The following is a 143,765-nucleotide window of genomic DNA, read 5'->3' as shown; positions in this document are numbered from 1 at the left end:
CGTGGTGTCTTCCCTGTGTACATGTTTCTGTCCAAATCCCCCCCTTTTAATAAGAACACCAGTCATATTGCCTTTAGGGCCCACCCTATTCCAGTATGACCTCAACTTAACCAGTTACATCTGCAATGATTCTATTTCCAAAGAAGGTCACAGTCTGAAACACTGGGGCTAGAACTTGATATGAATTTTGGGGGACGCAATTCAACACGTAATACCATCTCTTATGCCCCTGTGAGCTCCAGCATTCTGTAATCCTAATAAAAAGGGGCATTTTGGTCTTTGCAGACCCCAGTGGAGATTCAGATTCTTTCTCCTCAGTTTCCTTTTGCACCAACCACAGCTCTGGGCAACCCATTCTCTTTGAGCAACCCATTCCTTTTGACTTCAGATAAATTTCAAAGGAAGTGATGAGGAAATGCAAATTTTGACTGCAGCTGGTCCAGTCTCTGGCACGTAAGAGTGACAAAGCCCTCAAAGAACATGATGGGCCACCATTATGCAGCTCACCTCCTGTCCTTGTGTTACTGTGAACACACATCATGGAATTAACAATATCAATTCATCTGCATAGTTAGGGAAATTATGTTACTTTGGAATTACTCAATGACACTCCTCCATCCCTGTCACAAAAAGGGGACAGCCATGGCTCTTCCCAGCCTGTCCCAAAAGACACTGTTTCCAGAGCAGGATGGTGAGCAACTTGATTGAGGCACCCACATTGAGCTGTTTGTTACGCTTATTTACTTATCTCTCCTTCTCTCTGCTTAGTCTGCTAGGGACTGAGCCCCGGAGGTGCTGACAAAACACCTTCAGGGGTCCTGGTAGCCTTTAAGCCAACAAGAGCCTCAGACAGACTGGATGCAGTTGTGAAAGGAAGCACAGCATCCCCAAACCACGAGGCCTTTTCAAGTGGCTCTTCAGGGTGGTAGAGCTCCAGCAGCTCCTGCTCAGATGTCAAAGGCATGAGGACATCAGATCCGCAGCTGCGTCTCAGAGACCCGGTTCTTCGTGAACACAGGAGTTCCCAAAATAGAACAGCAGCTCCTCTCCCCACCCCTAATCTGCTCATCCTGCCGCCTCTTTTCGGCAAATAGTAAGTGTTCTGAGGGACTTTGAGCCATGATGATCTCATAGCTATGTCTTGAAGGCTGTAAGGCAAAATACTTCTGCTGTTACATTCTGAAGTGTGCTGTTGAGCAATTATTTGAGTAGTTTAAGCCAGAAATCTTCCCCCTCCATCATGATGCTTTTGCCCTGAGTTGTCTGGAGATGGCCCAAGTCCTTAGCTCTCCACCCTCTGTTGCCATTTTATAAACCAGAGCAGAAGCAGCATTACAGGGGAGTAGAGAAGCAGGTGTCCAAAAGGGTGGCCCATGTGTCAGGTGCTGGCACTGTTCACGAGAGTAGGCACTGATTGAGGGTTCCAGCAGTTCCTGAGAACATGAGGGAGGAAGTGGGACTTGCGGAATCTTGCTGGAGCAGATAACTCAACTAAGAAATAGCAAAAAGGCCCTGTCCAGTCTGGGCAGAAGGCAAGAAGGAAGTAAAAGCCTGCATGGATGTAAGAGATCACATAAAGGAAGTCGGGCCCACGGGCAGTCTCGAGTCCCCTGCTGCTCTCCACTCTGTGTTGATTTATGCCCCACCTCTTGTCACATCTTCACATCCCACATGGCCCTGACCCATTTCAGACTCACAGGAACTGAGGTCCACAAAACACCACCGGCCCAGAGTTACACAGCCAGTACTCAAGAGGGCTCAGAGTAAAATCCTACCTGTTACAGAAGGAGGAATCAGCAAGTGAAAACGAGAATAAGCCAATGAGGTATGAGGAAAACTAAAAGTATGGTGGCACAGAGGTCTAGGGAAGGAAGGAGGAGAGAGCAGTCAGCCACATCAGTGCCCTCTGAAAACTCAAGCAGGATGAAGATTGCGTCAATATGACTCTGCAAAGGGAACGTCCAGGTGCTGCTTAGGATGTCATCTGCTACGGTCCTCATGTTTGTGCCCACTTCAGACTCATTTGTTGAAATCCTAACCACCCAAGATCATGGCATTAGGAGATAGGACCTTTAGGAGGTGTTTAAGTCATGAGGTGGCGCCCTCACGAATGGAATTAATGTCTTCTAAAAGGCTCCAGAGAGGTCTCTAGCCCCCTTCCACGTGAGGACACAGAGAGAAGGTGTCAGCTGTGAACCAGGAAGAGGACCCTCACCAGAATGCGACCATGCTGGCACCTTGATCTTGGACTCCTTGGCCTCCAGAATCGTGAGAAGTAGATTTCTGTTGTTTGTGAGCTACCTGGTCCATGGTACTTTGTTACAGCAGCCCAAATGGACTGTGCAAATACTTCACAGAATAAAGGGATCGTGGGTGGTCCAGGAGTGTGAAGGGTCAAGCCACACTGGTCTTGAGAGATCGGGGAAGACCTCAGAAACCAGGTGCTGTCTGAGAAGGGCTCTGAACGTCAGGGGAACCGGAGCGTCTGCGATGAATGGGGTCTGCAAGGGCTTGTGCATCTCCAAACACTTTTCAAGAGCCACTTAAAAGTCACAAATCCCTAACCATTTCCCAGCAACCCACACAGAGACCTCTCAGCCTCCTATGCACATCTAAGAATAGCCCACTTGGCTGCAGTTGGCCTGAAATTCTTGCTTTTTGCGTCAAAACACTTGGCCACTATTTTCAGGCTGACACTCCCTTCTACAAATGAGAAGAGGTGCCACTGCTCACTGGAAGAGTTCTCACTTATTTGCTGTTGGCAGAGGAACGTGTCAGAACCTGGACAGTAAGTCAAAGAGTTTGCTGAGAGGAATCACTTTGGTTCTCTGCCTGTGGGAGAATCTTGATTTCAGTGGCTCAAGAACAGGCAGAAGCAGGATTAAAGGATTTTTAAAAAAGACTTTCAGTTTACTCAGCTTCCAAGCAATCCAGAAATCTCCAAGGGGGCTTCTCAAACAAAAGGAATCCTCACTTACAAATGTGGGAACACCATTAATTTTAAAGGGAGCCCGTTTCTGTACAACAGAAGACAGTATGAAAAAGGAGGAGGCAGACCCAGCCTCCTTTATTATAAATAAGTCACTTGGATGTATTGTGACAAACAAATATAGCTCAGTTTTAAATTCTATTTTAAAATATTGGTTTTTGAAGGATTTACGATAAACAGTCAGAATGGCTGTTTCAAGATCTGTGGCCAAATGGATTGTTAAGTTCTGCATCAGATCTGTGCTTTCTTATTTTTCTAGAATTTCTAAAAGAGGGGGCTACTTGTGATCATTGCTACATGAAGCAGGATCACACTGTGGCTTTTGTGAGTCCTGGGCACTTTTGCCTTTGTGTGCCCCTTCCTCCATTTAAAAAATTCTATTGTTATGGGGAAGGGTATAGCTCAGTGGTAGAGCATGTGCTTAGCATGCAGGAGGTCCTGGGTTCAATCCCCAGCACCTCCATTGAAATAAATAAATAAATAAATAAATAAATAAATAAATAAATAAACCTAATTACCTCCCCCTGGAGAAAACAAAACAAAAATTCCTTTTTACAACAGCATTGGTATAAAGATGACTATATTCAGAGTATATGTTAAAACATTTTCTTTAATCTAAATTCATTTTTTTTCTTCTGAAAAGAAATTAAAACCCTGTGTTAGTTTTCTGCAGTTGTAACAAATTATCACCAATTTAGCAGCTTCAAATAACAAAAATTTATCATCTTACAGCTCTGGAGGTCAGAAGTCCAAAATTCACCTCACTGGGCTGGAATCAAGGTGGTGGCAGATCTGGTTCCTCCCGTAGGCACAAGGCGGGATCTGTTTCAGTCTCGCTGAGCTGCTAGGGGCTGCCCACGTTCCTTTGCTTGTAGCTCCTTCTTCTGTCTTCAAAGCCAGTAGATTAACTTCTTCAAACCTCCCTCTGACTCTCTGAACTCTGTTTCCACCATCCCATCTCCTTCTCTGACCCTTCCCCTCCTGTTTCCCTCTTATAAGGACTCCTGTGATTATTCTGGGCCCAAGATAATTTCCCCATCTCAAGACCCTTAGTGTAATCACATCTGCAAAGTCCCTTTTGCCATGGAATGTCCACAGGTTCTGGGAATTAGGACATGGACATCTTAGGGGAGGGCATTACTTAGCCTGCCATAGTCCCTAACGTGCTGTGGCGTCCAGGCACTGTGCCTGCTGTGACTAACGGATTAGCTGGTCCTGACTCAAGGTGCCAATCAAGGAACTGTTTGTACCCGAACGTAAAATGCACTGCTTCCTTCATTGAGAAAGTCTTGCTCTGAAGGAACTGTGCATAGTGGCACCATCTATTTCCCTTTGGGCACAAGCTCCTCATGGCCCAGCAGACCAGTGATGAACAGTCAGGGGACTGACGGAACTACAGTAGGTTGGCGAGGTCTGGGTTAAACAGCCACAGGAATCTTTCCATTATTTCACTTGTTGTCCTTATTTTATTTTTCCTTTCATTTTCTTCCTTTCTTTCTTTCTTTCTTTTTTTTTTTTTGGCAGGGGAAGGTAATTAGGTTTATTTGTTTATTTTTAGAGGAGGTACTGGGAATTGAACCCAGGACCTCATGCATGCTAAATATGTGCTCTACCACTTAAGCTATACCCTCCCCCACCTGTTGTCTTTATTTATGCTGGTTTGGGCTATTCTTGGGTGCTCCGGTGAGTACACTCTTGTCTTCTCCAAAGCAGATGGTGTTGGTGATAATTCAGAATGTTGAGGAGCCCGCCTGCTCTCTGGTCAGTGCCAGACACTCAGTGGAGGTCCTACGGAGGCTTGTTGAGGCAATGAATGGATGCGTGAATTAATTTAAATTAGCTGACTTAAATATTGAATAACTCTGGGCCTACCAAGTAAGTAGTCTGTTTATGAGTTGGTCCACAGTGGTCTTTACAGAGGAGAAACAAACAAAAAGCTCTGAGCAAATGCCTCAGGAGCCCTGTGTGGTGGGAGAGGGCAAACCTGCAGTCACCTGGTTCAGAGTCCTCAATGGGGTGGTGCCAATGCCAGGATCCTTGCAGCTCCATGGCCTCCTGGGTTCTTTCTCCATGTGCGTGGAAAGGGGCGCCCCAGATCCCGGTGGCAAGTGGTGGCGGCCTGGGACGTGGTGGAGAGCGGGGAGCAGACGGCCCCCTGGCGCTGTCAGCGGCTGCGGCGACAATGGAGGCCTAACGAACACGTAATTTTCCTCTCACTTCACTTATCCCTATCCATCCGACGTGGCAGGTGTGCTGAGAAGGAGTGGTGTGTGAATCGATTTGGAGAGGATCAGTGACACGGCAGCGAGCCAGGGCTGCGCCCCGGGCCATCGATCGCCTCCAAATCAATTTGCACACCGCTCCCACGTAGGTCACCTGCCATTTCAGACAGGGAAGGGAACGGTGAAGTGAGAAGGAAATTACGCCGCGAAGTCTGGAGACCCTTTCTCAAGAATGTGGGGTCAGCCTTCAGCTGCCCTCGCATCTGCAGCCTTCAGAGGGGATGATGCTCCCAGCCCAGCCTGGGCCCCTCTCCATCTCGCTCACCTTCAGGGAGGGGAGGCATGAAGGCTGTCGCGAAACGGGGCCACTCTGAAAATCTATCAGCCTTGAGCTCACCTCTGGGGTTTGGGCTGCCACAGTCATAATCCTAAGAGCTATTTCAGAAAACCCAAATTGCCAACAGTAATAATCTCTCCGCCGCGGGACTGGTTTTCATTTGTGCCTCTCAATGCACTTTACAATTAATTCTCACCAACCTCTGCCTCCCACGAGCCAGGAGCCCAAGGGGAGCCCAAGGCAAGGCTTGGAAGCTTCATGGCTCCCCCATTGAGAGGGCAAAGGGCTTCCCCACTGGGAAGACAGGCACTGAGGCCCAAGTCTTCCTCAAGGAGCCAACAACAACAATCTTCTTTTTTGAGAGGAGAGAAGGGAAGGCGGTATGGGGGTGGTTAAGGAGCTGGAGGATGTCTCTGATTCCTGCCAAGTCCCATCAGCCTTGGTTGAGGCAGGAGGCAACTTAACCACTTATCAAGGCTGGAGACCTGACCAGTGAGTGATTTCCAAGGACACTGTCCATCCAAACACTGATTGTGCTCTGGACATGCTGTCTTCTCTGGAGCTATGGAGAGAGTGGGGTCCACTGCCACCCTTGTTAGGTCACAGGGATCCCAATAAAACAAGATGGAAGACGACACCTGCTGTCAAATGCTTAGCACAGTGCAGGACTCTGAGCGGGTGCTCAAGAATTGAATCTGACTTTGAATCCACCATGCATGGACTTGGCCCCTTTCCCAGTGGAGGGTTTCGATTATAAGTACATTCCAGTTGGTTGGGCAGATTTTCCAGGCAGTGGGCTCCTGACAATTTCTTTTGTCTACCCCACCAGAGGCAGGACCAAGGCAGGTCCAAGAGAGACTTTATAGCAGGAGCAGAGAATGTGGAGGGATGAACCCACCCTGAGTTCTAAAGAGAAAACAGGAAAACTGAATCACCCACCTCCTGTCTCACGCACTTCTCAGACACACCTGAAGCGTCTTTCTGCACCATGAAGGAAATGCTGATCAAGTTCTCGCTGTCCTGCCAAGTCCCTCCTGCCAGTGCTGTCAGAGCTCCAGGGAAGGGTCAGGGGTTAGGCTTTGCATTTTGGGAACTTGTATCTGGGGAACAGAAATAGAGCCGTAGAGACAGTGACTCAAGAAGCTCTCACTCACCAGCTCCCCAGATCAGCTCACCTGCTTTAAGCCTGTGCAAGCTCGCTCTCGCTCTCTCTCTCTCTCTCTCTCTCTTTCTCTCTCTCTCTCTCTCTCTCTCTCACACACACACACACACACACACACGTGTGCACGCACACTTCCCTCTACTCAGCCCAAGGCCGTGCCTTCCCAGCCCAGCTGGATTCCCTTCCGAGTGAAGCCTTCCTGGCTCTGCTCTCCCTGCTCTCAGGACTCTAGCTGATCCCATTAGCATGCAGTTTAAGTCTTCTTTATGATCATAAGAGACTCTTCCAGACTCTGAAGCCAGCCCTGCGGCCGTTCACCTTCCATCCCACCTGCAGGGATGCCGATCTTCCTGTCACATTATTTTCTGTGACCTCACAGAGCATTTCCAGGGTAAGTAAAGAACCAGCGCAGAGTTCAGTTCAACAAAGCGTAACTGTTCTGCCCTGGGGTCACCAAAAGGGTGATGGCATGGTCCCTGCCTGGATGAGCACCAGGCCTGGTGCAAATGCCTTGGCTCCTTGGCTAGACTGAATGCTCTTAGGGGGCCAGGAATGGTTGAGTCTATCTCACAAGGCCCAATTCTGCAGCCATGTCACAGAGTCAAGGCCGTGGGGAGTAGCTTAAGCACAACAAATTCTAACTTGGTAAGTGGCCTTTTAAAAATTTTAATTTGTTGGAATCCATGCTGGAAGTTAGGGTTAGATGGTTAGGAGGGAAGATTGGGTTGGTTGGTTTGGAGGGAGATAGGAGTGTCATTTCTGAAAGCTTCAACTCTACTCCTGCCTTTTAAAATAAACCAGAGCGTAAATGTTCCCTTTCTGCTTAGCTTCCCCACTGAGCATTTGCTGAGACAAAAACCACGTAGGTGGAGTTTGGTCAATAAAGTAAGGGACAACAGACACATTTTGCATCCTCACTAAGACTGCAAGAGCCTCACCTGTTGAATAGGGTTGTTCAAGCTGGGAAAATCTGTACTTGACATCGAAAATGATGGTTAATTCTGTTTCTGGGACTTGATGGGTGGTCCCTATAGACTCAGGGTCCCCAGAGGGCAGGGATCTGGCATGTTTAATGACTGTACGTACTTACTTCTCTTTGGCTCCACTAACATTTGCACATGATGCACACCACAGAGACATTCTATCTAATATATCTTTATATTACTAAATGCTTTAGTTTTGAGCAGGAAATACGTACACACTATTAAGGTCCAAAGAATCAGAAGCCACCCTCACACTTGTCCCGTAGACACTCGAGTCCCTCAGGTCACTAGGGCAAGTGCTGTAACTAGTTTCTTTTGTGACGTTCCAGAGATATTCCATGCATATGCAAGCAGCTATATTGATAAATAACCTTGGTCAAGGCTGCGTGGATATTTTAAATCACTATGCGTAGACCAGTATGGCCCCTTCCCTCTACTTTTTCTGCTGACATCAGCTCAGCTGCCTTTACTAGGAGTGGTAATGTGTTCCCCCAACACAGCATTTCTAGAAGAACGCACCGTAGCAGTACAAGCAGTCGCCGCCGCGATGGCACCGCGGTTCCCGCCAGGATTCCGACCAAGCTCCGCGGTTCCGGCCGCGCGAGGGTCGCGCCGCGCCTCCGACGGCGCAGTGCCAGGCTCCGGTCGCAAGATGGCGCCCGCTTCCTGCGGACCCGGCCCGCGGCGGCGGCGCAGACAAAGGCGGGCGCCCGGCCTCCCTCGCGGGGCCGCAGAGGCGACGGGCGCCCCGGGTGGCCGCGGCCGCCCCTGCGCGCCGAGCCGGGCAGCTGCCGCCTGCCTGAGCCTTTGTCCTGCGCTGCCTGCCCTGTGCTAAAGGACAAGGCGAGTGGCTGCTGGGCGGAGGCGACGCCAGCCGGGCATCCACCGGGAGTCCTGAGCCGGCCCCACACCCCGCAGCTCGGCCCCGTGAGCCTGGGTTATGGTCCAGAAGCTGGAAGCTCCGGAGTGCTAACGGCCCCCAAACGCCCGCCCAGGAAGCTTCTCTCCCTTTTCACTCCTTAGCAAAGAATTTGCCCCAGAATTCCGAACTGTGGAGGTTTTCACCGCTGCCCCGACCCCGAGTTGGAATGCTCTAGGGCCTCAAGTCTGCAGAGGAGACACTGGCATTCAGATTTGAGTGGAAACCATGAGCGCCTGGGTCTGGCTCGCCCAGGCTCGTCTCTGCAGGGTCCGGGAAACCTTCTCTTCTGCCCTCACACCGTCTAGTCCAGCAGTGCAGTAGAACTTTCTGTGGTGATGGAAATGTTCTGCATCTTCCCTGCCCAGGATTTGGTAGCCATTGGCCACATGTAACTATGGAGCACCTGACAGTGTGGCTGAAGAACTGAATTTTTAACTGTATTTGATTTCAATGAACTTAAATTTGAGTAGACACTGGTGCTCGCATGTGTGTAGGTCCATGGCTACCCTCTTGGGCATGCAGCTTTAAAGGCTCAAGTTGATCTGGGCAGTTGAAAATGTAGTTATGTTGTTAGGAGCAAAGTTTTATAGAAATTCGCTTAAAGTGTGGAGTGCGTGCCTGTTGCACCTGAAAAGATGCCTGGAAGTAGCTGGCAGGGAGAAAGGAAAAGTGGTGTCAGCTGAGTTTATTTTGGCTGTTTGGGGAGATACGTAGTGGGTGAGCTGTCTGTGGGTGAGGTGACATGGAAAAGAAGGTGAAGAGGAAGTGAGTCCTTACAATGTCTTGCTACTCTGGCAAATGGGACCGTCCCAGCTCTGAACTATGTTTAGAGAGAAATTGGGAGCATAATCACCATCATGTATTAAGTGGCTAAGTATATACATCCCATGTGCTGGGCTTCCTGAGACAAGATGATCAGATTCAGAAACAACCTTGACAGAACTTGGGTTCTCCTTTGGTCCTAGGTGCTTATGAGGAGGTGCGAGGGAGGGCCTGGGTCTGAGTCACTGGCCAGAAGACTAGGGTTATGGTGTTGCTGTCTTCCCTGGACATGTGATAATTATTAAGCAAAGATAGTATCATTGTGGGTCAAGAGGGTGTGTATCTATGGGAGGCAAGGCAGCCCAGGATAGGGAAACCAGAGGATTTGTGCTCTTCCTAAGCAGAATGTCTTAGGTTGCAAGACATCTTCTCACTCATCATCAGAGCACAGTTAAACGTAAAACTCACAAGTTACCTGCAGCAGCAATCAGCAAGGTTCTGGTACCTAAAGATTGCCTAATCACCTGTCTCCTCCAAGAGTGTTAACCCATCAACGACTTCCATTTATTCTTTATTGAAAATAAACATGTACACCTGTGTAGGGTCCCTGGTCTAGTTAATTGAATGTTTTCAATAAGCAATCCAATTATGTGACTATTTTCTAAAATCTGAAGTGGATGCTTCCTTTCAATATTCTAAATAACATTTGTGTGTATGTGTGTGTGTCTCTGTGTGTTGGGGGTGGAGGTAAATGGAGGGAAGTATGCAAAGATCGACCAAGAAATCTTGTTATTATCTTTGGGGATTCAGTGCGTCCTTTAACCTATTCTAAAGTAATAGACCTGCGAACACTGATGTCTTGTTTGAACTAAAACCGATGACGGTGTCCTGGCAGAGCTTCTCGCCCACAGTAGGCACTCAATAAATATTTTGTGAATTTTTAGTGAGAAGGGAAAATGAGTCATGATTCCATATCCAAACAATCTTTGCGGGTTGTCCAGCCCTTTTTGTTTTGTTTTGTTTTGTTTTTCTCTGGAGATGTTCCCGACCACAAATAAAGGACAAGGGGGAAAGTAGTTAAGCACACCTAGAGCTGTGTCCAAACAAAAGAGGAAAGAGGCTAAACAAACCCAAGGTTTTCTATTTCTCCCTGAGCCAAGTAATCCCTTTGATTACATCTAATACCTGCCAAAACCCAGATGGTGTGCCCACCCATCTCCCGTGTGATAATGCCACATTGTGAAATCTACCCATTAATATTAATTGTCAGCTAGAGAATCTGTCTGAACTACTAAAGCTTGAGATTGCCTTGAGAAAGCAGGCCCTGCTTTAGCAGGGATTTTAAGATAATTCTCATTCTCTCATTCTGTATCTCACATATGTAGAATGTTAAATAATAGCCCGAGAATGCTTTTCTAATTTCGGCACATGTCTGCCTCTCACAACCCAGGTCTTAAACCACTGTCCATTTGGGGTCTACACCTGCTGACCAAAATATTACCTTAAACAGTGGTGGGCTTGCTAGTGACATGTAGGCACCCACTGCTCATCCTATAGAAAGAATTTTAACTCTCTGGGAGCTGTTTGAATTGAATGTGCCCTAGCATGCGACACTCAACTATTTCCCTTTTCTTTTTCTCCCTCTCAGTAATTGACTTAGTAATCTTTGAAAAGTCTTAGAAAATCTCAGTGTTTTCAATTATTGCTTGGGCTTTCCTGAGGAAGGAGGGTAAGGGCAGAAGAGAAGGCCTGGGAAGAGAATGTGAGGTCCAGGTCCCTTTGGGGCGTGGCTCCTGCCTGATAATCCCATCTGTGGGTTTGATTCGGACTCTGATCATAAACATACCCAGGTCGGCTCTATAATCAGATCTGTGCTTCTAGGTCTGCCTATTGAAATGTCTCAGCATTGCAGTTTCTGCTGTGTTCCCTAAATTTTTTTTTTAAGCCACAAAATTTTAGAATCCATTTATGCCTGAAATAGATATGAAAATTTAGTAGGTATTAGATTGAGTTATTCCTCTGGAGTCGCACACCCCGCCACCCTTATCCTCATGGGTTATGGTACAGTCGCCTTTTGACAGTCATTCTTAAAGCCAGCACCTTAAACTTTATGAGTAAATACAGAATCCAGCCCACACACTGTCTTTGTTTTTTGCCAGGAGCATACAGGGCTGGTAAAACGAATTAATTCAATATTCTATGTCCCCTGTTTCGGGAGGTATCTCTCTGTCATCCTGAGCATGATGTCCAGCTCTGATCAGAGCTGCAGCCACGCTGGCTTGCTGACTGACTGGGGCAGAGGGACACCACACAAATGAACTGGAAACAGTCTTGTTCTTTGGGTACATAAATGAATGTTTACTTCAAAGTCCTGACAGTTCTTTTATTAGCAAATATTAATTTCAACTGAAAAAACCGAAAGACCTTCCTGGAGCAGCATGTCTAAATAGAGATTGAGGTAATTTTAAAAACACCTATTGGTATGTAAAGCAACCTTCCTCATGAAAGGAAGTAACTGCACAAGTGGCAGAAGCCAGTTTGCACAGCTAAATATTTTGATTATTTAATTTATTGCCATTATTTTACAAAATGGAAAAAAAAAAGCCATTGAATTGCAATTTTGTTCCCATTCCTGGCCAACTTTGCAATTCTGTTTTATATGAATGCTGCTCTTGGAAAGCGATGAAGAATGAGACAGAAAATGGCTTTTTTTATAGAGAGAGGTGAGCCTTCTCACCTACTTAGTCTTCAGTCTTCAGAGGGGCTGGTGAAGGTGTGTTAAGGCCCCAGTACGTCAGGAGACAGGCCTTGCTGGGCTTTCAGTCAGAAGGAATGTTAAACAGTGGTGCACCTCCACTTCTGTCCTGCCTGCAGGGAGTTCGCAAATTGTTCTCTGCCTCCTTCCCGGACAGTCAGAGGAGAGGCGGACATGCAGGGTGAGGGGGATGGCCTCTGTATCCTCTCCTCCCCTGTCACTGGAAAGTGGCTTTCTGATGCCAAAGACTGGGACAAGTTGTTACAAAAGCATCCAGAAGGCAGAAATTAGCTCTTTTAAACTGAAGGTGAATCACAAGGCCTATTTCTGCGCTTCTGTTAAACCATTTAAAAAGACCAAAATTAACTTTTAAACATATCCATTCTTTACACAGATAGGAGTGGGAAGTACACCCAATCACTTTGTAAAACAGAAACCCTGTCTTGGAGAGTTTGTTTCACGTGTGTATATTTTTAAATGACCAAAATTCAGGTTATTATGGTGTTTAAAAGAATTTGCTTGTAGGATCAGACCCGAACATTCCACGCTTAGCTCTGAGCAGATTTTTATGACCTGCTTAGAGACCTTTGAAAAATACACTTAATTATAACAAGGTAGCATTGTGCAAACATGCCTGGGTGATGTTTACACTACCCCATTCTTACCAGTTAGAAGAAACACAACAAAAATATTAAAGAGCAAACAAGCAAAAGTCAGTGTGAAAACAGATGAAAGTATGCTTAATTGAAAGAGAGAGTGTATGTGAAAATACTGTAAAAATTGTCAAGTGTCACCACACAGAAAGTAATACCCTATTAGCAGAACCATCTCTAAGTCTTTCGAGCGAGTGCAGCCCTCCCAGTGAATGGGGCTGTCTGATGGCCTGTGTATTTATATATTTCAGTTGTGGCATGGTGAGCTATTTACACTTCTTTGTAAACCAGTCTGTACCTTCCTTTTATGCTGTGCCTCCTCAAAGGAGTCTCCAGAAGCCTGTGAACGTCTCAGATGTTCCTCATGAGAACTCTGGATGGTAAAGTCAAAATTGAAGCATGAGTAGTTTCGACTAAACCCTCATTTTTAGGGAACAGCATATCTTGAGATGAAATGTCTGAGTCTATGGATGTCATTTAAAACCCCCACATCATCCCTCAGACCAGTTGTCTACCAAGAGGCCATGCTAACCACTGCCCTCACTCACTCACTGTCCAAAAGCCAGAGCCGAAGGGGCAAAATTCAAATGTTCTCGAGGCCTTGGGTCTTTAGAATTTTTGCTTGCATTTCCTACTTTGGTTGGAACAGAACCCACTGAGCACTTCTGAGCTGACACCCTAGGACTTCCAGGGGCTCCCCCTCTCCAGAACGAAGCTGCTGATATGTCCTTACAAACACAAATGAAAAGAGATCTCTTTGGTGTCTAATCTGTAGTATCTAACACCCAGTTTCCTTTTGCGTGAGCAAATTGAAGGGTAAAAACTTTGAAAATAACCTGCTTCCTCCCAAATCAGAAAAACAGACATGAAACAGACATCAATGTCTCACTGCCCAGGACCTTGAAATTTTTAATTGGCTAGTAGAAAGTTATTTAAAAATAATGGGCAGGGCAAAATAGATATGTAATTTGATAGTCTGTTAGCAACTCCTTTTACTTATCACATGCAGAACATTTTCTAATTTTCTCTTTGATTGTAAATACAAATCTAGTTTATTAAGCAGAAACATAGATTATTAATAAATAAACCACTTGATGCCTGTAAAGCACTTTGAGGGCGAAAAGCCTCTACTAAATGGCAAATATTATCATTTTTATTGCAAGCTAACGGGAGGAAACTAAGCTAATGAATGCTTACAGAGCTCCAAGTAGTCATCATACTCAAATTGCCACATACTGTAAACTATTCAACTTACTTCTTAGATAGAGATGCGTTTAAATTTTAAGTTGATACTTTTTAATTTTTGCCAATGATGAAAGGCAACCCTTGTGGGTCTGTAATTTAAATAAGAATAACTCAAGGGATTAATCACTTTTTACATTTAAATAGAAGTTGCCTGAAATATATAACACTTTTGAAAGTGCAGCTTGCAAAAAAGAAAAAGACAAGACCAAGACTAATTTTCTGAGTTAAATCGTTGCCAAGGGATATAGCTTTTTATAAGTATCACTTCTTTTGAATAACATCATAGCCATACACCAATCTACATTGAAATAATACCCTAAACAGATAAAGTGAAACCTGATGTTTTAGGGTTCAGGCTGAATGCTTTCTTATGCTATAGTCTTTTGCATTTGGCCTCGACACTGTGGTATATACGATACGTAAGATGAATGAAGTCTTTTACTATCTGATATTTGAAATAGGGAAACGTATAAAAATAATGCCAAGTCACAATGGAATAGTTAAAAATGAAATTATGGATGTAAGTCTGATTTTCCTGAGCATTTTTCTGAAATCAGATCATAAATGTTCACTTTTGATATTAGTTAAAGTGGACATACTGTATGCTTCTACATATTACATTAAATTTGCTGATACACATATCAATGAGTTTACATAGTTGGGGTCCATACTTTTTACCCCTCCTATTGAGAGCAGATTTAATTTAAAGGGAAGCAACTAATTTAACAGAGAAACAGATAATAATTGTAAATGTTACAACAGAAACTGCTTTGTTGAAATCTCCTATAAATATATGTTTTGGCTAAATCCTGTAGGAGAAATCCATACGGGTTACTTGAGATTTTCCTCACTAAAAATGTCAAAGCAGTTGTCATTCTCAGGAGAACTAGGTTCTGATCTGGGATCACAGCTAAGGTGTGCTGAAAAGAAAGCATTTAAAGACAATTTTCTTGTCTCTCCCCCCACCTCCACACATACACAGTCCAGGCATTTTAAAATGACACTGTTATGCTCCATGTCCAGGACTGGAAAACAAAGTCTCCTCCTGTTTGACAAGATTCAGCCTGCAGTGATTTTAGCAGCCAAGATACGAGATTTTTAAATTAGGGCCTTCAGAATGGAATATTAGCAGACCCATATTAAAACAATGCTGGCAGCCCTTACGATGATACAGGGTAATTTTCTAATTAGCAGAAGGCTATTTGAAATGCAGCATGGTGTCCCATTTTTCATACTGTTATTTTCTACTGGATAGAACTAGAGAAGTAAAACAAAAGCCATGAAACCTCATAGTCAAAGTTCTATAAATTGGTCTCTCCAGCCCTGTAAAGACAGAATCTAATTTTAAAGGGTTTTTAATTTACAGAACTTAGCTTTGCTGCACTAGGAGCGTTGTGCTAACAACCAGATCGCCATCCAGCTGGTTAACAGATCCACAATTGTCTTCTTCAGTTATTTGATTTTAGGTTATTTTTGAAATTTATAATAACATGTATTATTCATCCTTGTTTTCTTAATATTTGTGTTTGGGTTCATTTTTCTGAAAGAGGATTCAGCAAAGGGCTGTGCATATATAGTGGATGCTGAAAAAAAGAAGGCTTAGATATCTTCAAGTATTTATTCTTTAGAGGTAGAAAAGGGGTTTCTTTCATTAGTTTGGGTCTTACCTTTTGGAATAATGGGTCAGGAGAAGAGGTAAGGGTTGGAGGTAAAAATGTTTGGAACTTACACAGGGAAGGACAAATTAGATTCTTAGACATAAATATTTCAAACATAGAAGCATTCAATGAATAGATTTTTTTTTTTTCCCAACGGAGGTGGTGGGGATTGAACCCAGGACTTCGTGCCTGATAAGCAGGTGTTCTATCACTGAGTTACTACCCTTCCCCAGCAATGAACAGATTTTATACGTGAAGATTCCAAAAGTCAGCCATCCTGTGCATGCGAATAGAAATCACTGTCAGGGGCATCATCTTCAGTTATGAGGTGGAAGCAATGAACATCTCATCCCTAGTAAGGTCCGAGTCACATTATTTTCACACTGACCACTTCTCTGGCATATTGGTGAACAGGAAAACAGGCTGATCGGCAGAGAACAATTTGCTTCAAGCCATCCTCCAAATTCCCTCTAGGTTTCATTATTCCAAAGAGTATGTCACCTTCCCTACTCAGAAACCTCAAATGGTTTTCCACTGCTGGCAGAATTTTGTCAAGACTGTGAATCCTGACCTTAGAGGTCCTTCCCAGACTTGCCCAACTTCTCTTTCCAGATATCTTCCTGCTGCTCCGCTCTGTGCTTCAGCTGCACTAGGCGACTTGGCTGCCCCGGCACTCACCAAGTCCACTTGTGTGCCTGGTCTTGACTCAGGTCCTTCATTCCTTCCACCCTGAGTGCTCCTCCCACATCTTCCCACCTAGCAAAGCCGACTCACCCCTCCCTAGCCACTGAGGAATCTTCCCCCTTGGGGTGGCTGCTCAATCTCTTCTTTATTTCCTAACCTCAGTCTGACTGGTTTTGTAGTCAGATGTGTGCAAGTTCCTCCCCTGGACTGTGTACCACTTGAGAATACTGGGACATGGAACTTTTTTTTTTCCCCAACTTTTCTTCAGTCCCCTCCAAACCTGGTACGGGTCCCTGGATATGGTAGACACTCAAAAGCACTTGGCATTACATTGACTCTTAATAAGAGGCCTGCCTACTTCCCATTATGCATGGTATTCAATATTCTATAAGTTTAGCAAGATCAGCTATGAATTAAAAACAAAACAAAAAAGCAATAGCTGCTACATTCAAGGAATTACACTTTGAGTAGAAAGAGGGTGAAAGCAGCTGATGTCCAGGGTCATCAGGAGGCATTTTTCAGCCACTTCTTCTTTCCCTTCTACCCCATTCCAAAGTGATGAAAGCAATTCCCATATCCCTCTCAGGGCCCGGGGAGTCATACCCTAATTTTACCTGCACTGAAATTGGACAGGGATGGTGGGGGGCAAGAGTATAGCATGATTTGGCCCAGTCTTCTCCCCAGCATAGCCTCATCAATGCAGACATGATCTGTGAAGTTGCAGCTTTTTGATCATGGTGCATGTGTCTCTCTACAAGAAATAGGGCACCTTTCCCCCTCAAAACAGTTAGGCTTTAAAAAAAGAAAAAACAAAAAGAAAAAAATACATCATATTATTCTAGGATTAACTGAATAGAGTGAGATTTCTTTATTCTCAGGATGATTAAAAAGCAACGTACCTATCTCTCATGTATGAGACTAGGATATTGTTTAAAAAGCAGTCTATTCAACTCTGGACTGGATCTCTTGTTAGATTCCTTATCCTGATGACTCCTGGTTTGTCCCCTTCCTTGCTTGACTGCCAACAACTTGGTACATCCTAGGTGATTTTTCACTATTTCTGCTGGTGGAATAGTGAATCCCATGGGGTCCAGTTTGCCAGGCCATCAACACTGTTTTCAGTAGCCATGGATGGCAGATCTACCGACCCACCTTCTTTCCCACAAATGATAAGCTAAATTTTTTTAAAAATCATACTTCTTTGCATCTATTGGATGGGTTGTGCTTTTCCCTCCAAATCTGGGTTCATAGAAGTTTAAAAAATTTCTCTCCAGCCCCAGAGGATCCTCTGAGTGGTCTCACAGTTCTCTGACATAGCTGACACCTATGACCAAGTTGGGGTTACAGGACATTGCCATCTAATTTATCATATCAGTCCAGGGGCTTATCATCTACTAGAAAGAACTAAACAGATTTACACAATACACAGGAAAAGCACTAGAACCTGCATCTTCTGATAGAACATATGTAAGTAATTAAGACAAAAAATAATTGCATGTTTGAAAAGGTGCACTCACCAAGCAGTTGTTGAACTATAAAAATGCATTAAGTGTAGTCAGTTTCTTTTTTTAATTATTCAGGAATGTTGTTTATGTTATCATGAAAAAAAGAGGTGAGAAAATATATTCGGCAATTTTTGGTTTTCCCCCATTTGAGCAGATGGCGATTTGTAGTTCAAAATTTGTAACTCAAATTATTTCACATTTTTATTAATCAGTACAATATGTTTTTAAAACAACAAACTGCACTTAGAAATATCAGTGTAAGTTCCCCAATTCGCCTAGTTCCATCAGAGAGCAGTTTAAGAATTAGAGATTTTGTTAGCGATATTGGGAAACAAGGCATTCTAGGTCAGTATTTCGATTGTCATTATTTTTATTCCAGTGTTCAAAGTATCTCACATGGGGGAGGGGCAGATGAAAATAGTACAGAAAATTGCAATAGGGAGCTGTAAAAAGCTGGGAGAATCTGTTTCAAGATGTTTGCTTTTTTGGTAGAACAAAAAGTGCATTTTGTTAGAGACAAATATTTTTGTGATAAAAAACATTTTATGTGAAATGTAGATTGGACTTTTAATATAAAAAAGAAATGTTAAGCCATTCTATTTTAGGAAGGTTTGGCATCTTAGAATGAAAGCTGTTAGAACTGCATATATTGGAATGTTCTCACAACTGTTGTCATCCTGTGTTCCTCTGCAAACCTGTTAAATTACATGAGTGTAGAAATAAGGGAGCTTTTTTATTATTATTAATTGACACTCATTTTTAGCTGGCATGTGCTGGCAGGTCTTTCCAGACAAACCTCAGACCATACAAGGCAGAGCTTCAATCTGAAAGTTTGGGGAATATTCTAAAGCTCTGTAATATGGAAGCTAGGAAGTGTAATATTAAAGTGATAAACATCTTATATTCAGTGTAATTCACAGTTTCTTTCATTCTTTTTACTATCTATAGATCTAAATCAAAACAAATTCCATAAAAGAGGGGGTTATTTTCAAGCACATTTTCCTTCAGAGAGCTCTTGAATATTTTATCATATCTATTTCTATACATATGCTATACATTTCTAGATCCCTGTTGAACAAAATCCAAGGTGATGATAAAAAAAAGATGACATTAGAATTCCTAGGAGATATAAAGTTAGCCCTTGTAAATGAAATAAACTTTGTTTTTGGCAATTAAGGATTACACTGGGATATTAAGTCAAAGAACAGTATGTCTGAACTATTAAATTGTTTTTTCCAGGAGGTTATTAAAAATGTATTTCAAATTACCAGAGTGGCAGGGAAAAAAAAAACCTTAAAAATGGTTACATTTTCTTGTGCTCTTGAGATGGCATATTGGTTTCATGCGATATGATTTCCAAGCAGAATTTTGTGAGCACCAAACACCCATTTTAGGACACGTGAGAGGTTCACCCCCCCCCCCCATCCCCACAGTAAGACCTTCTGAGCTGTCACTACAACAAACTGTGAATGGGTGGGCACTTCAACTGTCATCTGGCAATAGGAATCTATGGATTTTCTGGGTGTCCCTCGAATTGTGCAGAACCCCAGGATTTAGACAAGCTCTTCACAAGGTCAAACAAAAAACCAGACCCGGATCCTGATGCCGCCCGGGATCAAAAGGGGCAGGAAGTACACATACAAGCTTGTGATGTGAGGTAGGAATCTCTGGTGTATGAACAGCGTCTGCGTCCTCAAATGGTTAATTCCCCCAGGCTGTCATATTGCATAAACAGATCCTCCTTTAATAAAATTAATTAGGTTCTGAGCTTTATAGGGTGATGCCCACTGACCCTTTACATGCCTATTGTTCCCAGATCCAAGCAAAAGAAAAAAGGCTGCCCAGTCGACAAGAGAGAAACCCAAGTTAAAAGATTAGAAATCTCAAGTAGGAGCAGGGAGAGGGGATGGAGGAAGCTAGGTAATGTTTGCTTCCTCACAGAACTTAAAAACAAAAACAAAAACCCAACAGCGCGGTGACGGGGTTCTGCTAATTTCGCTTTTTGCACGCGCCACGAAATTCAGGCTGCGTGGAGTTCCCGAGAAACATCCAGAGTATTTGCAGATTGCAGGGACGCTCAGCTTTAGTTAAAAAAGACCCGAAGCACAGGGGCAGGGTTAGGTGGAGGGCACAGAGGATCTGCGAAAGAAAAGCGAGACCCCGCAAACCCATTTAGATTCCCACTACGTCCCTCCCTTTTCTCTGGGTACCCACCCAGCGCTATCCCGGGTATTTCATAGCACGAGTTGCTTCTGATATTCTTTTAAGTTTGCTAAGGAAACTCCTCGAGGGTGAGAGCGAGAGCTGGGATGGGGGAAGGTGAAATGAGGACCGCGGTCTTTTTCTCTTTTCTTCATCACAAGGGGTTTGAGTTCCCGTCTTAGGGATTAAGTGAGCGCATCCCGGGCGCCTCTCTTCGGAGGAAATCTGAGGCACGACAGCAAATAGTGCCCGATTTTGTAAGAAAAAAAGATTTTTAAGGGAAAAAAAGAAAAGAATCGTTCTCGACCGGATGTTTCCAATTACAGAGGAGCCAGAGAACAGAAAGGTTGGGGGGTTGGCGAGGATGAAGCAAAATTTGGAGAGGATGGGGGTTGGAGGTGGGAAGAGACGCAGCAGGGTAAGAGGAAAGAAATGAGGCTTCTGTGAGGAGAAGAGGAAAATAGGAAAATGAAGCAGAACTAGAAAAATGACAAAGTGTTGAGTGCTGATTTATTGCAGAAGCCTCTGGTCATTTCCATATATTGAAATGCGCCCAAGCGGCCAGTCAGTCAATTTCTTTTGAGCTGCTGCCGCCGCTGCCCACGGGCTGCCCACGTGACTCCCCCTCAGTCAGCCTCTTTACCACTCAGCCCCTGAAACAGATAGAAGAGGAAAGAAAGAGTGTGAGGCAGAGGAGGCATCTGTGTGCTGTAGTGGGTGATCTGGAGAAGGAGACGTTTGTATGGGTCTTTGGGAAAGAAGGAATGTGGCCTGGGGAGGGGAGAGGTAGGTTTCAAGCTCCATTCAAGTGTTACATCCAGTTACCTCTCTCTAGCATCTTTCCATCTCTCTCTCCTCTCTCTCTCTCTCTTTCTCCTCACTTTCCTCTTTTCCTCCTTTCTCTTCCTCTCTTAAGATGTTAAGAAAGGAGACAGAATACCAAGGTAGAAAAATCTATCAATCTACAAATATATAATGCAGATGGGTGTGGAGATGTAGGATATTCAAGTCAGATTTTATTTTGATGTCTTTGGTACTATCCATTGCTTTGGTAGATTTTTCTTAAAGAAAGGCATACACACACACACACACACACACACACACACACACACACACACACACACACAAATCCTAGATAAAAGCCAGTGAGTTGTTAAAAATGAATTTGCAGCATTAGAGCTGTTAGCATCATTCAGCAAGCAGCAAGCTTGATAATTTCCAGGTGTTGGGGAAAGCCGTTGTCCGGGAGCTCTTACAGAGCTTATAAATCCCTGTTGGGAGGGAGAAAAAAAATCTTTGGAGGTGAATGAAATATCAAATCACAAGCCTCCTATGTAGATTTATGATTGCATAAGAAGCTTGATCATTTCCATATACTGAAATGTGCTGTCCTCTTGAGCCTGCCCAGCCCTTCCAGGAGACGAGGCGCTCCGTTCTGCCTTGATCAATGTTGACTATGAGGCAAGAAAGGAGGGGGGGGGGGGTGGAAAGCAGGCTGGCACCAGATGGAGCGGGGTCTCGGGAAAGGTCAAGGTTAGCCCAGGCTGCTATTGAGTCGGTAGCAGCCTCACAGATAGATCTCTGCCTCGAAGGCACCCACTGGGGCTTCTCAAAATCAAATCTAATAGAAAAGGCAGTCACAGAATGAAATCGCTTCATCTGAATGCTAAAATTGTTATTAGGCTACATTAGAGAGATATCAGGCACGTGGTTACCAAAAAAGGGAGCATGCCTAGCAGTTTGTGTCTGAAAGAAAAGCTATGAATATGTTGATAACATCAGTAATGGGCAAGTAGAAGAGATGGATATCTTTTTTTTTTTTTTGGTCTGAAGACCAGATTAACATATTAAATGAACATGTTTTTCTTTTTTTTAGGAAGTCTACCTTATATTTTGAATTGTGTGGAATTCTTTGGTTGGGGGAAGTGGAAAAAAAATGACTCAATCCAGAGATGGGTGATCTTTATTGATTGAGAAGTTTGACTCACTTAAGGAATTTTGTTAGTATCTTTCACCAGATATGTGCCTTTGGAAATTCATTCCTCAGGCATTACACTGGGCATTGACACTGCCTTGGAAATCAGTCTTTCTGGCTTTGGACCACTGGAAATCTGTCAGAGGCCTTGCTCTTTTTCCCTCTTCTTCTCCCTCCTGTTTTCCCTTTTGCATTCTTTTTAGAGACAAAACTGTTTCTGGAGTAAATTTCATCCCACAGGCAAACGCCAGCTTAGGAGAGTGCCTGGGACCAGACATACATACATCGACTGTTAGGGTAGTCACACAAGCGTTTTTCAGATGGCCTCTCCCCAATTATCATAATGAAACCCACATTAGCTGTTTTTAACCTACAGCACAGCCATATCTTAAAGAAGGATTTAGTCTTGTAAAATAAATGCGGGCTACACTAGATTAAACATGATGACTGCACTCCAAGGGTTAATAAATTTAGAATTAACAGATCATCTCAGCTTGATACAGCTACTATAGATGATTTAATATGCAGCCTAAGCAGGTTGACAGTCAGCTCACAGATGCAGATAAGATCAAACAGTCTCTTGATTCAATAGATTGAATGGTTGTACTGAGTGTCTAGAAGGTGAATGACAGAACATATATGGCAGGGGTTCTGGTAAAACGGAGCTTCAATTCCCAACTGCTGTTTTGTGCACTGGTTTTCTTTTTCTAACAGTTCACCTTCTGTGGTGATAAAACCTGGAGTGGGGTGAGTGGGGGTGGTTAAAAATTCTCCTTATCATTATAGAGTAATGGGAGCTTAAGTTTTGAGTAAGGAAAAGATGGATACCTTTAATATCAAGATCTATTTCTAATTAGTTGTGCCTGGTAACTAATATCCACCAGTTCCCTTCCCTCTCTCTCCTCACAGGTTCTCAGGTCAGGGATCTACAGACAGGAATCAAGGTTCCTGGATGATGCAGGTAAAGGCAGGCTAGTTGGTGAAATTATATAGGCAATTTCCTCAGTCCTCTACTTTGCTCTAGCTTTTTAGATCTGGATATGGAAATGAAGTGTGAAAGCTAAGTTAAAATTCAAACTAGTATTTAGCCACAGTGAGATGTTTACACTAGGAGAGCTCACATTTCTGAAACAGTTGTTAAAAAATGGCGAAACTGGGTGGGAGCAGGGCATGGATTGGGGCATTGGGGAAGATTGGGGAGGGTCCAACAGGAAAAGTTAAGAGTAGCTGTGTCATCAGGCCTTGCTTTGGTGGCCCTATCTAGAGTTCTGACACCTAACTGAGCTTTTTTTTTTTTTTTTTTAAGGTTTAATTTCCTTTTTCTATTCAGACTCTAGTAGTATTTAAACAAGAAGACAAAAACAATTTTAATAGAAGTGTGTATTACCTGATATGATAGACAAGTTTATAACAGTTTTTATGATTTGATCAAGAACAAGGGCTCCTCCTAAACCCATTAGATTCTGTCATGTGAATATATATTCAGGCAATTTAAAAATGCATATTATGTATTCAATAGACCGGCACAGGTCTGAATTGTATCATGTTATTCTGTTCTATCACCACCCACCACCCCCCGCCCAAATCTTTATATGGAAATCTCTAATAGAGTGACTTTAGAGCTACAGCAATCACTTTTCCAATGTTCCTAACTTGGTTGTTTCATTTATTTATTTTATTTCATTTTATTTTTGAATATCAAAATGTCCAGTCCACACCATGAGCTAATGGCCCACAAAATTTTCCTTTAATAAATAAAGCCATTTAAAACTGAAAAATAGCTCTACACGCCGTTAACACTTTAACTTTTCAACCCTCTTGCTCTAATATCCTAGTGGGTAAGCACGATATTCTTTTACCTCGTTAGGTAACCTCTAAAAAATTCTTAAAATACTCTGTTCTTTAAAAGTGCTGTTTTGGATCTTGATGTGTTATATTTTTTGAGAAATAAAATCTATCTCTGTGTAACCTGCATATTTAAAGGTTTTGAACTAAAAGCAGATTTCTCCAATTTTAGGCTGAGGAAAATGTTTAAAGTGAATTTGTGATGGGCAGGAGGAACTCTGAACTGAGCATGGCTGTTCCCGGAGCAGGGGTATCCGGTGTTTATTTCACATATTAACCGGATCTAAATGCTTCTGAATTTTATTCTCCCTTTCGTGGACAACCTGTGATTGCAGCAGGGGGCACTACCAACATACGAATTACTTAGAAGTAGGAAGCTCTGGCTCTCCTGTTTCCCCGACTACTTGGAGGCATAACCACTGAAAACAGTTATCTCTCAGAAATTTGCATATTTATGGTGCCTCCTGCAGGTTTCTGTGATTGCTTTACAGTCAGGAAAGGTAACAGAAAAATATATATCCTCCCTTAAAACATGAAAAAGGATCATATAGGAACAGTGACTCTAATAGGAGACTAATCCTTGCAAAGCCGGTAGTATGAAATTTGTTTCTGGAACATTTTTGTTTTGGTTTTGTTTTAGAATTTGAAGGGAATATTTTGGAAGTTACAGGACTAAGTCTGATTCCTTGAAGAAAGATATAGGAAAATACTTAATATTTTGAGAGAAAAAATTAGCATAGACTTACTTATTCACTGAGTGAATACCTCTAAAGAACAAAATTCCTTACAGACAAGGAAAAGCCACCCAATAGATCACTTAAAAGCCTAGTTCCATGGCATATATATATATATATATATACACACATATATATATATCTCCTAGTCATAAGCAATGAACAAATGTGCAGTGTAGCTTTGGATATAAAAGTTAATTAGGTCTCAGAAGAGAATAGTTTCATTTTTATTGGCTCTGAGTTCCAAGGATACCTTTGATACACCTTTCCTCTCAGCCCCTTTTGACCTTCTTTGTGGAAACTGTACAGGGGCCAGACACTCAGGCTTGTTTGGTTCTGGATGCCAGATTTTTGATATTCTGCTTACTCTCTTGAAAAACATTCCACCAAAGCAAGCCTCATAATTGAAATTACACCCAGAAAAATCTACTCTTATCTCCACCTCAGGACCAAGGCGCTGTCAATGTGATATTTTATCAGGGGTTTTAGTTCAGGGAGAGAGTTCATACACTCTGCAGTTGGCAATACCTGAATGCAGGAAAACGAGGGCTGGAGCTTTAATTCCGTGTGGTCCAGGTTCCTTGTGTCTTCACCAGAACCTTATCCTTATTTTATCACAAGCCTATTGTACTTAATTTCCATCCCTCCTAAAAAGCCAGTATACAGTGCTCATAGGACTGCTATCAGCAATCATCAGCGAAGATTCTTAGCGATGGTGGAATTCCACAATACACAGCCTTCTCTGTATCCCGTCCTTTCTGTGGAAATGCCTATCAAAATCAAGAGGATGAAGAGAATTTTTCCTGCAATTAGACTTTACATAATAAAGACACCGGGTAGTAAAAATAATACATGCTATCAATAATGTGTGGTGACATAAATGCCCAAACTGTGAGCAGAAGGATTCTCTTATCACACATTAGTCACCACCGCTGTTTGTGTACTTATGCACTACCTTTCAGGGTAACATTAGGCATAGATCTGTTTGTTATTCTGGCTAGGGAAATTCTCATTAAAATAATGACTGCCATCATTTTATTATTACGGTGTAAGTTTATTCACAACGTTTAGGCATTTGGTATTATATTGAAATATATATATATATACCTCAGGATAAATATTTATTTTCTTGCTGCTGGTCAGTTTCTTGTCCCAAAAAAAGGAAGAAAAGATACTGTCCGAAATCAGGGGCTCTTTTACCCCTTTCAGCTCCCATAATGAAAAGCTTTTTCTTTTCAGAATTTAAAAATTGTAAGTACTGAATCACAACTTCCCAGTATTGTCAGAAATGTATTAATTTTGAACATGTCTACAAACCAGAAATTAATCTTACTGATGGTAAAATATATGAAAACACAGACCTAGGCTCAGCATTTAACATTTTCTCTTTGTCACATTAATTTTAAGAGATTGAAACCCTTAAATATAAAGATAAGTGGAAATACAACAATCCAGGATGGAAATCTAAACTTCTAAAGATGTTACTAAAGCTAAAATCTTATCAACTGAAAAAGAAAAAAAGAACTAATTCCTTTTTGGTTTGAGGCTGCTTTTCAGTTTGATTTATTTATTCTAAAATAAAGAAAAACAATTGAGAGTTGCAAGTACCCATTAAGCAGAGTTTACTTCCTGTAAAACATGTGTTTTAAAATGAGCATATTTTAAATTTTTCTAGAATCTTTCAATCAACATGTACAAAAGATCTAGTCTTTAGCAAAACCCCTTTATGTGCTTAATATTTGAATAATTAACATATTTGCTTTTTTCTCCCTCATATTTACTTGCAGAAACCAAGTTTATTTTGAAAAATCCACTAATCTTGTGTCTTCTCCTACTAATTAAGCTCAGAGTTCAAATTCATTCTTTTGATAAAGTGTTGGGATTCTCATTCCATCATATTTGAAGAGCACATACGATATTTCCCTTGTTCCCTGAGCAAGGCCACCAAAATCACTGTTTGGGGATAGGTGGGAGAGCAGTTACCATTATCAGTCTCCATGAGCCTTGCCTCTTTCAAATGAGAACCAGCTAGAACAAGCCTTGATATTTAAAGAAGGTAGTATCTGGAGAATCAGGCTCCAGAGTTAATCTCTCAGAGTTACTCTGTGTTGCAATGTACTTGGATTTTGGCTGTTGGAATATTTTATTACATTTCAAACTGAGAATTGAGAACAATAAAAGAACATTTAATCTATAGTAGATTGGATTTTGAAGTTCCTGAGAATCTAAGTGGTCTACTTCATAAGTCTTTATTCATGTACCAGACATTTCCTAAGGTCCTACTCTGCGCTGAGGGGAAAAAAGATGAAAAGGACAGGGGTTCTGCCCTAGAAGCACTGACAACCCAGGACTTGTCAGGTGATGGCTTTTATGACATAAGTTATATGAAATATACACAGAGAGACATGCAATTGTTTCCATCTGATGCAAATGGACTTGCAGTTTATAATGTATAGATTAGATAGCAGTGCAAATGGCCCATAGTTCTTAACTATTTAAAAAGAGAAATAATGTAATTGTCCACTATATGCATATTTAATTTATTAGTGAGCAGACACAAATACCTGTGTCTTTTCCACCTGCAGTAGCAATAGAAAATGCATTTGTGGAATTCATTCCTTGATTTAACAAATGTGTTAAATGCCTACTATGTGTTGGGGAAGTGAAACAATGTCATTTAAAAAATGATACATTCACAAATGCATGTTGGAATAGTCTATAAAATTGCCTACAGAACAAATGTAGTACAGAAAGCTCATTTCCCAAGAGTAGTTAAGCTATTTAATAATGTCATAAAAACTGAAAACAACAGATTATCACAGATACATTCATGACCAAACCTCATTATTTATCATTTTCATTTCTGGGAAACCAAGTTCTCTCTCCAACTGATGTCAGAAGTGACCAGAGCTGTGTTCCTTCAAACTGGTCCTTGCTAAAGACTTGGAACTGTTCACAACAGCAATGTGAAGCCAGGGCTACCCAAAGCGAGGATAATAGTGTGCATCAGTATGGCTTTGGCACGTGTGACCCATGAACTTTATGTGACATGCTTGTGCCAGTGTATATCTTAGTGTCTTAAAAATGAAAGCCACCCAAGAATAGGGACCACACCTCGTGTCTACTCAGTGCAGTGCTCCATAAAGAAAGAAAGAATAACAATTCTTAGGACCAGATTCTTTCATTTTATAGGAACCTGGAGGCTTAGATAACTGACCTTGGGCAGGGATTTTTTTTTTTTTTAAGAGAAAGAGAAAACAGGCAAATTGTACATAATGAGGAATGGGAGACTTGAGAGATTTGTTTATCTTTTACCAAGCTGCCAAAAAAAGATGAAATAGAAATAGACATTTTCTACCGGAAAAGTTTTCTTTGCTGAATTTGGCAGGAAAAAAAAAATACTGATGATTAACTATCAGGGAAAAAAAAAGGTGTCAATTTCTGGAAAAGGGACCAGCATAGCCCCAGCTCTTCAGTGATCTCTGAGAATGACTGGCACACACTTGGAGAGTTTGTGGAGCTATGCATTTGTGGGGTTTATGAGAAGCTGGCAGAAAAGGAACTTGAGCCTGGTAACATGTTTTGATGATTGCTTCTCTTTTGTCACCTAGCTGATTCTAGAGGAGACCAACTAAAACTATTGTGAAGTGAGAATGATCAAGGCCATATGGTCCTTGATGGCTAAATTTTGAGGTCTGATTCCAGTCAGAGAATAGAAAAGGAGCTGCTCTTTCTTCTGGAAGTGAGAAGGTTTCTAAATGCCGATGTGGTTGTTCTTGATGGGTCTTTTTCTGTTTGAAGTCAGTGACCTTAGGGCCTGCCAAAAACACCCAGCAAGGGCCACATTTTGGTGTGTAGGGAAGGGATGCAGAGCAGCATGCATTTGAAAACTTCATTTTAACTCACTCACCATCTCATATTTATGGAATGGCTTTTCTAAAGGGACAAGAGTTGAAGAAGCAAGGGTTTGAGCTTTTTTTTTAGTTTTATCTTTCATCCTATGTCTACTGCCCTCTGATGGATGTGTTAACTAGGGAGACCACCCCCCTCAACTCCGACCTCCACCATCACTACCATCTCCACCACCATCACCTCTATCACCATGATCACCACCACCGTGATCACCATCACCACCACCATCCTTGTTTTCTCTGTGATAGAATCAGCATCAGCCACTAATAAACATTATATATTATGGTGGTGGTATACCAGGTTAATAGAACATATTTCAAAATTCTGATCCATTAGATAATCCAAGATGAGTTCTTCATCCATCTGTCAACAATCAACGTCAAGCAGAGACATACATGGTATTTGTGTTGAGTCCTTGGATAGTGCAGTGCTGACTGCACTGGGCTAGCTGTTGCTTTCTGAACAAACCAAATGATATCAGGAGAGCTACAAATTTTTGAAATAAGTTGATAATACCTCTTTTATTTTTACCACACAGTTGATAGACAAGATAAAGAAGATCTCAGGTGCTTCATTTTTCCTCTTCAGTAAATCTAGACTTTTCATTAGAATGTAACATAAAATATATACCTCTGTGTATAAGGTCGCATTCCTTGACATACAGTCTTGATTTTTTTTTAGTTTGTGTGTGTGTGTGTTGTGTATATGTATTGCAGGATAATAAAATAGTAAAAATTTATAATAATGGCAAAGAATACTTGTCCAAATAAAGAACTAACTGCCTATAAAATTTCCTTTTAGACAGTGAAGTCATAGCTAGAAGTTGGCAATAAGAACATCTGAAATCAGTAAAAATCATTTCTGTGATGTTGTGTTAAGGAAGGGAGGGAGGAAGGGAGAGTTGGAGGGAGGGGGAAAAAGGTGGGGGGCGGGGAGAGAGAGAGAGAGTCTCCAAAAGCTCTTCCTCTGCTATTATTCTTTTATAAAACAACTTCACATCTGGACTGATAACTTGAATTCCACCCAGTGCCATTTAAATAGCCCAAGTTATAAACCTCTTAAACTTGGGGTTTATAACAGAAACACTGACAGACCCTTAACTATAGTGCCTCTATAGTAATGAAAGCACAACTATTTCATTATAGCAGTGTCTGGCAGGGCTGCTGTAATTAAGAGTCTGTCAGCGTTTCCATTATAAACCCAAATTTTAAGAGATTTTTAACTCACATTGTTTTAAATCACATTGGGCTGAAACTTGCTGTACAAAATGTCAGGCCAGATGTGTGTGTGTGTGTGTGTGTGAGTGTATGTATGTGTGTGTGTGTGTGTGTATGTGTATGTATGTGTGTTGTTTCTTTTCCTTTTTTTTTACTCTATCCCCTACTCCCCAGAAGAGGCAAATAGGTGAAGATCATTTTTTAACACTGGGTGTGAAAAACATGTACTGAAAAAAGTATTCCCTTATTAAAAGCAAAAGATTCATGGGGGGAGGGCACACAGAAAATGAAGTTTGAGATTTTTTTATTTTTGGTTGTTCTGATTGTGTTTTTCCCTTTAGAAGTACTCTCATTTAGAAAACCAGATTTGAACATATCTGAAAAGCAATGTTAAAAAAAAATGAATCTTCTGATACTGGGTTCTTGATACTGGTTTATTTGGAAGATATTTGATAATGTGCACTGTTGGAGGTGATGATATCTTGAATTGTATTCTTAATTGTTCAGCTATTCTGATCTTTGGGTTAATCTTTTTCAGCTCACCATCTTTGGAATCACTTTTAGGCTAAAATGTACTCTTACAAAGAGTTGCCTGACCAAAGCCTTATTAGATCTGGGGGAAAGTAATAGCATTTGGATGGTTAAGTTGGTTTCATTTATGTGGTTATAAAATTTATTCACTTATTTAGTCAAAAGCCATTTGTTGAGAATCTACTGTGTGCTGAATATAGTACTTGGATGTTTCCAACGTGGTCCATTGGACTGGCTGCACTGCCCAGCACCTATGTGTCCCTGATGTCAATGTTAGGGAGCTAAATCGAGTATTTCAGTGTTCCAACCAGAGTTCCTTGCTGTCTTCAAAGGGACCTCTTACTTAAGTGATGAGACTACTGCCCCTACTCCCCTCCCCACCCTGCCCCAATACACTGTTGACTCAGCATGCTGCAGCCCAGTCTAGACGGAAGTATGGACGTATTTAGAGCAGATCCAGCTTTTCATTTCCCTCCTTTCTTCCTTCCTCCCTCCTTTCCTTTTTTTGGGGGACAGGCTCATCCAGGTATGTGAAGTAGCCTGCTAGCTAGCTAAAGGCCCAGGGAGTCTCTGGAGAAATGCCAGACTGACAGTTCCTCCAGGAACCTGCTTGGGAGAAATCTGCCTTTGCAGGTGTAGACACTGCCCTCCAGGGGCCTCCTTATGTCCCAGCCTCTGGATCATACTGGGAGCAGAGGAGGAAGAAATGTTATAGTGGGGTGGGGTCTGAAGGAGGCTGGGGATAAGAGGGGACTGTAGTCCTCATGTTCACCTTTCAATTTGGGGTGCCTACACAAAGCCCACCCCCATTTCTCAAGCACAACCCCCTAATCTTTTTAAAATTAATTTTTCCTTTGTCTTAACAACACCTTAGCACTCCCACCCTTAAGAACCCCCCGAACTATGCCAGATGATGAATCCAAATCTAAGTTTTATTTTTTTCAAGATGACTGCCCATTCTCTATTTTCTGAATTGCCATTAAGGGGGGGGGGGGAAAAGACGAAGAATTAAGTAAAAAGCAAGGTGGAAGCGATTGTATTAACCATTCATTCAGTCATTCATTTATTTATCTTTAAGTCTATAAAAGTGTTTCCCGCTAAAGGTAGACAGTGAATATTTTATTGTAATCTTGTAGTTTCCATCGAGACAGATCTTTTAACCCTTCATTCCCCAGCTCAGCCCGACTCTCCCGTGCCAGGCGATCCTCGGCTCAAGGGCTGGGACGGTATTAAGTCTCCCTCTTGGAGCTGTTTGTTGACCACATTCACGTTCAGAGCCCTGGAGCTAAAAGCACTTTACACCATAAAATAAAAGCACTGTCTTTTTTTCTAAAAGGTTACGTCTGGAGGCCACGCGGCTCATACTTCATACCGAAAACTACTGAAAGGACTATGAAATCCTCTATGATTTACACTCTCTCACTGCATTAGGGTATAGATCTGCTCGACTCTAAAAATACGGTGGGTTTCTAACCGACGTGAATATATGTGCATTATTTCAGAAAGTCTGTTAGAAAACTTGTCAACACATTATAAAGCATAAACCAGGACTTGGCTATTAAGTACGGAGATCAGAGGCAGAATATATACTGCAGGAAGTCCTGGGGAGTCTCCTCCGCGGGCAAGATAGAAAGGAGGAGGAGGGGAGGGGAGGGGTCGTCTGTTGGCCTGGAGTTTACACGCAATGTCGTCACCAAAGGTTTGGGAAAGAGCCCACAGAGTGTAATTAGTCCCTCAGTGGAATCAGCAAAGTATCTAGAGCTCCAAATGAAGTTAACTGAACGGCCAGAAAATAATTTTAACGTTGTCATAATTTATTACTTTCTAAAAGCTCCTTTTGGAAAGGTAAATATACTTGCTGTGTATTCAAGTGTGAGCGTTTAAAGTGACCTTTCACCCCTCTGCAAGCCCACCTGCATCATTAATCAATACTTATGTAATATTTTCAAAGCTCTTAAAACAACACATTTTTATTTCTTTGAACACACATACAAACCTTCCCCCTCCCCCACTTTTGGGGGAGCATCCAGCAGCTTTAGCGAGCATCCAGCAGCAATGAGGGAGGCGACGTCGCTCGTAGGGGTGAGCAGGAGGGTCCGCGAGTGGGGGTCCGCAAGAAGAAGGATCAAATGCCAATACACAGCCCTGGTTTCCTGGACTGGATGAAATCAGGCTGGGGGAGGGGCGGGAGTGGAAGGCAGTTCCTATTTCACTCTGGGCATTTTACGATGGTGAAATTAAATATATGTTAATGGTGGGAACGTCGCTGCTTACCTCTCTTTGGGCACCCAGGGAAAGCAGCTGCAAAACTGGGTTTTAAATGTATGTTTTAAAATGTGGTTTTGGAAGGAACCCCCTGGAAGCTGAAACAAGTGCAATAACATAGCAGACCTACTTGTAACTAAGTGCTTAATTTCCTATGATTTTTTAAAAAAGAAAATCAATAAAATGTTGCCAGATATTTATAGGAAATAACCACGGATAGTGGCCCTGATAGGGTGCCGGTTTTAGAGAGCACACAATTGTGTAATGAATTGTAATTCAGAAGACTGTTAAATGTGAACCACAGAACCTTTCAGAGGTAATAAAGTCATTACTTTTTACACTACAGCCAACCCTGAAAAGCTTTATACACGCCATTATATATAAATCATATATATATATTTCTACAACACACATTCACTCATTTATATACTTTTATGGATGGATGGGAAAAATATTTAAATTTGAAAAGCTCGGTTCCGAAAGAATCTGACTCACTATTGCTACCTGAAGGGGATTTTATTTTATTTATTTATTTTTCAAAGGCCTCCCAGTTGTACTTTTTCCTTCCCTCTCCTCACCTTCCATCCAACCATTCTCCTCCTCGCACCGCTCTCCCCATCCCCCTCCTCTGCAATGACATTCTTTTGGTTGCTCTAAGGCTAGTTGAACAAGACAAAAAAAAAAAAAAAAAAAAAAAAGTAGTAGGAAAGAGATGCCGAGATGCTCTGAAGAACTCATGAACAAGGGGAAATGGTGTAACGTAACGCTACAGAGCTTTACTGCAAGTGAATCTTCCTGCTTCTTAAACAGGATTTGAGTTTTTCCCCCCTTAAACTGGAGGAAAACAGTAATAACAAACTACATTTACACAAAACCAGTCTAGCCCTCATCTCTCCTAATGCTGAGCATCGAAACCTTCTTTTCTTCCTTTGAGGGGCCCGAAGCTTCGTCGAGCTAGGCAAGCCAGTCATTTTCTAATGGGTTTGAAACTTTAGTAAGATAGCACATGAATAAACAGCCGCTGGCCGGCGCGGCTGGGAGGTGGGTGCGCGCGTGTAAGCCAGGGGCCTTCTTTTAAAACAATAAAGCCCCCCGCCGGGTGGGTGGATTTACGGAAACGACGTCCCTTAGACTGAGGAGGGGAAAAAGAAGACAAGAGGGGTTGTGGAGCAGCTCGGAGGAGAGTGAAGGAAGGCTCCTCGCTCCGCGGACACACACTCACACACTTCCACCTGCAGCACGGAGCCTCGCGGGCTAGGGCGACCCGCCTCCACCCTGCACCCTCCGCGCCTTCCTTGGACCCTGAGTTCATTTTCCTCTCCCTCCTGCCCTTCCGGATTTGGAATCGCGGCGCGGTCTCGGTGGCTGCGGTGGCGGTGGCTGAGGCTACAGGGTGGCGCAGGCAGGCAGGGAGACTGGGAGGCGGGAGACGCCGGGGGACTTTTGCAGGCACGTTTCTGAATAAACTTTCCAATCGCAGGGGGTGCTGTTGCTGTACATTTTACGTAAAACTGAAAGTATCCCACGCCAGAGTGAAGCCCGCTTTTTGACAGCAGCAGCAGCAGCAGCAGCAGCGTGTGTGTGTGTGTGTGTGCGCATTAAAGAGACAGGGGTTTATTTCCAACAGGTCTCCCCTAATTCCCCGGGAACGTCTGCAGAGGGGGCCGTGAACTCCGGGGTGTGCGGCTCCGCCAAGGGTGCCTGGGGAGCGCGGTGCTGACCCGGGGCGGTCTGAGCCACCAATGTGGCCTCCCCGCTGCCAGTGGCTCTCCCTTTATTCCTCACTTTCTTTCCCCAGATAACAGTACAGGACTAGTTATGCTCTCCCCGTAAGAAACATTTTCTTGCCATTCCTCAGTGCTTTTGCAGTTGCTCTTGTAGTGGGAGGGGGTGTGTCCTTCCCTGGGACCCGTCTCGGGGACCTCCCGCGGCGCGAGGAGCACGTTCCCAGGGACTGGCACTCTCGGGACTGCCCGTGCTTTGTCCTGTGGTCGGCGGCCGCTCCGTGAGGTGGACGCTTCGGCGCCTCCCTCGCCCTGGGTCCGGGCGCTCCACTCCGGGGGCTGGAACGTTTTCTGAGTCTGGCTCCCCGTTCTTTATTCCTCGGCCTTTCTCTCTCTTTCCGCAACCCTAAAGAGCTTCGACTCTGCTCCCAGTTGCATTCAGACCCGATCGCTTGTCAGGGCGTTTAGATCCTCGGCCCCCCGGCTCGGCCTGGGGGCGCCCTCCCGGCCCTCTGGCCGGGGCCTGCACCGTCTCCCTCGCCCTTGCCCTCTCTCTCCAGGCCGCCCAGGCTCTTGGAGGCCCCCGCGCTGCCCCTCCTGACCCGCAACCCTCCAAACTTGAGCTGGACTCAGCTTCGCCGCGCGTTCCCTCCCGCCTCCCCTCACCCGCCGAGGAGCTGTAACTTGGAGGCTCAGCTCTCAACTTCGGGTGATTTTCCTTCGCTATCCTCTGCTCGGGCAAAGTTTCTCGAGCGCAGCCGCGGGCTCACGGCTTTTACTTCGGCCCCGGGCGTCCACACGCTGGGAGCGAGCGCGGCGGCAGCAGCGGCGGAGAGGGGAAGTGGGTGTGCGCACGCAGGAGGGTGTCCGGGAGCAACTCTACCTGGCTTCCCTCCGCCCGCGCTTCCCCGGCCCCTGCAGCCTCCCCGTACACTCTGGGTTTTTTTTCCTTTTTTTTAATTTTAAATAATCTTTCATTTTAGGGTCCGCGTGCGGGGGGGGGAACAGGACGCATGTCTTGCTCCCCCCCCCGTCTCCCCTTTCTTCTCTCCCGGCCACGCCGCCGCCTCGCCGCTCGCTGCGGCCACTGGTGAGCCCGCGGCCCCAGCGCCCCCTCCCCTTTGCCTGCCCCTCCCCCGGGGGCCGCGTCTGGCGTCTGCGGAGCCCCCCGCCCCGCACCTCCCCCGCCCCGCACTGGCCATTGGCTTGTCCTGGTCTCTTTTTCATGTCCAGCCCCTGATGTGTGTCCATTGGTGTGAGCTTCCCCTTCCCTCCTCCCCTTCTCTCCTGCTCGCCCTGCCCATGTTTTGTGTGTCTCTGTCCATCCAGACTCCTGACGTTCAAGTTCGCAGGGACGTCACGTCCGCACTTGAACTTGCAGCTCAGGGGGGCTTTTGCCATTTTTTTCATCTCTCTCTCTCTCTCTATCTCTCCTCTCTCTCTCTCTCTCTTTTTTTTTTTTTTTTGCTTAAAAAAAAAAAAGCCATGACGGCTCTCCCACAATTCATCTTCCCTGCGCCATCTTTGTATTATTTCTAATTTATTTTGGATGTCAAAAGGCACTGATGAAGATATTTTCTCTGGAGTCTCCTTCTTTCTAACCCGGCTCTCCCGATGTGAACCGAGCCGTCGTCCGCCCGCCGCCGCCGCCGCCGCCGCCCGCCCCGCAGCCCACCATGTCTCGCCGCAAGCAAGGCAAACCCCAGCACTTAAGCAAACGGGAATTCTCGCGTAAGTAACCCAATAATAGTAATAATAATTATTAATAATCACGAGAGCGCGCAGGACGAGAAGCAAGAGAGAGGGGGAGAGAGGGGTGTGTGCATGCATTTAAATTTTTTTTTCACGAGAAAAACCTCCGAGAGTCAGGATAAAAGAGATTAAAGGGAGAGGGGGAAAAAAAACCCAACCTCATCCCATCCCGAACCATAACCGTGTGTACACTTTTGGGATAGCATGAACCTTTTAATTTTATTTAATTTTACAAAAATTTGACTCCTCCTCTTTCCTGCTTTCCGCTGCTTTATTTCGCTTTTCGAAAAGGAATGCAATGATTTCCCCTCCGATTTTGCAAAATAATGAACAATGATTTGGATGCTGACAACTCTTGTGCAAACCTAAGGGAGGGAACTGAAGGGGCAAGGGGGGTTGCTTCCACTCACGGTAGGAAGGAAAACGGGGGGTGGGGAGCCCAAGCCTAAAAAAACAATTGCCAGGAAGAAACGAGGTGAGACTGGCCCTCGGACACCAGCGCGCTCTCGATCAAGTGTGCACCGAAAGGAAAGTAGTCATCTCCACAATAGTGAGAAAGTGGGATTGTGGTAGGGGGCCCCCGGCGCTCTGGAGTCTGCGGAGTCTGGAGAGGGGCCGCGGCGACAGGGAGAGCTTAAGCGACCGGGAAGGACAGGAGAAGCGGCCGGCGCTGCCTCCTTTTGTTCCGGCCCGAGGTGGGTGTTTGTCCCGCTCCCTTTTGTGCCGGCTCCTCGCGCTTGCCCTCCCTCGCCGCCGCCACCGAAGGGCAGGAGCAGGGCTGGGGGCGAGCAAGAGAGGGAGGAAAGGCGCCCGAGCCGCCGCCGCCGGGGTTGCAGCTGCCTGCCCCTCCCGGCTGAACCTCAGTGACGGCGAGCAGACGTGCAAAATAAAATAAAATAAAATAGGGCAAGAGAAAGTGAAATTTCTTGCCCCTAAACAGACGCCAAACGTTCCGCCGTCCGTTTTCTGCAACGCTGTCTTTGACTCCCCCACCCCCCCCTGCAAAAATCTCACGATCTCTAGTACAGGGGAGAAATACAATTACCCCCCTTCCCCAAAACCCCTCTAGTTGTAAACTTAGAGCACCGGCGGCACGGAGAGGGAGCGAGGAACTCCCTCCTCTTACTATTTTTTGGAAGATTTTCAAAAAAAGTGGAAGTGGATTTTGATTGGGAAAAATCTCGTGTCTGAATGTTTACAAGCACCGCGTGTGCGGGAGCCTCCTGCCAACAAACAGACAGAGGACCGAGCGCCGCGCGGCAGCCCGGGAGCGGGCGGCGGCTACGGCCGGGCCTCGCCCGGGCCTCGCCGGGCCTCGCCGCGCCCCCGCCCCGCCCGGTATCGCCCACCCGGCGCCCGCCGCCCGCCTGCCTGCACAGCTGCATGCCGTGCCGCGACTCCGCGCCAGCCGGGTCCAGAGTCCACTCTGGCCCCCCAACACAATGCCCAGACCTCCTCCCGGCCAACCCTACTGCGAAATCGGCTGGGGAGAAACTCGGCTTTGCAAAGCATTTTTATTTTGCAAAGCAACCGAGAAAGCGTGTTCTGCCCACCCCTCCCCTCGATGTCTCTTGCCTCCGGCTCGGGGCGTCGGAGAGGTTACCACGTGCTTTCCTTGACCCCCTCCCACCGGGACTGGCCACTAGCCCCCCGCTCCGAAGCGCGGCCGAGTCAGATGGGGGTCGGGAGCGGGTAGGGGAGTAGTATGTTCGAGTATGCGTTTTGGGAGTATTGGGTCCCAGGACCCCCATGCACCCCACCCTTGAGTTCTTGCCCTCAACCTCGGTCCTGGCTCAGTCAGGGGGTCATTGTGAGTCTATATAAGGGAGGATGGGGTGGGTGAGTGGATGGCTGTCTCCGGGCCATCAGAATGCGCCGAAAGGCGGGCGGTGGGCACTTAGGAAAGTTTGGCTGCGAGGGAAAGAAAGGCGTGAGAAGGCCCACCTCCCTCCCCTTCCTCATTCTAGACCCCTATTTTAATTTCTGCTGCAATTTTAAAGGACCACCCTATACCCAGTTCTGTATTTTTTAAAGGGGTGTATGTGCTTGGGGGGTGGGGTGGGCATAGGGAATTGAATTTTTCACTGGGCCCTGGAACTTGTCACACACTTCGAAAGCTCCCCCGCCCGGGCACGTTGCGGGGCCCTCCCTCTCCCCACCCCCGCGCATCCCTCCCTCGCAGCTCTCCCCCGCCCCCCACTCCCCCGGCCGCGCCGGATGCGGAGCAGACGCGGCGCGCGGCGGTGTGAAGTTACAGCCCGGCCAGGTACCGGCGGGAAGGAAGGGCAGTGTTCGCTGCACTCGGGAAAGCCGGGCCCTTCTTCGGAAGGAAGAATTGGGGGCTCAGAGGACGGACTGAAGCATGGAGTCCGGGCTGCTCCCCCGTCCCCCACCCACCCCGGGTCCATCCTGGGACACTCTAGGCTGGGTGGGTTCCCCCCTCTCCCAGTGTCTCAGGGCGGGCTTTGGGTTCAGAGGCCAGCTTGGAGGGGGTGCGGGGGTCGCTCCTTTCTAATTTTCTGGGTTCGCAGAGGGGGCGGGAGCCATTCTGGTGTTCAGGACCCCTTTCTTCCCCCCCCCCCATCCTCCTCCTCTTGGGCTGAATGAGCCATTCGGTCGCTAGGAGGCAGAACAAGATCAAGAAAGCTCAGCGAACTTGAACCTGTACCAGAGCCTCCCCCACCCCCGCTCTGCGTTCTCGGCCGTGAGGGAAGAGCTTCGCGAGGGTGGGGGTGGGGGAAACGGACGGTTAGGCAGAATTCCCTTTCTACCCCCATCACCCCTTACGTCTTTGTTCTTCATTTTGACTTTAAAAATGCTTTTGGCCAGCGCTGCGGAGCAGCGCCCGGGCGCGCGGCCGACACCCCCGTGCGGCGGGAGTGGAGCTGGGTGCAGTTTTCGTTCTCTTTCTGGCGGGTATTTTTGGTAGGGAGGAAAGGGGAGTGTGCGCGCTCTGGCTTCAGGGCAAGGCCAAAGGGCGGGATCCGGCAAGTTTGCACTTAAGTCTCCAGGTTCTCTTCTTGCACCCTCTCGCCTCCAAGCAAAGCACGGACAGAGGCGGCCACAGCGGGCTTGCAGGCGGCTCTGCAGCCCGACCCCAGGCTCCCCCGCCTCCTACAGCTCTAGCCTTAGAGCCCGAAATCACAACAATAGTAATAGTTATCATCATAATGATGCGGGCAAGCAGCGTCATTAATAATGAATAACCGCAGCCGCCGCTGCGCTGCGCTCACCGGTACCCGGAATTGCGGGAGAAACGCATTTGCAGAGATCCCCCAAAGTAAAAAGTGTGAGCCTGTGGACACAGAATCAATTTCAAGACCCGCGCTTGGGGTGTATGCGGTGATACCAAGACAGCACTAGGTTAACCAGCCGAGTTTTCCAAGCCTCACTTCCCATTTCTTCAACTGGCGGGCCAGAGAAACCGTCGTCACCCGATGGCCGGGCAGGACCGGCATGGAGGCGGCCGTCGGGGCCCCAGGCTGCCCGCCGCCCACCGCCCCCGGCCCCCGGTTTCCGGCCCCACGGCCCTGCGGCCGCCGCTGCACGTGTTTGCAGCGAGCGCGGCCCAAGCTTGCGGCCAGCACGCTGCTCGCTTTGTGCTTCAGAGTCCCGGCGCCCAACTTCACTTTCTGCAAAGCCTACCTCCGCCAGGCCCCCTGCCCTGGGCCTGTCGCCCCTGCCTTCGCTTTTGTTTCTTTGCTTTTTCTTTCTGCATTTCAGCCTCCGTTTGCTTCCTTACCCTGTTAAGACAATCAAAGGGAAGGACTTGGAAAGCAAACTTGAAGGCAGTGCTCTTTTCCCCTCCCCCTCCCCAGCAGCCCTCGTTTCCCTTGCTGCTTCTCCACATTTCTTCTAAGGCTTTTTTTTAAATTTATTCCTTTGCAACTGCAGAGGAAAGAGATCTCAGTCAGCCGCTGGGGCATTGAGACGTTTCAGTCTTGCTGTTTGAACGCAGAAGCATTTTATTTTCTATTTCTTTTTCCCCTTGTAGAGAATTCGCGGCTAATTATTATGATTATTTGCCCACTCCCTTCCACTTCAATCCTGGACTCCCCGCTTTGTAGCCAGAGCTTAGGCCGCAGCTTAGAAACGATGGTATTGTGGGGGCGAAGGAGGATGGAATTGAACTGAGGGAGGGGGTAAAATGGCTGAGGTTAGGAATGTTTTTAGGGAAAAGGAAATTTGCATTAAAATACAGAGAAATTATCAGATGCCCAGAAAGGAAATGTTGATTGCCACTGAGAAAAGATGTCAATGCAAATCAGTAGATTACACCAAGAGAATTGTATTTTCATATTTTCTTTGTGCCCCACTTCGTCTGATTTTTAACATTAATACCAGCAATGATAAGAACACATTTTGGTATTTCTCTGAACATCACTAGCCAAATGTTTAGCAGGGAGCCCGATGTTAAATGTATTTCATACATTAGGATATAATTCTTGTTAATTAGCAATAATTTACGTTAAGAGCATAGAAAATGTTGAGGTTATAGGTTTTATATCTGTACATTTGATCATCTTGTTATTTTCAAGAACTTTGCCTCCTATAAAATTAATTAGGTGAAATGTGGAGGTGTAATCAGCAACCTCTGAATTACCACTTCATTTCCTGGTTTTGATTGTAAATCAGTTCAGTCACTACATTTAGAAGACTTTAACCAAGTCTGTTTTATACTGCATTACCTTTAACTATTTGATACCTAGGAGAATATTTCCTTTTGCTCCTAAATAATATTTCCATTTGCAGAAATGTTTCAGGCCTCGGGAATAAAAAACAAATCTTAACGGTGGATTTTAAAAAATGGCTTTTTTGCAAAGGTTCTATGTACTTCTGACTTTAATAAAATATTTTCCCTGAGTCTATCTTCAGTCTGTAAACCTCAGGACTTGTAGTTAATGCTGAACAACAACAAAAAAGGCCACATTCGTTAATGTGTACTTAAATTCCTTAATTCAAATAGGAGGGATCTTAGAGAATGACTTCCCTATTCAGTTCCTCACTTGGTCAAAATGAAAGCAAATGTAGGAGAAAAATGACATAGAAGCATAATGCAAAAGCACTTCTGTTTGTCTTCTTTTATTTGAGAAGTATGCATATGTATTCTGTATTTATCTTTTGGTCAGTATGTTGGGCAAAGTAATATAAGTGCTTACGTTGCTGTCTTTATTAGTAGGGATATAACCTTCATATTCCTGTGGTGACCTTATGTTAAATTAGGAGGAGTACCACAGGCTAGAAATTATGACATGTCCTACTTGAGCACAGGTGCAGCTAGGCAGGGCTCTCTCAATATTATTTCACCCAGCACATCTGGGAGTTACTCCAGATCTTCCCCCTCAATATTCAGCCTGGGTAGGGTTGAAATAAATTTAACCTGAGTTCACTGGATTTTTGCACTTTATCAAAATCTGTTCCAATATTCTACACTCAAATTAAAATCTATTTTTTGATTCTCTGTGGCTTTAAGTTCATTAAATGTGAAATTGGCAGCTTGCTAAAGAAGGTCAGACTGATTAACTGTTTAAGACTTGTACATTTTCTGCTTCAGTTTTATTAACTGGCAGCATCCTGGATGTGTTTTGTATTTTATGATATTTTGTGTATGTGTGTGATAGAGTAAGCATAAGGTTTCAGGAGCAGAGACTTACCAACTCTCTTTTCCCCTTTGAAAGGTTAAAAAATGAGAGAAACTGTTCAAATAGATGCTGGAGTATTTGGGTGCAAATTTAAAAAAAGGAAACAGGAATGAAAGACATATCTACCTTGTTATACCATCCGCTGGTGATTTTGTGTGCAGAAATAGTCTCATAATGAAGTGTTTTGGAGCTCATTCAGAAAATTAGTCAACTTTGACAACATTAGGCAAAGTATTTCAAGTCTAAAGAAAGGACTTCTCAGCCTTGTTCTGAAATGTGGCGTTTGCTTGACCATTCTGATTTTTATGTGTTGGGGGCCACCAACTGCAAACATGTTTAGAATATTTTAGGCATTCCTTTCTTCAGAATGAAAAAATGACTAATTGGCTTATTTTCTTAAGTACTCAAAAGTATCCCATTTAGCTAATGTGTCTGAGAAGAATTGCCAGTGAATTTGGTATTTCTTTGATTTTGTGGCACTGCTGAGAGTGAGATCAGAAAGGCTTTTGGCAGTGTGAATTACGCTGCGTTATGATTATTATTTAGATCTGTTTCACAGGTGAATGCCGTCGTTTTCTTATTACGGCAGTGTAAACGTGGCACATTTCTGTGTGATGTAGTAGCTTTCTAATTTATGAAGCCATGTCTCTGTATATTTAGGAGCATATACATTCACACACAAAGGGTATATGTGTGTTTATTTACCTCTCCTTTTATTCTTGGGCACAATAGATAACTTAGTCTATAGGGAAAAAGAAACAAATTTGGTTTCAGTCCATGTTTTTACCAGTTTTTTTGTGGGGGTAGTTATTATTTAAGCTTTCTTTCATGTTTCTCATTAACTATTTAACAGTTATATTCTTTCTAAACTCATGAACGGGGTGTGTGTGTGTGTTTTCTCTGTAAGTGTGCAAGTCAGACAATTTTCTTTAAATATATGACGATTTGTCTCATTGATAAATTTACTTTCTTGTTGACAACCTTGACATCCATGTGCATTTTAGGTGCTTACATTTTTCTGGGCATTAAATGGAGGAGCCTAGAAACCCTTTACATAATGTGCTGGGGTGGGATGGGGTTGAGAATGTATTTCCCCCATTTCTCTCCTTTCTGGCACTCTAATAATTGTGCTTTTGTTTCTTCAACCACAGCCGAACCTCTTGAAGCCATTCTTACAGATGATGAACCAGACCACGGCCCTTTGGGAGCTCCAGAAGGGGACCATGACCTCCTCACATGTGGGCAGTGCCAGATGAACTTCCCGTTGGGGGACATTCTTATTTTTATCGAGCACAAACGGAAACAATGCAATGGCAGCCTCTGCTTAGAAAAAGCTGTGGATAAGCCACCTTCCCCTTCACCAATCGAGATGAAAAAAGCATCCAATCCCGTGGAGGTTGGCATCCAGGTCACGCCAGAGGATGACGATTGTTTATCAACGTCATCTAGAGGAATTTGCCCCAAACAGGAACACATAGCAGGTAAATGAGAAGCAAGGAGAAAAGCTGTTTGCATGTTTTCTTTTCATTTTCAGAGGCGCTGTAGCCAAGCACTAAGGAGTGGTGAAATGCTTTCTCCATGTGACTGTCCATGACAGCCCTGTAATGTTAAAATAATCATTCCTATTGCCTATGTCCAGAACACACAAAAATAAATATTTTCCACTTCACTTGAGTCAGATGTAGGCAGAATAGGTTACACACACCTGATGCCCTCTCTCTGGATCTGCTGATTCTAAATTTCTTTCCTTTTCTCTCCCTTTCTCATTTTTAAGTGTTAAAGCTTACTACACCCAGCCCAGTTTCCGATGTCCACTTCCAGCCTTGGTGACAAGTCAGAGGCAAAGTGGCCATATGGGCATTTATAGTTCAGCCAATGACCTGTTTGAGTCAGAATGCCTGGTCAGGCCTCTCTCTGGATGCAGTTCGTTTTCGAGGCTTCCGTGAAGTTGGGTGGGCTGGCAGGGCATTTTGGAGGGGCTGGAAAGAGTTAACTGTGCTACGGGGCTAGCCTTGGATCCATATTGGCTGTCAGCCCGTATGGGGCTGTAATTAAACACAGCCCCGTGGTGGGATGACACCGTGACCTTGACTTTAAGATGCCATTTTCGACTGGCCAGGCCAGAGTAGAGAGGGCAGTTGCTGAAGCGCACAGACATGCTTACTCGAAAAGTTTAAGGGCATGTTGGAAATTTCAAAAGGTTGGTTTGACAGGAACGGCTGCTCCCTGCAGCCTGCCTCCTCAGCTAAATGATAAATGCTTCTCTGTGCTCTCTCTTGTCTCTGATGTGGTTTTGACAGATGTATCTTGATTTTGTTTGTGGTTTACACAACCGCATGTCACCCTTACAAATGTCCAGTCCAGACTTCCACTGTTTCTGCTATAACACAATGTTAAAATTCCCTTGGAAAAATACATACATGTATTCAACAGTTCTCCTTCCTTTGGTTAAATTTAGCAGAGAGGTAGCTAGGGGTGTGGGTTTCTCAGCAGCTCAAGGGAAAAGGAATTAACGGCTAACAGAGGGACTTAAATCCCTACTCTAAGAGATAAACAGCACCACTATATAGTGACCCTTAACACATGTTTTAAAAAATGAAACAACAGTGATTTAACACATAAGATGAAGTGAATGCCGATTTTGTGTTGACAAAACAGGCATGCCTGTTAGTGAATGACTTCCCTCTGTTCCCCCGCCCCTGCCCCCCGAAGGCAGAAGGTTTGTTCAGTTTTAGGAAGGGAAGTGCATTTAATCAATTGATTCACTGGAACTTGTCCCTCCAACCTACTTTGACCACAGAGTTGAACTGCAGTGGGTCAGTGGTCCAGAGGGGATTAAATGTCGTATTATTTCTCCTCTCCCCCTCTGGAATTTGATCATTAAAATCAAATGTGGCTTTTCTTTCTTTCTTTCTTTCTTTCTTTCTTTCTTTCTTTCTTTCTTTCTTTCTTTCTTTCTTTCTTTCTTTCTTTCTTTCTCTCTTTCTTTCTCTCTTTCTTTCTTTCTTTCTCTCTCTCTTTCTTTCTTTCTTTCTTTCTTTCTTTCTTTCTTTCTTTCTTTCTTTCTTTCTTTCTTTCTTTTTTCCTTCCTTCTTTCCTTCTTTCTTTCCTTCCTTCTTTCCTTCTTCTTTCTTTCTTGCTCTCGCTTTTGCTCTCTTTCTTCTCTTTCTTTCTTGCTCTTTCTTTTTTAATGCTGCTTGCAATAACACTAGATACTTTTCCTTTAGTGATATAAGAAATCTGCTGCCAGGGAAGCTGCATTTACAACATACGTTTCTCAAATCCACCACATGTAGCTTATATGACATGCAGGTTAGGATTTTATTCCCCATCTCCCGCCCCGACCCCCCAGTAGGATATGGCAATGACCATTTCCATGTGCTGTCTTGTGACTGGAAGGAAAATGAACAGAAGTGTAAGGCATGATTAATGAAGCAAGAGCAAGCGGAAGGGGATTTGTCGTCTTCGGAGATCCAAAGCCTTTCTAAATCACCAAATATGGAGTAACGCTTGCGTGATGTAACATCGTATTTACATATTGAGCTGCTCGTTTAAAAGACAAAACACAGTGTCTGTCAAGCAAGAATTAAAACCACACTTCTTACTGAGGTTCCAAATAGGTTATTCAGTCTCTGATTAACCAGCTTGAAAATTCTGTGCCTCTGTACTTAGAGGAGAAATCTAAAAAGCTGGGGGAAGGCCCTATAGTGAAGGCTTTTTACTGTCACAGTTGTAAATCTACATAGGGAAAGGAGATATTTTTCTCAACTAACTCTCTGGGTGTCATAAAGATTCTTTTTTTTTTTTTTTTTAAAGGAGTAGGACAGTAACAGAGCCCAAAGAAGCTCCCCACAAAAAGCACGTTTAAAATATATTTTATAGAGCTAATGCTAAGTAATTTCACCGAGATGAAAAGCTACCTAAGCTATCTAAGATATTCAATGGGTTCACCAGCGCTGCCACGCAGGTGAGGTAAACCTTTCATGCACGAATAATTAAAAAGTCTTGATTCCTTTCATTGTGTTTAATCACCTGTTCCCACCCTAGAATTGGCTGAACATAAATAGCGTGGTCACATCTCAAAGCGATATGTCAGTAACTAGAATCACGACTTCTCATAATTCATGGTAATGAATTAAGAGTTTCCTATGGTGAAATTAACATTCTACCATTGCACATAAATTAAGATGCCCTGGCTCTCAGGTGCCTCTGAAGCGAAGTTCTGGAAACGGCTGTGTACCCCCAGCCCATTTCTCTCAAGCACGTCTTCACAATTCCAAGTCTGCTTTTCTTTTTATGGTGAGGAAGGAAACAATAAGAGTAATCACTCAGTAGATATTTGAATTGTGTCACAAAAAGAAAGGAGAGGCAATGCTCTGTATTAGGAAAGAGATATATTGATGAATCTCTAGAAAAATATGTTTGGCAACCATATAAAAGGTAGTCATTTAAATGCGCTGTGTAGGAAAGGCTTTATTAAAGTGATGTAAGTTGGATGTGAGCTTACTGTGTGCTCTGTGCTGTTTTATGGGCAGGAAGCTGGAATAAAGCAGTGACAGATCTTCTTCCTGAGATAAATAAAGCTTAGAATTCGGGGCTTTCACATAGGAGGATGAGTGGAGTTCTTTAAGCCTTCAGTGAGATGGTATGCATTTTGGCTGTACACTGGCCTCTCAAAGCTGAGTATTTTTTAGAAAGTTTTTAGAAAGGATGATTTTTACCTGGTTGACTACACACATATGTTGGTCAGGTTGTTTTTTTTTTTTCATTTTATTCAGATATTCAAAATATTGTGTGATTGTGATCCATCGAGACCATTGAAACAGCATTAATTTAGCTGGAAACGAGTAGGTTATATTGTGCAGAGCCCAGTTCATTAATTTGTGTTTCAGATATCCACCATCAGATATCAGCAGTCTTTGACTGGCAGTCAGGACTTTTCATTAGGGTTTTGTTTTGCTTTCTAGTTTCATATTTTGTGAGGGGGGAGATACTCATTGAAGATTAGTGACTGTGGAACTGCTGTTCACTTATAGAAAAGGCCAAAAAATACCATCCCATGGTATTAGCTTTTAGGTTTTGGCTTATTGCACATAGAAATCTTTAAATTAGGATTGGGTTGTCATAAAGTTAGCTTTTTGAGAGAATGGGAGAAAATATGACAAGTCCTGGAAAGCATAGTGAAGTACTATTGATATACAATATTTTTTTTCTCTTTAAAATCATGGGCATAGACATCGATATCAGGGTATTTAAAAACTATTTGCCCAGACAATATACCTCATGCCTAGATAATAATACTCTAGACAGGTACTCTAATGAAGGGAGAAATATTAATTCAACCCAGAAATACATAAGCATGTTACTTAAAGATAAATCAAGTATAATATACTTACGCTTTTCAGAATATAGAAACTCAGCTTGCCTTTTTTTTTTGGTGTCTATTTGAATTCTTTCCTGTCTCAGACTAAACTGGAGAATGTATCAATATACTTTACAGTAGAGTGGTAAATGAGGCTATAAATTACACTATCCTATTATAACCTCTTATTTTTCATTTCTCTTTATTTGTGTGATTCTGAATAAAAACCACTGACTTCTGATGTGAATTTGTAGAATGGCAGCAAACAAAAAACAAAAAGACTAACAAAAAACCCCTCAGTATGCTGTTGAACATTTTATTTACCTTCCTTTAGCATCCAGAGAATAGAGAATATTGTTTCCTAAGAAATACCTAGGATTTTCATTGGGAGCCCATGTTTGTGAGGCTGTTACCCAAAAGCTCATGTTCATGAGACTAGGAGTCCTATATACAGGATGTATTTGTAAATAAGGCAGAGAAAGGTTGTGAACTGGCAGCTTGGATGTTTTGTCAAAGTACAATGTCAGAGAAACTCTTTCTAAGACAAATTGTAAATAGAACTGTCACAGCGATTGCATGATTGTGTCTTACAATTGTTGGCATTGTCAGAGGACTTTTGAAAGCTTAATTAAACACAGTGGCCCTCATGGCTGCTAAATTTACTTCGGCAAGCCAAAAAGAAAAAAAAAAGTCTAAAATGTGGAAGATCTCAAAGATCCCAAAGTTCTTCCGATGTTACTCTTTCGGTGACACAGAAAAGATGCATTGTGCATTTTCCTGGTTGCCTTTTATAAATAATAGTTTTGAGAATAGAGCCACGTGATATGAAGATCATCCTGTGTGTGATGTGGAGATTGTGTTAGTTTTTCTGTCTCCTGCTGTTACAGACAGTTAATGTAAAAATGGCCTTTTATTGGAAACACAAATATGTATTCACTTCAAGAACAGGAGCAGAGGGGGAAAGTTTCCCTCCCATTCTGTGTTTATTCTGTGAAAGCTTAAAAGAACAGTGCTGTAATTTCTTAAATCACCCCATTCCTTGTGTTGCAAGTTGTGCCTTTTACTTTAAAGGATCTGAAATCTGTTTTGCACACCTTTCTCCTGGTGAATGTGGCATTTAATTGTGGAGCTGCCCATGGGCTGGAAAATGCAACTGGGTATAGACACGTGCAGGCAATGTCAGGACAGCGAAACTTAAGCTCAGGGAGAGGCGAGTTGGATGCATACTGATAGCACATTTTAGAGTCCTGGAAAGTCATTAATTTCACACTGCAGCCTCAGTGTAGTCTGGCTAATGTGGGGGTGCTGAATGGGAGTATATAACAAATGTGCAAATCTTAGTGAAGCATTTTTCAGTTTGTGATTTCTTAGTGAAAGTGTTTCATAAAGGAGAATAGGTGAATGGTGGCCTTGCACACTAGGCAGGGAGAAAGGAAGAAAGTTTTGGCTTTGCTTTGGGGGAAGATATGAAATTTAACTGAAGTAGCACAGTTAGGGAAATGCACCGAGATTGCGTCATTTGATGTTAATTTAATCTACTCTGCTTGGTCTGTTCACACCCTTTATTGCACAAAGAAATCATTTGACAAAATTTACCCGAAGCCCAAGTCTGTTTTTACATACAGTAGTACCGGCTTTGTGCAATAAAAGGCACTTAGCATCAAGCCGGACCCAGTCTGGCATCTTGCCACTTTTTTAGCAAGAGATTTAATCACCAAGGATCTTTAGTACCTTTCTGCTTGTTCAGATTTCATTTGGGTCATGGTTATGTCAGCAGTGTTGTTATTACAAAGATTGAAAAAAAAAAATTTAAACTTAGTGCCCATTTTAAACACTATCTTATATTAAGCAAGTTTTTGTTTTATGTGTCAATTTGGAGGACATTAATAAAGTTCATAAAATATGTTCAGACTATATAATTTAATGGATAATAACTAGTATTTTTATTTGTAATACCAACAGAAAATTGGCCATTGTATTCCTCCTTCCTCTGTTCTTTCCTCCTACCTAGGTAAATAAGCACCCTTGAATTGCTTCTTCTCTTTACTTCCAGGGGCTAGAGCTCTGGCCAATATCAGTAAATTTACCTTTGTAATTTGCCATGTAGTTTTTACAACAATGACCTAATTAATTTGAGCATGGACCATATTATTGCTACTAGAGTCATTTTCTGTCACAAACTTAATTTCTAGGAAATGTAACCTGACGAATAAGAATGCTTTAGCTCTCCACATGTGCTCCGAGAGACCAAAGGCAGATTTAAAATAATAATAATAAAAAAATGCCAGCATTATTTAAGCCAGTATGCTTGATGCCAAACTCAATTTGAAGCCAGTAAACATCAGACTGTATTTCTAATCGGTTTTAGAATGTAACATATTCCATATTGGGTTCACTGGAATTTGTCTGTCTGCTTTTCACTGGCCAGCTGCACTCTCTATGCATTTTTAAAACATTTCAGCAAAGGCTTTTGCTGTTCTTAGCAGGGTTAGTAACTTGGGGTCTATTTCTGAGCTCATTCGTCATTCTGCGATGGCATTGAGTTAGGTTGGCAAGGGAAGGATTTGAGGCATGGAGGGTGGTGAGGTCACTTCTGACCCCAGCAGGGAATAGGTGAGCTTCATTTGCCTTTACAATAGGCGCACAGCTACTGCACCTTGGAAGATCTCTCAGGTGCCGCTCAGATGGGCGCATGTAAATGCCCTGTCAGATGCGGAGACGGAATATTAATGCTTCTTCCACCAGCGCACCATAATAAAGCTGTACACAGCAAGCTTAATATGCAGCTAGTCTGGGGAATTGTGTAAACTTAGATAGCCCAGTGTGAAAGACAGCGATGTGAAAATGCTGGATATGCCACAGTTTCCATTCTTGTTCTCCTTTGATCTATAGCAAAATGAAAACATCATTCTTTCCTTCTCTTGGAGTTGTCTCCCCAACTCTGCCACCTCCCAATCCCCCACCCGAATTTTTTGCATGTGCTGGTATGGAGAAATACGACATAATTTGTTTCATATGGTTACTTACAGGCGTTTGAATATTTAAAATTTTAAATAGCCACAGTTCCAGCTTTTCCTGTTAAAAGTATGTGATTTGAACAAAGGGAGTATAGTGTAAATATCTGTGGTGATTTGCAACACCCCTCTTTCCCCATTAAACACACACACGGACACACGTGCACACATTCAGTTTAAATCTAGGGCTGACTTAAAGGACTTCTCTACCCTCATTTGTACTTTTTTTTTTTTTTTACAACTCTCAACTGGAACTCCATTAAAATATTTTACCATTATTTTTGAGTCCACTGTTGCTTGAGGTTTTAAAGAGGATTTTTATAATGTGTTCATTTAACAGAATCAACAGCTGTCAGAACCAGTTGTGGTAAATCCACAAAACGTACAAAGAAAAATACACACGTTTCCTGAAACAAAACACTCGGAAAAATAAGCTGCCAAGAGCTGGCGAGTGAGAAGTTTGCAGACAGGGCACCAGAGTGTTTCTTCTCTTGGTTCACCCTGGAGACTGATGTGAGCGGATCTGATGCAATGCTGCTGGAAGGCTTACCTGAACAGGTTGCCGCTCTGAGCTAGCGCACACACGGGGGATAGGAGGGCCACCGCTCGCTCCCTCTCTGCCCTCCCTTTTTCTTTTTGATCTGTTTAGATAGATAAAATACCAAGTTCTTGGAGGGCTAAACAACAAATTATACCCACTAAAGGTGAAGTGATCCGGTTTAAACTTTCTGTAAAAGAGGCGAGAAGACACCGTGCACACCCTTTTCCAGATAGGGTTGGCAGCCTGTTATTCAGAATTGAATCGGCCCTGCCAGGGAATTCCCACTGGGGACCTGGAGCAGGCATGTTGATGAAGGGGATACCTAGGGACCTGTGGTCACTCACAATGAGTTTCTGTTTGTATCTTCACTGTTGCTAGCATTGGCAATGAACAATTACACCTACAATTTGATCTTACTTTTAGATAGAGGTGAGCCCACTGATTAAAAACTCCCATTAAAATGAAGAATGGAATTATTGTGAAATCTGCAAAGGTCCTTTCAGGAAGAACACAGGTGCTGTGGTGTACCCGCCTTCCTCCGCTTTCTGTTTTCTTTTTGAACTTTCTAAAAAACACGAGGAAGCCTGCTAAGCATTGAAGCAGTTACATTTATATTCATCAGTTGTTCATTTTCTTGATATGTAATGATGCATAAAAAACTGCAGAAAAAAATCACATCTGTTAATTTTTAGGGGAAATAAGGTGTAGCTTGGATTCTTACCTTAGTTGGAGCACAAGGCACTACATGTCAGGTCTGATTTTTTACATTTTAAATATAGAGTTTCTCTTTGGGTCAAAAAATATCTAAAGCATTTCCTTTTACAGACTCAGGGGACACCATGATTTCATGATTTATTTACATTTAGGGGCAGCTCACAATGAGCCATTTACTGCTCATTTTAGCCCCCTCCCCGAGTCTTCGAGTTCATAGTTAAAACAATGCATTAACCAGTGTTAAATTTTAAATCTCATGAGTTTTTCTCTCCTACTCCATCCCATCCTAAGATTAAAAAAAATTATTCTTTTACATTTAAAAGTGAACATTGGCTACTGAAGAATGATTTAAAGGCTGAGAAAAATTTTAATAGTAAATCGTAACCTTCTCATGTTATGTTTTTGTTATGTTAAGGGGAAAAATCAATAAGGAAAAATTTAATTCTGATAAAGACACTCTTGGATCTTTGAAAACAACTGCTATCCTTTTAACTAAAACATTTGAGCAGCTTCAAAGACTATGTATTTCTTCTGATCTTGGAGCTGTGTGACTGGTAGCAAGAAAGAAAAAAAATCTTATTCTACATACAAGTGGATTGCTTAACAAGTCTGCACAGACACGTACTTGTTTGTACAATAGAGATAAAAATTCCTGTATAAAAATAATTCAGCTGCTGACAGCAGGCATTGTTGTTGGACCTGTCTTTTGTGCGTGTCCCAGCTCTGGGCCCCCTCCCCCACTATCTGCTTGGGGCAGCTTGCTGCCTGCAGACTCCTGACCAGAAGTTAATTGCTATATATTAAATATATAGGTATTGTATTTAAAGAGGAATATCTCGAGCCTTCCTATATGCATTCTACTCTACTTTCTGGTGTGATTGCGGCATTGCCAGCAGGGGGGTGGCAGGCAAACACTCTAATAGGGAAAATGACTTGAAGGCAGTTAGGGGAAATTTGGCCTTCAAGTCCCATTTGCTCTGCAGTGTAGCATCGGTTTCTAAACTTTTGTTTTTAATCTAATTCTGATTTACTCTGTCACATCCCATATCAACCCTCATTGAACTCTACTCATGTAGAGTAACATTAGTGTCAAACGGAATTGGTCAGGACTGTGGACCTGTGGCTCATACAGATGGTCGTGGATGCAGGTTCCATGCAGCTCTGCATCCTATTCTTTCTAATAAACATTAAAATGTGGCGCATTTCTGGGCAGGGCCCATGGATAAGAGACTCAAGGAACTGGGGACAGCACCTGAGGTTTTCCCCCTTCTCTCTCCTCCTCTTTCTCACGTCCTTGATATACCTACATTTCAGGTAAGATCATCTCTAGGAAAACATCCGAGACTGGGGCTGGGGGCTGGAGATGGGGAGAAGGCTGGGGGGAGAGAAGCTACTGGAATATTTTCAAGAGGGGCTCAAACACAATCACCAAAGCGGAGGGCCCTTTGGGTCCAGCTTCCGAGCAGTGAGCACACAGCCCTTTGAAAGCTGTTATTCTCAGTCTGACTGGTACACTAGCTGAGATAGGATTTACACCTACTTCCCTGTGTTCACTGGACTGAGCGTTTGGGATGGGGGTGGGGGAGGCGTTCACTGGAAATTCTATCACCAGAATTTCTTAAATGTCAGGAGGTTAGTAAGGTGTGGAGTTAGCATTCAAGGTGTAAGTTAGATTCTTCTCCAGACTGGTAATTGGGAAGCGTGAAAATCCAAATTCCCATGACGCTCTCTAATAACTGGGGTGGGGTGCTGTGGTGGGTGGACACCATAACTTTCTGAATGTCAGCTGATGTCTGCCTGACCTGTTCCTCTTGGATTAAATGCTGCCAGTGCAGGGTGGGGGAACCCCTGGGAAGATAAATACCCAGTGACAAGATTTTCACTCCTCAGAAGTAAACCAGATCGCCCTCCTCTGCCTCATATCCTCTCCTTTCTTGCTCTTTTCCCTTTGGAAGCAGCAACTTCTAAAATGAATGCCACTCCAAGCCGATGAAAAAGCTGTTTTTATACCATAGTGGATGTTTACACAGGAGACTCAACTTGAGGGGAAAAAGGCTTTTTGGGAGGGTGGTGGGACTCTCGTTAATCTGTTTTGTTGGAGGACTGTGCAGTATTGCCTATGAGCAACTCTAGGCTGTTTTTGATAAATTACCATGTTTAGAGATAGGTTTGGCTCTTAAGGGCTTAGTTTTATGAACAAAGTCCGTAACGATGTTTGCAGCCTCTGTTTGTCTCTTAGCCCCTTGGCTTCACTAGAAGCTCAATGTTTAGTTTAAGCTCAGTCTGGAAGATATAACAATTTTGCATTAAAAAAATGAGGAAATCATAGGAAGAAAAACCCTTTGCTTTTTGGATGAATCTTACTGATAATTTGCTAAAGCTCATTTGAATTTTAAGCACTTCTTTAATCTTCAAAGGCTAAATTGCTTTATGAATATGCATGGTGTGGGCAGACTTCAGTTCATTACCTAGTTGTAAATTCTAATGACCATTAGGTCCTTCCAGTAATTGCGAATTGTTTTGCATTTTTGATTGGCCTATTAACATGTACATTCGGTGCACATCAGGCTGGCCTGTCAGCCTGCTGAAGGAGAAAAAAAAGGTGAAAATTGTTTATAGCACCAAGATTCTTAGATTTTCAATCTTGCAAAATTGATGATGTAAAAAAATTAAAGCCGTGTTTTTTCTTCTCAAGATTGAAAGTTCACCAAGAGATTTGACATATTTAATTTACATGATGACTTTGCACTCCTTCATTAATGCAATTTGCATATGAAGCTGTTGTTAATCACTTTTGATCATGTTTTGTGTATTAGCTGCCTCAGTGGCTCTCCTCCTCGGATGCCCCAGTAGAAAGGAGCAAAATGATGCATCTTCTTGCCAAGTTTCCTTTAGTGAATTGAGGAATTAGAAGTCTAACCTTGAGTAATGACATATGTTTTATCCGTTTTCTTTTAATGTTAAGTACAGTTGGTGGAAGTGTTGGCTGGAAGTTGTTCTCATTTGGGGAGAAGACAGTAAAATTTAAGTGTATGATTGAGGCACATCCAGATACATACAGAAATATGTCCTGCCTGCCCCTGTTCCCCCATGGAAGTTGTCGGGCAGTTTCACTGTTAGCAGTTTGATGGCAGAGAGATTTCACTGTATTAAGACATCAGGCTCCTTTGGAAGAGAGATGGCTACAGACTACAGACCTTTCTAACAATGCTTTGGGTTTCTGCTTTGGATAGATGGCTAGCACCTCCACGTCTTGGGCCTGGGTTTGGCTGACTTCTTTATCTTTTAGCTCAAGTAAGTTTTCCTGGGGCCTCGTTCTTCAGCTTCTGCTCTTGCTGTGTCCTCCTCTAGTCACTGAAGTAAATCGTGGTCTCTGGGCTCTCGGGTGCCTCCCTCAAGGTACACAAGTGCCCTGGTTGTGAAAACAAGGTGCTAATGAACGGTTTCCGATTTTTGAGTGCCTGTGATTTTGGTGTTTGCCTTTGCTTTTGAATAGCCTGTGCTGTATTATTGATGCTCATCTTTGGTTTATGAGTTTATCGCTGGTTAACAAGCAGAATCAGAACACTGAAACTGATATTCTGATTAAAAGGAATGTTTAATGAAAGAAAATAAATTGTGATGGAAAATGAACAGTGTGTAAGGAACATAACTACAATTTTAACCTCCGAGGGACCCTAGCACTGCCCTACCATGACTTCCATCCATACCATGCTAAAAGCATGCTTCAGTTCAAAGTTGTTAATATTCAGCTGGGAAACAGTATCCAGAACACAAATAAATTATTAAGTGCATGAACTTTTTAGGCAGTAAGATGAACTGATGGGGTCCATCTGTGAGATCCAGGGGCTTTTTATTTGTGTGTGTCGAGCGATTCTGCCCTCTCCGACTTCACAGCCTTTGGTCTCCGGCCAACTGCATGCATAATTGATTCCACACGCACTATCATTTTCTTGATGTAATTGCTTTACTAAGATATGATGAAATCTAATGGATAATTTGCTATTTGAAAATGGGCAAAAAATGTTCATACTTTTTATTGGGGGGAGGGTTAGTAGACAAGGGGGTATTCAGATGACCCAGTATTTAAGAAAACAAAACAGATCGAAAAAAGCAAAGCTAACTTAGACAGGCTGCTTCATTCTCGTTGGTTATGGGTAGGAAGGTCTTCGTGACATATGGAAGCCAGTGTGTAAATCTCTCTCTTTCTATCTCATATCACACCCCCTCTTCATTCCTCCTCTGTCTGTCTCTCCCCCAAACTTTACAAGAAAGGGATCCTAACAAGGTAAAAAGTAAACAATTTAGTCATCACAAGCCTTATTATTCAGTCTATCCAGGAGTTTTGCCATGTCGGTTTATTTAACTTCCAGGAATGTAAACACTGACACAGCCCTAGAAGCAGCAAGAAAGATTACAGTATTAGAGTTAAAAACCCTGAGCGTGGAGTAGCTGTGCTTTATACTCAGCTATAATAACACTTTACATTGAAACATAATGGTAAGTCAAAACGGACTGGAAACTTCTGCTTATATGGAGTACAAATTTCAGTCTAATAGATTGGCATCATCTAGTGTACCCAGAGTAGATGGTTATATAATGGAGAGACTGTATAAATGTCAAGTACACAAATAATTCTACAGGAAGTAAATGAAAAGTATTAGAATTTCTTAAATCACCATTGAATTTTGTTGGTGGGACAATCTCATTAGCTCCCTCAAATCATGTGTGGCTTTGCATAAGTCTTTTAAAAATGTATTTTGAGGGAATTTACGGATGCTGAAACATTGTTTTAATCCAAACCAGTTCATGCTTTAAATGTACCTTAAAAAAAAGTGTACTGTTTTTCAAAGTACTTAAAGGGAGCGGAGGGGTAGAAAGCTTATAAAGCAAATCCATCTCACTGTGGCAAACTGTTTTTCAAGTAAAGTCATAATAATGAACAACACATGATCTGAAATTTGATCAGCAAACATATACTTATGCCAAGGAATTTTCTTTCTTTCTTGTTTCTCTCTTTCTCTCTCTCTCTCTTTTTTTTTGCCATTCACATACCAAGTTTCTGTAAATCAGGCAGAGAGTAACTATTGTTAAGGGGGAGACCAAATCATAATATACAGAATGGCATGGCTAAGCTGTCTTTTGGAAGAGACATTAACATCACCACCACTAACAATAACAACAACAACAAAAACCCTTTCTACAAAACTGGAAATGACAGAATAGTTTTAAAAGGAAAAAAAAAATTCACCCTACCTTCTGATGCTCAAAACTTCAAACTATTAATAGACCACCAGTGAGATAGACTGTCTTTGTGCCTTGAAATGCAAAATGAGGGAAATAATTAGCAGAGGAACAAAATTCTCAAAATTTGAAGAACTTCTGTGATTACTGGGGGTATAGTGAAAAGAAAATGCAAATTTCTTCCTGATCTTAATTAGATTCAATTGTGTAGTGGGTGTGTTAGATTGAGGGGGAGGGGAGGGGGGAGGGAGTGCTGGGGTGAAGCGAGGGGCTGTGGGAAGTGGAGACAGGTTAGCAGGGGTCTGGTGGTGTGGCAAGAGGAAAGGCAGCTCCCAGCGTAGTAAACTGTGCTGTTGGGGCCCAAATCCCGAGCCCTTAATTTAGCAGGGCTTATTTCCCTTTGGGTCTAGAGAATTTCATTTGTCCTTCCAGGGGAGGGTGGGCACTGAAATAACAGCCTGGGCTGCGTTCGGAAGGGGAAGCAGCCTGTGGGTAACTTTTCCCGACCACATGGGAAAGCTGCGTGAGATATTATGGGCTCTGCTTTGTGCACTAGCCATCAGTCAGCCTCTCAAGGTGGCATCTGCACAGAAGCCCCCAACACCAGGGCATTGCTGCACCCGTACCCCCAACAGTCTTTAGTGTTCAGTGGTGGTGGTTGGCCAGGGTCCTGCCAAAGTATGTGTAGCAAGTTTCACTGGCTGGATTTTCCTTTGCATGAAATAATAAAAACCCTGGCCAAGGCTTATGAATCTATTTTTGTTTCATTAATATTATTTATTATGTATTTTATTCATATTTTTAGGACGGACTGTGCTCTTGTTTGACCATTTGTAGTTATAATTAATACATTCCGTACTGGTTGTAAAAAGTATACTCACATTTAATTGCAAGTCAGGATAAATTAATGGATATGATTTAAAACAAAACTCACTTAAAATGTTCTTACAGGGAGCAAAAGAGGGGGCAGTCCTGCATTTAATTTATTTTCTGGGTGAGTGTCTGTGGTGAGAGGGTCGAAAGGATTGTGTGGGTCTAACAGGATGCATGTATGTGTCCGAGGGAAGTGGGGGCCACAGAGGGAGAAGGAAAACTGGGCAGGAGGAGGGGCAGCCAGGAGCTCTCTCCTTTTCTTTAATGTCTGAGGTTACCGGGAGGGGCTTAAGCAAAGTGGTCAAGTCCATCTGCTCCGGAGAAGGTGGTAAAGAAAAGAGGTTAGTGGCAAGAGGGAAGGAGCACAAAGGGAAAATTGTACATTGGGAGCGTTGCTCTCCGGTCGTGGTGTAGCCAGACTGGTTTAGCAGACAGAATGATAGATTGTTTTGTCAAGGGTCCCAGGGTGTGCCCTGAACTTGAAGCACTTTGTTTATCTTGAATAGAAAGGGAAAAGCGCAGACATAATCGATGTCTAGTTTTTAGGAGCTCGAAAGAGGTAGGAGAACAGAGAAGAGTAGGGGAGGTGGGGGAGGTGCAGGCCCCGGTTGTGGCTGTCCATTAACAGATGAACTTGGCCGAGGGCCAAGCTTTAGATGAGAGCGTGTCAGGGCCCCAGTGCAGCCAGGCCTTTTCAGCGGTGGGGTTTGTTTTTTGTTTTTTGTTTTTATTTTTTTAGTTTCTCTCTCTCTTTCTTTTTTTCTTTCTTTCTCTTTCTCTTTTTTTCTCTCCCTTCTCTCTCTCTTCCTTTTTTTTTTTTTTTTTTTTAATATCTGCTGACTGTACATCAAATGCTCCCAGATCTTTGGCTAAAAGCAAGGGAAAAAAAGATACACATCCCATTTTTTCCCCCCTATGAACCAGTTGAGGCCAGTCGTTTGGCTACATACACAGGATCTATCATCTTTCCTGGTTTGCCATTGGGAAATAGGGTTGTGATAACGCCAGTAACCGGAGGGCCCTGGATCGGAAGGGTTGGTTTGTTTGGGACACCAGGGTGTGTGAGCGCATGCGCCGAGTATCCGTGCGCAGAGCCAGGGCGGGGCACGGCGAGTGGGTTGACGTGCTCAGGTAGGAAATCGCTGGAAATCAAATTTTTTTTTTAAATTGGCTGAAGTTAAACTACTCATTGGAAAGGACCTGTGAACTAATCTGTTGGTGGCTGAGCAAGATCATACCAAGCAAGGTCCAGGAAAGGCTGGGGTGGGGAAAAAGTGCCCTCGTTGGAAGCACAGCATTTTCCGTGCACGGCTGGTGGCAAATCCATGTGTCTGGGCTTGTTTTGTTCTCGATTATCTTCTTTGGTCTGCTTCTGTGTTTTTTAGTTTACTGTGACATTATGCATTCACTTATGAGTGTTGGCAAGCAAGAGTCATCAGCCCAATAACTTCCTGACATTTTTGGCTCTTTTAATGTGCAGTCTTTGCCCTCCTGCCACAAGTGGCGAGGTAATTGAATTTCCCTGTTACTCACTGGCAGGAGGCATGTTCTGGCTCCCACCAGAGGGGCTGCTGGGTCTAACACAGGGTTCAGAGAATTCCACCTAGGGGACACCAGGGGCTTCCAAGTGGTCTGGAGGCCTGTCTGAAATGCAGTTCACACAATAAAAAACATTTTTTCCCATCATGGACTTGAAAAGGCACTGTCGTGAACATCCATGTAAAATATGATGAAATCATGTTTACTTCTCCAGGCTGAAGCCTCACAAGGGAGGTGAGTTTTTTCCCAGTTACCTAGTGGCAAATAGAAACTGGGGACATTGGGTGGCCTCTGGGCTCATCCTACAGGTAACCCCAAACTCAGCCAAGCTCTGGGATGCTGTCTTCTCTCCTACCGAGGTTGTTTTTGTAACCTGCGTGGTGAGAAAGGGAAGAGGGTCTGAAAGAGGGGAAATAAGCTCTTAAGTGTGTCTCCTTTATTTTTTTTCCTCTTCCGCCTCTTTGAGTACATGGAATGAAATGGCGAAGAATTGCCGCCATTTCTAGTTGTGTGAACTTGCACAGATTTCTTCGTCTCTCCAAGCTCTAGTTTCCTCCTCGGTAATGTGGGGGGCATCACAGGACCTACCTCATGGGACGTTGTGAGATTTTGATGAGGAGACGTGCCTGTATTCTCAAGTAAATACTTGAGAAAAACCAGTTACTATTATGATTATGACTCACGGCTGAGAACGTTTTTCTCCTTTAAGAGCTGGGATCTCAAGGTAGTTTGTTCCTGCATGGGGTGAGCAGGCTGGGATGGGAGGAGAATAGGGCAGGGATGGTTCTCAAGCACTCACTGCCTCTTTCTGCCTCAGGAGGGGCTCCTGTGGGAAGGGGCCCCTGGGTGGAGAGAGCTCAGTAGCCCTGGCAGATCTGGTGAGGTGGGGGGCTTCTCGCCATTGGCAGCTCCCTCGCCGCTTGGCCTCTCTGCCTGCAGGCATATGCTGCCTTACCCAGAGAATGTGCCTGCGTGAGTGACACAGCCGCTTTGGGTGCCGAGTCCTGCTTCCCCACTGACTGGTTAGAGGGTTTGGGGGAACCATTTAACCTCTGTGAAATGGAGACACCCCAAAGAACCTCCCTTCCAGGGTTGGTGCAATGAGTCAATGAGAGAAAGCGTGACTTACTTGCCACACAGGATGTACGCCGAGAGTTGCCATTGCCATACTGTGGGTCCAGCCCATTGTTAGTCCACCCCACAGCAACCCCAGGAGGCAAGTCCTGTTGGTGCCATTTAGTGGAGGAGGAAATCGGGGCTCACCAAGGGTTAAATAACCCTCCCCTCCCTAAGGGCTCACGGTTATGGATTCCATCCTTTGATGTCCAGTCTTTACCGTCTGCCACCTCCTCAGAGGTTTGCAGCTTTCTGCAGTGGGGCTGGGCACCAACTGGGCGGGAAGCTCTGATGCTGGACGGTTGGCCCTCCTATGGGTTCTGTGGTCAAGTTTTCAGTCTTCGGGGAAGGAGAGGAATGTTCCCATCCAGTCCCTGGGCAGCTGTCCTGGTTGTATTGGAGGAGCCTGGGAGCTGTTGGAAAGAGCAGCAATGTAAGGAATTCTGCTTTGCAAGTAGTCACTTCTCTGTCTGTCCAGAGTGAGCCAGAAGTGGGGCGAGGGTCCTAGAAAAGGGAGGAGGCTTTACTATGTGTGTGACTTGATTGGGAGACAGCAGTAGGCTGACCAAGAAACTCAGCTAGGACTTTTAAGGAAGGGCTGGTGGAGTCTGGCTTTCAGCAGTTCTGTTCTATTGTTTCTTTGGCATTTTCTTCACTGACCACACCTTTAAAGGGATGAGAGAATCAGATTTACACTGTGAAGGAGAGAGTGCATGAGTGAGTGAGTCTGTGTGTGTCTGTGCATGCGTGCATGTGGGTGTGTGTGTATGTAGGGGGTCCTGGGGGTAATAATCTGCTTCAAGGAGGTTTTCATTTCTGGCCGAACAAGCGCTGTGGTGAGGCGAGTCCGGAAAGCATGCTCAGAGATTTGGGGGAATTTTTGAATGGAAACTGCAGTCAACAACTCCATACGATCCACATGTGGCTTTCCCTGAGGCGGGTTTTCAGCTGCATGGTGGCCTCCCCGAGTCACTCCGCAGGCTGCTCTGACACCATTAATATTTGCTGAAGCAAGACCTGAGGTTCGTTGCAGAGGGATTACATAATGTATTCCAAAACCAAATGTCAGGGTTTTCCTTTTATTACCCACCCTTTTGGAGTGGCTGGGCCACCATAGACCACCATTATATAATTTCAGAGTCATTGGGTAGTCAGGAGGTGCCTACTGTGTGCTGAAGTCCCATAGGGAAGCTGAAAAGTTGGCCTCAGGACTGAAGAGTGTCAGTGGGAGCTCTGCTCATTTGCTAACCCTTCTCTTTGAGCCATGGAAGATCGTTTAGATAGATGCTCCACGAAGATGTTGTCATTGGCGTGGATGCAAGTGGTCTTCTGAGTTGCGGGTGGGGATGGAGGTGGCTGGTGAGAATACATGTGGGTGGACAACGCCAAACCTTCCATTTCAGTTCTTACTCTGCCCTGGGACTGAGTCCTTGCTTCCTTCCTCCCCTCTCACCTCTTCCCCAGGCTCTCTGTGTCTCTACATGCCGCGTCTTCAGGACTGATCATCCCAGAAGAGAAGCTCTGAGTTTTGTTTGCTGGGGTCCCTAGACTGAAAAGCTGAAATGATAAAAAAAAAAAAAAAAAAAAGAATATCATAGCTTCAGGGCCCCTATTTTGTGTACCCCCCCACCCCACCCCCAGTTTTCTCTCCATTCTCTTGAAAATCTGGCCAGCTCTCTGACGGTGGCCTTTTGTTTCTTTTTCTTTTTCTTTTTTTTTTTTTTTGGTTCTGCCTTCGTTAAGGTAACATGAATTTAATGTCCCAAGAGGCAGGCTGGTGACCCTTCAGGCCAAGTGCCTGGATGTGGCAACGCTATAATAAATATTGAATGGTGAGAGCAATGGAAATTTAACAAAGCCATAACTGAGGAGACCGCACAGGGGCAGCGGACTGGTTAAGAGGCTGTTGGATGAGCTGGGTAGTATTTCTACTTCAACCTGATTGAAATGTCGACTAAAAATCAATGCTGTTGACTAGTGATAATTTACAGCGTTCCCGGTGCTAAGTAGTTCCCCGCTTAAGAGTGCGTTGGCTGGGCAGAGATTAGTGCAGAGAGTTGTGTGTGTCACAATGAATCAGACGCATTATAGGTCAGCCCTTTATTTGTTTCATCATGACTTTTACACAGTTGTCATGTAATTTATGGCTGCTTTCACGTTGTCAAACATTTTCATTGCATCTTCTTCCTTAACACACTCCTGACACAGGCGTGCTGTCTTGGAAGGCTTGGTATTATTTCCTAATCTGAGAGGAGGCCTATAAACCACCAAATTACACTATCTTTGGGCTAATCTAAATGCGCTGCAGATTAAAATCAGAGCTCATTTGTCCCTGATGCAAATTATTAAGTTTTAATTATAAATATCCATTTAATTACCCCATACATTTTTATTTTGTGGACCCTTTGGAGAACTGCTGTCTGCGATGGTGGACGGGGAGATGCATAGGAGACAATCTGTGGTAATTAATGTACACTCCCCAAATGGTAAAGGATAAACATATGCTGCTTTGTTTGTCTTATTTATTGATTGATTAGATGTATAGAGATTTTGGCATCCACACAATCTGAAGTTGAAATCCTTTTGAAAATGAAAACTATTTAAAAATCTTTTGGGGGAAGAAAAAGCACAATAAAGGCAACCTGAGCTTTCTGTTAGAACACATCGTCCTAAAATATGGGATTTTCGCTAATTTTTAAATTTGATTTGGTCTAGATTTCGCAGAAATTAAGGGTGAGAGAAAACATACCTGTTTTGCCCTAGAATGTGAAATCATTGTTATAGAAAAACTATGATCTTTAAAAAAAAATGACATCCTGGTTTCCAGCCTTGCTAGTATTCACTCCTAGCAAGCTACAGTATCTGCTTATAAAGGAAGACAGTCCAGTTGAGAGCATTATGGTGAACTATTTTTGACTACCAAACAATGAAGTAAAAACAAAAAGAGAGAGAGATAAAATACAGATTTGTAAAGGCCTTGTAACTGGACATTTACTCTTCATGAAGGCAGTGGGAAAATTACCAAGACTGGTTTGGTGGGTGGTGAGAATTGAGGTTTACTTTGACTTTTATTGATAGTGGAAAGACACTGGTCTGGGAACCAGTATGCCTGGATCTGATCCTGAGCTGTGAGACCTTGAGGTTCTTTTTGAGGTTTGGCATTTTAGTCTCTTCATCTGTAAAATGGGTAGTTTGGACCAGCTGGGTCTCTGAGCCCCTGTCATATACTAGCCTACTCTGAACACCACAGGCATGTTCCCAAGTTCCCCCTCCTTCCTGCTCATTTTGGAATCTAGTTGCTGAATAGGACTCACCTGCAAAGAGGCCAGAATATTTTCATGATTTGCCTCAAAGATGGAAGCTACCTTGGAGATGAAGGCTTGGACTCCTGGTCCCTCGGCAGAAAGATTAAGGGCAACTTTCAAATTGCTGGAAGCAAAATTGAAGCGTGGTATAATGGAATGGTGATAATTCACAGAAGTTTCCAGCCTTACAAGATTTCTCCATCTTTTAATTGTAGCAAGCTGTTTTTTTCATAAACTCTAGAGAGTGTAATGTGTATTTTCTCCAAGTTTGCTTTTTTGGGCAACTGTAACTATGTCAAAATAGAAATACGTTTGACAAAGAAATCAGTTGAATTCAAACAACCAGGTATTTTAAATTCAATTAACTGACTGAATTCAGTGATATTTTCCTTCTTCCTTCCCCAAAAGCTGGTTTCTCTGTATGGACATAGCCTACATATGCTGAGTTCTTGGAGTTACAAATTCTTGCTTGTTAAAGGCATCCGATGCAACATGTTTAGAAGAACTCTCCCTCTGTTAGTGTTGAAGACAGCATAAATTGAGGGAAAAATGTTCTTTTTTTATTCATCATGTAGGTAAAAGCATATGGCCGTTTTAGGGACATGTGATCTTTGCAATACATTTTCTAAACTCGGTGTTTACCATTGACTCTTAGAATGGACGTTTCCGTTTTCCATGCTGTCCAGCAAATGCCATTTATACATGGCATTAAATTAGCTATAAAATGATGTTTTCAGAAGCATACTGAAAAACAACATTCAAAGTTAGCCCTTGGATAATGATTATCTGAAACTTTCTTTTATTATGCCATGTACTAAGAATAAGGAGGAAATGAAACAATTGTGAAATCCATGTTTCTTGTAAGACTTAGACACTTGAAATCTATAGCTTCAATAAAAAAGTAATTTATTTAAATTACTGCCTCTTTAATTTATAATGTTTCGGGGATTTTTGTTAGGAGTGTTCTGTAAGTGCAGTGATAATCAGCTATTTCAGATTTTGCATGCTCTTCTGTCTCTGGCAAAAAAAAAAAACCAAAAACCCAACAGGGAAAAGGAAAAAGTTTAGCTCCAACTTAAGCCAAAGGAAGATAACGGGCAGACTGAATGAATGGCAGCCACCTCGAGGCACTGTTTTCTCCTTCGGTTATTACCTGAAGAGAAAGCATGATAACATTCATGCCAAAGAGGTAGGAGACAAAATATGTATTCAGATATGAAGTTTAGGATTTCACAGCCTGATAGTCTCTCTCCCCTCCTCCAGTTGCATTGTGCAAATATATCAGCTGTTGTGTTGTTAATGTGTGATACGACGCTGCTGCTAGGACGGCCTTGGCTCACTAATGGGGTCAAATGTGTCACAGTGTGATGTATGGATTATGTTTACCATGGCACGTTTTTGTTTGCGAGTGGGGCTGTGAGATGGGAGCAGATGATAAATGAAGATACCCTACAGTTTTCACACTAGTTTCTGTGGTCCTGAGTCTCCAAAACAATCCCAAGCACTGCTGAGCATGGTGAGGTATTTATGGGAGCATAATTGACTTTGAAGTTTCAGATCTCTGGCTGAAGTTTAGGATGTGATGGTCCATTATGGTAATGTCTTTACTTAAAGGTCCTATTTTAAACCCTAAATAAATTATTTAGGGTTTGTTGCTAAAACTTTGGTAAATTCATGAACCTTTGGGCTGGTTAAATAACTTGCCAGTGGCTTTCTGTGCCTGGACGATTCATTTGCTTGGGCTCCTGTGTGTGTGTGTGTGTGTGTGTGTGTGTGTGTGTATGATTTCTAAATTTATTTCTCGAGTTTCACATGCAATGAATGGTTTTTCTTACTGGAGCCTTGTGTGGTACACCTATAAAAGATTTGTGATCTCTTTTGGAAAAAAAAAAATCCCCAAATACAGCAACACTCATCATAAGACATAGCAGATATATATACACATAATTTATACATATGTACATACTACATGAATACACATATACATACACTATGTATATATACATAGTGTATGTATATAGTGTATACACACACACACACACACACACACACACACTCTATATAGAGAAAGAGAGGTTGAGAGAGAAAGTAGGAAGGTCTTTAGATTTACCAAGATTCCATTAAGTTAATATAAAAGTTTAAAATATTGTTCATGTAACTACCTCTTTTCCTCAGATTCTAACTTAGGCAAATCCATCTTCATGCTATTTGTCTCTGAGGGTCTGTTATTCACATAGCCCTGGATTGAGGGGCATAATTGCAGATTTAGGGACAACAGTCTCCAGCCGAAATTATAAATGGCTGCCTGTACCTTTTGCCTTCACAGAGTTGAGAAGTCTGGTCCTTCTGGCGGTGGCTGTAACACTTGTTGCCTGGAAGTCCCTTCTTCAGAGTTCTGCCATGAGTCTATTTCCCGTGACCCACCTCTGCATCTGGTTAAATGGACTTCAGTAATCTGGACACAGTTACTTCTTACTTATTTTATATCCTGAAAGATATTAAGTCCAACAAGCTTTTACCCACTGAGTGTAGAGAAAACGGCCAGGCAATTTTTGTTTCAATCTCTGTGTCTCTCTGGAGCAGTAGTTCCAGAGGCTGATCAATAGGTTTTATTGTAGACCTCACTGTCTCTAAAAGCATTGTGACCTTATCCTGTCTAAAAATAGTATTTGCTCTTGCTTTCAGAACCTTGACCTGTGAAAACCCATTTGGAACATAACTGACATATCTAGTCAGCTGTATATCCAAGACATGCTCTGCGAATGAATTCTGAGCAGAACCGTCCAGAACACTTTCCCCAAAGGAAAATAAATACTGGTTCTGAATACGGGGAGTGCACCTGCTTGCCCAGTGTGGGGGTGGGCCACATGGTGAGGAGTAAGGAAGACTCGGGGACTGGAGGCTGATGTGAGGGGTAAGAACCCTCAGAGAGGACTTCAGGAGGGTGCCTTTGGCCCCAAGTATGAAAACGGACTGCAGGAGCAGGAGTTTGGGCTGAAGTGCAAGATAGCTTTAAACAGAGTCCATGACCCTTTTTAGAGAGCGTGATTCTCCCAGCGCTTTCCTTGGCTTTTCCTAAGCTTCAGTCTTAAACCTTGGTGGAAGGGGTTCTCTGAGGCATAACCTAGATGGAAAGAAGTATTTCAGAGTCTAAAGTAACTTCTCTATTTTCTTTTAATGATAAAGAATTACTTCCACTTTATTTATTTTTTGGTGTGATAATGGTTTTGTGGTTTTTTTTTTTAAAGAATCATTATCTTTTAAAAATACGCATACTGAAGTATTTACTGATGGAATGATAGGATGTCTGGAATTAGTGTAAATAATCAGTGGGCAGGGTTAGCGATAGATAAAACAAGATTGGCCACGAGTTGCTAACGGTTGAAGTTGGGTGATGTGTACTTGGGAGGTGATTTCTGCCATTCTCTCTACCTCTGTGTATGTGTGAGATTTTCCCAAAAATGAAGGCGCTGCCTGATGATAAAGAGCAAAATGGCCTTGTTCGGCAGTGGGTGTTGTTTCTTTGTCAGTGGTTTGGCTCAGAGGCAGTGAGGAGGCAGGTGTCCTCTGGGAAAGAAAGTACCTGTGAGCCCAAGTCTTGTATCGGGAAGGTTCACTGTTAAGGGGGTTGTCTTAGGGTCTGCACTGTGCATGGTGCTGCATTCTCCTGGTAGAAGGGAGAGCCCATGGTTTTTTTTTCCATGCATGAAGAAGAGTTGGAGATGGAGTCTGACTGAATCTTGGCACTGGTGTCTCTTTTCATCCTGGGGGGTGTTAGGAAGAAGCAAGTGGGCAGTGCCTACTACCCTGGTAGTGTTGAGGAAGACAAGGCTCTTGGGTATTCCTGTGGCCATTGGAGCCCTGGCTGATTTGCCTGAGAGGAGGTGGACCACACCCTCGACAGATGAAAGGCAGGGGTGCAGTGGTTGCACAGTTGCAAAGGGGCATTGTGTTCTCCTATTTAGCAACATCTAGGCGTGTTGCCTTGTAGCTTGAAAGTGAGGTCACCAGTGGTCTCGGTGAAGCCTGTCACATCGGAGCCAGGGTGGGTCTGCTCTCTGCCGTATCTGCTACCTAGAAGCTGAGACCAGCCTCTCCGAGCTGTTCCCAGGCACAGGTCCCCCTGGTTTCACAAAATGTCTGCTCCTGCTCCCTTCATGTGGTGGCTATTATTAGCAAGTGTCACTCAGTTATCTTGAGAGTGGCGCATTTAGCTGCCATCTAAGTGTCTGACACTTGGGTTTACAGCAGATTAAATTAAATTTTAGGCTAGTTTGGCTTCACTGGCAGGAGACAATAGGAGCAGCTGTTGTAGAAATGTAACCTGGCACCCTCCAGGACTGGTGTGTGTGTGTGCATGTATGTGTGTTTTTCTGTGTGTCTGCTCAGAGGTGCACCTGTGGGAGTTCAGAGCATGCCGGTGACCCTTGGGTGATAAGGGACCTGACTGGCCCCTGTTGGGGGGGATGGGAAAGGTGCCATTGTCTGGGGCTGACCACTGGGCTACACCTCCTTTTCCTCTTCTTTGCATTTCATTCCTTCTTCACAGCAGTGTTTAGACAAATAGTTTCTCCAGCTTAGTTGGATTGTGTTTGGTTAGCAAAGGGAGGGTATGAAGCTGGAATAATCTTTCTACTGTTTGCACATCCGTGTTTTTCTGCAAAGGGGCTAAGCTTGCATGAAGACACCAATGGAAACCAACAGAGGAAGGGTGTGGATGATTTCTGGCTCATTGCTATGTGGTGACCAAGTTGACCTGATGGGTGGTGTAGGCAGAATGTTTGGCTGTCCCTGTCCTGCTTTATGTCTCAGATTCTTATAGGTCCAGTAGGCAGACCCACACGGGGGTTAGCGGGAGGTCTGTTCTTTTAGACACAAATATCTCCTCCTTGGTGCTTGTGCTCGGTGTAGTTGTGCCTGTGAATTTAGGACCTTTATGCCTCATCCTGTTGAGTCAGAGCAAAGCAGTGCACATCAACATCACTTTTTAAAGATGCTTCCGAAAACTCTCTGGGGATAATTTCTCCCTCTTATAAACGGAATGCAAATGTGTACGTTATTCCACGGAAGGGCAATGCTCTTTGCTTTTATAATCTAGGTCTTAAAAAATTCTGTGGCACTTGATTTCAGTTCCTCAGACTCCAGAATTTATACTCACTGATTAGTAATACATTATGCAAATAATTCAGTTTACATATCCAAATACTGTTTTGCATCATTCACACCTCATGTCTGGAAAAAAAAAAAGTGAAATGTTTCCTCAAAATAAACAAAACCTGCAGGAGAGTTTATTGTAAGGGTGAAAATTAAAGAGGCACCCATTTGCCTGGGAACTTTTGAGGAAAATTTTAATACTCCTGCATAAATAATTTTGCAGGTTTTTTTTTTGAGGGGTCTTTTACCCATAGGACATGCCATTCAAGGTATAATATGTTTCCTTTGGCTTTCTGAATTTTTCAATTTTTTTTGGAAAAAGAAGCCGTAACACTACATCCGATACACATTTGTGCATTAATACGTAGAGCCGCAAGTGAAAATTTAAGCTGAGTTACTTGAAGGAGGTACCGTACTTGCTTACCAGTCACATGAGGTTTTTGCCAGAGAGAAAAGGAGACTAAGTAGATGCAAACTTTTAGACTCAATGTCAAGAGAGAGTTAACTCAGCGTAGGCACGAATGCTTCAGTTATAGGTTGGCAAATGGCAATGCCCTATGAAAGTCTTTTAGCTTTCAGTGGGTTTTTACTCTCATTGGAGTAATTCAGGAGAATACAGGATGTGACCTGGAGCCCTTTTCTGAATAAGCACGTTCCCATGCCCACGTGAATGTCTGAGCCAGTAGCTTTGACCTCACGCGTCAGAACGGAATTGGCCTGAGACATCTGCCCAGAATTCCAGCGGTTCCCACCTCACTCTCTGGAGCGGTTCACTTACTGCTATTGCAAAACATGTCAGGTTTCCGGAGGAATTTCCCTGAGAGGGAAGGAAGGAAGGACGGCAGAAAGGGAAGAAAGCAAGTGGGGGCCTGGTCTTCTCTTTGTGGCGCGAGTGCTGTCATCTTTCTTGGACGACGCTCCACACCCACCCCTCCTAACAGGTTATAGACACATTTTTGGCACTGTGTGAAGTAAGCGTTCCAACATGTTTTTAATCTTTAACTTTCACGTCTTTAGAAGTCTGATGTACTGACTTTCAGCTGCCTGGAGATAGTTCAGGGCACAGCACCTGACAGGTGTAATGTTTTGTGTTTTATGTCTCTCAATATGGAGGTTATAGTATCAAAAAGGCCGCAAAATGCCTTAAAGATGTTGATCCCCATGTACTGAATACGCGTGGGCCCCTTCTTGCCCCACTTTCACATCTACCTTTTTTTTTTTTTTTTGTAGCCTGTGTTTGAAAGGGCCCTTGGTGTACTTGGGAGATAAGAAACTCCTTGGCTTGGCATTACCTCCCAGAGGGTCAGGATTGGGAAATCCCACTCCTCTCCACTTTTTCTCCAGGGTGGAGAGATGTCTGCCCTAGCTCTCCTTTTGCTGTGGATGGTGGGGAGACAGACTTGGTGGGTGCCGTGACTTCAGGTCTCACCTTGAGTGACAGGAGGTCAGCAACAAGCAGCCGCGTCAAGTGCCGCTATGGACGACTGTGCCTTGATTTTTGCCAAGAAGCACAGTGATTGGGTCCGTCCACTTGACTGGAGCCTGCCTTGTCACTGCTGGGTCCGCAGGATACCCTGTGGCTCCTGCTCTTACGTCTGTTCTGGAGGGGCTTTTAAGGGAACTCTGTAACGATAAGCAGGCTTTTAGTTTCCTCAGCATTCTCTGACGGGCTGAGTGTTGTCTCTGAGCTCCCCACCTCCCCCCCACGACTGGTGTGTGGTGATTCTCAGATGGAGCGTGGTGCTTCTCACCTCGTCCCCCAGGTCCATGCGTGTGAGAACTGACGCCCGCATGGGTGATGACCTCCCATGCTGGTCCCCACCTCGTACTCTCCACTTGAGTAAGTGAATTGAAATGCAGGTGAGTTGGAATGTCATTTTACAGGCATGGTCTTGAGTCCGCTCTCACACAGACACTTACAAAATAAATACATTTTATTAGTACTGAGTGGTAACAGAGTTCTTTGGGTTCACTTCACTACCAGCTGCAACACAGCCACATGGAACTAAAACTCTGATCCAGTGTCGCCTTCACCTCCGGTGCCGTGTGCGGCGGGGGAGCACATGCTGCTGGAGGGAACCAGACAACATGATGCCAGGCCCAGTCTGGTCGGAGGGAGTCTGGATACAGAAACGTTGGGCCTGATTTTGCCTTTTGAAATTAAGGTAGCTAAGGCTCAGTAATTAGTTTAAAGTGGTTTTTAAAAAATTTCTCTCTTTCCCTGAAATTGACTTTTAGGGCAAGGCTCTTGTTCCTCATTGACCAGTATCTGCAGAATCGCAGGAGACAGTCCAGGTCTTTGAGTGTGGACATTTTCCTTCGTGCGAGGGAAGTCAGTGTTTACTGAGCATCTTCCATGTAGATGTGGAATCATGAAGCTCTGTCATTTCCCGTCTCATTCTGCAGATGAGACAGGTTGAGGCTGAGAGGGGAGCGAGGTGCCAGAGGTCACTCACCAGGCAGTGATAGAACTGACAAGCCCGGGGCCTCACACTTTCATCCCTGCCTCTCTGTCCCGACTCATACAGCCTCTCCTGGTCCAGCAGGACCCAGGGTGGCCCTCCTGACTTCTTCTCAGAGACTCATGCTGCTCCCAGTGCTTTTATGTGCGACAGCCTAAATGTCTGAGTTGGAGCTTGGTGGGGAAGATCCCAGAGCTCTCTGGGCCATGCTAACCTAGGGATCCTGTGATAAAGCCCAAACAACAACCAACCAACTGGACCATTGCAGAGGATGGTTGGGTTGCTTTGCCTCATTCTTTTTCATGTCCTCTGCCCTGTTTTGAGCAGGCCTTCCTGCTATGTTTCCTGATAGGGCTCCCGCAGTGTGGCTGTCCTAAAGTTCACACCAGGTGCACGTGGAACATCTTGGCGTTTTTATCCAGATCACTGGGCATATGGTGTAGATGGGATTGGGGTGGTGGTGCCTCTCTCAGGGGCAGATGGTTCTTGAGAATTGATGGGCCCAACCTCTTCCTCTACCAGACGGGTTCTATTTTTAAAGACGTTTCTCAATAGCCGGAAATCCTTCCCTTTGTCTACCTTAAATCCTTCATGCTTCAGTTTAAACCCATTTCCTCTTCATTCCAGGGAAGATGGAGTATCTCATCACCAGCTTTGGGCTGAAATCCCTCCTATTTTAGAATTTTGCCTCTACTCCCTGCCACTGCTCCTTCCTGAATAATCTCTAATCCCTAAACTTGAACTGTTATCTTTAAACCCATTTATTATTTTTGTACCTCTCTTAAGAACTTCCTAGTTTCCCAGATCTGTTACTCAAACATTAGTCTAATTACTGCCGAGTACAATGACAAGATGCCTTAGTGTTTTCCACGTTCCTTACTCCTACCTCCGCACTTGGATATCGTGCTTGTTTTTAAAGAACCAGCACTTCATTGATGACTCACACTCAGCTGGATGTCCACTAGGAATCCCATACCTTCGTCAGCCACCTTCAAGTGCAGTTAAACTTTCACGCCCAACTGTACTGTTGCCACAAGTCTCTCTTCCCAGACCCCCTTCTCTGTCCTTGTCCACATTGAACTTAGTTCTCTGCTCCTGTCCCAAGTTCCCTGGCCACCTCTTTGCTTCACCAGGTGACGGAGAGTTATGATGCTGTCTCTGAAGGTGCCTCCTCCCTCTTGGCTCCTCTCCCAGTGACAACTTCATGGAGGCTGAGAAATACAGTGAGTGGCCTTTCTTGCCTCACTTACTGCTGGGGAGAGAGCTGTTCATAAGTTTCCGCTGACATCTGGAGAACATAGGTTTTGGAGAAGCAGAGCCCAGATTCCCCGCGAGCCAGCAGAGCCAATTCTTTTTTTGAGTTTCCAGCACAACCTGTGTTGTGATAATAGGAGTTGGTCATTGTGTTTAATAGTAAAACAAAGCCCAGGTGCACGTCATAGGCACATCTTCTGTGTGCTGGGGTGAGGAAAGGTGGTCATGAGTGTGTAGGATGATATGAAGAGCATTACAGACGTGGGAAAGCATCTGGGAGCACACAGACATGGCATGAGTAATTGCAGGCGTATAGCCACAAGGCTGCGTTTTCTGTCCCTGCCTCCCCTTTTTGTACCCCAGTTCAGTCAGTGAAGACGGAAGTGAAGTGATGAGAAGAGGGACCACCCATCCTTCAGACTCCAAGGTGTTTGCAGCCCAGGACCCCTGTGTGGGTGTGGGCCCAGCAGAGACCAGAGAACATCCCCTGATTGGATCTTTCTCAGACTGACTTACTCACTTCCAGTTCTGCCCAGCCCAGAGGTGACTTGGTAATCCCCGCAGTATGAACTCACGGTGGGCTCAGTGGTCTGGGAACTTCTGCCTCCGGTCTCAAGTCAGGAGCAGAAATGGGGCAGCTGGGAGGTTGGGTGATGAAAAGTCGGTTGGAAACCCCTCAGTCGGTGTCAGACCCTGGTTCCATCTGCCCCTCTGTGCACCGCCACATTCTCCTTGCTTGAAAGCACTGTGCTGTGTTTCGAGGAGGAAAGAAGTAGCCTGGTCCCACATACATGCGTTGAGGGCTTGTTTCGGGATTGCCTTCCCCTGAACTGAATTGCCAAAGCCCTTTCTGCAGGTAACTAAGAATATCTGAGTGGGGACCTGGCTCAGGCCTGGCTGGTGCTCTTTGGAGGAAGCATTGCTCTGGGATTCATGGGAAGGCAGCCACAGGGTCCGTGTTGTCTTGTGGGTGTTGGTATTTTCTCCTCCCTGAACCATAACCTTTTTGAGAGCAGGGATCGCCTTTTATTTTGTGTGTTTTCATGCCCCACGTAATGCTGGTTCATTATGCTGTTTAATTCATACTTCGTTCTGGCTGATTGATTGGAAACTGAAAGGCCCGACTTTGAACTGGATGCCTTGGCTCCCTGACGTGGAAAGGTGCTGAGGCAGGGCGACTTTATTCCCCCCCTTTCTCCCTGTGGAGACAATGAGAAAGCTTGGGGTTGGGGTAAGGAATGGTGTCTTCACGGCCTTCACTCCGCAGCCGCCTTTTCTCTTGGCCAAGCAGTGAGCCCTCTGCTTCTAGCTCCAGCTCCTTCTTACCTGAGAGTGGGTATGGGGAGGCTCCTTAGGGCGGCCAACACTGGGGAAGGCAGCTGGGGGCCCCCTGGGGGTGTGGGAAGCTGGGAGCCACCCGCTGCAGAAGCCTGGAGTTTACCAGGAGGGAGAATGGCCTGCCTTCAGAGGGACTGAGTACGGCCCTCCTCACAGCTCTGGCTGACGCTGGGTTGGCTTTGAAGGGCGATTCTCTATTTTTGTTTCGTGTATGTGTGTGCAAGACCTTAGATATTTGAGTAGGGAAGTCCTCTCTTCCGGTTACCCTGATCAGTGTGTTGCAGAGAGTCATCCAGAACAACTAGATGTATTTGCACGACTCTGATTTCTTTCATAAGAAGAAAGAATCTCAATTGAATTGTGGTGTCAGTGGCTTGCTCTCCAAGTCCCAGGACTGTCCAGAAGTAGTGGGTTGCTCGGCAGGGCCAGGCTGGGGCTCGCTGCCCTGTCAGTGGCCAGGGCAGCCCGCAGCCTTCTGGTTCAGCTGTGGTCTTTCTCGTGCACTCCCACCTGCACCCCAGGGGTGGCCCAGCACATTCCCCTTGGAGAGCCATTGGGAGCGCTGCTGGCTGGAAGTGCCCCAAGGTATTGGTAGCACGCGCCCCCTTTGGAGGTGTTGGCCCAGCTGTGCTTCATTCTAAAGCTGAGTCTTGCTTCTGATTTCCCGATACCTGCGTGGTGGGGGTGTCAGTTGTGGTGGGAGACGTTTTACCAATCCTGGCCAGGGATGAGTCAGTTGTGCTGTAGGTGGGAGTGGGCAGCCAGCCCTTGGAGGGTGGGGGCATCCAGAAGGGAGAGGGCAGGACAGGGAAGATCCCAGCAGGACTTGAAGATATGCTCCAAAAAGAGAGGAAAAGCAGGCGTTCTTGCCAGAGGCCGACCTAGCACCCACGCCTGTGGAAGGTGCTCCCCAGGGTGGTTGGCTCCAGGGCAGTGGGCAGTGACCTCTGCTGCAGAGTAGCCGAGAGGGGGACATGGAAGCAGCTTCTTGCTTATCATCTGGCAGTGAACGCACCTGAGGAGTGGGCCCCTGGGGACAGGAACTCCATCTAGTGCCTCTCCTAGGACCAGATTCCTTGTCCTTTCCTTGTCCCACATTCTCCCATCTTGGAGCAGTGTTGACTGCCTGGACTCTGGGGCCGGTGGGGGTGAGCCTCAAACCTACTTAAAGCAGCACGTGAGTCCCTTACTCTGATCATCCTCCTCCCAGGCAAGGGCCTTGTAAAGAGTAGTGCTGGATGAGAAAGAGAAAGTCATTCACCACCCTTCAACAATGCTATGTGGATTTTGGTCGGGGGTGGGTGAGTCCTCAAACTCTTCCCCAAAGGTGACTGTCCTGTGGGCTGTCCTTTCTCTGCCTCTCTCAGAGGTAACCAGAACTGGTGGTGTGGTCAAATGTGACTCATCAGCTGTTGCCCTGGGTGTTCGTTTTTGGGTGAGATTCATCTCTGAGATGGCTCACGGGTAGAACTCCTTTCTCTGTGTGTCATCGAGTGGCTGCCATGTGGGTGGGCTGCGTGGTCAAGTGTGTGCTTTCGCTGTAGATGCGTGTTGCAGTAAAACCTGCCTGTTCTCCCACCCCTCGTTAAAGGTGACTCATAGTTAAGAAACTGAAAGAAAATAAACTGACTTCACCGACTGTGAACCTCTCCAGGCTCCGAACCAATTTTAGGTAACCTGGGGATGCCCTGGTGTCTACATCAGGGAAGCCTCTTAAATGAGCTCAGCAGCATGAAGTGATTGGAGGTTTTTATTTCCACAGGATCAAAGAATTAGAGCTGAGAAGAGAAGCAGATGCCATTAATCTCATTTTTAAAATTTTGCATGTGTTTAATTGAACATTTAATGCCCAGCACTGTGTTGGCTGTGTTGGGTGCTGGAGATACAGAGGTGAGCGAGACCAGGCAGGTGCTCTCTCTTGAAGACTTCTCATCTGGTAGACACGTGTGTGATGGGGGGGGTTGCATGCATGGGGGGCAAATCCCTTATAGCTGAGAGCCAGGCACGCAGCTGGAAAATCTAAAGAACCTGGGCCAAGAGAGGTGAAGTGATTTGCCCAGGCCACCCAGCTACTTAGCAGAGCTCAGCCACAACCCAGATAGGTTTTTCTGAGTCCCAAACCCATGCTTTTTCTAGCACATCAGGCAACCGCCTTTAGCAGCTCAGCAGAGTTAGATGTGGGGTCTAGGTGCCTTCTGAATCACCCCCTTTAAAGCGTCCCAGGTCAGCAGGCTTCCTCTTCCCACAGCTCTCCAGGGAAGCTACATGCAAAGCTGCCTTTGCAGACTCCTCAAGCCAGTGTGTCTCATCCTTCCAAGTTGTTTGGATAAAGCTGGAGGCCCAGATGGCTGCACACTTACTCCTTTTGGAGTTGCTGAGATGCTTGTGTTTTCTGGAGAGTTACTGTATCTTTGGCCCAGTTAGTACTAAGTACTGAGCCGGATCTTTTGCCTTTGAACACTTATCCTGATTATTGGAAAGACAACTTGGTAAGTTGGGTGTAGCAGATGAAGCACCTCATATTCTTACTTGTTTGTTTGGAAAGAAAAAAAAAATACCCACTTGCTTTACCATCTTTCTTCTTCTTGGAAACAGAGTGCACAAAGCTTAGAGAATTAATGGCACCCCCCCCACCATGTCTTACGTTACAAGCTTCTTCTATGCCTATTGCATTTTCAACTTATTGCGGCTTTTCTATGGCTCAGAAAATCCCTTGACTGAGTGATGATTGTTTTCGTGAAACGGTGCAACATGTAAAGCAATGGTTGTCATTAATAGTGCAGTTACGTAGACCGTAGCTCTTTAAGCCTTCAGTTTCAAATCAGATTAGCGCTCTGTTAACTTAAATTAGCCCCCAAAAAGAAGAAAGAAGGAAAGAAAAAGAACTGTCGGAAATCAGAGGGAAATATTAGCATTATGAAACATGTTAACAAGTGGCCATTAGCACTTTATGTCTGCATGAATAGCATCTTTAAGTGTTTTATTGGTAACAGAATAGAGTGGAGTCACAGAGAATGGCATTACTTTTCAAATTGGCAAGTTCTTTAAATTCAGACTTCTCCTTGTTATTGCCTACCAGGGAGCATTTATTCACCTGTCAAAATGTACGCCCGGGTGGGAAAAGGTACTTTCACTTTTCTGGCTGATCCCGGGCTCTCAGGTGTGAGGGATTTGTCCTCTCACCACGGCCCCCTCCACGCCCTCCCTACCAGGAGGAGGGAGAGCCTGAAGGCACACGTGGAGGAGGAATAACCCCGTGCAGGAAGCTGGCTCCTCTGGGCTTTGTGCCTGGCCCGGGGCCCATGCCCAGCACTGGTGTACGTGCTGCCTCTCAGTGTGCCTGGGCATGGGGCTTGCTGCAGGGAATGTGTGCAAGGACCACAGAGCTGGGGTAGCTGTGAAGGCTGGCACCTCCCCAGGTTCTTAGCCTCCTTCCCTTCTGGAGACTTCTCATAAGCCTTAGGGGAAAGACTCTCATTTGGTCTTGACTGGCCCCTCTCAAGAGTCCCCCCCCCACCACCAATTCTTGTTCCTCTCCCCAAACCAGCTGAACCCCTCCATTTATATTACAAGGTGAGATACTGTTCCCCCTGGGCCTCAAGGCTGTTGGGGGAAATGAAACTTGGCTCAAACTCAAACTCCAAAGCCCAAGTACGCCCAGGTCAGGCTGCCTGGTGGCCTCGTATAGATACAGTGTATAGATACAGTGTATAGATACAGTGTTGAGTGGCCTCCTGGCAGTTTGGGGTTCGGGAGGTTCACTCATTCATTTTTCAACAATTTTTTTGAACACTTTGCCACATGCCAGGAACTGTTCTTGGGGTTGGGCATATAGCAATGATCAAAGCATTCAAATGCCCTGCTCTTGTGGCTCCTGTCCTAGCTGGGGAGACGGACGGTAAATGAATAAACAGGTGAGTTACAGTGAGCATCAGAAGAAGATGGCCACACTGCTTTGGAGAGAAAATGGGGAATGTGTGGTGGGCATGTTTTTAATAGGATAGTTAGGGATGACCACAATGAGAAGCAAGGCTCCCAGGAAGTGAGGCAATCGCCCTGTGGTTTTCTGGGGAAAGGGGGTTCCTAGCTGAGTGGACAGTGGATCTGAAGTCTGCTTGGCTGTTGAGGAGGAGGGGCCCAGGAGTGGAAGGTGTAAAGGAGTGGGGTGGGAGCTGGGGTCCGAGGGAAGGAGACCAGCGCCAGCCTGTAGGCCATTGTGAGGACTCTGGCTTTGACCCCCCGAGAGATGGAAGCCACTGGAGGAGTGACATCGTGTGATTTAGTTTTCAGAAGGTCACTTGGGCTGCTTTTTGAGACCTGAGTGTGGGGAGGTGGGGCAGAAGCAGTCAGGAGGCTTCACCAAAATCCAGGGAAGATGCTGGCAGCTTCGACCAGGGTGGTAGGAATGTGAGAAGGGGCTGGATTCTGGACATATTTTGAAGATAAAACCAACAGCATTTGCTGACAGATTGTATATGGAAGAGAGGAGTTAAGGTGGACCCTAAGATGTTTGGTTCAGTGACTGGAAGGATGGAGTCGCTGTTTTCTAGGGTGGAAGGCATTGGAGGTACTTGGGAGGGTGGAGTGCTCAGCCCAAGCTGTGGGGCGGCTTCTCCTCCTTCCTCCCCTTCCCCTCCTCCCACTTCTGCCCGCCTCTCCCCTCCTCCCCGCCTCCCCCTCCTCCTCCTCTTCTCTCTCCTCCTCTTCCGCTTAGGGCTGTGGGTGTAGACTTCCCCTGTTGGGGAAGCGTTGGGAGGGAAGGGAGAGTGGTCCTCATGGGACAGTTAGGAGAGCTCTAGTAGACGGCTTGTAGCCACGATGACGCACATCAAACTCTAACTGTAGTCTGTCAGGGAAGGTGTTTTCCTGAACTTTTTACTCAGTTTCCTTCTATATTTTTCTTCAGCTTCCAGAGACAACTTTTGATTCAGAAATGTGTGCTTTGCTTCTTGCATTAATTCTTTCCCTGAGCTTGTTTTCTCAGAGTTCAGGTAAATCATCAGGGCTGCTTGTGGACCATGGGATTTGGAACTAGGTATATAAGCTGCCTCTTGCCCTGGACATCACCCTCTCCAGGTGCCTAAAGTGCGACAGGAATCCACTGCCGTGGTGTCTTGCACCTCCAGAGAGTCCTTTTCCGAAGACATCTTTGTGTCTTTGCTGTGCTCAGGTCTGCTGGTCAGCCTGGGGTTTGGAATTTCGTATGGAAACCCATTGTCCTCCTTTCCTCAGGTCCTCCTCCTCCCTTTCCCCATTCCTGGAAAGAAGTTGGCTGGCAGATAGAGTGTTTTTCCTTGAAAGGAGAGTGGAGAGCCCTCTAATGGAAAAGTAAAATAATTCTTGGAATCCTCATAACACCCAAGCTGGCCAAGGCTGAGACCAAGTAAATTATTTGGAGATAATTTGCAACGGCCTGAATCAAACAAATTGCTTTCTGCCCTGGACTCCGCTTGAATGTTTAGTCCAGAAGCTGGTGATTTTTTTAGCAGTCTGATGAGAAATAGGAGCCAGTGCTTCTATCTGAGCCACCTTTGTTTGGAGGGGGTCTTGGAGGTTTTAGGGCTCACAGGGGAGCATCTTTTGTTAGCAGTAGGTTCCTTATCATACAAGGAGCTCCTTTGCCCTCAAGTCTCCAGGAAGATCTTAAATGGCAGCATTCAGAGCCCGAGTTGAACAACCCTCAAGGCAGGCCTTAGTTTTCAATCTCCCTTATGGCGCTGGCCTTGCTACACGTAGAACAAATTATTCTAGAATCATAGGAGACCCAAGGGACAGCTCATAGAACAGTCTAGGCCTCCAGCCCAGAGGTCTAGCCCTGTTGTCAAAGAGATTCTCAGGGACACCCAAGGGCCTCTAGCCACTCCCATGGCCTCAGGTGTACGAGCACCAGCTTCTTCCTGAGCCAAGGTGAGACCAGTTCCTGACATCTTTCTCTCAGCCACACCTGTCTGTGACCAGTTTGCTGAAGTGGAAATTCCCAGAGACCAGTTTCTGTCCTTTGCCCAGCAATCATATCCTTCCCACCTTGGAGGAAAGCAAAGTCCTTTTCAGAAAGGGAAGAGTCCCACACAGTTCCACGCTGGCCATTCCATGCCTTCTCACCATATTCCTTTAGAAATGTGTCTTGGGGATGCTTGTCTCCCAGCAACTGAAAACCTCCTCAGTTTTGTAAATCTCATACTCAGTAACTGGGCTGCATGTGGCCCACTTAACCGCTGCAGGGAGAGTGGTCTGGGGAGAATTCTGTGTCCCCAAAAAGCTTTTCTCTGGCTCCTCTTTCACATTCAAGCCTTCTCCACCACATTCTACAACAAGTGTGGCTGAGTTTGCGTTTTCTCTTACTTTTTTTATGTGTATAATTTTTTGCAGTTGTTGTTTGGGGAAGAGGGTAGACGACCCTGGGGCAGTCAGCACGTTAGGTGGCTCTTGGCTCCCTGAGATGAATAACTGCTTAGCTGTTGCGCAACTACTTTTGTTTGTGAAATAAAGGGCAGTAAGCACCATGACACGAGAGAATTTCAGGTTTATTGTGATTTCTTTTTTGTGTTTGCATCTGTCCTGCTCAGTTAGGGCATTACCCGTAAACCCACAGGAACCCACACCGAAGACCGAAGGCCATATGATTTTAAAGCTTTAGAAATCTGCATGTATAATATGTCTTTTGTGAAATTTTTTTGTTCTTTTGCTTTAGAAACTGTAATAATAATCCATAGTAATTATCCCATAGTATGCTGTCCTTTGTTACAGGAGCACTGGATTAGTGTGAAAACGTGTCCTGTATACAGTTTCAACAGCTTGATTTTGCTTCTTCCCCCCGCCCCCCTTTCTGTCTTGTGCTATTTGGAAGACAGTTTCCACATTTCTGCCATATGTCTTAGAGAAGCTCAGGACTTAGAGGCAGTAGCAGACTTAGGACGGCGAGCTTAGTTCAGGTGGGGAGGCAGCCCTGTCTAACAGGGACTGTTATGCAGACAGTGAGCTGTTGAAACAGCTGCATTTGGAAATAGTGCTTCCCCCTTGCCTGCCCTCTTTTCTTGAGAGACTCCAAAACATCTGAAAATGCCAAAGCACTTCACTAGGTTTTAACTTTTCTGGCTCGAACAGAAGCAGCTTCAAATCAACATGAGCCCAGCAGTCTTTGTACATTCTGTACACATTTTTCTAGCTTTTCAAGAAAGACAAGACTTTTCTTTTCTTTTTCTTTCTGTTTCTGTCTCTTCTCCTTTTCTTTCTTTCTTTCTTTCTTTCTTTCTTTCTTTCTTTCTTTCTTTCTTTCTTTCTTTCTTTCTTTCTTTCTTTCTTTCTTTCTTTCTTTCTTTCTTTCTTTCTTTCTTTCTTTCTTTCTTTCTTTCTTTCTTTCTTTCTTTCTTTCTCCCTCTTCCTTCCTTCCTTCCTTCTTTCCTTTCCACCCCCACCTTCTTCCTTTCCTTCTTTGCCTTGTTTGCATTCTGCTGAACTGGAAGAGCATTTAATCCTTGGCCTTCTGTCTGTTGAGATACTATGTTTTTTTAATAGTGCTTGTTTATGACTAAGGTCAAAGACAGTATTTCAGAACAAAAATTAGAGTTAGTTCATAATTGAGTACATATGTATGTAACTGTTTATTTTTATAGTTTGCTAATTTATTTTTAAACAGCTCAGTTATGCCAACATGTTTATAGCTTCGTTCATCACATGCCTTACCAGTCAGGGTGTTAAAAGGCACATGCTTTTCAATAGTTTGGTTCCTAAGTTAAATTAGATAATGCCATCAGGTAGCAATTTAATTACATTAATTAAATGTTTAGGTGGAAAGGTAGTTTTGTAGAGGCTATAATGAAATAACATTTATAAGTACACATGTATAAATCTCAGCATTATAGACATTATTTGAGGTGGCTGACAGGAAAATGGACATATATCAGGCACTTAGAAGGAAACGTGAGGGGGCTCTCTCATCAGTGGTAGACGCTGCCTTCCCAATGCAGGAGGCTGCCGGGCATGGCCATTTCCTTCGTGAGCTGCCTTTATCACTAGTCCTCTGAGCAGAGCCACGCAGAGGCACTTGGGTGCGTTTTGTACAGCCAGGGCTTTCCTGGGAGGCAGCCGGCCAGCCTGGGGCCAGCTCACTGAGCCTGAAAAGGCAAGACGCATTCTCGTGAGGTCTTTGTCACCTTGGAGGGCCGAGGCTTGGCACACTTGGGTCTCTCTCTCTCTGTGGCACTCCAAGCCAGCTTCGTCCGGAATCCGAGGAGGGCTGTCCCGAGGTTTAAGGCATTTTACAGCCCAGGATGGAAGCCGCTGCCAGAGCCCTGGGGCATCCATGTGGCAAGTTCGCCCACAGCTCTTGCCAGTGAAGGTGACTTTCTCTGCTGCAGGGGGACTTAAACGAGGGGCCAGAGCCCCAGCCCCTGCTCAGCCACCTTCCCTCCATGCCCTTGGCAAAATGACAAGCGTTGGGCTAATATGACAAGCTCTTTGGGCCCCGGTCCGTCTCCCTGTGATATAGTGCGGAGGGTGTCAAATGAGGACTAGCAAAATGGGAATTTAGGTGTGCTGACAACAGATCCCTTGCCTGTGAGTAATTCATTGTCTTCTGACACCATCTGGCTTCACTCAGGCTGTGAAGCCTGGTGTGGTGTCCCGAACTGCGCAACACCCTCCGTGGGTTATTCCCCAAATGTCCCGTGCCTCCCGCCCAGCTGCTGCGGATAAATCAGGTACACCTGCTGTGACTCCTGGGTGTTTGTTTGCTGGGGGCAAATTCCTCTACCTACTGCTGTTTTGGGAATACTGTCCCCCTCTGTCAGGTAGCGATGTTCTTGGTGATACCTGTAATTGGCCCATTCTCTTTAGGAGTCAGCCACAGCCTTGAATTACTTGGTCTGAAATTAAAGACCCAGAGGGAGGATTACCCATCCTCATCACAGAGCAGCAGCCTTGTGTCCACCACCTCTGGGAGGTGGGGGCGGGCGGGCGGGGTTCTGATTTCATAACACTCTTGCCTTGGTGGCCTGAAGGTCTCTGTCCCTTGAAGGGGAGCTGAGGGAGCTGGAAGGAAGGGTGGGAGGTGTGCCTTTAAGGGAAAGGAGGCCTGCTGGTTGGGACACAAAGGGAAAGGTGGGTGGGTTTGGCCCCCAAGGGAAGGACAGGAAGGCTCTCATTCAGAGGTGGATGCAGTGTTTGTCCAGCTGAAAGCAGCCCCACTCGGTTGACTACCTGATGAATGATTTCCCCCAAGCTGACAGCTGCTCCAGCACATTTCACCTGCAAGTCCTGACAAAGTGGTGTGTTCTTGTGGGGCTGTTGCTGCTGCAGCAGGCATTTGGAGGAATCTGGAAGAATGGGGCTGCAAAGGACGGCCTGGAAGCAATCTCCCAGTGTCTGTTCCTTCCCTTCTTGCCATCCCTCTAGGTTTTTTGGTTTATGAGGCATTGGGCCCATCCCTTTCAAACATATATTGTGCTCTTAACAATGGGGCCAGAAATAAGATCACGGTATGTGTTTATGGTTCTGGAATAAGCCCTTGGGTGAGCCCTCGTCATATTTGAGTCTCCCCTCCTGAGTAACCTTGTGAAGAGACAGAGGGAGAGGTGGTGTCTGAAGCCCAGAGAGGTTAAAGGGCACGTCTGGTCTCACACAGCTTCAGGGATACACTTAGGATTTGGACCCAGGCCTTCTGAGTCCGCAGCCCACCTGCAGGGCAGACGGGGGGCTGGGAAGGCTTTGGAGCAGGGGAGCGTGCCGGGGTGCTCACTGGTAGGGGAGGCAGGTAACAGGAAATAGTTTGATCTTTGAGGGTTCTCAGGGACCGCAATGTGCCTGACATTCAGCTTTTCTATATAATTTCAAGAATTTATTGCCATAGTCCCAAAGCACCAGGGGCAATGTTAACTTGGAGCAGGTCTCAGTAAATACCTCAGGCACATTTCCCGGGGAGCAGCAGCACCTGTTTCTTGGGCTTATCCCCGACCTGCTGCAATGCTGAGTGAAGGCTCTGAGGAGGAGGGTTTAGGGGAGACAGGCGTGGAGCACCCTCAGCCTTCCGTTTGCCTTTTGCTTCAGACTGGACTTTTCCTGGGTTCCAGGATGCTGAGGTCCCATTTCAAGGAGAACATTAGTGTAAATGTAAAACCACAGGCAGTTGGAGGGTGACTCCTTTGTTTTCTTCTATGTTTTCTCTCTGGGAGAGTGAACTGGTGGGGTGGAAGGTTCAAGGGTGTAATATTCTGGCGTTCAGATTGGTGGCCTCCTCCGCCTTTGCAGTGGGTGGCTGGGCTGGGTGAGCCCCGAGGCGGCTTAGAAAGGGAAGGGTGGACCTGACAGACCTCTGGAAACTTCATCATCGCTCCTGCATGTGTGCCAGCAGGCGACTGTGCATGGATGGCTGGGGAGACAGGCGTGCAGTGTGAGCCCCGGGCCCTAGTTCTCTTTGTGCCAAGGCTTGGTAGGCCCCTCTGTTGTTTTGACTGGGGAGCTCTGCCAGGCAAGTGTGAGTAGAAAAGGAGACCAGGGCCCTATGGCACAGGGGCAGTGAAGGCTCACTGAGAGTTTCAGGGTTCTCAGACTGCCACCCAAAGCTGAGAACGCTTCCAGCAGGCAGTGGGAAATTCTGGGTTTTGGTCTAGTTGAGTCTTGACACTCAAAATCCCTTCCTTCCCTCCTTCGTTCCTTCCTTGTTTGGTTTGATTGAGCCTTGACACTCAGTGTCATTCATTCTCTCTCTTCTTTCCTTCCTTTTTTCCTTCCCTTTTAAAAATCAATAAAACATTCAAATCAATTTTCAGAAGGTTTAGATGAATGCAAATTATTGTTTAATTTTTAAAAGTTTACAAAAAGAATTAAACTCTGACAAAAGAGCCAGGATACTGTCCATCTCAATGGGCATTGGGTTTGTATCTTGTCTTCCAAAAATCATCAGAGTGGGTTAAATGATCCCTCACAGAATGTCACATTTTCCTGGCAGGGCCATCTGGGTATTTGATGAAGGCTTTCCAGGGCTGAGTAGGAACTGCGGGGTGTGGAAGCCACCAATTGTGAGCCGGGAGACAGTCACTGGTATTGGAGCTGGGACAGCTCTCAGACCTGAGCGCCACAGAATCCTTCTTGGCCTCAGGTAGTGCATGGGGAGTTCAGGCGGGAGGCTCTCTCCCCATCCTGGGGACAGGTGAAGAGGAGGGTAGAGAGGAAGTTGTGATGTTGTGCAAAGGAAGCAAGAGCTGCCTGTTTCACAGGTGGAAGTCTGGGTCCTGGAACGTCTGCCCAGTCGGTGGTGGGTGGCGTGGGAGAGGGTTTTAATAAGAAGTCAAAATCCCTGGAGAAGTGAAGTTCCTTTGCAGCTGCCTCCCCTTTTCTGTCTCCTGGTTGGTCCTCAGTCTGTCCTTCCACCTGCTTGGAGACTGCTGGGGCTTCAAAATGGGGCCCAGGGGATCAGGGGTGATGTGGCCCCTCTCTCCCGGGACGGGGGGTGACCGGGTTTGCAGGAGGTGGCCCTCTGCTCTGCTCCAGCCCCGGATGCAGATGCAGTGAGTGGATCTGGGTCTGTTCCCTTCCCCACAGATACCTTCCTGACTGGCTTTGATCCTTATTTAAACACATTCCATGTGTATTAAGATGACAGACACGTTGGTTTTGCTCCAAGCAAGTAGCCATCCACCCTAGATGGGCCCTAAAGACAGTAGGTGTTTGGAAGAGAGTAAGCAGCAAGCCTCACTGTTTCTTCATTTCTTCTGGGAGCCCTGGATGGACCAGTGTTCTCTCCGGCTCCCCCTCCCCCCGTCTCATTTTACCCATGAGAAACTCGATTCTCTTGGAGATGAAGTGCCTCCTCCTGGTCCTGTAGCTTCTTAGTGACAGAACTCTGTCTTTTGATTGCCCGTTGAGTGCTTTTTCTGCTCTGCTGTATTACCGTGATCAGAGCTCAATTGGTTTTCTGTGATTGGTATTATTTAAATGCATACTTTTACTGTAAGAAATCATGGGACTGGATGTGAATAATGCTTTTGGATGTAGGAGCAGGTTAAGGGCAGGAAGCTGACTGGGGACAGTACCTGAGAGCCAGGAGTTGCGATCACAGCAGATCACAAATGTGTGCTAGCAAGAACCCACTGTGCTATGCTCTTGAATTTCACGAAGAAGTCATTCTGTCTGTGTAATTTTATTAGGCTGAGACTTTTTCCGATGATTTATTTTTCCGTTTGCTCACAGCCCATAGAAGAGAGCCAGGGAGGGAAGCCAACACGTTTGCACTATTTACCTACTCTCTGACTTTGGAACTTAGCAAATCTGCTGTGTGTGGCTTTGTTTCGCCGACTTTTACAAATCAGGACCATAGACTGTAAGCACATCAGCTCACTTCGAGGGACCTGATAGCTGATTGTTGCTTTGATAAGTGTCTGTACAAATATTTATATGTTTCTGATAGTCTTGAGTTGCATTGTTGCAACATGCAAAGCTGTCAGGTTTCCAGGACTTCTGATGGTAAAGCTTCTCCATGGCGTGAGGCTTATTTTCGATCTGGCCTTTCCTCCCTGAAACCTTGTTAGCCTGTGATTTCACCTAATGCAACACAAGTTGTATAGAAAGAAAAATAATATTACCCCGCTCAACGATTCACTAGTAAAATAACTAGAAGAAGAGGCCATCCTGGAATGCAGAGAGGCTGCTATAACTTCTCACAGTGTGTCTTCCTGATCCCCCTTCTTAAATTTTCATGTGAGATGAGCACGTTGCTGTAATTAAGGAAGCAGTAGAGTACTTTGGAAAGGCCTTTATCTCTTGCCACTCAGGTGAGCACCTGAAAGAGAACCTGTAAACCATTTGGAAGTGACTAATCCTATTGCAAAGGTGTCCTTCACTTCCCTGAAGGACTCACGGCTCCCTGGGACACTTACATGTCTAGTTACAGATCATTAAGGATTAGAGCTACTAGACTGTGAGCTCCTTGAGGCCCAGGAATGAGGCTCGTTTCATTTCGTTCTCCCCACCATTAACAATACATATTTGGAACAAATGAGTGAAATTGGTTGCCATTACATATAGAGTGGAATGAAGGTAGTACTTCTGGAATGCTGATGTTAATAAGTGCAAAATTGGATATTTACCGGCACCTTTCCAGAAGCAGGTCTTGTTTTGGAAGATGTACCAAGGGTGTCTTGTTGGGGAGAGGCTCATGTGGTAGTCGGAGACCTCTGTCGACTGTGATTGGGACAAATAATTAAGGCTTTTCCCATATTACAGATGAGGACTTGGAGACCCAGAAGTGCTCGTGAGCCCGCAGGGCAAGGTTATTGAATTCTAGCAGGTCCTGAGTTCCTGCTCTGGTCTGAGTGTTTCACAGACATTATTTCAATCAGTTTCCATAGCAGCCCCAGGAGGCTGGCAGGACAATATTGTCATGCACATTTTACTGATGAAGAAGCTGAGGTTCAGAGAGGTTAAAGAGCAGTGATGGGTTACACGCCAGGAAGTGATGGTAGATGAAGATTCCAAAGGGAAAAAAAGAAAAAAGGAAAAAAAAAAAAAAAAGAACTAAAGATCGAAATACTTGGAACTTAGGACCAAATTGTTGACTCACTGTATTGCAATGTTAAATAAAGTTTTTTAAAAAGCTATTACTCTCACTACAATTTACTAATAACATTAATACAATATCATTAATATAACATTACATTAAAATATTATTAATTTTATAAGAGCAAAAGTGCCTGGTACTTTTAAGGAGCGAAATAAAATAGTTGGAAATTTAAAAAAAAAAAGAGAAGAATTCAGAATCTAATTCAGGAGCTTGAGTGCTCACCCTGCTGACCCACCAGTGCTTGAACCCACGTGTCTCACTCTGAGCTTTGGGTTTGAAGTTCCAGGCCCGTCAGCTTTTTACCTGGACCACTGGCAGGTAGGTCTCTAGAGGTAGCAGCCTCCAGTCTGGCTCTGGATCGGTCCGTGGGTTTGGGAGGAGTGAGTCTAGTCCTTTTCACTTTTCCCCCATCTTTCACAGGGCCTCACCTTCCTTCCTAACCAGAGACACTGTCTGCCTGGCTCTTGGGTAGGCTGCCTGCTTTGATGTGCATTCCTGCTGGGGATTATTGCTCTGGCCAGGACACAGCCGCTCCCCACCTGTTGCTCTGAAGGCATGTCTGTCAGCCCTCAGGGGTGTGGTTCACCTTGGAGAAGTCAGAGGTGGCTCAGCCTGAGGGGACTGGTCCCAGGGAACCTCACCTGTACCCCTCCCCCTCCCCACCTGGGCTGGACTTGGGGAGTTTCATGCTCAGGACTGCCTCTCTAAACACAGCCCCTCTGCTGCCCCAGGTGCTGCCCTAGACCTGTCTGGGCCTCTGGGTTTTCCATCCCGGGCAGAGAAGCAGGGCTGTGGGAGTCCCAGCCCTCAGTGCCCTGGGCAGAGCCCTGACACGCAACGGCTCTGGCAAGCAGCCTGAGGCAGGCCTGGGCAGAGGACAGAAAGGAGGAGAAGGTGCGAGGGGAGCTGCCGCAGACCAGACGAGAGACAAAAGCCAGCTCGAGAGCCAGCCGCCTGGCGGTGGGGGTGCCTCGGGCGGTGAGGGGTGCCCGGGGAGGGCTGGCCCGGGCTGGCCTGCCTGGGAGGAGTCAGGTCGGCGCCCGCTCCCTCAGAGTCTTAGTCTTGCTGGAGGCCGGCCAGCTGCTGCAGTGGGTGTGGGGCAGTAAACGCAGGGTCTTGGAGTCTAGAAGGTTATGCGCTGGGAGGAGGAGAAGAAAGAGAACTGAGATGGCAGAGCACCAGACAGCTGCGGCTCTGCCCCTCCCACCACACAGCGGCCCAGGTGTGGCCCCCAGAGCTGTTTCACGGCAGCCACTCCCCTCAAGGCTGAGCGGTTTTCTTCACTGCAATCCATAGTGTGGTCCTGGGGGTCTCCTAGTCCCTGGAGCTAGTGGGTAGGTGCAGGGCGCTTGGCAGACATTGTAATTGAGAAGGCAGCCCTTGGAAACGCTGCAGAGCCAGGTACATCAGACTTTCTTCACCTGCTGGCTGGGTGACTTGAAACAAGTTGGCCCAACCCCGTTGAACCTCAGGCTCCTTACCTGTAAAATGGGGCTATTTACCTTTCCTTTTCACTGGGAAGAAATGTTCTGCTTGACTCCCACTCACCCAGAGGTGTCATAGAATGTGTGTCTTCTCCCAGAGCTGTTTCTCCAAAAGGCATCAGGCATGGTGGTCTTTGGACTTGAGCCTCTGGGTTGTGGGCTGAAAGGGTGGCAGGGGAAGAGGTGTGCCTGGGCCCCTGGAGGCCCACCGAAGGGTGCTGTCTGCCAACCTTGTCCCACACTTGTGGCTGGCCTGGACTCTGCCTGGCTGCCCCGGACTCCCCCTGGCCGCCCCAGGCTCCGTGCCCGGACATAGTCCTCCAGCTCATTGGCTTGGGCCCAAAGATGGGGAAAGATGATGGCTGCCCTAGGAACCTGAGTTACCAGAGGTTTGCCTCCCAGATGGGGTTTCCACTGTGGCATCCTTCCCTTTCGATGCCCATGTGCAGGGAGAGTCAGAGGAAGGGAAAACGGGGAAGAGCCGCTGCCCCTGCCTCACACCCCTCACCCTGTGTGCTTCCTGTTCCATTAGAGAAATGAAGTTTCTCTGTGAGTAGGACAATCGTCTGAGGTTGATCAAGGTTTATGGGTGATTCAAATATATGTATAAGATACATATTTCTTAGTACATAAATTCAGGAGGCTTCCCTTAGTGACAGGGAATTAGCAGCCTGGCAAACAATGGGGTGAGTCCAGGCTGACCTTGGACCTGCAGGTGACGGCAGAAGCTGATGGCCAGAGGCTCCTGGCTTCCTTTTTCCTTATCAGCCTGCTTCCCTCTCTTTCCTGATTGTGCATGTTGGTGAGTAGCTGGGTAGATCAGATCACCCCTGTTCACTTCTCTTTAGCACACTAAATCCATTTGCCATTAAAATTTGAAAAACAAATGCCAAGCGCCAGAGGGAGCTGTGTTATGAATGCCCCAGGCCACTTCTAGGAAGGAAAGTGGGTTTGGGGTAGCCCGGTGCTTTGTGGTGCCTTCCTGGTGCCGGCATGATGCCACTCTTGGAGCTGTCACCTCCCCACCTCCTCCATGCACACCCTGCAACCCTGGGGGGACCCCTGCATCCAGCCCAGCCTGGGTGTGCATCTTGCGTGCTTGGTCGGCACTGATAGGGGTCACTGGTGGGGAGGAGTTCTTGGAGCACACTGCCGCGAGTCCTCTGAGCTGTCTCTGAGGCTGTGCCCAGCCTGCAGTGTCCAGGGCCTCTTCTGCCAGGGCCCTGCTGATTATCACCCTGGGCATTATCTGCACTCACCACCTCTGCCCAGGGCTGTGGTGTCCCCCTTGGAGAACCACACACCCATCTACCCAGAGGCCCTTCTTGCTTAATAGTCTGACCCAATCCCCCCCCCACCACTTCCAGGGACTTTTGAGTCACCCCAGCCATGCTCAAAGCTGGGTCCTTCCCCCGAAGACCAGACCCACTGCCCTGGGGGCCCCCAGTCCCCTGCCTCCTTGGGCCCGCTGTCATCTTGGCAACACCCAGAGCTGTGTTCGTTCTTGTGGTGGCCCTTGGCTGATGAAGTGGTTTCATTTAGGACCATGCAGAGGACCCTTTTGAGAATTTCTGTGTTGGACCATTGTCCTGTCATTGGCAAAGAGAAAAATGGAACAAAAGAGGCCACAGTACTCTCAGGGAAATGCGTGCCTGAGATAAGTGGCAGCACAGAGAAGAGGAATAGAAGGCTGGTCTGGACAGCCTTCAGAGGAAGGGCAGTTTGTTAAATTTCTGTGTAACCTGCAAAGTGCTACTCAGTGGGGGCTGTTATTATTATTATCATCATCATCATGGACATTATCATCACCATGAGAGGATATGGCGATGAGGTAGGTGGTAACCGTAAGCACTGATTGAGTTTCCAGCTAATTTCCTGATTTTAGAGGCCATGAACTTGTCTACCTAGAACATTCCAATTCAACTCAAAAGCTGAGGTTTGAGTCTAGACTTCAGAGCTCTTTGATATTTCCCTGGCTTACTAAATTGAGGGCTAGCTTCTAGGGTGTGACTTGAAGACAGCTTGTATGTCCTCGAATACTTGTGGTCCATATTGTGAAAAAATCTGAATTTATCAGAGAGCAGTGAAAAGGTGATACTTCATTTTACAAAAGTTTTTTTTTCCTTCACTTTACAAAAGGATCCTCAGCGGTATTCCTTTTCCATAGAATGTTTGACTAGCTCAGTAAGTGTTTACAGGTCATTAACTGCTCCTCGGAAGGACTTTGGTAGAGAAAAGGAAGCCTGCAAGAAGATAGACTCAGAGCTCTAGCTTAGAGGATGCCAGTTAAAGAGAATTCAAATCTGTTGGCTGACAGGTGTCTGCTAAGCGCTCCGTGCGTCCAGTGCTGGGAGAGAAGTAGGGAGCATGCTTCCTTCCTCTGAGACTGGTAGTCTCGTGAAGTAATTGGGAAGACAGTGTCGTGAAGACAGAAATTAAGTGCTAAGTTGTGTTCACTCATCTCTTACGATTTATTGGTGGGAAAATGGGCTGTGCTTTACAAAAAAAATCAGTTTACGTACTGCTTTTCGGGAATACTGCTGTGGTGCACGCACGGTGAGGGAGATCTGAGGAAAGAGTTGGCCTAAGACTCCTTCAGGGAGCTCTGAGAGAGTTTATGATGGAATGCAGAGGGTTGGCTGTCCTGGAATTTAATTCTATGTGATCAGTGTTTGCCTCCCAGAAATGGCCCAGGTCCCTGATGGATGCCAGGAGAGAGACGTCTGCAAGGCAAGAGGGTTGTACAGGAGGGAGAGGTGTACTCATCAGACTTCCAGGAGGGGTAACTAGTTCGAGTCTGTGTCTCATGCTAGCGGCAAAGTGGAGGATGGACAACATCCTTCTCTCTTCCTGCTCTCCCGCGGGCTGCTGCTCTGAGCTCACTTCTGCCGTGTGTCAGAGCTGACCAGAGGACAATGGCAGACCTGGCATCAGAGGGTCAGCATCAGCTCTGTCTCTGCTGGGAAATACTTTCCAAAAGCTCCTGGTTGTGGCCTGGACACTTGGCTCAGTGGGCTAGCCACTTGCTCCTCAAGTAGCTGACACCTCTGGGATGGTCAGCTCTCACTCTGGCCCCCGTCTGTGGCAGCCTGCCCCACCTCACCAGGCAAGGCATCCTGTAAATGGGTTTATTGGACTTCCATTGTATAGGTCCTAGTTTGTTTACCCAGTAAATCCTAGTATTCTGGGATTTCACGAGCAAGTCCTTAATTCCCCTAATCCATTTCCTCTGTATATGCAGCTTTCAATCATCCTCCTTCTTGTTATCCTAAAAGCCTTCATCATGAATTTTCACATGTGAGAGTGGCCCTGGTCCCCTCCTCTTTAGCTTGTTTTCCCATTTTCTGGCAATCTTTCCCAGATTTGTAGATTGTTTCTTAGGTGTTTTCAAAAATGTTCTAAGAGGGGGGAGGGTATAGCTCAATTGGTAGAGCGCATGCTTAGCGTGCACGAGGTCTTGGGTTCAATTCCCACTACCTCCACTAAGTAAGTAAGTAAGTAAGTAAATAAATAAATAAATCTAATTACCTCCCCCCTCAAAAAATAAAATAAAATAAAATTTAAAAAAAAATTTCAAGAAAAAGAAAATATCCTTAAAATTTAGAGTCTCTCAGAGAAAGGGCAGTGCTGTTTAGAGCCTGGAGTTGCAGGTTGCCTTCAGTGTGCAGTCTCTGCTTTAGGTTCCCATGATCGTAGGGGGCTTGGGCTGGGGGAGGAGATTGAATTGCCTGTTTTTGAGCAGGAAGGGAATTGGAATTTGCCAAATGTCTTTTATGTAAAGGTACTTTCGGGAAACCCCAAACTCTCAAACCACAGGGATCATAATAACTTCTGCACCCCAACCTGGAGTACAACCTGACTGCCTCCACTGGCCAAACCAGACTTGTTTCTAGGGGGTTCCCCCTGAGTTACTGATGGAGCCTACATACCATCCCTGTGATAAGAAAGGAAGCTAGGCAGGCCTTGGGAGTTACCCAGAGTGATATGGCTGAAAAGAGCCACACGGCTGGGTCTGTGCCCCTCGCGTGCACAAGTGTGAGCAGGCTGCTGCCTGCAGCGCGGTCTCAGCACTGGCCGGGAAGGAGCCCTGGCATCCACTCTTAGCTGTAACCCACCACGTCAGCACAGCTTTAAAAGTTGGTCTGGAGCAAGCCAACAGTTGCTTTTATCAAAGGCCCCGGGGAAGGGTTTGGCCTCTGATTAGGGTGGGGGTGAGGGCGGGGTGGGAGAGGAGTGGTAGATCTCTGGGTCTATGGTTGTTCGCTCAGGTGGCCTCCTTCAAGAGGCTCTCTTGTCGGTGGAGAATTCGATTTTATTGCTCAATGGGAATAGAACAGTTTGTATGTCATGCAGGTGGACTAGATCATTCTTCCCAAAATTGTAAAGGACGTGAGGGCTCCCTGTCTGCACTCTCCCCTCCTCCTCACCATGCATCCGTTTTTCATCTATCTGCCCATCCATCAGTCATATACAGGTGCCTATCAGCACAGTAGCTTGGAGTCTGCAGTCCCAATTGCTCTCTTTCCCCCAGCCTCATGCTCCTTTCCTCTGTTCTCTTGTTCTCTGCCTCTTTCCTTTTCTACTGATCCCAGCTTACTCTTGGGAAAGGGGCTGATGACCTCATTGCTGCTGAGGTGTGACTTAATAAATACCAGGAGGCATGTGTTTTATTCCATGATAAAATGTACGCATTTACTCTGTTCTAAGTACTCTACAAATATTAAGTCATTTTACTTTCATAACAACCCTATGAGGTGGATATTGTTATTATTCCCATTTTACAGATGAAACAATTTTTAAATTCTAGCTGGAGAAATAAAGCTTGGTGGTGATACATTAGGAGTGAGCCAGGAGTATTTGTCATCACAGAACCAGTGTGTCTCTCCCCTCGTTTGGCTTTGCCAATCAGAGACTAGGTGATTGGAATGAATGCTCTTCTTCCTCTACAATATTTCATCTCCACCAGCCCTGGGCCATTTCTACTCTCTCCTCCCTGTGCTCCCATCTCTGAAAAAATGGCACAAGATTTAAGAGACATTAGAGAATTAAAGATAATTTATTCCCACATCCGTGTTTACTGTGAGGTGACGACACCTGGCACGGTCACCCGGGCAGGTGGTGGCAGTGCACAAATGAGAAGCCGGGACTCCCAGCTCCCAGCCTCACGTCTCCCCACGCTCCCGCACCACTCACCACCCTGTCAGCGCCATCTTCTTCCCTGCCTCACGCTTCCTCAGTCTGTGGAGATCTCTTGTCCCAGGAGTAAGGAGCTGTTCAAGTGTCTTTAGTAATGTAGGTGCACCTCAGTCACGGGGCTTCACTTTCTCTGTCTGTTTGTTGCCAGCAGCAGTCTCTGTCCTGGTTTCTTCAGCTTTTTCCCCTGGAGTGTTGTCTTTCTATTTAAGGTGGCAATCCCCACTTTTGTCCCCTTTCCCTCCACTCCCCATGTCTTCCTTGAGCCTGCTTCTGCCACCACCTGGGGCCACTGCAGGTCCGGTCCCCAGGCTCCAGCTCCTCCATGGATCCTTCTGCTTCCTGTTCTCGGGTTGTCCGCCAGCACTGCTGTGTCATAGCCAGTGAGGGGGAGGGAGGGTGGAGGACGGGGCTCTGCATGTCTTCCCTGGATTCTCTGCTGTCCACATCAGTGGGCAGCAGCTGGGGGGCCCCTCGGAGGAGGGCCTTGATGTTGTCTTACTTCCCAAGGCCTCTTGGCAAGGTGAACGTATCTCCAGGACCCTTGGCTGCTGTGCAACTACACAGCTAATGGGGGAGGCCCACACCCGCTTCTCCGACCTAGGGAGGCTCTTAGGGCTCACAACACCACATGTAAGAGTTACCCCTGACTCCAGAGGGCTCTCAGTCCAAATGAATGCCCGTTGTAAAAGACGTTTTAGAGTCACTTCCCATCACTTCATTAGAATAGTAGTGAGGTTTCTGCTTGGAATAAGGTGACATTTGCTAATTGAGCCAAACAGATGCCTGGGATACAGCCTTTGGAGCTGAACTGCTCAGGGAGTGAGGTGGAAGTGGGGCAGGCTGTAGGGTGACAAAACGGGGGCTCCCTGGACTCTCAAACTCAAAGCCTTTACTTTGTTCTCAAAACTTGGGTTGCTCTAGATATTTACTGAAGAGTAATGAAGACTTGCATTCATACAAACACATATACACAAATGTTCATTGTAGTATCGTTTGTAATAGGCACAAAGTGGTAACAACCCAGATGCCAATCAGTAAGTGAATGGAAAAACACAGTACAGCCATACAATGGAATGTTCAATATAAGAATGAGATAGTAATACACGTAACCACATGGAGGAATCTCAAAATCATTCTGCTCAGGGAAAGAAAACAAGAAAAAGTTGAATGCTGTATGATTCCACTTACATGAGATTCTAGAAAAATCAGAACTGTAGTGGTAGGAAGTCAATCAGTGATTAAAAGCGGTCAGAGGATTAGGGGAGGAGACTGACTGCAAAGAGGCATGAGGAAACTTTTTTCTTTTCTTTCCTTTTTTTCTTTTTGTGGTGGAGGCACTGGAGGTTGAACCCAGGACCTCCTGGATGCTAAGCATGTGCTCTGCCAGTGAGCTATACCCTACCCCCCACTTCACCGAGGAAACTTTTTTGAGTGAAGGAAATGTCCTGTATCTGATTTTGGTGGAGGCTGTGCAACTGTATACAATTAGCAAAATTCATCAAACTGTACGCTTAAAATGAGTGATTTTATTGTATGTAAATTATGCCTCAATAAAGCTAAAAAATAAAAAGCAACAACTTGATTTGGACCATCATGGAAGACTGTCTGTTTATCTCTAGCCTTTAGCTGTTTGCGTCTCCTCAGGACTCCAGACGTCTTTGATGGGGCACCAAAGTACATTTCAGGGAACTCAGAATGCTCTTTGGATTCTGAGGAGATTTCCTAGAAGTTGGTAATGAGTGTGAGAGAGGCAGAAGCAGACTGAGATGATGTCTTCCTCCACGAGCAGAGCACATGCACTTGTGTGAGAAATGCGTGAGCACTTTCGAGCGTGTGAGGCAAGAGACAGTAAGGGGAGGGGATTTATTTCATAGAATTCCAGAGGGCTTTAAAAGATAAAAGGGGAGAACATGCCTGAGTCAGTCTTACTCACTGATATATCTTCTCCTTGGGTGGAGATCCCAACTGTCTGACTGTCTGGTGAATTCCTGTAAAGTGAGAGTTTTTGTTTTTAACATCTGTCTTCCTCTCCAAGTTGTCTCTCATTCATTCTCCAAGGTAGCCAGCATACACCTGATATCTGGACTTCCCCCGTTCACTTGGGAGACTTGTGGGGAGTGCCTTTTCTAAACCCAGCTCGGTTTTAAGGCTATGTAGATTTGAGTCCTTACGTGGAAAACCTCTGTGCGTGTGTAGTGTTCAGTCGCACCTGGCCACACGGTCTGACTCCAGGTCTTGGCTCTTGTGGAGAGAGGGTGCCCTGGGTGCTTTGATATGAACAGTCAGCCCAGCCTGGAGAATTGCAGGCAGCATTTCAAGTAATAGTACATTAGCTGCTGCCTCCGTTTTTGTGGGGACTTCTCTTTACCACACCCAGTAGATAAAGTGGCCAAGAACGTCTATGTTTACTGCTTTCTGGCATCAAAGCAAAGCCCTTTTGGGTGGTGCTGGAATCAAAAGAGTATTAAAAACATGTTTTTTAGAGCTTAGCATTTTGCATTCAGGATGGGCTCCTGCTCGGTCTAACTTCTTTGCTGCTGACCAAGGTTGAAATAGAGCTAAAGGGTTGTACAACCTTTAAAGTCAGGTTTCCCATAAAGAAGATGTTATTTTTTGGTAACTGACAGCCAGGCTCAGTCGACCTGGCACACACTCTGGTGGGCAGATGTACTTCACTTCTGCTCTTCTTAGGGTGTGGGGTGGCTGTTTAAAGAGGGTGGATATTAATGCTAATCTTTGTGTAGCATAACAGGTTACTACCATTTGCCCTTTTTTATCTGGAAGTTCAAGCAGATATCAGAAGGGAACTGTTTGTGGCTACAGAGATGGTTAAAATCGCCATTATGAACAGAAATGATACTTGGGAAAAAAACTTTCCTTTTAAGAAGGCAAATCAGTCATTTAACCATAACTATTTGTTGAGTTCCTGGGATATACATATATCATATATCACATGCTATGCTGGGTCCTTTGAAATAAAATAAATAGAAGACAGCATCCCTGCATTTAAGAAGCACATTGGGAAGATGTGGAATTAAGTGGAGGCATGGAGAGGTAACCAGTGATGTAAGGACTGGGCATGAGCCCAGGGTGGTACAGGAAACGAGTGGTCCTTGAGGTTGGGGAAGGAAGAGATTGATTCTTTGTGCTAAGGTGACTAGTAGAACTTTAGCTGGGCCTTGAAGTATGAACAGGATTCCAGGAAGTCAGAGAGGAAGAGGAAAAGCCTGAAAGGACATGGGAATGGAAGGGGTTTTTCTTGAGCATTTTCCTTGGTGAGTAAAGGGAGCTAAGCCTGGAGCAGAAATTCAGGGTGGGATTGTGGAGCTCAGGAATGGCGGCTAAAGATGTCAGACCATAGCCTGTAGACCATGGGAGGCTGTCAGTGTTCTGAGCACAGGACAAAGGCAACATTCTAGGACAATATCAACTGAGGACTCTGTCCAGAGAAAGGATGAGGCGGGTTGCTGGAATTCTCTCTGTAGCGTCCTTCGTGTAGAGTTCTTCCCTTTGACAGATACGTTCTAGAGGATGGAGTGGTTGACTGCAGGGTTTTCACAAGCAGAATGGAACCAAACATTGCAGGAGACTAGCAAATTAGTCTGTTATTAATGTAGAGTCGTGGAAGGTTTTTATCTCACCCACATTATGAATGGGAAGCGGACAGGAATGAAGTTTGGAATCAGGAGGCTCTTGGGTTCCACAAAGGACCATTGTCCCTCTCCTCCAGACCATCCATGTGGGGAATTGTTCAGGACCTGGTTAGTTTTTCGTGATGGCCTTTATCATTAAAATGGTGTGTGATGAAACAAGGCAGGCACCAAAATTCATATCCTTATGAACTCTCTATAATAGCACCCTCCTACTTTGGGGATTTTTAAAGCTAGTCTGAATTCGAATAAACTTTTCTGGATGATGTAAGAGGAGAGTGGATAAAAGGAGTAGATAGGCATTTGGGGAGGGGGCGGGGAGGAGGACTAGGGCTCATGAGATTAGCCAGGGAGGCACAGAAAGTCAAAAGGAAAACAGAGGCCCTAGTGAACCCAGGATATTCTAGAGGAGAACTAGCCTCTGTTAGGGTTTGAAATGGTCAGAATATCTTTTCAGCCTCCTTCATGGTACTGTCTTCTCTAGCCAGAATTTTCTTTTGAGACAGGTGGTTGGTCACTCGGCGTACAGCATGGCTTCTTGTCCCAGACAAGCAGGAGGCCATTTGAGCAGCAGGCAGGGCAGCCGTGTGTTCCCTGCAAAAGAGTAACAGCTTCTAGGAGACTTGGTGGCTTTGGGGAAGAGCTCACAGTGGCAGAAATTCATTAGAAAGTAGGATAGAACTGACTTCCAAAAAACTGGCATGATGTGGATCTGGATGTGCTGTGGGCCACATGACAGAAAGGAAATGGAATGAGAAATGGTGTGACTGACAAGGAGCTTTTGGCCAGCTCCCCAAAGTGAATGTAGTTAGGTATTGCCACTTTATCTTCCTCAAACTCTCTAAACACCAGTTTCATTGGAGTCCAAGACATCCTTTACAAACCTTTTGGTCACCTGTTGTTTATGACCAACAGCAATTTCTTCTATTTCTTTCTTTGAAGATAATTTTGGGTGGTGTGGACTTCAGGCTGTTTTTGATCTTTGGCTATTGGTTTGAAAATATTTTTTGTTATTATTTTCACATCAGCCAAAGCTAGAAAGTTTCACTGAATCCCTCCTGCAATGTGTTTCCTTTCACTGGAGAAGCGAACTATTTACAGCCATAACAGGGTTTACACTGAATTGTATAAGTGATACTGACTTCTGTGTCAGCAAAAAACGAAACAAAAACTGATCATAGATGACATTACCTAAATGACAGTCCCTACGTGTGTCCTTTCTTTCACATTTGCTGTAATCCCGTTATGGCATTGTCCTATTACCTCAAGTACTGTCATCTTTAAATGCTGTCAAATCGTAACTGGATTGCCAAGGACAGAGGAGAGGAATCAGGGAGAAGTCAATGGCGTTTCCCGACACACTGCAGAGATGGGCTTCTTCCCTCTCTCGCAGGTTGAATTCTTGGAGAAATTGTTCAGTTTAAATGATGACTCAGGTGTCTTTTACAGGCTTTGATGAAATAGCCAAGTTTACTCCTCATGTTCCTAGAAGGAAAGAAAGAAATGTTCTCTTTTAACAGCCAATGAGACAGACTCTCCCAGGGTAATGCTAATGTTTCTGCATAGTGAGAATGTGCTGTAAGTATCGTTATTGTGTTTTTAATACCAGGTCAAAAGTAACAGCAGAGAGAGGGCTCTAGCTAAGGGTTTAACATTCAGTTGATCTTGATGACGTTTCCTCAGATTGCTTACGGGACTCCATTTTAGAGATGGGAAAACTGAGTCATAGACTCCTAGAGGTAGACGTCAATGGAAGCTGGAGTCAGAAACATTCTTATCTTGTGTTTATGCCATATGTCCATGTTCCTCTCGTATGTTTAGACCAAATTCTCTTATCCAGATTTCTCATAAAGCGTTCATAAATTTCTAGTCTTCACTTTTCTGCAGCTTTCTTAGGTAGACCAGTTGATGGGGAAATTACTGCATTGAAATTAAGCCTCTTGCTTTTTGCATTCCGTTGCTTATAAATCAGGGAGTGAGAAAATGGTTACTTTGAATGCCTTTATTAAGGCAGGTTTGGCTGCCAGAGAATAGGGCTAAACTGAAGGGAATGGGCTAAGACGTCTTTTTCATGCCTTTTTTTTTTCCACTTTGGGTTTTATAACGGTGTAATTTAGTTTCTCCTTAATCTGATTCTGTATTCATTTTTAAATATATAATGTTGATTAGTATGTTCTATTATTTATAGCCCTCCAGAAGGATCCCAAGGGAAGATAATCTCCATTTGAGAAGATGATTTCCCAATTTCTATACAGATGATGAATAAGTCACTGCCCACTGCACGCCATCTCCCCAGCCCCCACTGAGTTTTCTTCTTACTCTCTGTGTATGGCGTTGTGGGCTGCAGACACCCGAAAACCTGACTGGAGGTGCAACATGGGATGTGCTGACATTAACTTAACATTAGGCAAAAGGACTGCCTAATTGACTTGCAAAATATAGGTTAGGGAGTTTTATGGGATACCAAATTATTTTACTCTTTCTCTGATTAAAAACAAAATATTATATTAAGTAGATCATTATGTGGGGAAAAGGTTATAACTTCATACCCTTAGAGGTATAGCCTGGCTTTCCCCCTCCTGGCCGTTGGCAGAGGCCCAGGACCAGGGACGGATCGGAGGCTGGCAATGCCCTGTTCACAGAACTCTGCAATGTCTGAATAGTTAAGTAAGATTTATGGGAGGGGCGTTTCCCTGAGCTTTGAATTTCCTGAGTCCTTTTGATTCTGATAGAATAGTAATCTTAAAATTAAATATTAATTTGTTTTGATTTCATTTCTGTTAACAGGGAAAGGGGCGAAGACATGAAAGGAGCAATGCTGGGCCAGGTTTGAGAGGCAGGGGACCATCTCAGGCTGCCCGTGAGTGGCGTTCACAGTGGCGTTGAATAGAAATGCCGCTCCGCGAAGGGGTGTGGTCATTTTGAGTCTATGGGCTACTTCTCTGTCATACCATGATGCCTTGGTCAACCATCTAATGCTGTAAAGTTCTTCCTGAAAGAAAGTCCAGACACAGTCCTGATGTTGGGTTGGGCCTTTCATGTGTCTGATAATGATCTACCAGCTAATCTATCATACTGCCCATTTCTCTGCAAAATGTGTGTGTGTGAGAGCACCCACACGAGCGTGCATGTGTAGTCTAAGCATAGGTTTCTTGAATTTCTCACTTACTTCAGTATTTTACTACACATATGTCCCTAAAGTGGACTCTCAGCATTTGGCCACTGTGTTCTCTCTCATCGTGTGGGAGGAAGGCACGGTGCCCAAATTGGAGGTGGGGCGAGGCAGGCTGGTAGAGCTGTGATTGGTGTCTTCGTTTGATGTGTGGGAGAGAGCACGAGTCACAAGGCGTTCTCTGCAAATGAGCCATGGTCTGCCTGCAGAGCAGTGACCTTGAAAGCCCCAGGACCAACCTCCCCAGGATGTCTTGACCTGCGGGCCTTTCAGTCAAGTCCATTTCAGAATGGAGAACAGCTTGGCATTATCCACTCCTCTTGACCTACTGACAGAACAATGCTGTTAGAAACTTTGAGTAGATATGGAAACAGATCCCTAAATATACAAAACAGATCTTATGTGTGTGTGTGTGTGTGTGTGGTGGGGGGCAGGGGGTGGTGAGGAGAGGGAAGGAGAGAACCAGAGCAGAAGTTGGAGAAAGAGAATAGGGGAAAGAAATACTAAAATGTGCAGTCTCATTCCCCAGCTCTCCTGTTGAATTTGAGGATCTGATGTAGCAATATGTGTTTCCAAGAGAAAACAAAGTCATCTGTTGGGCACAGGGGTTTGTCTGGGGGGAGGGGGCCTGGAATTGCTGTGTAACCTTAGGGAAACACTTGCCCTCTCTGGGTTGAGCTCAGCCCATTGTTCACAGAGGGCACTGCTGATATTTATAGACCATGTTTGACAGTCCCGAGTGAAAGACAACTTCACTTCTCACCTCAGAAGAGCAAACGTTGTTTCTCATATCTAGGTTGCTGGGACAGCTTCCTCAGAACCTAATATGGCGGCAGCTTTGTGACGTTGGATGGAGGGTTTTTCTTTTCAAATGACTTGATTTGTTTTTGACACTTTTCACATTATTCCCCAGGTCTAGGTTTTTTCTTAATTTTTCCTCACAGGCAGAATCTAAATGATTCTGGTGGTTGTTGGTGGTGTTTTTCAGTTAACTTAAAGGCACCGAGGGCTTTCCTGGGACTGGTGTCTGGAGGCCAATGACCCAGCTGACAGCAGCAGGATGTTGGGGAGCATGGACCCCCAGTGGGGTTAGCATGGGGGGGGCCCTATGGCCTTGGGATTCTTGCTGGGGTTCCCTCGCTCCACCCTGCCTGGTTGCTGCGACTTCAGCTCATTCTGGGTTTGTGTGAAGGCATCAGTCTGGCCTATGGCATCCTACCGCGTTCCATCCCATTGCATTTCACAAGTCAGCTGCAAGGCCAGGCTCCCATTACCCCCAGCCTCCTGCATTTGTGTGCAAGGACCAAAAGTAAGAATGGGGTCTACTTAGAGGATTGGGCTTTGGCCTGAGACCAGTCCACATGGGAACTCTGGTGGCAACAGATAGCTGTTCTTCCAGGGCTGGCCCTTGGTGGTGGTGGTGAGGGTGTGCAAATAATTTTTATGTTTTTATATTTAAATATGGGTTTCTTTTTTGGCCAAGTCTTAAGTAAGTGCCACAGAGAATTTCTTTTTGGCTTGAACTTGATGAAATTTGGATGAACTTGTTGAAATAAACACAGGTTTACACACACACTCCCCCTTCTGCCCCAGCACATATCCCATAACGAGCTATTCCTAAGTGAGACTTCCTAAAGTTCTTACTTTGCATGGTGATAAGGGCAGAAGACCTCAGCCCCACATGCATTTTGGTTTGAGTTGTTAACCTTTCCTTCCTTCCTCTTCCTTTTTTCTTCCCCTACAAGATCCTCCTTCTCTTAAGAAAAAACAGATGCGCCATGCTGGAAGTATAGACTTGACCTCCACCTCACCAGGTGCAGCTGCTGACCAGCAAAGTAGAATAGGAAATATTGGGGGGGGGGGGAGGATGTAGTTTCTGTTCCACAATCACTGCTGTTTCAATAAAAAGCAACCTGGTTTATCTATAAAACCTACTTCCCTTTCTGGTGAGTGTGACTGTTTTGAATGGCAGAGGACTCTGTTGGAGAAGAAAAGGGAGGGAGGTAAGAGAAGGGAGATGTAGAGAGGACGAAAAGAGGAGAGACAGGTGGAAAGCAGGAGAAAAATGGGAAGAGAGAAGGAAGGAGGGATCAGGGGAAAGAAGAGTGACATTTGAGCTATTTTCAGCTGGAGTGAATGCAGATTTCATCAGGCTTGCTGGCGGTGGGAAAACAGGCTGTGTGGACAGTCACCTTGCCCGTAACTTCCTGCGAAGCGGCCTTGGTGACTGAATTTTTCTGACACTGTCATAGTTTGGACAACCCTGCCAGCTCCTGGAAGGAGAGCCCTACAACTGTCACAGGCGAAGCATCAAAAGCACGCACTGTCGATAGTGACCTGCATTTGCAGAAACTCTGAGGGCTTTCTAATTAACGGAGGAGATCCAAATTAGAGTAAAGCTGTTCGACAAGCCCCCTCACACGCGCTAAGTGTCACGGCGCAGATAATCATTACATCTAACAAGCGCCTGATTTTTAACAGAAGCTATGAGGTGAATTCACTTATAATGGTTCAGTTTCAAGGGGAAAAAAAGCTCCCCCTGCCCTAAAAAAAGAAGGAAGAAAGGTCAACAAGAAGAAAAGAAAATAGGGAAAAAATGGGAAAAATTGGGGGAAAGAGATGAAAAGAGATTTTCACACTAGCGCTTTTGGCAAATGCTCAGGCCCCCCATCCCTGAATTCTTGGCTTCGTTGCTTGCCGGAACATTCAGATACATCTTCTGTTTTAGATTTTCCTTACTGTAATCTGTGCCAGCTCGTTCACTTGGTGTTTCCCGGAGACAAGCCTCCTCTGTGCGTTATTTCTGACCATTGCAGCATTCCACAGGGTCTGAGTTGTTGAAAGCAGTGACCCAAACCGTGACAACTTGAATATTACAATCAAAGCATGTGACATAGACAACAGTTGATTTGGAGAAACCGACTAGGGGCTGAAGAGGACCACAGCTGTCCCCGGGGACTTGCCTGAGATTCCTCGGGGTCTGTCTGAGCTCAGGCCTCCTGACCCCGTCCAGGGCTCTGTGCACAGGGCAGGGGAATTTAAGTCCTGGCTTGAGGCATTGATTTAAACCAGCTTTCAAAGCCCTGAGGGGAGCCAGTCATTTGCGTGTCTTCTTTTCTGGGTCCCCCGTCAAAACCATCTCTCTACATGGGATGCACATCAGAGGAGGAGGGGCTTTAAACTTGGAGGGTTGGCCGACATTGTTCAGGAAGTGCAGTATGAGGAGCAGCACTTCTCTTGTTCCCGTTGATTCTCCCCAAACCACCTACATGATCCTTGCAGTTATTCATGGGAAATAAAATAATATAAATCATGCTGCCTGATTCTTCTCAAACAGTTCACAAAGTAATCACAGGCTGAAGTGCAGGTTTTCTTGCCATGCCTTTATCAGTAAATCAGATTTTGAGCATTTATCAGCAAAAGTTAGATTTAAGCATCATTCCTGTAATGTTTGAAAGGAAGAAGATTTGTTTCGGTGGGGATGCTGCCAATCAGTGATCTTCCAGCTTGACTCTGCTATCAATTATTGCTGCAATTATTTGTCTAGTTGGATATTTAAAATGTCATCAGAAAGAGATGATTACATATTCCAGAAAGCGAGGCACTGTATAATCAGATGAACTGAATCCAGTTAAATGTAGTGTGGTACCAACCTGTCCTTCAAAGTAGAATTCTTGAGCTACCACCGAAGCAGCAGCCTTCTGCCCGGTTTTCAGGAAGCTGATCTTAACCTTGGGATGCAGCGTGCTGCCAGGGTCGGGTGATACTCAATTATGGGAAACTTTCCAAGTCTGAAAATGGAATTGCTCCTTCAGATACATGAGAAGTGCATTTTGGTTATCTCATTCAATTCATCTGCAAATCTATAAATAAGAAGTCCCTCTATTCTTCTTGCTTCCTGTGGATTTAAATGCCAAATCCTGATTTGTGGCAAAGTTGTCACATGCCCCTTTTCCCACTCTCTGCCTGGTGCCCAGGATCTAAGCAGTGGCAGTAGAAATTACAACTGTTTGGAAGCCAAGAAAAAGCTCCATTTCTCACTTTTCTCCAATTCCGGATATTCTCGGCCCTGCTCCATCCATCAGCCTTCTCCCCACACACCTCCTCCACCACACACCCTCCTTCTGTCCTCACCACCAACAGGAAACAAATACAGCTCCAAATTTTCTTTTTTTTTTTTTTTACGGAGGAAAAGAAACCACAACCTGAACAAATAACAAAAAAGCTCCAACCAAACTAAACTCTCTACTTAGAATGATTCCAAATGTTCTAAACTTAAAGAAATCCCCCCTTGACAGGTCTGCCCTCCTCTCTGGATGTCAGGAGTACCCCTGAGGGACGGGATGGTAGATCTGAAAGTGATAGCAAGTCCTCAGCTGGAAAACAGTCCATCCCCATTTTTTTTTTATTATTTTGACACCAAGATTAGAACCAACTAGAGGTTCTGGAAATGTTTTCTTTATCTAGATGGGTTTCATGGGTTCAAGAATTTTCTACGGGGCTTTTCCCAGTTCTATTCCCAAAGAACTCTTATGCTGAGCTCTTATGATTCCAGAACTCCGTGGTGTTCAGAAGGCTCTCCCAGCATAACATAAAAATTTTTGAGGAGGGGAGAATCTGTTAGAAAATTAATCTTATCTGTTGGGGTGGAGGAGGAAGAACTTTTGTAACATAGGAGCCCTAGGTTGTATGTGCCCGAGCGTGTGGCAGAAAGATGTAGGGGCTGGAGCAACCAAAAAAATGACTTAAAAAAGATCACCACCCATTGAAAAGGAGAAGAAATATTGCCTCTGCTGCAGTCATCCCTTGTCACCGTTGTCCCTCTCCTTCAGTGGCCGTGCTAAGTTTCTTCACCTTGCGTGGGTTTCCCTGCCAGGCCCTGCAGCTTGGGGTGACCTGGGTCAACTGACCACACTGTCCTATTAAGGGGCAGAAATTGCTTTGAGCCTTGAAAACAGGTTATAGCTTTTGGTGAGTGAGGTGAAGTGTGTGATGATCACAAAACCGAGGTGTGAAGGGCCAGGTTTGGCTCTTGGGAGACAGGGGGGGGGGGGCAGAGTTCTGAATGTTTTTGCTTTTCCTGGAATCCCTGCCTCATTTCTGTTTTCAGAGTGTACGTATTTCTCTCCTCACATCCTCCTGCACGTCCCAAGCAGCGGCAGGGGCCTGGGCTTGGGCTGGGGCCTGGGCCTCTGGCTGGGCAGCGACATGCCAGTCATTCAGCTGGGAAGCCCTGTTCTGGAAGGCTTCACACTGTCTCTTCTCTGGGCCTCCACCGGGCCGTGCCAGGGTCTGGTGCAGCTTGGGGGATGAGGTGTGGGCTGCTGCAGGCATTTTCCTGCATCAGAGGCAGGGAGATAGATGAGGTCACCCAACCAGCCTTCCACGCACCTTCCGTGGCTAGCTTCCTAGCCTTATTTTTAAGCCTTTTAATGGAGCAAAACTATATGTTCTAAGTAGGTTTATTTGAACTGAAGGACTTCACACTGTTCTTTCTCTCAGGACAGAAAGATGGGGGTGTAGGTGGGGGATGAGAATAGAGGAAAGTGTGGGAGATTACTTTAAAAAAAAAAGGAGAGAGAGAGAGGAAAGGGACCCAGACTAGGTAATTGGGACCAATTCATGAGAAGACTTAAGGAAATTTGACATCTATTGTAACTCTTCTAACTGTATAATTACACAGTGTTTGGAAAGTGAATTATTAACCTGATTGTCCATAACGACCATTGAATAAATATACAATCACAGGTTGTCAAAATTGTACAGTGAACCGATGGGCCAGCAGCCACTTTCAAGGGGCTGTAATCATCTCCTGGGTCAAGGCTAACCTGGAGGCACCTTGGTTAGTGAATCATTTACAAGAGAGACCTCAGTGACTCCGGGAATGGAAAGCTCCCCTGGTCACTGCCGGGTCCATGGCAGCTCCTTCCAGCCAGGTCATTTAGAATTGCCCTCGAGGAAGAAAAGTCCACTGAACAGCACTTGATTTACGAGTATTGATGGAGGGGCCCTTTGCCCAGAATGGTGCTGGGTGATGAGAGGTGGACAGTACGGTGTTGGTTCTCGAAAGGCTTGGACTTTAGTTGGGGACGCAGTGGTGGTGGTCACATGGAGCCCTGGACCCAAATGTAGTGTAAGGCTGGGGACAGAGAGTGGGACATCTTTCCCCATCCCAGCCTTTGTCTAACCTGGGGCCTTGCTGCCCCCGGCCCCCTGAGCTTCCTTGCCTCCGCTCTGGGTGCAGGGGGCGGGCATCTCGGTGGGGCCTCCTCCGGGGAAGTCCGCAGCCCGCTCCACGCTGGAGGAGCCGCAGTGTCAGCCAAGAGCCGCAGGCCATAAATGCAAAGTATGGTTTAACAAAAGCAGCTTTTGAGTGAGAAAGCTGAGTGGAGTTGTCCCAACCTGTCAACTTCAGATTTCTTTCCTCCTCCCCATAAATCAAAAAACGGTTGGTGGAAGGGAGGGACAGAAGCGTTTCATTTTCAGATTTTGTAAGAAAATAAAATCAAATCAAAAGAACCTGTCCCACGCTGATACCTTACACGCCAGGTTTGAGCCTGAGGCAAATTTTTGTGGCCATGTAATAAGCCTCTTTAAAATGGTGACAGACCCTTGACTCTTTGCCTTGAATTACATTGATAAAAGACATTTTATTGCGTTAGAGCTGGGGCAGGAGTACAGGATGGTTCTTGCCTGGTCGGCCTCTTTGAAACCACTTCAGCCCTGCTGTCCACACACCCCACCGCCTGACAAGGTTGGAGTGTGATGGTGGTGGAGATCTGTGGGCTGCTGACAGAAGGAGCTTTCTGCCCAGCAGTTGAAAGTTGAGGCTCTGAAAGCAAAAGGATTTCAGCCTGAGGGGCTTATTAGGGAGAGGGGAGCATCTCTGTTCCTGGTGGACCTGAGGGACCTTGACCTGGGTGGCTCTGGGTCGGTCTCACGGCTGGGACTGCATGGAAATAGAGTGTCACTGGTAACTCATTTCCCAGGCAGCCTTAGATTCAGAACAGGAAACGACCCTGGGGACTCCCCTGTAGTGTGGGGGCCTCCTTGATGCCTATGTAGAGGGGAAAGGGGATTATGGCCCCCATGCCCAGAGAGGCCAGGGCTCCACCAGCTGACACAGTGGACCTGCCCAGAGGGTGGAAAGGATGGTGCGTTCTTGGTTTGAGGTGCTTGGAGGTGTCTGATAACTTTGGGTATTACCCCCATTGAATCCACAGAATTAGTAAACCTGAGAACAGCCAGCAGCACCCACACTGTGGCTGGACTGGGGCCTCATGAATGACTGCAGATTATACATGTGGGCATCTCTCTCTCCCTCTTTCTCTCTCTGTCTTGTTAATTCAGGAAATTCTTTCCAGGTTGGTCAGCGGGATAAATGAAGGATTCAAAATTGGGTAAAATGTCAGGAAAATAACTCTGAAGCCAAGAAAATAGGCCTCCAGTAAATAGGCTGTGCCTGCCTCTCCTTTGTTGTGTGGGGCTCTGTCAGAGAGGTTAGGGCCGAGGCAGGAGCTCAGAGGAGGAAGGTGCTGAGGGACTGAGCAGACGGCAGCAGAAGTTGGAGGAGCCTGTGGGCGGGCAGAGGCCTGTTTCTGAAAGAAGAACTTGCTGCTGTGGGACGAGGCCTGGCCTCGCAGCCCCAGAGCTCTCCTTGATTCAATCTCACCTCAGGCGAGAGGGCAGCCTAGTTTTGTTCCTGAAGAAATGTCAGAGCCTGACCTGCTAGACCATTTTTTTTTTTTAAGTTTGTAGAGCTTTGAAGCCTTAAATTAGTTCTCATAATTTCCGAGCAGTTCTGTATTAACCATAAGACATAATAGGTTTTAATTCTGGAAAATGGCCAGTTCTGGTTCTAAGAATCTCTTGGCCAAGATGGTCACAGAGTGTTAGGCCTGTAGCGTGCGCCTCCCCCGCTTCTCCGGACGCTCACACGTCACTTTATAGTCCCAGGAAGGCAAGTGGTTACCTATAAGCTGCTGTAGGACTATGCCCAGACACTCTGCCTCAGCCCACCTGGAGGGCTTCCAAGGTGAGCGGTGAGGAGGGCAAAGCTTGGTCCCCAAGAAGGTGGGCAGGACTCTGAGTTCCAGCCCTGCCCTCACTACCTGCTGCAGGATGCCTCTGAGATCTTCCATCACCTGGGCAGGTGAAGAGAACACCTTCCCTCATCCCACAGGGTGACTGGGAGTCAGAATGTGAGGAGAAGGCTTTGGGAAGAAGATAAAGTCCTTCACGGGCCGGGATGTAGTTTCTTAAGAAGGACCAGTCTTGGAGGCCTAACAGGGCCTTCCTGGGGATACCCATACTTCTGGGCCGTTTTCCTTTGAAGGGCTGCACACAGCAGTCCAAAAACTTGTTCCAGCTCTCTGGGCCTGCTCACATCTACTAACCACGCCTCTCCCATCCAGCAGCACCACTGCCCCCACCCCACCGACTTCCTCCTTCGCAAGGCCCAGGAACGCCTGAAAACATTAGGGGTCTTCTTGTAAGTGCCAAGCTTGGTTTTCTTAAGCCTATTCTGTTATTTTCTTGAGACTGATGAAAATGGTGATATGGGGGCATAAATTACGTTTGTTGTGAGTTGACAGATAAAAAGGCTCGGGGTGGCCTCTTCAGAGTAATTTGGGAGTTGCATGTTCTGCTTGCTTTGATAGAGAAGTCCTTCTCTGCCCTGGCTGGTGTTATCAGAATTAAACGTTTGCTGAGCAAATGGTCAGTCTCCTGGGGTCCACCTTTGCAGCTCAAATGCCTTTCTGCCCTCAGTTAAGATACTCATCCCACTCTCCTCCAGTCACTGAATCCTTAGATCGGGAGGAACTCAAGTGTAGTTGTCAAAGCTTTGCAGGTGTCTGGGGCTATGATCTCTCCATTCTTTCCTTCTTTTCTCCTTGGGGTAGGGAGGTGTGAGTGGGGTCTGTGAATACGTGTTCAGGACTTCAGTTTCTTTCATTCTTCACCCCTTCTTCTAACCACGGGGGGGTACTGCGGTTGAGCCCCATTTTAAGAAAGCCCAAGATACATCAAAATCTCATCAATGGAAACTGATAAATTAGAGGGTGATTTTTCACATTACAGAAAGATTGTTAACTTTTCAAAAGGTTTCCGCCACGGGGTTCCTTTAAATAGTGACCTCCCCCACTGAATTTAAAGTGTTTGTTTACAGATCATTAACTACTTGACAGAGAGGTTGGGGAGGGGGGTGGAGGAAGAAGCACTTGAAAGGTAAAAGTGTTAGAAGCCCTGCCAGTTTTCGATGAGCCTGGAAGGGTGATGAAACATCCCTGAAATTACGTCCGTTAGCAAATGTGATTCAGTTTACAGAAATTCAGTTTACACACGGCTTTCCAGGAACCCTTCAGTTGGCTGAGGCAGGGACCACAGGACTCTGGGGCCTTGCCTCCTTTGGGGTGGCTGGGAGAGGACTCTGGCTTTTCTTAGAGCCCTGTGCGTGCCCTTGTGTGCCAGTGGGTGCCAGGCTCTGGTATGAGGCCGAGCTTTGCCACCAGCCTTCTGGCACGGGCAGCAGTGACCTTTCCCCTTGACATTTAGCCTGAGTTTGTGGGAAGTTTCTTCCTGGTTCTCTCTGACCTTCAGTCTTTTTGGCTCAGGACCCACCTTGGTTTCCTCCTTGAAGCTCAGACAGGTGAGCTTTGCAAAATCTACCACCAGGCGTACACTCTGAGTCTAAGAATTAGCCTGGATAGCAGACCCAGCCCACACTGGCCTGTAGGTTTCTTCTTATTCCTGCAAGGTCACAAGGGGCATAGGCTCATCCTGACCAGCTTCTAGGATGGCCCATAGTAGGTCTCTTAACTGCAACCAAGACTCCTGCCCTTGATCTAGTTGGTCTCAAGGAGACTCAGACTGGCCTGGGAGAGAGAGGTCCCATCTCATCCAGTCTTCTCTTTAAAGAGAGAAAACGTGGGGCCAGAAAGGGGAAGAGGTTTACTCAGGGTCAGGCATAGCTGGTGAATGGGCAGAGCTGGGATTGAAGAACTAAAATTTCTGATTTTGTTCTAACAGTCTCTGCAGAGGAATGAGACCCCAAAGGAAGAAAGGAGCCTGGAGAGAGGTTCAGTGGGACCCATGAATGAATGCATTGGGCAAGACCTCTTTAAAAGTAGTTCCCAAATTCCCCCAAATAATCTGAAAAATGACGTCAGGTGGAGGCAGGCCTGTGCACACACACATATGCTCCCTCACACCCCACCGCACACATGAAATCCTCTGGTGAGGACTCAGAGCAGGAGTTAGGTTACCCCTGCCCTCCCTGTGGCTTTGAAGAGAAGAAAGCGGGGAATTTTGGAGGGAAGGTCAAGTTGACGATTGAAGAGACATAGCAGTATAGGAAAATCTCCACCTTTCTCGCATAGTCATTTGTTGAAAATGTGTCAGCAAGTACAAGCCCATCTTAAACTGGCAACAGTACATCTGAAATAGATTATTTAAGCCAGGGAAGTAGTATTGCAAGGGAGAACATGGCTATCAACACTTGTTTGTCTGACTCAGAGGAATAAAACACAGTGAATTCTGCCTTAGCAGACCATGCACCATTCATCAGGGAGACAAACAATCCAGGTCGGGGTGGGGTGGGGCAGGACAGGTGAACTTTCATAGTTTCACCAGCGTACGCATGGCTGTGTCCCTTATTGAAAGAAAATGTGATGTTTGAAAATGTGAAGCTGTGAAAGCTGAAGACTTCACAGAAGTCCTCAGAAGGTTTAGTTAGATGACTGTATGCTCTGTTGTCAACCGAATGGATTGGTGTGCGATATTTTCATTTAAATGTACTACCTATTGGGCCCCATTTGCTCTGTGTACACCTCGAGCTTTGCTTCTCTCTGGGTACCCATTCCTGCTTTTTCTTTTGTCTAGAAAGACCTTCCTCTTGGCTTTCCAGATCCAGTTCCTAAGTTACCTCTTCCCTAAAGCCACTCTTCTCCCTTCCAAATGGAAGTAATTTGTCTTCCTTTGAGTTTCCATTGCATTTAATCTGTACCTCTCTTATGGCACACTTTATACTTTGGGGCAGAGCCATTTCTTTCCAGGCCTGTCTTCTCTACTAGACGAAGGCTCCTGTAGGGAAGGCTGTGTCTGAGTTTTCTTTGGTTGCCCACAGAGGTTAGTCCATTACTTTGGGCATTATAAGTACTCTGTAAATAGTTGTTGAATGAATGCGTGAAAGAATGAATGAATGGAATTTATCCTGGGCACACACGTTTTGCATAGTGAGATACATAGTTAAACGAAGGAAAAAAAAAACTATCCTAAGACAATTTGTCTTTTTATGTAGCTGCCCTTCCAGTCTCCTCAAGAAGTTCCACCATTCTAAGGCAAGAGCTTAAAATGTAATAAAAATTTATCTAATTCACGATCAAGTGAAAATACTTTGGGCCCAGCGCCAAAGAATATTATTGGAGTGAACTTTTTTCAACACCCTAAATTTAACCAGCTGGAATTCTTTTTTTAAGTACCATCCTATTCAACCTTTTGAAATGAAGGATTTGCCTTTTAGTGGGAAATCTGCATTTCAACACAAAGATGGAACACAATGTCTTTGGCTTACTTATTCTTCAGAAAAGCAAGCTCCTTTTTTTTTTTTTTTTGAATTATATGCTTTGCTTATGTTAAAGACGCAGATTGCAGAAAATTTTGTTTAGGCCTGACAGATTGGTGGCTTGCATTTTTTGCATTTTTATAGATAAAGGGGCATGAAAGATGTCATCTCTTCTCCCCACTCATAGAGAGGATGCCTAGGGTGAGAACTCTTAAAAGGTGAAATTGGTAACATACTATTTAGATAATCAAGGCTCCAAGATGACAGAATTTGTTGAAAAAGGGGAGAAAAAGGAGTTTTAAAATGAGTGATTGATGGGGGCCATGAACAAGTTTCAGCAACAAATTTCTGTAGTGTGATGTCTGTAGAATTCTTGCTTGTTTTCATTTATAGAAAGCATCACGATTTGGTAAAATCTTAGCTAGTAAAAAAGCATAGTGATGGGAAACATGCTCATGTAAATGCTCATTTCTAGAACAAAAGAGAATGAGATTTTGACAATATCAGAAGGTTAATTAAGAAGTCTGTGAGGGATGATAAAGTTGGCACATTTCAGTTCAGACTGACACAGCTCGAGACACAGGCGTTGCTAATGTTGACTCCATGATACTCTGATAAGTCACAGAACCTGAAAGATGGGGGCTGCTATCTGACCCTATAAACAGGGTCAAGAGTTAAAGGACATTCAGTGGATATGCTTTCCAGTTAGATAAAGAAGCCTTTTTCCTAGACTACCTGCACTGTTATTTTTGTGATTTGGATCCAGTAATATTGACGGAATTGGAATTAGTTTGTTCAGGGATGCATTTTAAGTGTAGCCTGTAAGTTGGCTATTAGCTGGAGAGTAGGGGGGACCCGAGAATCTTGGAGCTGGAAGGGACAGTAAGGGCCCTTTGTTTTGGCCTGTCACCAATATAGAGATCCCTCCCCATCATGGTGAGCTGTCATCCATTCTTTTCTTGAAGACCCAAGGAGAGTGGGAGGTCACGCTTCACGGGGTAACCCATCCACTTGAGGACAGTTTTTCTTCTTTTGTGCCCCATCTCTTTGGAAGAATAGGGAAGTTATCCAAAAACATGTTTAGGAGAAAAAATACACAAATGCACATATACATGTTAGTGAACAGCAAACATCTATACGTCTATGTGCTCATCTAGAGAGATTTTCATTCCGGGTAAAGTCCGGCTCCCGGAGGAGTCATTCAGTGTGTCAGAAATGATGCTTTGTGCTCAGCCGTTTCAGTACATTTGTAGATCAGCGGTACTACTTATTGGTTGGTAGCCGGTTTATTGGTAGCTGTATGACACACTCAGTGATTAGTTTCAGAGACAAATAGCATGTCATTAATAAAGGAATCTTTAAGATGTACTTGAGGAACCCTAACACTCAGTTTAATGATCTTAAATTCCAAGGATATCCCACCTGGCTTATAGAGATCTGAGTCAAAAGTTGGTCCCAGGCCATATAGAAATGTAAAGTGACCAATGCATAATGTTCAATTCAAACCAGTCCCAATTTGTTGCAGATTTTTAATAAGACCTGAAAAACAAGATTCATTACTTTGTTGTTCAGCCATAAAGAAACATTGCATTATTAGGTTTCTGAGGCCCTAATGCTGGGTCTGGAGGGAACTTTCTGAAGTAGAACAGGTTAAAACACCTTTCATCAGAGGCGTACAGGCATTTGAAAAGATTAATTCAGAAGAGGGCAACACATTTTGAGAGTCCAGAAAGGGAAGCAGGAGTCCCATTCTTGCTGCGTCCGTGCAGCGTGCCACATCTGCATTCGCAAACATTTCCGCTTTTGTGGAAGCAGGGAGGACACCATCTGCCTGACATAAACTGGTCTGAATGTTATGCAAAGAGCGTTCCCTGTTTGATGGAGAGCCTGCTCCTGCTCCCTGTCCTGGTCAGTGAGGGAGGGTGGAATCTTGGGTTCCACACGGAGTGATCCTTAGGAATTTCCCAAGCTTGCTCTGATCCTATGGGAGGTGAGTCCCAGACAGAAGGGACGACGGCCTCCTGGCCAGTGGACCTCTGCCAGGAGAACATCAAAGCTTGCAGCTTCCACGCCTCCCCTGACCCTAAGGTGGCGCTTATGAAACTGGACTGTGCATACGAATCACCTGGAGGGCTTGCTAAACACAGATTCCTGCCCATCACCCCCGAAACCCAGTTTTTGATTCAGGAAGACTAAGGGGGGGCCTGAGACTTCGCGTTTCCCCCAGGCTCCCTGGTGGTGGTGATGCTGATGCTGGGCCTGGCTCTGCCCTCTGAGAACCACTGTCCTGAGCGTACCACCAAGGAAATAAAGAGAGCATAGCCAGACCTTCCGCCTCCCTGCCAGCTGTCCGAGCCCACCTCTCCCTGGGGAGAATGAAAATGCAAGTGGGAGGAGAAGAGGTCCTCAGTCAGGGGCAGCCTGGAAGGGCAGAACTGCTGGTTGAGGGCGATGCTTAGAGGCATTAATTGTGAGACTCGACTCTGCCTAAACCGTGATGAAATAATTGAAAGCATCATAGCAAGAAGTTAAACCCTAGGGAGGCTATTAACAATTTAGCATTTCCAGTTCCTGTGGGAATGTCGATTCTTCTTACCAACGCGAACGTGTTCAGGGACGTGTTCGGCGGGAGAGGCAGCAGTCAGCTGAGGTCCCTCTTGCCTTTGCTTTGACACTCTTCCTGGAGGAAGAGAAATGCAAGCGTGAGTGTCTCACGAAGACAATGTCAGTGGCTTGTTAGGCTGTTAGGAATAGTTTCTCTCTAGCTGTCTGGTTCTGCAGGGGAAGCAGAGGTAGATGATGAAAACATTGGGGGTGAGCCAAGAGACTTAGGAAGCACATCAGGTGTTGTTTTCACATTTTGAAACCAAGTCAGTTCATTTGGACCATTTGAAAGGCCCACTCAACACCTCTGGGCTGGACTCTCCCCCAGGAGAGGTCATTCCTCTGTGTGGGTCAAGGGAAAGAGACCTCTCCTCACTGGCACTTCTTGGGCAGTACAGACCAGGGCAGGAATGGCAGAGAGAAGGAAAGAGATGGATATTCTAGGAAGGAGCACTGGGCGAGGAGTCAGGAGACTAATTCTGGTCTTCCCTTTGTGGTTAACTCCACAAAGTGTGTGGCTGTGGGCCAGTCACTTAATTTCTCAGTTTCCCCACCTGTAAAATGAAGGCATCAGACTTGATGATCTCTGGTTTTTTACAACTCGAAAACCAAAACCAAAACCAAATCATGGTAACCAGATACTCAGATACGCTCCTTGATGAGCCCTTGCCTTGCCCCATGACCTAGTGCTGTGGCGGACTGGGCAGGGCTGCTGTCCCCAGAAGCTCAGCTTGCTTCAGGCCAGTAGGTTAGTAGGCCAATTTGCCAACAGGAGATGCATGCAAGTGGTCAAGGCTGGACGAGGTTAACGGTTCTCCCATTTCTTGCCAGAGGTCTCTCTGAGGCACGTCAGGGTCTCTTCCCAGAGTAAGAGGCAGAGAATTTGAAATGAGACTCTCCCCTTGTGAGAGTCCATGTACTTTGTTGCTTTTAGGCCAGGGTCACAGTACCTCAGTTGTGTGGATCTCCAAAGATAAGGATTTCAGTCTTGGCGACAAACGAACTTATTAAATAGGTGAGGCAAGAACAAGTGTAAAAATGGATTCTCAGATTTCTCGTTGAAAAACACTATGACTAAATCTGTAGTTAATTTTACCCTCTCCTCTCAATTCATGGTACATAGAAGCAGTCACATGAAGACATACTTGTTTTTTACGTCCAATCTTCCCACTTTTGCTGGTTCATTTTGCTTGGGATTAGAGAGGAGGACATGCCTCTGTAGATGGTCTCGGGCTGGGCGGGGTCTCTGTGGCAGCCTCCCTGTGCAGCTGGGTAACAACAGATTTATGCCTGTGTGTGAGAGCTTCCATGAGCAACGCACCATTGTTACCCACCAGGCTCCTCATGAAAGGAAACCTTGTGCCGACTGCCCTGGCTGTTCTTGGCAGCGTGATCTATCGAAGGAGAACAGGATGTATTTTACACTTGAGACCTACTATCCTAGAGTATAACAACAACTCTTCTAAGTGCTCTTAGTATTAAGCTAATGGAAAACACGCTCTGTTTACTCACCATCAAAGTCTGTTTTTCTTCTCTCCCGCCTCCCCCAATCATCACAGACTCCAAGCCTCTAGAGCACACGGAGCGTCCCTGCTCCATCTGTCCTCCCCTCTGTCTCCAGGTTGACCTCTACATGCTTGGTTAGCTCAAGGTGGACTTGGAAAAGCTAGGAACTCACCACATAAGCCATATAATCCCCAGGTTGCACAAACCAAATATTTCCTTTCTCACAAAAATCTCAGTGCTAGAAATGCTTGATTTACTGCTAGATTTATGTTTATTAGTGTGAGAAGTCATTTTTCCTCACCAGAGTGCAGCCTGGAGAAGGTGGGCCACGTTTTCTAGGTGCTTCTATTTTGGGGATGCTGGGTCTCTCCTTGTCTTTGAGTGGTGGGATTCCTCACCCTTCAGTGAGGACTTGGCCAAAGTTATTTTAACCCCGGCCTAATCTTTTCATCCACTGCTTTGTGTTGTAAGAAACCAAGTCTATGTGGAGTACTCCATTGACAGAATTCTAGAGTGTGGCCCAACTAAGTCCTGAAATGCCCAAGGTTCCCCTATCATTGAAGGTGCTGTCATAAATACAGTGTTGGAAGAGGGGGCGGGGGACAGGGGAGGCAGAGCGGGACTCTGTTCTAGAAGAAATGATACACAAATCCACTCATTTCTGGTTAGCATGTTGTTTTTGGCTTGAACTTGTCTATAAGAAAAGTAAATATGCATGTAAACTGGCCTTGCAGATAAATCCCCCTGTTTTACCAGCCTTCCCAACATACGATCAATTTTCCCCTTGCTGCTTACACATCTCTTATAAGACAATAATCAAAGAATAACAAACAAACAAATGAACCGAAGAACCCTCCCCCCACTGCCCCATACCTAGAATAAACCCCCCTTCCCTTTTGTCATAAAAAACCAAAATTAAAAACCAAACAGAACTGTGGGAAAGAACTCACCACTGTTCTTTTGATACAGGGCCTTGGGCCTGGTAACTATCTGCAAGGCTGTTGTAATGATGTTAATCTATTTTAATGGAATTGAAATGTGATATCCTGTGGTTTATGATGCACGTTGTTTATAGCTTCAGTGCTTGATTCTGGGTTTCTTTCACAGATAAACTTCTGCACTGGAGGGGCCTCTCCTCCCCTCGTTCTGCACACGGAGCTCTAATCCCCACGCCCGGGATGAGTGCAGAATATGCCCCGCAGGGTATTTGTAAGTTGAACATTATTTCTTCTACAAATGTTTATATGTGTAGAGATGAGAGTTTCTGGAAATTACCCTTACTTTTTAAGTACTGAAAGGAGTTACTTTCAAAATGTATTGGCATCTGCATATTTATTATTCCATTACTCACTTGGCACTTGCTCCCCTAGTCCATTCTGCCCCAAGTGGCTTTTTTCTCCTCCCCTTTTCTTTCTTTCCTTACTGAAGGCATGGGGCCCATAACAACTCATCCCTGCAGGTCTCCTCCCCAGGGTCTTGTGTGGCTCCATGGCTGGTGACTGCATACACTGTGTGTTCAAGGCCCATTTTATTGTCGGACATTCACTCCCGTGGCCTCATTTGGGACTTTGAATTTATTGCATGGCATACGTCTTTAGCAGAGGCCAGAACCAAAAGGAGTCAAGTTTAGAGTTACTCTAGAGCTGTCCTTATGCATGTTGTATATGCACTTAACATGTATATTTAAACATGGTGTATTTTTATATATGCATGGTACATTACATATGTGCATACATACATAATTTCTACTTGTTTTTCTCCTAGATTTAGAGAAAAATGCACAGTAATGTTGCTAAAATTCAAAGATACCACCCCCACCCACCCCCACCATCACTACCACCATCCAGTTACTTGTCTAAGCCAACCTTTATAGTGGGGAGCTTTTTATGAAATTTAGATTTGTATGTTTATAAAAATGTTTTTGAAAGATGTTGTTTTAGAAGGTAATACAGTTTGCTTCTCTCTGTAGGAATAAATGGCGTGAGTCACGCACAGCTAAAAAGTTGAATGGGGCCGGGGGCAGGGGGCAGTGGGGTTGATTCCACCCTAAACACAAAAAAACCAGGTTCAAGAAAAAAAGAAGTGTGACATCTAATTTGTATCTCAGGAAAATATTTTTATCTTGAAAGTAAATGAAAAAAAAATAATAACCTGTTGTGGAAAGAAAAAAAGGAAGGGAAATTATCATGGAAAGAGAATAATAAAGAGCAAGATGCTGGAGTTGGGGCCTTAAAGGGGACTCGTTTTCGGATGGGAGACAAACTAGACCCAACCATCTGGTGAATGGTGTCTGCAGGGCAGGGCCTGCTCCCTGAGACCAAATTCAAAGCTCGTTGTTTATTTTTGTTAACTCCTAGGTAATCCTAGGTAACAAAGAGTTATTGTGTGAATTTCACAAGCCCTCAAGTCCTGAGGGCTGGGTGGTGCAGGGGTTAAAAGCATCTCCTTTGCCCCTCTCCTCCCCCCAACCCCAAGCTGGGCCAAAGCCTGGGTTAGGTCACCGATTGCAGAGTTTAGGGGGTGGACTCATGGTTTCAAGTCCCTACATGCTGACTGGGTGGGGAGAGCTCTCCGCATTTCGCTGGGGGTGCCTGGGGCTCACACCAGCTGTGGGAACAGAGCCACCCTTGGAGGGAAGGAGGAAGGGAGTAGGGCAGTAGAGGGGAGGGTGGAGCCAGGTGGCCAAGGGCTGCTGCCTGGGAAACAGTTTAGTTCTGTCTTCTTCCCGATCCTCCTGAGGGCAGGGAGTTTTGATTTGAGGGGTGGGACACTAGGAGCCCGATTAGGAGCCCCTGTTTTCTCCCACTTCCAGCAGTGGGAGGGAGCCTAGTTCGCTGATACCCATGCTGGCAGGACCAATTTAGGAGTGACCAGAACAAGGTATGTGGAAATGGGTAGTAGGGCTCCAAAAAGCTCTCTAGCAAACCTGACCCCGGCCCCACTCAGCTGCCTCGACCAGCTGTCCTCGACCTTCAGAGCATTTAGCACTTGCTTTGTGGCCTCCCTGCTGGGTGCACCAGGGTCATGGGCCTTAAAAAAATTGCTCCCTCCTGCCTTCCCCTAACTGAGAACTCCTCTTGGCCTGGGGAGGCCTGGATTCTGCATTCCAGTCTTTTCCCTGGAAGCCCTTGTGTAATAAAAAACCCACATTCGTGTTGGACCTGATAGTTTATGCAGAGCTTTTATATACATTTGTCATTTGAGCCTCACAATTCTTTAAGGAACTGTTTTTTACCTTCATTTTACAGGTAGGAAACCTAAGCCTCAGAGAAATTAAATCACTGTCCCAGAGCCACCAGCTAGTAAACAGTAGAGGCAGGGGTCCTGCATCAGACCTTGCTCTTCCAGGCTTAGATCACATGACTCTTGAGCATTGGTGACAAACTAGAAATGGGGTCATTCCCTCCCATACAATAAAATGAAGTAAAAGCCGTAGGTGAGCTAATAGCTGATTTTAACTGTTTTGATGCCTCAAGTTCCTGTGCTTGGGGCTGGGTCTCCGTTTATTGCTCTAAATCAAAACAATCCCCTCGAATGCCCAATGAGGCTCTCAAATTGAGAAGTTGATTTTCATCAGAGTAAATGAAGAATATTATTATATTTTACACGTCAATAAATCAATGTAGCCCTAATTTTGCCACGCAGGAAATCAATTCTGGTCTTTCTAAACCATCAAAGATGTTATGAACAAAGTAATTTCACAAATTATGGCAAGTAACACATTTATTGATGACTGCAGTTTAGGAATTTAGAATCTGTGAGCACTGTAATATAATATGGTGCACTGGCATGAGCTGAGTGACATACAGATTATATGGTGAAACCGTAATGCATCATTTGCTATTAGTGGACTGGTAATAATTACCAGTTTCAAAGCAGTTCTTTCCATGTAATCTTTAGTCTCAATCGTAACAGCCCTTCTCATTGACATTATGATTACACTAGCTGCCCTCATGATCTAGAATATCTAGTTGATGGGAATACTAAAATGTGGTAGTGAAAACTGTATGTTGTGTGCTCATTATAAGATAAAATGCCATTTTCTCTGACCTGATGTATGAGAGAGAGGGGAGGGTAACAGCACAATGTTAACATATTGTGGCATGATCATATAACTGGCTCTGAAAACAAAATTTTAGGAAGCTCAGGGCAGCAAAATAAAATGGACTTTTCTCATTTAAGTCTGTTTGAAAAGGATACAGATGAGATCCTTGATGTAGTGCTAGAGATTTCAGCATTTATCAATGGCTGCATTCATGGTGCATGCAAAACCAGCATCGCTAATTATGGGTCCAGGCCTGGGCTTCAATAGAATATTATAAGGTAAAATATGATTTAAAGGCATTTGTAGTGATGAAAGTGTTAAGGACTTGCTTCAGCTGACAAATCTCCTTTTTACTTACCCAATTCAGATTGTCAGGCTAAATGTATGATAATAACACAGAGTTCTAGAGAGGCAAAGGAGAAAGCCACAGAGGGTCACGGTAGTTGGAACCAGATAGTTTTTTTCTTGCCTATTTAGGACCCAAGTCATTGTTCAACAACAACAAAAAAATTTATGAAAATACTCTCAATGATGCTTTTTATTTCCCTTTGAAGAGAGGAGGCAAACAAAAATAGGCAGATAATGTGATACTAATGTCAGCATTTTCTTTCAAAATCTTTCTGCCTTTTTTTTCTCCTCCACATTAGGCAAATGTTTGAAACCTAATTTTGGTATCTTATCATCTAATCTTGTTAAAGAGATTTACCCAGGAGTGGGATATATTGAGTGAGATTATAAATGCATTGTAAAGTAAATTACAAGGTCAGGGCAGGGAGTCCATTATTCAGACAAGTGCTTGAGTGAGGCTGGCTTGTTTTGGAACAGGAGTGTTTGGGGCTCCTGTTAAGACGCTGCCAGCTTTTCTTTCTGACTTGCTAAATGGAGGAATCATCAATTGATTAATTTCTCATTCTCACTCTTTAACTCCACGGTGAATTTTTTTCCTTTTTCAAAGGTTACTGGCAAATACTAGCTGTGGCCTTAAGGAACTCGTCTTCCCCCACTTTTTTAAAAGAGGTGCTGAAGTGTATTTCTCATTTGTGTTTTATACAGTGTCTTTTTGGAATTGCTGGGAAGTTAGTGATTTTTCTCATCCTAGTCTTTTGGCCACCAGCATTTGCACCCTTTTTAATGCTGAGTTGACTGGAAAACTGTTAGTTGCTCCCTGGTTGTGTATGTTTTTTAATTTAGTTATCTCCAAAGAGGAATGATTGGGAAGTCAAACTGGCCCCTCCTTGCCACAGCGGCATTTCCCATTCTCGGATTCTTTTCAGTGAGAGAGAAATAATGTGACTTAAGCAGGGCCCCTCTCCAGACGTCTTGGCTACTGGCCAGAGAGTTGACTAGCTGAACTGTATCTTTCTGTTTCTTTCTCAACTGGAGCTGAGGCTCAGCCGAGGGCACAGGATGTCGTATAATTTGGTTCACGTTGTTAGCCTCTCAAAATAATGAGGAGGAGGCTAGTGTAGCATTTCTCTGCCTGCTGCCCATCATGATACTGGCTGCTTTAACTGTTCTTAAACTAGGATGCCGTGTCTGCTTAAGTTGGCACCAGACACTCCACCTAACTTCTCCAGACTTGCATTTGTTTGACTGGGGGGGGCATAACTCCTAAAGATTTGATACAGCCTGTTAGTTAAATCTGAATTAAACTTCTCTTTTGAGATTTTTGCAGCATCCCTTAAGATAAAAATGGGAGTCCCTGTGGGGTGCTGTGGAACCAGAATTGGGACTCACTGACTTTCACACCGGCTGGGATGTGAGAATATTGCTAGTCTGTCTTTTATGTAATTATTTCATGAGTACCTTCTCTTTTTTAACAATAGCAACAATTAGTGTGTTTCAGGCTAAGATTAAAAGCATCTCTAGGGCCATAGAGAATTGTACTGAGTTGACCTTCTCTTTTTTGGTATCTCTATGAAATGATTGCCCATTTGGAATGTTCCTCTGTCACCCAGGGGGATTTAGGAAGCAGCAAAGTTTCCATTAGGCCAACATGTCCAAGTCCCTCACTTAACTGATGAGGAAACAGAGGCACAGAGATGGAGTGGCCTGCCCCAAACCACAGCTGGTGAAAGAAGGGAAAGTTAAGAAGATGTTTCAATGTAGGGACCCTTATCCTCAAACTTGAATTGGTCTAGATTTTTCTGCTTTAGAGACTAGGTTTAAAATTCTTAGAACTGTGTCAAATGGCAGGGAGACTGATATGACAGATACTTACTGGGCACCAACCTCCAGATATGCCAGCACCATCTAGGCCAGGGGATGAGGTCAGTGAGGGCTTCAGGCCTTGGGGTGGAGGGCTGGAGGCAGGGAAGGCTGGAGGTGGAACATAAATAAGCAATTGCTGATGCCCTCGTCGGTGATTAAACATTGATGTTGGTGTTGTATTATTTTGCAGGTAAAGATGAGCCCAGCAGCTACACATGTACAACTTGCAAACAGCCATTCACCAGTGCATGGTTTCTCTTGCAACACGCACAGAACACTCATGGATTAAGAATCTACTTAGAAAGCGAACACGGAAGTCCCCTGACCCCGCGGGTTGGTATCCCTTCAGGACTAGGTGCAGAATGTCCTTCCCAGCCACCTCTCCATGGGATTCATATTGCAGACAATAACCCCTTTAACCTGCTAAGAATACCAGGATCAGTATCGAGAGAGGCTTCCGGCCTGGCAGAAGGGCGCTTTCCACCCACTCCCCCCCTGTTTAGCCCACCACCAAGACATCACTTGGACCCCCACCGCATAGAGCGCCTGGGGGCGGAAGAGATGGCCCTGGCCACCCATCACCCGAGTGCCTTTGACAGGGTGCTGCGGTTGAATCCAATGGCTATGGAGCCTCCCGCCATGGATTTCTCTAGGAGACTTAGAGAGCTGGCAGGGAACACGTCTAGCCCACCGCTGTCCCCAGGCCGGCCCAGCCCTATGCAAAGGTTACTGCAACCATTCCAGCCAGGTAGCAAGCCGCCCTTCCTGGCGACGCCCCCCCTCCCTCCTCTGCAATCCGCCCCTCCTCCCTCCCAGCCCCCGGTCAAGTCCAAGTCATGCGAGTTCTGCGGCAAGACGTTCAAATTTCAGAGCAACTTGGTGGTGCACCGGCGCAGCCACACAGGCGAGAAGCCCTACAAGTGCAACCTGTGCGACCACGCGTGCACGCAGGCCAGCAAGCTGAAGCGCCACATGAAGACGCACATGCACAAGTCGTCCCCCATGACGGTCAAGTCCGACGACGGCCTCTCCACCGCCAGCTCCCCGGAACCCGGCACCAGCGACCTGGTGGGCAGCGCCAGCAGCGCGCTCAAGTCTGTGGTGGCCAAGTTCAAGAGCGAGAACGACCCCAACCTGATCCCGGAGAACGGGGACGAGGAGGAAGAGGAGGACGACGAGGAAGAGGAAGAAGAGGAGGAAGAGGAGGAGGAGGAGCTGACAGAGAGCGAGAGGGTGGACTACGGCTTCGGGCTGAGCCTGGAGGCGGCGCGCCACCACGAGAACAGCTCGCGGGGCGCCGTGGTGGGCGTGGGCGACGAGGGCCGCGCCCTGCCCGACGTCATGCAGGGCATGGTGCTCAGCTCCATGCAGCACTTCAGCGAGGCCTTCCACCAGGTCCTGGGCGAGAAGCATAAGCGCGGCCACCTGGCCGAGGCCGAGGGCCACAGGGACACTTGCGACGAAGACTCGGTGGCCGGCGAGTCGGACCGCATAGACGATGGCACTGTTAACGGCCGCGGCTGCTCCCCGGGCGAGTCGGCCTCGGGGGGCCTGTCCAAAAAGCTGCTGCTGGGCAGCCCCAGCTCGCTGAGCCCCTTCTCCAAGCGCATCAAGCTCGAGAAGGAGTTCGACCTGCCCCCGGCCGCGATGCCCAACACGGAGAACGTGTACTCGCAGTGGCTTGCCGGCTACGCGGCCTCTAGGCAGCTCAAAGATCCCTTCCTTAGCTTCGGAGACTCCAGACAATCGCCTTTCGCCTCCTCGTCGGAACACTCCTCGGAGAACGGGAGCTTGCGCTTCTCCACGCCGCCCGGGGAGCTGGACGGAGGGATCTCGGGGCGCAGCGGCACGGGAAGTGGAGGGAGCACGCCCCATATTAGTGGTCCGGGCCCGGGCAGGCCCAGCTCAAAAGAGGGCAGACGCAGCGACACTTGTGAGTACTGTGGGAAAGTCTTCAAGAACTGTAGCAATCTCACTGTCCACAGGAGAAGCCACACGGGCGAAAGGCCTTATAAATGCGAGCTGTGCAACTATGCCTGTGCCCAGAGTAGCAAGCTCACCAGGCACATGAAAACGCATGGCCAGGTGGGGAAGGACGTTTACAAATGTGAAATTTGTAAGATGCCTTTTAGCGTGTACAGTACCCTGGAGAAACACATGAAAAAATGGCACAGTGATCGAGTGTTGAATAATGATATAAAAACTGAATAGAGGTATATTAATACCCCTCCCTCACTCCCACTTGACACCTCCTTTTTTCACCACCCCCCTCCTTTTCCCCATGGCCCTCCAGCCCCACTCCCTATAGGATTTTTTTCTAGTCCCATGTGACTTAAACAAACAAACAAACAGAAGTAACGGAAGCTAAGAATATATGAGAGTGCTTGTCACCAGCACACCTGTTTTTTTTTTTTTTTCTTTTTCTTTTTTCTTTTTCTTTTTTTCCTTTATGTTCTCACCGTTTGAATGCATGATCTGTATGGGGCAATACTATTGCATTTTACGCAAACTTTGAGCCTTTCTCTTGTGCAATAATTTACATGTTGTGTATGTTTTTTTTTTAAACTTAGACAGCATGTATGGTATGTTATGGCTATTTTAAATTGTCCCCAATTCGTTGCTGAGAAAACATGTTGCTGTTTCCAGTTCCGTTCTGAGAGAAAAAGAGAGAGAGAGAGAAAAAGACCATGCTGCATACATTCTGTAATACATATCATGTACAGTTTTCTTTAATAACGTGACGAGGAAAAACAGTCTTTGGATTAACCCTCTATAGACAGAATGGATGGCACTGAAAGAAAATCTCTACAAGCTAAATGTCTGTCTCTAAAGGGTTAAGCGTATCAATTGGAGAGGAAGAAAAGGCCTTGAATTGACAAATTAACAGAAAAACAAAACAAGTTTATTCTATCATTTGGTTTTAAAATATGAGTGCCTTGGATCTATTAAAACCACATTGATGGTTCTACTTGTTATAAACTTGTAGCTTAATTCAGCATTGGGTGAGGTAATAAACCTTAGGACCTAGCGTATAATTCTATATTGTGTTTCTCACAACAATGGCTACCTAAAAATATGACCCATTATGTCCTAGTTAATCATCATTTTCCCTTTCGTTTAATCTTGTAAGCAAAACTGATTATACCAGTATAAAAGCTATTTTGCTCCTGGTGAGAGCTTAAAAGAAATGGGCTGTTTTGCCCAAAGTTTTATTTTTTTTTAAATGATGATTTAATTGAATGTGCAACGTGCAAAACCCCTGGAACATGATTAATTACGTTAGTAAGGAATTCATTTTATGAAGATAACTTGTTTTAAATAACATCTTTTGAAAAAAATTCTGGCACCAAAAGAAATAGATCCAGATCTACTTGGTTGTCAAACGGACAATCAAATGATAAACTTTAAGATCGTATAGCATATTTAAGAGAAGAGACTGACAATAAGGTTTGACCGAGGGTAACAGAGGAAAAAAATATGTGATTTATTAGCACAACATGGTACTATTTGCCATTTTAAACTAGAACAGGTGTATAAGCTAATATTGATACAATGATGATTAACTATGAATTCTTAAGACTTGCGTTTAAATGTGACATTCTTAAAAAAGAGAAAGAATTTTAAGAGTAGCAGTATATATGTCTGTGCTCCCTAAAAGTTGTACTTCATTTCTTTTCCATACACTGTGTGCTATTTGTGTTAACATGGAAGAGGATTCATTGTTTTTATTTTATTTTTTTAATTTTTTCTTTTTTATTAAGCTAGCATCTGCCCCAGTTGGTGTTCAAATAGCACTTGACTCTGCCTGTAATATCTGTATCTTTTCTCTAATCAGAGATACAGAGGTTGAGTATAAAATAAACCTGCTCAGATAGGACAATTAAGTGCACTGTACAATTTTCCCAGTTTACAGGTCTATACTTAAGGGAAAAGTTGCAAGAATGCTGAAAAAAAAATAATTTGAACACAATCTCATTGATGAGCATTTAAAAAAAAAAAACAACTAAAAAAACCTTTGCCAGCCATTTACTTGACTAATACTTACTTGGACTCAACATTGCAAGCGCTGTGAATGGAAAACAGAATACACTTAACATAGAAATGAATGATTGCTTTCGCTTCTACAGTGCAAGGATTTTTTTGTACAAAACTTTTTTAAATATAAATGTTAAGAAAAAATTTTTTAAAAAAACACTTCATTATGTTTAGGGGGGAACTGCATTTTAGGGTTCCATTGTCTTGGTGGTGTTACAAGACTTGTTATCCATTTTAAAATGGTAGTGGAAATTCTATGCCTTGGATACACACCGCTCTTCAGGTTGTAAAAAAACATACATTGGGGAAAGGTTTAAGATTATATAGTACTTAAATATAGGAAAATGCACACTCATGTTGATTCCTATGCTAAAACACATTTATGGTCTTTTTTCTGTATTTCTAGAATGGTATTTGAATTAAATGTTCATCTAGTGTTAGGCACTATAGTATTTATATTGAAGCTTGTATTTTTAACTGTTGCTTGTTCTCTTAAAAGGTATCAATGTACCTTTTTTGGTAGTGGAAAAAAAAAGACAGGCTGCCACAGTATATTTTTTTAATTTGGCAGGATAATATAGTGCAAATTATTTGTATGCTTCAAAAAAAAAAAAAAAAGAGAGAGAAACAAAAAAGTGTGACATTGTACAGATGAGAAGCCATATAATGGCAGTTTGGGGGAGCCTGCTAGAATGTCACACGGATGGCTGTCATAGGGGTTGTACATATCCTTTTTCGTTCCTTTTTCCTGCTGCCATACTGTATGCAGTACTGCAAGCTAATAACGTTGGTTTGTTATGTAGTGTGCTTTTTGTCCCTTTCCTTCTATCACCCTACATTCCAGCATCTTACCTTCATATGCAGTAAAAGAAAGAAAGAAAAAAAAGGAAAAAAAAAAAACACCAATGTTTTGCAGTTTTTTTCATTGCCAAAAACTAAATGGTGCTTTATATTTAGATTGGAAAGAATTTCATATGCAAAGCATATTAAAGAGAAAGCCCGCTTTAGTCAATACTTTTTTGTAAATGGCAATGCAGAATATTTTGTTATTGGCCTTTTCTATTCCTGTAATGAAAGCTGTTTGTCGTAACTTGAAATTTTATCTTTTACTATGGGAGTCACTATTTATTATTGCTTATGTGCCCTGTTCAAAACAGAGGCACTTAATTTGATCTTTTATTTTTCTTTGTTTTTATTTTTTTTTATTTGGATGACCAAAGGTCATTACAACCTGGCTTTTTATTGTATTTGTTTCTGGTCTTTGTTAAGTTCTATTGGAAAAACCACTGTCTGTGTTTTTTTGGCAGTTGTCTGCATTAACCTGTTCATACACCCATTTTGTCCCTTTATTGAAAAAAATAAAAAAAATTAAAGTACACAATGTAAGCTTCTTGTGTCCTCATTTGACACACTCTGTAAATTACTTTCAAGAAAATAACAGGTTTTAAGAGAAGGCCAGTCAGTCTTTTTCAGGATTATTACTATGGGCATTTTGATGCGTGTATTATACCTAAAGGAACATAAAGTATGTAGTATATTAAAATAGACATATCTCAAATAATGGAAATAGTTTTTAGACTTTATAGTTCTAGAATAATTTTGAAGAAATGGAAAGTGTTTTCAGTCTGATGTTAAAAACTTTCCCTCCATCTCTTAGCAGTAATCCATTCAGATACAAATGAAAAGCTTACTGGTAATAGCATCTTAAACTTTTATTCCCTTTGGATTTTTTGCTGTTCTTGTTGTGTAAAAGTTCTTTTCTGTTCTCCCATCCCTACCCTATCTTAGAACATAATGCAAAAAAGTTTTTTTTTTCTAAATCAGCTGTTTTGTTTCAGAGTGAGTCTTTCCTCATACCAAAAATAACCGCCCCCTCCCCATCCCCGCCATCCAAAAATCCAGAAATGAAAGCATCAGGCAAAAGAGAGAGAGAGAGAAAAAAAAAGGAGGGGGGGAAGAAAGCAGGAGTTTAGCCAGATGTGGCCAAATCTGTGGAATCAGCCACTGATTTCCTGAGATACATGGTGGTTTGCTCTGTGATTCTGAGATCCTAAGGACCCTAGATGGGACGAATCTTTTAAGTGTTTTTATAGGATCTAACTCGCTGATAGCAAATGAGGGTGGAGGTACCCTTCAGTTATCTTTGGGCCAACCAACAGATGTGTGAAATGAAGCAACATCTTTGAGAAGCTAGTTAGGTCTGTTTTAAAAAAAACCCTCCTTAAAAATCTGTGTTGTCAGTTTTATAAATACTGCATGTTGCAGCATCTATTTGCTTTATCACATACCTCTGTGATACTGTCTCCCTGTTTCCAGTGTAGGTGAGTGGATACGACATTGTTCTTATTTTTGTAAAAACCAAAACAAAAGCCATTCTGTTGTCTTGTGGTAGCATTTCTGTTGCTCAGTTCTTATGCCCTGGTGCCTTGTGAGGTGGCCTTTTCACGGAATGTCTTTTATCTGAGGCAAGAATAGTTTTATCGTTCTAAAATACAGAGAAAGTAGGTGTATTTTTTTAAAGCCCATTTGGGTGGGAGGCAGAGTGGAGGCAGACAGGAATTCAGTAAGAGAGGATTTGGGAGAGCATTGTACAGGAGCTGGGATAGAATGAGGGGGCACTTGCAGAAACTGATAATTGGCAGTGGAGTGAGAGGGGATATAGGTTTTAGATGAGGTTACTTCACAGATGAGTCCAGGATGCTGTTTAAGACAGAAATATTCTTCAGTGGCCATGCCGTTTCGGACATAGTGACTTCTGCTCAACCATATTAAATGTCCATAAAACCGCTGTGTGTTTCTATTCCTCTTTTCTTAGGAAGAATGAGTACAACTGTGCAGGTTTTATGTACAGTATTCATTTTAATTTCTCAGTATATGATGCTCTTAGTGTAATTAGGTTTTGCATCCCGACAGAATTAATAGTGGATACTGTATGCTTGTATGCTCAGATTCCTTAAATCAAATGGAGAATGGGGAGGGGTGCAAACATTTGGTGATAAATCACAGATTAGGTTTGATTTACATGGTCCCAAAGTTAAATAAATTTATTGGGAGACAGGTACTTCAGGGTTCTCAGTCTCCTGACTTATTGAAGCCCTCTTATAAAATATTATTCCTGAGGCTGCGTGCACAACAGAAGCTTGAAAACTTAGGCAACATGAATATAACTTATAAATGACATCTTGTATCTGAATCCTAAAATTAAAAATCTTAATGTAAAATAACAAAAAAAAATTTTGAACAGTAGGATGAATTCATGATGAAGTTTTAAAATAAAGAAATACTAAGGGCACGAACACATTTCAAAATTCTCAAGTTTATGGGACACCCCTGAATGCAATGGTCTCTACATACTTGAACTCCCGATGCCTAAAATGTTCCCTTTTATCTTCAAGAACAATTTAATAAACAGGAATACAGTCATACCATTTCTTACAGATGTTAACCCAGAACCTCTCCAGTACACGTACCACCTTCATCCTGAGACCATTTACTATCCTCTCTCTGTTAAGGACGTACAAAAGGACTGAGACTAACACATTTTAATGGTTGCTAAGAAGTGAGGTGAATGCTTGGTTCTTCCTTTGTACCAGCAATGGCAGGAAGTGTGAAGTAGTTGAGTTTTTCCCAGGGCATTCTGTGATGGAACTGTTTATTTAAATACCATTCTTGTATATGCAATAAGTACATACTGTATATATTTATAATGCTTGAAGTGAGAACTTGAAAGGAAGTGGCAGTGGGGGTTAGATATCATTTCATTTGGAGAAATAAGGAAATGAGATGGTTTACTCACAGACACTAAAAGTTTGTTAAAAGGTACTGGGATATTTCAGGCCTTCCTGAAAAGGAGTTGAGAAGCCTCAGGCCCTGTCCTGAAAAGGAGTTGAGAAGCCTCAGGCCCCATCCTGTCCTGCTTCAAACACTTTACTCTCAGAGAGTGAGGGAGGAAATACAGCGTTTTCATTTTCTTTAAAACCCTCGCCTGTTCCTTACATACACAAACATGATTTCTTAGGACTGTTGTAATCGTGTGTTTTTCATTATGATTCTGTTACTCCATTGTCCCTGGGCCTGGTGTTCAAGAATGTACATATTCCTATGCTCTTTTTTTCAGACAACTACCCACTAAAAAAAAAAAGAAAGTGTGGGAATTTTGCTGGTATGAGGATGAGATTGGCAGTGCTCTTTAAACCTGCTTGGAAAAATGTTGTTTTAAAAAGACTGTTAACTTTTAAAAGGCATTAGACACTTAGCAAATTTTCCTAAGTGTCTCCTAAGGCCCTGCAACTTTCCCAATTAGGAATAAATAAACCCATTTTCAGAGACATGGACATCAGAACACATAGATGGAATTGGGATTATGTGCATTTATTCCAGGGTTGCTTTAACTACAAATTGTAGACGTGGGTGGTTGGGTCTGCACTTTTGCTTGCTGTTGTCTTGTTATCCCAGTAGCCCGCTGTTTCATTTAGTAAAACACATGGCCAGTGAATCAGCCTTTAGGGGGATGGGTCTATTTCTCTCTCTCTCTCTGTTTCCCAGTGTCATCCATGATCATGGGGTGCGATTAATGCCTCCTTACAAATGGGAAAGGAGACCTGTATTGTTCATGTGGGTCATTGTTCTCAAGAACCTAAACTTGGCCGAACACAACTCAATGGTTGATCCAAATACTGTTTTTCCTTTCTGTAAAGTGATAAAGGGAGCAGTTATCACGTCTTTACGAGCTGGCAGAAAAGGGAAATTAAGCCATTTCCCCGAAGTCTGTCCTCTAAAGCAGGACCCACCCCCCTCAACCCATAGAGGGCTGTGCTTTTAAATAACGATGGACGTGGTACACGCCCATGCTAACTATACTTTATTAGGGCTTTAAACATTGGTAGCAGGTCTAACAAAGGGGCTTGATGGAGGTTTCAGCTAAAGGGGCCTCAACGACAGTGACTTAGGGCTGGGCCGGAACAGGATTCCCCAGAGCCCACCTGGACACAGCAGGGCCCTCAGCCCAGGTCTCCCCTGCTCAGGGGGGGAGTCGAGAGAGCAGCTGAGCTCCAGACCCTGGGCCTCCTGCAGCGCCAAGTCAGGGGCGAGGAGGCCCCAGGCCCCTGCTTCGGGTCGCCATGGCAACGAGGCCTGGAATGCCACAGTGGTAGCCCTCTTCCTCTGCACGTCCGGACTCCCAGTTCTGCTGCTTCAAGTCAATGTGCACAGCAAGGGAGGAGCCCCGGAGGAAAATAACCACTCCCTTCTTCCCTTCACCACTGCCTTGCCCCCTTACAAAAGAGAAAAAAAGAAAAGAAAACTGCATGTTTGAAAGAAACTACAGGCAGTTTTTGGTGCCATTTGGGAGCAACTATTTTGAGTTCTGGTTTCCTCTTCAGAGATTTGTTCGCCTCTTGTAAATCGTTGGCTGCTTTGACGTTGAACTTGATGACATTTCATGTTTTCGTTGTGCTGCTTTTACATCAATTTTGATTTTTTTGTTTCTTTATAATTTTGTTATTATTTTAAGGAAATGTCCCCCTTCCCTCCTCCCTCCCCTGTTCTCCTCAACCAAAGGACTGTTTCCTACTCAGTTTTCTCAGTCATAAGGGAAAGTGTTTCCTTCCAGGTGTGTCCCCAGCTTATTAGGCCTATCCTATGATGGGTCGGGGAGGGGGTCTGGGTCCTTTGGGGGAAGGCAGGGAGGGAGGCATGGGAAAGGCACTCAGAAGTCAGCGATTTGGGGGAGGCGGGAGATTGAGTTTGAAATCGTGTTTAAGATGCCGGTGGCTCAACCTGTGCTTGCTTTAAATTACAATTTTAAGAAGCTAGTTAGAGAACAGAAAAATCACTGGGCCAAGTCACACCTGTACTTTTTTTTTTCTCCTCCTCCTCTGTCTCCAACCTCTTTCTAGGTTCTTCACACACCCCCATTCGGCGTAGTACCCAGAGAGCTCAAGATGTGTGGCAGTTTTCGGATGGAAGCTCGAGAGCCCTTAAGTTCTGAGAAAATTTGAAGCCCCCAGGGGCGGGGTGGACGCGTGCCGCCCAGCCGACATCTGCGTGGTCTGTCATCCTGCTAGTTTGTGATGTTTTCTGACAGTAGCCTCCAAGAAGCCGTTGTGCGAAGACAGAGTCCTGCAGAGTCCTTCCTGCCCGGGCCTGCAGTGCCATTTTATTTATATTTTTTAATAAAAAGCAAAAACAAAAAAACAGACCCACACTGGAACCGTGAATCAGTCCCATATAGAGGGCCCGTGGACCATTACTGCCCCGAGTGCCGTCCTGGCCCTGCTGAGACCAGCCAAACCTAATTCCCCGTATTGTGGAAATGAGCATGAGTCCCCCAAACCCCTTGTTTCTATACATTCTATGTTGTCTTTTAAAAAGTGTGCTTAACATTGACACAATAAATGTTGGAGCTTTAGGTGGTGTTTGCTTGTTCTTTAATTATTAATGCTGATGAGACGATGCCACTGCTTAGGACTGTATTTTTGTACCTGTTACCTGCAGACACCCATCGGGTGGAAAGGAGGAACAGATTTAAGGAATGAGTAGGAGGTGTAAGAGGGGAAATAGGTTACTGCTTATCAGATGGCATAAATTTTCAAGGAGAATCAAAATGCAAAACTTGGGAATAAATCATAGCAATATCATAATTAATGTAGTAGTAGTGTTGCTGTTTATTAATGCTGAAGTGTGGTTTCCCTAACTGTCTGACTTATAATTTGCATACCATTAAATAATGCATAATATGGCATGCTGAATTCTGTTTTTCAAATATATGCTTTTGGTGGCTACCATACAGGATTTGAATTTGTCTTTTAATTTAGCCCAAGAAAGATAACGTCACTGGGTTAGTGGTAAATCCCAGAGAAGGTGATAAATGTCAGTAGTTGCTTATTAAATATTCTAATTTTAGGTTCCCAAAACTTTAGCAAATATATCTGAATGTAGACAACTAAACAAACATAAAACTTCTTTATTACTCATATCAGGAAATTTGTGACAGATTTTATAAGGGGAAAAAGTATAGGAGGAAAGAAGTTCATATCAGAACACACTATCATAATCGTAACAGTGCCCCATTCCTTAGAAATTAGTGACACAAATAAGTTAGGTCTACAAACTAGTGATAAAAATTCCTTCTGGCCCAGTTAATTTGCAAGGAACTTTTCTCAGTTTGGTGTTTTCTATTGCCTGGAGATCCAGAAGAGAACTGGAAACAATATAGCATATTAAAATAGGTTTATAAATAATAAAACTCAGACACCTGTGTATTATAGATTTACATACTGGCTGTGAACGTAAGTGGGGAAAATCTTACCCACTCACCCTCTGGCTAGATTTACCTAGCCTAGTGAGAAAGCAAAATAATTGGCATCTGGATTCTTTCCTGCTTGTTCATCATAATTAATGACTTCTCACAGTCGTGTGCTGCCTTACAGTTTATACAGTAGCTTTCATGTGCATTATTTCATCTGATCCTCACTGGGACAGATCTCAAGACTTCCACTTTGTGGATGAGGAGACTGAGGCTCACCAAGGTTAAAGGCTTGCCCAAGGCCATATCAGTGAGGAGAGCAAAGAAGCAAGGCGTTCGTGTACCTTACTGGTCAAAGGGAGTGTCTCTCCCTATGGCAGCACACAAGCCACAGTTGTTCGTGAACACACACATGTATGGCTCCCAGACACAGATCAAGGATGCCCCCTGTTAGTAAGGGCACACAGTGTCTCTTCCTACCAACAGCTGTGTACACTGCAGGAGGGAGCTTGGAGTAAGCATCCCTTCTTGTCATCTCCTTTCCCCTATGGCTTTTCTGTGACAAATAACCCTGGTTGACTAGGTGACCTGGATGAGTTCTGGGGACCTCCTCTCACCTAGGTGAGATGGGACCTCCAGACAAGGATTATTTCTTGGAGGAACCCTCCCAGCCCCGTGCTCTGCCTCTGTGCTACTGAAACCTAAAACCATTAGTGATTCTGTGACAGCATCCTCCCTGAACGTGCTAAGTTCCTTGCTAATACCTAGAAAGAGTGACTGTGCTTCAAAAGGGAGGCCCAACTGAAACAGAACAAACAGTCCTGCGTTTTGGAACGACTTCAGCCTTGGTGTTCACTACACTTTTGTTTCTTGTCTGTGTATCCACCTCCATGTTTTATTTCTTCTTGGAGTCAGTTTGTAAATAAATGGATATCTCTAAAATGGGATTTTTGGGGCGGTTGGGAAAGAGAGAGGAAGTGAGTAAAGGGTGTCTTTTTCCTCTTCCTTTTGGAGAAAAAAGATCCTTCATTGAAACAAACAAACAAGTAAAAAACAACAAAAAACCCCCCAAACATATCTTCCCCATACAATTTTTAGTTGAGAGAAAATAAAAATTCATTTATGAAATTCATTATGAAATGATGGTGTTATGCTAGGGCTAGAACTTTTGAAAACCCATGCAAGATTGATGAATTGGGTCGACATCTCCCTGTGTGATATGTCAAGGTCGTGGTTGTCCATGAATGGTGGAAGCAGCAGAAGGGACTGACAAATCTGACTGGGGTCCTCAGTGCGCCCTCTCCAGAGAGTGAAACTTCAAGTTGCAGAGAGATTAATTGGTTGCCCAGCATGCACCGAGCTTGGATTAGAGGACAGTCCTGGGTACTCAGAGGGTAGGGACCAAATATGGGACATTGTTCCTACCCTCCCAAGCCTGGTCTATGAACATTTATTTTGTGGTCTGTCCAGATTGTCACACTGAACAAAAAGATCTGTTAGATGTCTGGGTCCATGATGGCTGAGATTCAGATGCTCCTACAGCACTCAGCACCTGGCCTATTGAATATTGGTGGTGCTGAAGAAATAAATGTATCAAAACCAGTGGGAAAGAAAAATCTTAGGCAAGGAGAGCAAACATGGATCCTACCGTGGTCAAATTGAGTGCCCCAAACCTTGGCAGAATGCTTCCTGTGCATTTCTGCTTGGAGTTTTCAAGAGTGTTTTATTAGAGTGGTAAGGAACATCTTTCAAGTTTTGTGTATGCTGACATGATTTCCTTTTTTTTTTTTTTGAGGGCTAGATAGTGAGGTTAATGTTAAAGATGATTATTTATATTAGCGCATTTTCCCCCAGTGTTAATGTTTATTGCTATGAAGAATTCTTACTTTAGAGATCAGCGTCCCCAGAAAGTAGCTGTCGAGAGGATCAGAACTGAAGCTTTTTGTAGGTTGTTGTCTCTCTTCTTACATGCCACATAGCTTTGGCTCCTTTTTGGGTATCAGGCGAGGGAAGAGATTTGAGGAATTAACATATTGGTTGTGAAGTCAGTATGAAATTCAATTAGAAGTTCAAAAACAAGGAATGCTGCAAGCACACCTTCCTTCTTCAAGGATCCATCCTGAATTCTCAACCAATGGACAAACAATAATGTTACGTTCCTTTTCTTTGATTCCCTAGCAGAGACAGCACTTTTCAGTTTGCAGTCCCCCAGGGTTACAGTAAGCCAAAGAACATCTCAATTCCTGCAAAATCTGGAAACGTTCTTTCCCTTTCTATCTTAGTGTAAATTAAGATACCTATTGTTAAATCACATTATCTTTCCCCTTGTTTTACATCTTAAAAAGTGCTCCCAGGAAATACTTAAGGTTTATAGAGCACTTTTATAGATGTAATAGAATCAATTTTCCTAGTGATTCTAGAATCTAGGCAGGACAAGAACAGACGACAGCTTGAAAGGAACCACAGCAATTATTTATTTTAAAGATCGGGGCAACAGAGGCCCAAAGATTACGTGCAGGACCTAAGATCACACAGCTTGAAAAAAAAGTGCGAGCCAAGCTCGAAACCACGCAGTTAGTGGCTGAGCCAGAATTGGAACCCAAGCCTCCAGCTCCTGTGCAAAGGAATTCAAGCTGCAAATCTCTCCCTTGTGACCTACTAAATTCAGAAACAGGAATGGCAGAAAAAGTGTGCATTACAGAAGGATTTAAGAATGAAATCAAAAGCTTGTTTTGGTGCCAGTCCTAGTGGGGAACATGTAAGCATGTCCCACATTTCAAGGATTTCCAAGCAGGATCCTGATGACAGGCCACATTTAGGTCGCTGTCTGGAACGGTTCCTCCTTTAATCCACCCGTCCAATGGTAGAAATGAACTTAGGGAGCAAGAATTGCTGGGAGACAGCTTTTAAAGTTAAAAGGGCATAAAAAAGAGCTACTCACCAAACCAAATTCATCTCAAATGTCTTAAATAGATCTCACAATCTGTTCCATTCTCCGGGCAGGATTTAAGAGAAACGCCCACTTAATTTGCATTTTGAGGCCTCATCACATCCTGTCAGAGAGAGAATCCAAGTAGCCAATAGCATGCCCGGAATCCTGTTACTGGGGCTATTTAATTTTGAGTTCAAAGATGGTGAAATAGCAATGAACTAAAGGGAATGTTGGTCAAAACAGTATGCAAGTCCGGGTTGTGAGGACTATTCCACTTAATGTGCTATGTAGGCTGCACAGTCTTTTTCTGTGCAAGATGAAATCTTAGTCATTTTCCACTTTGATCAGGGGTTCCTGGCTCTGTTGGGAGATGTACAAATTCTGCCTTACCCTTCATGAGGTCTGCCGCTCTCGGCTCTTCTGCTGCCGTTCCTTTTCTTGCCAACCATCCTTTGACTCACATTTACGTCTTTGAATGGACATGGGTTGACTTTGAATGTCTCGGGGCCTGATGGGGCTGCAGTTGCTGCGTGCAGCAGCTGTTTCGAGCCTGCACGGGCAAAGTCATCCCTGAAATAGGAGCAGGCCAGCAGGAAGCCTCACAGAGCAACAGCAAATCAAACATCCCTGTTGAGGATAGTCTGAGAGGAAGTAATTTGCCTGATTTTTTTTCCTCCCTGGTGATAGTTCCCTGAATTTCCTGAAACTGTAATGCAAACAGGCAACTTCCACTGTCCCTTCTGCTTCTCTCTCCCTGCTGATGTGTCCTGTCTTCTCAGACACACCGAAAGCAAGGTCTTCAAGAGGGACGAGATGTGGAGACTACCTTCCTTTGGGTCTGGGATGTGTGGAGAGTTGCGCTCAGGCCCCTATCTCAGAGTGCCTGGTGTAACCTGTTGCCTGCTTCCCCACACGAAGGGGAAAAACCAAAATGTAAATACTCCTCTTCAGAAACTCAGCCAAAGCTCAGAATGCAGGAACTCGAGTGATTTTCTTTTAAAGGGGTCCCCTTTGTATGGATTTGCCTGTAGCCACTTGGCATTATTCATGGAGTTCTTTTTATTTTTCAGCTTCTTTGAGTGTACATTTTCTTTTCCCTCTGACAGGCTGATGGGCTGGGGATGGACTCCTGGCGTTTTTGGTGCAGGCTGGTGAATGGTGCTGGTCTCTGAGCCGGCAAACCAGGGTTGTAATCCTGGCTTTATCTTTGCCTTGCTCATCCACCTGGCGTCTTCTCTCTCTACTTGACGCCATTCAAGGCCCATTTCTCCCTCTGAAAAAGGAAGAACACACCCCGCTTCCTACCTCCTATTACCCAGCAGTGTACAATTGTCACAACAGCATGAGTCATCTGAACGCTCTGGACTCTATTAAGGGCGGGGGTTACTGACATCCAGTCTTGATGACTGCAGAAGTGGAGTTGTGGTCCATCTTAAGAGCGGGTTTTCCTTTGCTTTCAATTAGTGGGCCCATTTTCTTTATAAGATTATGTCACACACAAAAAAGCTGCAGGGATTTTTGTTTGGAATCTAAAGCTATCATCGTGTTTTTTAAATGTTCAGATTTTGGAAATGATTACATTTGCAGTGCTTGGGGTGGATTTTATCACTTCAGTACGCCTTAAGGTTGGAGGTGCCTCACTATCCCTCTCCCTGCTGAAGGGTAGCCCTGGAGGACAGCTCTGTCCCACAGGCCCTTGAGCACCTCACCAAGGGTTGCAAAGCACCACACATCTTCTGCTGCCTGGAGATTGAGGACCAGGCCATGTCCGAAATGTGACCTCTCATTGAACACCTAACCCTTCTCATTTTCAGCTGGCAGATTGCCCAGAGCTTGGTAAACAGCAAAATGTAGGTTAAAGTAGAAATAATAATATTGGCTAGTGTTTATTGAGAATTTACAAGGTGATAAGCACAACCATAAGAGTTTTCTATGCATGTCCTTATTTCTTCTTCACAACCATCTTGTGGGGTAGGCACTATTATTATTCCCATTTTACTGAAGCTTACAGACACTTAAGTGACCTGTCCAACATTATACAATTGGTACTGCCACTATGATATGGCTCTTAACCTCTGTGTACTGACCTCCAGGATCTATCTCATTCTACAGTTTTGTCACCATATGTAATGTCAAAGTTGGGAATATCATATAAAAAAAAGTGACAACAGTGCTAATGAAAGTGACTAGGAAGTATACTCAAAGTGGCTTTGCCTACTGTGTTCTGGTCCTGTTAAATACTGAACAAGGCCAGTGTCACTATGTCCCACGGGGCTTGCATTTTTGTCTGTCCTTGGAGCTGGGAGGACTAGGTTGATTCTGTGAGGCATAGCTGAGGAATTCACTCGTGTGTCTTCTCCAATTGCAGTAAGCCTCATTCATTTGTTCAATCAACAAATATTTATTAGGTTCCTGCTATATGCAACCTACAGAGTTAAGTGCTGGGGAAGGGATGCAAAGAGGTAAAAGACACAGTCATTGCCTGTCAGAAATGGCCACCAGTGGAGAATTAAATTAATTAGAATCCTACTAAATAACTAGTCTTAGTTAAGCTGATGTGGTGAGAACAGTGGGCCTTTTAAAATGCTAATATATAATTCACTTTGCCAAAGCAGACAGCAGTCCCAGGCAAGGGGCTTCAGAGCTCCCCAATGAACAGGAATGCTATTCTTTATACTTTATCAGTAGGATGCACACCTAAAAGTTGTTACAAATGGTGGGGATGAGTACACATTGATGTTTCTTCATCTGGCCCAGTCTTTCTTGTGAAAGAAAAAAAATAACAGCAAATAATTTAGAAGGAGGGTATTAATAAAAACATAGTTCTTATCCTGTGATCAAAGATAAGTGACCTATTCAGGGGATAAGTCCATGTATTTCAACCCTCTGAGCTAATTTGTAACTGATTACCTGGCTGTAATTTAATCTGAATGGAACATGACAAGGAAATCTTTACTTCTTCTATGTGCAGGCCTATGACCTATCTCAGAACATCGGCATAAGCTAAGTTTGTTTTCTCCACCTACAGTGTGTGAGGTGGTGTTCTAGGCACTGTGGGCAACTATAAAGAAGCATAAGACCCCACTCCTGTCTTCAAAAGGATTATAGTTGGTCCTAATGTCTATCGTCTAGTAAGACTATAAACATATAAGCAGATAATGAGCAAGTAAAAGATGCAGTATGATTATTTCAGAGGTGAGAGACACAAGCTGTAGGAATGCGAAAGAAGATAGTTTCTTTGGGACCAGCAGAGATGTTGGGCTTTTAGTTGGTCATCAAAGGCAGGCTAGAATTTAGCTGATAAAGAGACAGGATGAGGGCAAACCAGTTCAAGGCAGTCCTGGGGTGCTCGGAGGGCAATGACTAGACCAGTAAGGCAGGAAGAGAGGGGCTGTCCAAGAAAATCGTGTAAGGTAAGGTTGGAAACTAATTTGAAACCACATAATGGAGGGCCTTTCATGATAGGCTTAAGGAGATTGTATTATAGTCAATAAATAGTTTTTCAAAATCATGTGCACAGAAAAGTTTTAGGAAGAGTGTGGCATGGTATAGAACGGATTGGAGAGGAACTCAAAAAAGACCAAGAGACCAGTAGGAAGTGATCCTTGAAAGTGTTGGCAATTTCCTAGAGGAACGGCTCTGCTCTGAGTATAGTTTTTGGGTCAAACTATGTAGTCATCCTCATCATATTCACGCAGACAACAGCCCCATTTTTCAATGGTATATGTAAATTCCCCATTTGCCCTAGTCTAGAGCCATTCCAGACTGCCTGTGGAAGCCCACAATAGTTCTTCCTTATGTGTTGACTGTTGCCAGAAGCCCACCCAATGAAGAGCCTGCAGATAAAGACCTTGAGGCCCAAGCAGGTCGGTTAGTCCCTAGAGATGGACGGTGTTTACAATACAAAGGGAAAACATCATGTCTCATGAAGCATTTAACACTTAACCACCAAGTCTCAAGCACAGTGATAAACTGGAACTGAACTGGAAAAAGAACAGAAAGCTACAAGAGTTTTCTTAGTTCAGTGGCTTCAAGGACTTTCCTTTTCTGGGGGGAAGATTTATAAATTGTTTTATTCTCTTGACTACTTGTAAAAGTTATATTGTGTTGCTTTTTCCTTTGCAGCATGCTTGTTGATACATGCTATGTCCTGTAATAATATGATTTTGTTGTCATTTGGCCACAACATTAGATGAATTTCATAATGAAGTCTCATGAGCTGAAAGTAAGCAAGCATATTTACACGGAATCAGAGAATGTTCTCTGCATAAAGTAAGGCTGAGCCGGCTGGGGCTTTCCTCTCTTGGAGTTTACATTTCAAAAACAGAGACCTTTGTTTTTTTTGTATTGCAGTCATATCATCTGCTCTCCTTCCATGCCTCATGTCCCCTGCCTATCATTCTGTTCCTCCTGGAAGCAGGACTGGTCCACTATTCTCCAGTGTCATAAATCAGGACATTTAAGGCATACAAAGAATAATTTTTGACACTGGGTTGCAAATTCTCCCTTTCACCATCGAGTTTCTCCCGGAGCCCCCCCCCCCCCCCAGGCCCTGTCCACAGCCACAAGCTGCAGCACTGGCCCCACTCCTCAGGAGGATTGTCGAGGTCATAAATACATGCTAAGGAAAAGTGAATGGCTGGGAGCTTCCCAAGGGGTTCAACATACATGGAAACATGCCCCTGAGGTGTGAAAACATTTTGATATTTCCAGTATGGCCTGTATCTCCCCTCCGACTGAAACAGAATAAAGTATCACTGAAAAAGTGAAGTGTTCCCTCCAGACCTGGATGGGAAACAGGGAGGAAAGCAAGGCCTCTGTGAGAGGCAATCTGTGGAGCAGAGAACAAAGCTCCCTTCTCCAGCTAGGTACCCCCTCTTCCACGTCAGCACAGGGCTCAATCACAGTGCAGCAAAAGGATAATCACGGAAAATCATGTATACTTGGTTAGGAAACCCAAGTGTCCATACAATAGTAGTTAATGTAATAGTTTGCATTTAATCACCCTTTCCATTTTCCCTGCCAGTCAGAATTACGTTGTCCGTACAGAAAGTGTGTATATATGCGCAGTTTCACCTCTAACTCCTTATGTATACACCTGTTTGTAACATACGCATGTTCATGCCCTGTGTGTGCCACCTGTACACACACGTCCAGACGGGAAAACACGCCTTGTCTGTAATGACTATGAAGATCTTAAGGACATTGTTGGGCTTTGATCTTTTTTTTTTTTAATTGAAGTATAGTCAGTTATCATGCATCAATTTCTGGTGTACAGCATAATGTTTCAGTCATACATATACATACATATATTTGTTTTCATATTCTTTTTCATTATAGGTTACAATGAATTACAATACAAAATATTGAATATAGTTCCCTGTGTTATACAGAAGAAACTTATATATCTAGGGCTTTGATTTTTGATAGTCATCATCCCCTGGTTTCTAGAGTCTTCTCTTCAGAAATTGTATTCACTCTGGGCTCCCACCCTTCTTCTCCAGGAGTTAAAGGTCAAGATGACAAACCTGGGCTAGAGAAGCTTAGTTTATCCTTTCCTGGCCTAAGGAGTCATTGTGTCTACAGAACAGATGTGGGATGGGCAGAAGCGGAGTAAACCTATCCCCTCTCCTACTGGAAATCACATTTAATTCTGACCCAAGGGACCTCCTTGTTGCAAATGGAGAGGTAATTAAGCCTCCAGACTCTGAGACTTTTGGGGTGAGAGGGCTTAGTTTTTCATACATACATCCAGTATATTTTTGAAGAGCAGAGGGTGGGGGGTCAGAAAGGCTTAGGAAGACTTAAAGAGAACGGAAACAAGATGACAGGTGTTGGGCATGTTGCTGTGAGATGGTATGGGTACATAGAACACATCTTTAAAAATTCATTCCTGTTTTAAAAAGCTCCAAGAATGCTACCAGCATTCTCGATGGTGTGACAGAGGAAGAGGGAACTACCTTGTGTGGCGAGTGCTCACGGGAAGGAGTGTGGGCAGGAGTGTCACTCCTGCTATCATGATTGTTTAAAAAAATCATTATCGAAGTGGAAAAGTTTCATCTTCAGAGACCAGAAGTGAGAACTCGAAGGACAGGAGACCTCCGCTGGTAACCACACTTGGTTGTTAACCAACACAGCCAAGGACTGAGCCCAGTGACCTAGAGGGAAATGGCTGAGGTAACCAATCCCCAGGAGTGGTTCCCCCGAGGAGAGTCGGTCCCATTTCAGCCCCTGCCAGCGAGGAACATTCCACTTGCTGCTGCTCTGTGTTGACTCAGACCATCCCTCCTGGGTGTGTGGTGGCAGTAGAGCTTGGAAAATCTGAAGCAAGCGAGAGGACTTAAGATTTCCATTTAGGAATGTCGACACCTTCAAGGGACACAGAGTGTGTGTGTGTGTGTGTGTGTGTGTGTGTGTGTGTGTGTGTTGGGCTTGTACCGAGGGTGGGGGTCACTCCCTCACTCCCCCTAGCCATGTTAGCACTGGTAAAGTGGAAGCTGCCCCTGTATACTGCACACCCTTCCCTTTCACCACCCACTTTAGGAAGCAAGCTGAGAGAACTCTCTAGCATGGGCACCCTTGTTTTTTTTTTTTTTTTTTTTTTGATGGGCCAAGCTTACAGTTTTCAAAGTGCTATGACAGGATGGTTGCAAAAATAAAAAGCTAGTGAAAGCTTAGTCACAATATTTCTATAGCTGGCAATCAAAAGATCATATTGCATGCAACTGGCAAAATCATCATAGAGAAATTATGCATTTTCCAGAATACCTTATTCCCTTCTGTGTATTAAACATTACTTTAATATTCTGGTGACAATGTTTTATAATTAATCTAAATGTAAGGGAATGAACACACCAGAGATTATGTCTCAGTGCAAAGAGGTGAAAAAGGCTTTTTTGCAGTGGCAGACCGGATTACTGACTCAACTCCTTCCACATAAGAGCAGCATGAATACCACTAAAGCTAATACCCTG

General features: G+C 44.8%; 1 protein-coding gene across 6 annotated transcripts; it reads left to right on the top strand.

Moving 5' to 3' along the window:
* Positions 1-34,919: 34,919 nt before the first annotated feature.
* BCL11A (BCL11 transcription factor A) lies at positions 34,920-133,022 on the top strand. 6 transcript variants are annotated; one of them, XM_074341173.1, is made up of 5 exons: positions 34,920-35,372; positions 35,842-36,013; positions 42,828-43,157; positions 117,430-117,531; positions 122,769-127,994. In XM_074341173.1, the coding sequence occupies exons 2-5, from the start codon at positions 35,959-35,961 to the stop codon at positions 124,787-124,789; spliced, it is 2,508 nt and encodes an 835-aa protein (XP_074197274.1). In that variant the 5' UTR covers positions 34,920-35,372; positions 35,842-35,958; the 3' UTR covers positions 124,790-127,994. The 6 variants fall into 6 exon arrangements, with proteins under 6 accessions (XP_074197274.1, XP_010950188.2, XP_045370325.2 ...); XM_010951886.3 differs by lacking the exon at positions 34,920-35,372 and adding an exon at positions 132,511-133,022 and having other exon boundaries at positions 35,420-36,013; positions 122,769-124,511; XM_045514369.2 differs by lacking the exon at positions 34,920-35,372 and adding an exon at positions 132,511-133,022 and having other exon boundaries at positions 35,423-36,013; positions 122,769-124,663.
* Positions 133,023-143,765: the final 10,743 nt, after the last annotated feature.

Source organism: Camelus bactrianus, chromosome 15 (genome assembly GCF_048773025.1).
Source record: "Camelus bactrianus isolate YW-2024 breed Bactrian camel chromosome 15, ASM4877302v1, whole genome shotgun sequence".
Taxonomy (NCBI): Eukaryota; Metazoa; Chordata; class Mammalia; order Artiodactyla; family Camelidae; genus Camelus; species Camelus bactrianus.
The sequence above is the reverse complement of the archived record's forward strand: the minus strand, read 5'-3'. Positions and strand labels throughout refer to the sequence as shown.

Bases quoted from the DNA above. Each gene is read 5' to 3' on its own strand.
- BCL11A (XM_074341173.1), top strand. From the start codon at position 35,959: ATGTCTCGCCGCAAGCAAGGCAAACCCCAGCACTTAAGCAAACGGGAA. The intron at 36,014-42,827 runs GTAAGTAACCCA...CTTCAACCACAG, and splicing joins AAGCAAACGGGAATTCTCGC to CCGAACCTCTTGAAGCCATT. The intron at 117,532-122,768 runs GTAAGTTGAACA...ATTATTTTGCAG, and splicing joins ATATGCCCCGCAGGGTATTT to GTAAAGATGAGCCCAGCAGC.